The sequence below is a fragment of the Corvus cornix genome, chromosome 1A, assembly GCF_000738735.6.
Source record: "Corvus cornix cornix isolate S_Up_H32 chromosome 1A, ASM73873v5, whole genome shotgun sequence".
In the NCBI taxonomy this organism is placed as follows: Eukaryota; Metazoa; Chordata; class Aves; order Passeriformes; family Corvidae; genus Corvus; species Corvus cornix.
Window position 1 is genome coordinate 3379962 of NC_047057.1, and position 124709 is coordinate 3504670.

A 124709-nucleotide genomic window follows, 5' to 3' on the forward strand; every position below is an offset into this window, starting at 1 on the left:
AATGAGAAGTGGATTTTTTGGTTCCTTTTTTGAGCTTCAGTATCAATACTTGCTCCAGATGAATTGCCCTTAAATTTATTTGCACAAGAACCTGCTGTTGGGAGGCAGAAAAGCAGAAATGGGTGTCCTGAAGACCTCTTTTGGTGGGTTGTGCCTCATCCCTGGAAATGCTGAAGGCCAGGTTGGACAGGGCTTGGAACACCCTGGTCTAGTGGAAGGTGCCCCTTCCACTAGAAGGCAGGAGGTTGGAACTGGATGATCTTTAAGGTCCCATCCGACCCAAAACATTCTGTGATTCTGTGAAAATAATAGCAAAATACTCATCATATTGTGGAAGAAATGAAACTCTTCCCAGAGATGTGCCCCTCTGGCATGGCTGAAAACACACGGCAGGGTCAGAAGCTCTGAGCATCCTTCTAAACAAAGCTCAGTGGAAAACTCACCCTGTTCCTGCTACAGAGGAAAGAAGTTGTAGAGCCAGAGAACAAACAATACACCCATCCAAGCTCTTCCAAGGTTTCATTAGTTCCTAATGGAAACTTTGCAGATGGAGCAGGCAGCAATCAACAATTAACAGCAATTAACAATTATTCCTTCTGCTTGCTTCCTGCTGGAAACGGGAGACAATTAAAGTCTCTTATGTTGTCCTTGCTCTTGTCCCTCTCTACCTTGGGAATTGCATTATCAGGGAATCATTTTATTTAGCAAAGGACCTGTTTTGGCTTGTTGTAAATAGTTGCTCCCCTAGGGCCAGTTTTTTAGAAGTGCCTGAAGATACAGCTGAGTACTGCCTTTTCAGGTTTTTGGGAGGGAAAGAGGGAAATCTCATTTCAAAATCATAAAGATTTATTTTTTAATGGAGCAAAAATACAGTGAGCCAAGTTTTGATCTAACTGAAAAGTGTGAATAACTGAGCTGTGTGAGATGCAACTCTCCTGCTCTGCACGTGGTGTGAGGAAGGGTCTGCCCTTGTCCTTAGGACTGTGGCAAATCCTGTTCCTGATTCCAGTGTAAATCCATGAGCAGCTGAAAAAGATGATGCTTTCCTTCTTTCTCTCCCAAGGTGAATTTCTCAACTGCCAAAATACTGATGTGAGCATGAGGCACAAAGGAGGAGGAACACAGGGAGGGGATGGGACCACTCAGTGAAGCAGCAATTGCTCCCTCCAAAGGAGTAACCTTGGCTTGTGAGTTAAGAGCATTAAATTGCTCCATGTTTACTTTGAGCCACAAGCCTATATTTAGGTAGTTATGACAAGTAGAAAAAGCACAAACTCTTTCTCCTCCTGTAACTTCTTCACACCTCTCTGCTCAGAAACTACCAACCTGTTTCCATCCAGGGCAGGCTGACTTAGGAAGAGCTATTGTGGAATAATACTGCGTGACTCACTAATACTGATCTGTGAATGCAAGAGATCCCCTGTAATTAATCATTTAGAACCAGGCCATTAATACTCTGAAGACTGTAATTTATACAACTTCTGTCAGCTTTGTTATCCAGATCACAGGATAAAAGATAGGGGTTCCAAGGATCTGAGGAGGAAGCAGCCCACAAATCTTCACTGCAAGCTCAGCAGTGAGAAAAGCAGCATTAAGCTGCTCATCCATCTTTAGGAGCTGCCTGGACCAGGGTGGTTATCACCCCACGTACCCTTTCAGAGACAGAAACAACAAAGGGAGTGTGGGTCTTGGTTCTCCCAGAAAGGATAATGGAAGTCTCCATGTCTGGAAGCATTTCACATTGCACCTGGTACAGCCAGGGAAGCTGCAGAGGCAGAAATCCAGGCGGGACATGAATGAGTTGACTCAAAACAGGTGTTTACCACTACCTGAGAGACCTCAAAATGCCACTTCTGCTGCTCCAAGAGGGTGTGACTTCTCCTTGGATTTGCCATCCCATTCATATCTTGGATGCCCTGGGGTACCACAGTCTCCAGCCTTGGCTGGAGTCAGGTGAGAAACTCTCTGCCCAGGCACCTGCAAATTAAATAACACTTGCAATATTGCTGTCCTGCTCTGCATTAGTGGCTGTAACCCTCAGCCCCCAGGTGTCCTGATCAGCCCAGACTTCCCTGTCCTCAGCTCATGTAAGACAAACCTGATCTGACTCCTCTGTGGAGTCAGAAGGGATGAGATTTCTCCAGAAAAAGCTGGATCCTCAAACCTTTTTCTCTACAGTCCCACCAGCCAGGCTTGCCTGCTCTTGCCTGCTCCTGGCTACATCTTAAAACCAGGGTGGTCATAGAATCACAGAATGGTTTGGGTTGGAAGGGACCTTAAAGATCATCTTGTTCCATCCCCTGCCCTGGGCAGGGACACCTTCCACAGGTGTCATCACTGGGTGAAATAACTAAGAGGCACTACTGAGCTGCAGGCTGAGCTGTCCACTCTCTAAATTAAGATTTCCCTCAGTATTTAGGCTGCATTGTTAAGGTGGTGTCTAGGAAATATCTCGTGACCATTTCTTTCCAGCTTTGTAGTTTTTCTGAAATGTCACCAGATTTTATCTTTATTCCAAAATTTAAAGTCCCTTTCTGTCCACTTCTAAAAGTTAGCCAAATACTCACTCGATTATCTGAAACAAACCTGTCCTCACATGCCTGTCAATAATACTAATAAAAAATTCAGCAAGTGCTTTTTTGCCTCATGTCTCTAATGCTCTATCAGTAAAAAATTGAAGATAGATTTGTCTGAAATAAATTATAATTTAGAATGTCTTTTCCTATTCCACATGAAGGGACTCATCTTCAAAGCAATCTGCACAAATCCCATTAACAGCAATAACAGAATTTGTGCAAGTAACTCCCCGAACACCACTTTGAACATTAAGCCCTTTACTTAATTCAATATCAGATAAAAAACACGATCTAAGGCAATGCAAAGACTTGATATTCTGGTTTGTGTTTCACAATGGACTGGAGACTCACACACAGAGACACATCCAGGCACACTGATGCCACAGCTGAACAACTTTAAGTGGAAACAGAAAAGCTGCTTCTTATTAAACGAATTAAATTGGAATTTAAAAAATAAAAAATAAAGCAAAAGGCCCCCAGCACCAACCTCAAATAGCAATTCCATTCCCAGAAGAGAAATAAGAGAGAGAACCTTCTTGGAGACCTGTGGACATGATCTCATCCTCCACCATTGCATTCTCAACCAATATTTGGGCTTGGGCCGGTTCTTTTCTACCCTGCCCTCCCACACACACAGACACAGTGTAAAAACTCAGATTTCACCCAGAAATGCCATGACAAAGGTACCTCCTGGCCTCCCTCTTCGGAACACTGTGTTCCCAAGCACCTGAAGGAGAGGGAAGTTTATACATTGACTTTTTAAGTGTGTTACAGACCCTGGATCAGGGAGCATGAGGAAACAGATTCCCACTTTCTCAGTGCCACGCTGCGAAATGTGCAGGATCATCCTGGCCTGCCTCAGTGGTTCATGTGATAAGAGAGGACAGCAGGACTTTCCAACTGAAAAAGGGTCTATGAATTTATTCCAGTTTATTCCAGTTCTTGGTTGACGACATTCTCATTAATGTATTTATCACTTGTAATAATATAGGTTAAAAATGAAGTCAAGCTCCAAGGAGCCAGCAGTTGTAGATGTTGGACAAGCACATAAAAAAACGAGGGTTTTTTCCCTCAATGAGATTGTATTTCAGGGCTTTAATCCCGGCTAATGTAGGTCCTTGAGGCAGAGAAGTCCTCAGATGGTGTCCAGATTCCTGTTTTCTCTCCTTTTGCGCTTCTCTCTAATATCTTCCTGACAGAGCACAAAAACAAGGTGTAAAAGCCTGGCATTCAGGAGCAGGCACTGAGTGGTTGTGGTTGGGGACCCGCTGTGCTCAATCCCTCCTTGGCCAGGGAAAGTCCTGCTGTGGAGGCTCTGAAGAGAAAACTGCACTGGTAAAAAGCAAATAAGGTCAAATATATCCAGGAGCTCAGCAGAGCTCGCAGTTTTCCTGTGCAAACCTAAAGTTTCACAGTTCGGATGTTTGAAGTCCTTCCAGCTACGAACAACAGTGAATTTCAGAGGAATGTTTGCATTTTAATGTGGTGATTTCCCCCAGCACACTCTTCCCTGGAGACATGTGTGATCTCACCTTAAACCAGTGGGAACACGGTCCCCGATTCCTGCAAGGTCCCCAGGTCTCCGTGACAAGTCCATGAAAGTGATAACAACACTTTCTTCCCCTGAACAGGTCCTTGCTTTTTGCTGGGCATCATCATGGGAGGCTGCTGATGGCCTCGGCAGGGAATATCTCCCAGGTGCTCTGCATGGCTGGGAGGGAGATTTAGGGACACAGACTGTTCCTTCTGCATGTCCAGCTGATACAGACAGAGTGGGTGTTGGGTTTGGACTTGTTTTCCTTCCTTCCTTCCTTCCTTCCTTCCTTCCTTCCTTCCTTCCTTCCTTCCTTCCTTCCTTCCTTCCTTCCTTCCTTCCTTCCGAATTCCTTCCTTCCTTCCTTCCTTCCTTCCTTCCTTCCTTCCTTCCTTCCTTCCTTCCTTCCTTCCTTCCTTCCTTCCTTCCTTCCTTCCTTCCTTCCTTCCTTCCTTCCTTCCTCCCTCCCTCCCTTCCTTTCCTTCCTTCCTTCCCTCCTTTCCCTTCCTTTTCCTCTCCTCCTGTCCCTGTTCCCTGGCAGCAGAGCCCGACCCCCCCGGCTGCCCCCTCCTGTCAGGGACTTGTGCAGAGCCACAAGATCCCCCCGGAGCCTCCTTTGCTCCAGGCTGAGCCCCTTTCCCAGCTCCCTCAGCTGCTCCTGGGGCTCCAGCCCCTTCCCAGCTCATCTGCTCTTCCTGGGCGGTCACCTCCATCATGAGCTCTGCCTACCCACTCCTTAGGATGGAAATGATAACCACAGTTGCTTCCTTGAAATCTAATCCATCTTAACCATGAATTTTCTGCTTTTACTTTTATTAATTGCTACATTTAATCACCAGTCAGACAGAGCTTTTTAAAATGAAGCGGCCATTCCATGGCAACATCAGCTCCATGTTTTTGCCTGGGAATATTACGCTTCATCATCCAAATGCCATCACTTATATTTTTTTTAACATGCTGTGGAAGTGCTGGGGAAAGGCTTGTTGCTGGAGGTCTTATTTTGACACCCCTCTGAAGGTCAGGTTAAACAAATGCCAAATAGGAGTAAGATTTGTCTAATTGGTCCTGCCTTGCAGAGGGGAAACGGTCAGCCTGACACCTCCAGGTGTCCTGCAGCACTATTTTTTCTCTGGTTTTATGACTTATTAGAGAAGACAGCATAATTGCAACTTCGGCTGAGATGTAGTTATAAAACCAACTTACAGTAATTGAGTACAGACACTACAGCAAGAGGTCTATCAGTCTTAAGAAAATATTGTAGCAGTAGAGGGACTTGGAGAATCATTCAATTTCACAGAAAGGCATGAATCTCGAAATTAAAAAAGCAGTAAAACTGCTATCAACAGCAGCAGTAACAGTAACAACATGGTTATTAAAAACAATAATTATTTGCCTTGAAAGTCTGTCTACGAACCGTGGGAGTGAAATATAACTACCTGCTTGTTTTCATTCTGTATGCAGGAAAGAAAGATGGTGTTTCCTCAGAGACCTGAAAATTTAACTTTAGTTTTGTAGGTGTTTTTTAATGGGATGGTTGACATGTTGGTGTTCATACTTCCACCTACATGACTGCTTGATTGTGTCAACAAATCAGATCAAGTATCTGGAAGACTTTCACAAATTAATTGTACATGAAAAACACTAAAAATGGAGGTGGTCTTCAAAATCTTGGCCTGTGGTATCAGAAGCAAGACTGGCTGGTTGGTATTTTTCCCCTCAGGAAATGATATATGGCAACCATATTTCATGTGTTGGTCATTAATTTCAAGGAACTCAGTTGGGAGTATCTTGCCAGCGTTTTACTAAAATCACTTCCCATTCTCCAAAAATTAGCTCTTTGCAGAGCTCTGAGCATGTCTTGCCTCAGCTGGGGCAGAAATTTAAAAACTGGTGTCTGAACTTGGCATTACTTTTAAATGACTATGTAATGAGCTATGGGGAGATACATGGATTTATTTTCACCTCTGGATTCTGAAGAGCATCATAAACCATTCAAGCTTCTGCTCTTTCAGTTTTATGCTGCCATCAGATTCACCTCAGAATTATCTCCTTTGATAAATCCTTCCCATTCTCTACCTTTCAGGGAGCTCTTCTGTGGTCCAGCAGGGCATTTGTCAACACTCAGCAGTACCCATTGGTCTGATGCTTTATTCTCAAGGCTGTCTGGACAGGTCACGTCACTGACTACCCACACTTTTCTCCTCCCAAAGCCTGGACTTTAGGACAGTGTCATAGGGAGTCAGACCACAGGATTATCACCCCAAGACTTGTTGACATCGTAAAATAACAATCTTTGCAGTGGCTTGATCCCTTTGTAAGTCACCCTAGCCCCACTTGCTTGCCCATGGTTGTGTTTTTGCCTGACAGAAAATAGCTGGTCTTGATGAATCAGAGAAATGGTGGAACACAGAGGGAGAAATTTTGTTTCTCCCCTTTTACTGTATCCACAAGAGGCATCTAAATAGGAGTGATGGAGCAAAAACAAAAACAAGAGTCATCCAAACACTTGTTAGCCAATTCTGTGGACTCTGTGCTCACTCTCTCCCATGCACACATCAATGGGTCCTGTCGGGGTGTGCACCACCCTGCTTCCACTGGGGCAGAGGGGATAAGTGATGAGACCAGTGACAAATGCGTGGTAGCCAAGCTAGTCCAACTCACAGAGACCCTCACAGCAGGATTCAGGATGCCATAAAAAGGTGTGAAAGGTGACAGGACTTGCAAAGCTGGAATTTAAGCTCATTTCACAGCCTGTAACTGCAGGGAAAACATCACACGAGACACGTAACACAAGGTTTTGCCTGGCAAAGCGGGTATGTCCGAAGCCCACCCTTTGGAATGAATCCACAGCTTTTTCCCCACTGCAGGATAGCTTCCCCCATGTCCAATGGCTGCTGTGCACCTGGGGAAGTTTTATTTTTTGCCTCCCTACTCCATGTGCTGTGGCCCTGCTGTAACTCTTGTCCTGCCACCAGTGACTCCTCTGTCACTACATTCTCCTTTGCCTGTTGCTCACTGGATTATTTTCATTCCTTTCACCCTCCTCCCTTCACTTTCCTAAAAACTCATTGGATGCTGTTGCCTCCCCTCACCACTCACCATCTTCCTTGTTTCACATCCTGCTTCTGGGAAGAACTTCCAGACACATAAATCCAAACTTTTGGCATCTATGAAGGGTATCAGGGAGGCTGTGCTGTACCTCTGGAAGTTTGGGGGCTCAGTGAAGGCAAAACTGATCCAGGCAGCTTGGACACACAGATACATCAAAACACAGCCCTGTCAAGCAAAAAAAACCACCCTGGAGAGATAAATGACTTATTGTTACTTTATTAACAACGTGGCTTACAACTGTTTCAAGTAAAAAGGGATTTCATTCTGAATAAAAATTAAAATATAACTCTGAATATAGATTTTCACTTATTTACATGAAAACATATATACAGAATAGAATCTTACAGCAAACTGACAACATGCCCTTCGCCCTGGGAACTTTAAAAAGTAAAAACACCAGCATTGATTGATTTATATGTATATATATATACACATACATATACACGCACATATATATACATATATATACACGCACATACGTATCAACACACCAAAGGGATTATGTACACAAACTTGGAGTCAAAACCTTCAGTACAAACTGGAATGCAAAACAATTTGAAGTTTTCCAACGTGCACCACCACGAATGGAGCATAACTGCTGGTTGTGGAGCAAATTCCTGCTGTTCCGTGAGAGACAGGAGGGTTTAAGCGCTTGCCTTGTCCTACACAAGGCACATGAAAAGACTCAACTCCCCTCCAAGGCTGCATTTGAGACTTTCACCTCTCTTGGCCCACACAGGACACCCCTGCCTGTGCATGTGGAAGTGTCATGGTACCATTCCCAAGGAGTCTTCCAGCAAGCAGGTCCCTGAAGGCAAAGGCTGCTGGAGTAACTGCATGTGTTGGCACACCCTGACCAGGTCTGGCAGAAGAGGGACTGGGAAATGGAATGCACACATGTACAATGTATAAATTATGGACATTTATATGTCCATCATCTCCAGTGAGGCTGGAGCCACAAGAAGCAGGTGGGGTGCCCTGGCAATGAGCATTTTCATCCTGTCACACCAGAACACTGATCCACAACCTGAACTCAGGGCAATGTCGCCTTTTCCTGTGGGAGACAGCTCAAGTTTTAGCCTGGTATTTCCTATGGAGGTCTGGAAGGTGCAAGACAACAGTCTTCAGCCCCCTAGCCCCACAAGACACACAGGAATTAGGTACAAGACAGACTGATTTTCCCTTCTATCCAGCCAAGGAGCCTAGAGACATCTGAGCCAAATTTCTGTACCTCCACAGGGAAAACACAATTAGAACCTTTCAGCATTGAAGAACTGAGTCTATTGCCAGCTTCTTTCCCTCCTCTCACCTGGCCCCTGCTGGGACTCAAAAACCATCTCTGCTGTGAAAAGAAAAGCTTTCAGGAATGATGCTCACAGACCCCAGCTGTGCTTCTGTTGTGAGAGGTCCCTCTCCACAAAGACACCTCAAACCCAGAACTCCAGCTTCTTTCCTTCCTGAAGCCCCCTCTCCCCTCTCCCACATCCCTGGCAGTCATCAAGACTTACCTTTTTCACTGTAAAAATTAACACAATAGACAAAAAAAAACCAAAAAAAGGCCACAAGTATTTGTAACTATGACCCAGGTTTGTGCAGTTCACATCTGTGAGAGAATTCCTGTGCATGGCACCAAACCCCTGCAAAACCACTCTTCTCCTGCAGGACAGCTGACATTTAAAGGACTGCTGGGCTATAAAATTCTCATCTTTGATGACTGGCTCATATTCTACATGCAGCCATTAACACCATCTACACTTCTTGCTGGAGTATTGTACCAAAGAATAAATCAGACCATTAAATGTCTCTGCTCCTTTACTGGGAGTTCATGAGCACCTAAGGACATGAGCCCTCTCTTGTGATGCCTGGCAGATTGCAGCTGCATTTCTGCCTTCTAGGAGAAGGAGGCATTTAAATTTTCTGTTAATTAAGCACAGACTTTTTGACTTCTAAGTAAGAGAAATTGGTGAAGATTTGGTCCCACAGCCCACACATCGGTGAGGGCCCTAATGCTAACCTCAGTTATTTCTGGATCAAATCCCAAGTAACAGATTCCTTTAGTTCTGGGTCAGCTGATGCGATGAAGAATATTACTGAGAGGAAAATATACATGCATCCACATTTTGAAAGAATTTTTACATGAATATACTGTATAAAACATCTCCAAAACTCACAGGATTGTGGGTGAAGGGGTATTTGTTGAGTGTATCAAAGTTAGAAAGTGTACAGTCACAAGAAAAAAAAAAATCCTAATGTTCAAGATGTTGCAGATTACAGAAAGTATTTCCTGGAATAAGGAATCAGCTTTGCAATCCCAAGCGATGGAAAATACAGCGTGACATTATCTTAGCACCAAAATGGAGCCCTTGGGACCGTACTTATCCACGTGCAATAAAGCTGGTTTTAATGGAGTTCAGTCGCAGCATGTTCTTCTCTTTTGGCACTTGAATTTGGAAATGAGAGGAACACTCTGAGTTCATCATTTTCCAGATGCACTGCACCAGGAAAGCAGAAAGTATCTGAAGTGCCCTGATTGTACGGAGCGTCTGAAACACGGACACAGCACAGCAGCTCTGCCAAATTCCATTCTGTGCCCTGACAAGACCAAGGCAGGCTTTAAGGTGACTGAATGCTGATGATGGCAGCCCAACATTGCCTGGTTTGCCTTCAGAGGGCTGAGACAGGGACACCACACAACTGGGACTGCAAAAGGCCGAAGGTCAAAGCCAAGGAATGGCGACTTTCCAGGTTAAGGCAAATTAGCTGTTTGCCCAGAGTAAAATAAAGGAGTTTAGGTGTCCCACTTACAAACTGTGTACATCTCAGCAAGTATCCAAATACCTCTGGCAGTGTGGGTCAGGCCATCTCAGCTAGGACATGTACCTACTGGATACTTCACTAAGGACAGGGTGTGCTTGGATTTTGGTGTTTCCTGAGGGCACACAGCATTTTTAGGCAGTTTCTGCACCCTGCAGGACCAAACTATCAAGGATTATGGAATATAGGTAACACAAAAGAGCTGGAGACCCTGAAATCCCTCTCAGAGCTGAGGGGACTTCATGCCTCTGAGAGGTAGGAAAAGCCAGGGCTTGGTCATCCTGGTACTGAGTTAAAAAATGAGAGTCTGGAGGGGAGCTGTGTTTGTGAACTGAAAAAGGAAGAGAAGCCCTGAAACCAAAGACCACTTTTCTTGAAGAGCATCCATGACAGCAGGAGGAAGGCAGGACAACCAGCCAGGGAATCATGGACATTCCTTAAGTTATTGATTTCATTCAATTCAGAGATGGATGCTTTGGGCCTGCAAAGTGGGAATTGGCTGATAATCTCAAGGCAAAGGTTGTGAAAGGAGCAGGGACCTGCCCATGGACCTGTTCAGCCTGATGAGCGCAAGCTCCAAAGAAGCCAGTGCAGATGACGATGGGCAGGCACCACACACTCTTCAGCCCCCTCTTTTTGTTCCAAAAATGCCTATCTTTGGTCCTATGCCCAAAGAGAGTCCAGTAACACCTGCAAAGCCTTCTGTGTCAGTGTGCTGAAGGTCAGCATCCAACAGCAAGGGCTGCTCCCCAGCCCTTGGCAACGGCCTTGGATAACCATGAGTTCAGCACTTCACAGCAGTGGCCTTTTGCAGCTGATAACACAATAAACTTCAGGCCTAGGTGCCAAATTCAGGACAGGGAGGCGAGAAGATGTGGCTTCACCACTGTCATTCGTGTATCTGTGAAGCAGCAGCAGCTCTGAATTTAACTTACAATCAATCAGGTCTGGACCAAAAACACCCCCAAACTTACAGTGGTTTATACTTCTACTTTGCAAAGTAAAGTGGCATTTTACCCTAGCAAGATAGGATTTCCATCATCTCCTTTGAAATACATTACTCCAAAGCTTTACTGATGTTCCAGAATTTAAATGAAGTCCAGGCAAGAGTGATTAGTTCCTTCTGATCTCTGCTCAATCTGAGCACATTGTCCAGTTAAACCACACACCAACCATTCTCCACTTGTGTAAGAAACAGCCAAAGAAGTTCAGCTCCAGCTTTTCTGGAAAGCAATCAATGCAACAGACAACAGTACCCCAATCCCATATCTCTTTCCAACCTGCAGACTAAAAATAAACAGTAAAGCATTTACCACCCAAGGTAATTTTAGCATAAAGATTTAGCTTATCAACTTCTCTGAAAGGACAGAGAGTGATAAATGAGGCAACACTGATGAACAGTAAAGTGAAAGACAAATGGTGAGGAGAGAGAAACCTGTGGAAATAAAAGAGCCAGCTCAAGGTAAAATTAGAACTTTTTTGTTGTTGTTTAATAGTTCGAGTTTTCAATATGATTAAACTTCCCTGAACAATCAGTAAAGATTCCCATGTTCTTGGCTCTATGCTTCACCCATTCCCTGCTTGGCCAGGACTAGAGCTGGCTGCTCTCAGAGTCTGTGTGTGTCTGCTCCCCGATTGTGCCTCCACGAGGAATTAGCTGCCATAGGAATATCTACAGTTACAAGGCTGATGGAGACAAAAAATGACATTTTTGCAGTGTGTCCCAGAAGGCATTAAATGTCTCTGACAAATCCCAGAGGCCAGAAACTCCAAGACCATCAGAGCAGCAAAAGAAGCTGGATGTGACGAGTAAAGGATTGGTGCTGGAACGCTGTTCAGCAAACAGCCTTTCTGCTTCCCTTCCTTGGAATGTCCTCATGCGCCAGTTCTCCTGACAGAATCCTCCCAGGAGCTGTCTCCTGCTGACAGCTGTAACACCAGGACTGCGCTGAAGCAAGGAGGAGATGGGAGAAGCAGCCTCCCTGATTTTCTCAGCTGTGCCCTCACTTTGCTGGGTGCAATCCTTCTGTCTTTCAGAGGTGAAACAAGGAGCAACATTTTTAGGGGACCCTGAGAGGGATCCAAAGTAGTTCTCAAACAGTTGCAGTGACCCATTTCACTGCTACTGTCAGTAGGAAATCCAGTCTAAAACCCAGGTTTTTTTAATATCTGCCCCGCTACAGAACCATGTTCCTGGACTTCTGAAGAACAAAACCCCACCATTTGATGCAGAGGCAACTAATACTCCCTTGAACGGATTAAAACTTGAACAAGATCTTCAGTACAAAACAACAGCTGAGAACAGATCCAGTCCTGTCCATCTCCCACGTAAGAACATTTCTGATGAATGTCTCAGCATCTGGTCCAGCCTGCAGCAGTTGCACCCATCCCATTCCTCAGTGGCAAATCAGGAAACTCACTGAAAGACCAGCTAGGAATTCCCAAGTGATGCATAGCAAACAGAGTCAATGCTTCTTGCCTAACACACTCGCTGGGCAAGATTTAGATCTATTCCAGAGTATTTATTTCTCAAGGTTGTCTCTCTTCTCCAAAGAATTTAAGAAGGAAACCAAAGAAGGAGAACGCAGCAGGTGCAGCCTGGTGTTGGTCAGTAGGTTCTTCTGAGCACAGGGGTAAGCAGGAGTCCCTGATCCCAGTCTGCTGTCACCATATGGCTAAAAGTCAGGTTGAAAGCCTTCATGTTCCTGTACAAGAATGCAGCATTGTACAGATCCCATCACAGAGATACTCAGCTGATTGTGCAGAGCCAGCGTGGCTCAGGATGTGCTGCTGCCCCACCAGGTCCTGTGTCACCCCTGTCAGTTCACTGCAACTTTGATACCAGAGAGACCATGGGTTGAGTCCCCTTTCAAAACTGACTCAGGAATTACCAGCGTAGCCTGGTGTAACACTTTTTCCTTTTGTAAAACAAGAGAGGTGGAAGAAAAGAAAAAAAAAAAAGCCCATTGATCACCAAGATCAAATTTGCAGTTAAACCCCAGGTAATGCTACAAATGATCACTTACATTTCAATATGAAAGAAGAGTGTCAGAGTTATCTAAAAGAAATATTCATGTCCAGAAATTGTCCTAGACAAAGCATCACCATCTGGGAACGTCTGACCCTTCTCCTAGGGAATGTGTCTGCCACTGGTAGGTTTGGTTTGGTGACAAACCACCTGATCCGTGCTGGCCTTGCACCACTGGGCAATGGGTTGGAGAGGCTCAGGAGAAGAGATGCCAGCAGTCCTTCCATGTGCTTTACAAGTACAGAAAAATTAGTTCCATTTGTTGCTAGTTTTCTTTTGTGTTTTTCTTCGCCGCTATGGGTTAATTCCCAGTGCTTCCAATTCCACTTGCTCTCAGAAAAGAAAAAGGATATGGGGGAAGAAAATCTCTTGAACAAGCTGAGATGTTAAAAAAAGACAGGGAACAAGGAGGAGGACAGGAAGGAACAGAGAACTGCAGTCAGTTGGCATACTGTGCATAGAAAGCAACTTTTACTCGCTCGATCTGGTGGCACAGTTTGATGGCTGGACCCAGCTTCAGCTCCATGCACTCCTGCACTGTGGGCAGCGTCAACAACAGGAGGGCCTGGCCATCGATGTCCTGGGGAAAGAAACACAGGGAAAATGGATTTGTCTGTGGACCCTGGAGGGCAGAATGTGTAAGTGAGTTTGGAGGAACAAGAAGGGAAGTTTGCCCTAAAAATTCAGTCCCTTTGTCCTCGGCTTTTTTGTCCCGCTCTGACGCTGCCCATCTCCCTTCCCTGAGATACATGTTTTTTCAGAAGTTGTCTTGGGTCTCTTCATAGGTTCTCACCTTAACCCCCAGTCTGGGAAAAGCCTCACAGCTGTTGAAATGAGGGATCACCTAAAGAACCTCTGCAGAGTCCACAGACATCTGGTCAGTCCCATTTCATGCCTGAGGAACTGAAACAAGGGGCAGGCTGCAGAGACACGAGGAGGGAGCTGAATGGAGAAACTGATGCTGGTCCCACTGCCAAGTCAGACCCTTTCCCCACCTCCTCTGGCCCACAATTTGCTCAGCACAGGTTTGTGTCTGCCTTGCTCCATGCCCTGTCCCCAGGTCCACCCAGGACCTGCCCTGTTCCCCTGCTGAATGACCAAGAAAGAGGAGCCCCGACTGCCCAGAGCCCTTGCAATCTCTAATGCCCCACAGTCCCAGAATAGTGTAAGCTGGAAAGGACCTCTGCAGGTCATCTCCTTCCCTCAGGCATAACTCCATGAACCAGTACCCCAGATGAGCAATTTTACTGGGGACTACTGTTGGCTTTATGATCCTCTTCTTAATAAAGAGATTGAGTTCTCTTAATTCTTTAATGGACTGAAATGATGATCAGGCCACAAAACTGCTTTTTACCCCTTAGGGAAGATCAGAGCCTGTGCACAGCAACTCACAGCCAACATAAACTCCTCAGGACAGCCCTGATTAGGCAGCACTGAACACAAGGAGGATTTAGACACTTGAAGTGCTGCTTTGATCAGGACTGTCTGCAGCTCAGGTTCATCCTCCACTGAAGGCTGATGGCATGGCCCATTGCACCAGAGCTTCACAAGGAAAAGCTCCAGCCATCTGTGTTTGATTCAAGTCCCTATAAAACTCTCTGGCAAAGGAGAGACAGGGTTGGCCTCCACGCCCTGGCGTTGTTCCAGGCTGGTTAACAAATGGCTGGAGCTCGCTGTGACACAGCAACTGCAGCATCCTGCTCTGGAGAGTTGCACTCGCTCCAAACTCACCCTCCACCTTCTCCCAGCCACAGCAGCTGGAGTTATCCATGGTGAAGAATCAGTAATAGTTCAATGAGCAGTTGGCCACACCACTGACTAATTAACCACACTTACTTCTTCCTAACTATGGCTCGTTAGTGCTGCCCTTTACCCTCAGCAGTGGCTGCTACTCATTAGCCAAGGAATGGCTTTTTCCATAAAAGTTTTACATGCTCACACTGGCTTGAGATGAAGAACATTGGCTTCTGCTCCTGCAAACCTATCTCCTTAACGAGGAGAAGATTGGCATCTCCTAAATTTAGGTCATCCAAGGCCTGACTGGCAGATCTTCAGAGGAACATAGCTAGGAATGGGGTACCTACACACTAGAGGCATCTAGGTGTTAATGGCAAAATTCAGACAGCCAGCTTTGGCTTCAAGCAGCACTCTTCTACTTCCCAGGCCAGTATTTTAGAACAGGATGCAAGCCATGTGGCCAGGAGAAAGCCTGGTATGTGCCAGGCAGCCATTACCTGTTTTTACACTGAGGTTCCTACCTATGGGACACCGGTATGGCACCACGGACCTTGGCATGAAACGACCAAACCTGCTTTCCCCAAGGGTTTTTCATAAGGCTATTGAGTTTCTGGACTCTCTGAGGATCTGGCAAGGCTCTGACTCAAATTCCTAAGGGTTTACATGCCTTGCCAAAACTGGTGTTATAACTTGGCCTGATGGATCTGAAGTCTGGTCATGATCTCTTTACCAAAGCCCCAGGCCCAGCCAGCAAGGTGGGATGTGCTGTTACACGAACAGGCACCACAGACACAAAGGGACAAGTGACAAAAGGACTCCTACCTGCTCCTGAAATATTTTGGCAAGGGGTGCACAGTCAGTGAGTTTAATAAACCTCACGACATCAGTCACAGTCCACTCCAGTGGGTTACTGTCCAGGACAAGCTTCTCTTCCTCTTCTTGCTTAATTTCCTGCAAATAGAAATAAAAAAAAAAAAAAAAAAAAAAAGGAGGAAAGTTTTCATAAAGCAAACTACATTCTGTGGAGAACCAGGGCAGGGATACCCCCCTCAGGCCAGGGAGGTTTGGCCCTGAAGGTGAATTTAGGAGGAATTCTGCTATGAAACGGGACACACTCACTTCCTTGGCTTGCGTGCCCTTCTCTGCCTCGCTGTAGGCGTGGGGCTGGGGTCTCCGGCTCCGGCGGGCTCTCTCCGTGGGAGGAGGCCTGTCCTGCTCGGTGCTGCTCCGCAGGGTGACCGCTCGCCGGGGCCTGGTGGAGGGCACCTCGGCTGAGGATGTGTCCGTCTGGTCATCCCGCAGCTCCGAGCTCGTTTCCTCGCTCCCCGTCTCATCCTCCATCGCGTCCGGCTCGTCGTCCTCGCTCTCCTGCACAGAGAAACAGCATCCAGGAGATGGATACAGCAGCAAATCCAAAGGCACGGGGTCAAACTGCATTCCCATGGTCATGCTGGTCCGGGGTAACATTTATTTTAACTGAATTACCTCGTTTTCATTACAGCGCTAAGTGAATTAGCCCTCGATTTAGGTTTGTTACAAAACATAGAAGAAAAAAAGTACGTGGCAGAAAATCCTTTTTCTCCTCCTAGCTAAAGGTCAACAGCAATAACTCATCCAGCATGAAATGTTCCTCTCTTGGGCTGGTATCTCAAAACCTGTGGCGCTGCAGATGCACAGGAGGAGAAATGGAAAATACTACGAGGATAAAATGAAATTCAGGTTGATTGAAATGAAGTAAGACCAGAAACAGGCTTGACTTTAAACCTTCACATTGCTTCAAATTGGTTTGGGTGTCATTGGTCCTGAAAAAAGGGAAATTTTGGTGCCTTTTGTAAATATCTACATGTTCAAGATAGCACTCTTCTAGTGACAATTCTGCAAAACTCAGGACAGAGGATTTCACCCAGATTTCCCTGCTTCCAGCCCAACACTGAACTGCTGGAGGTGAAGCCCAAAGGTCCATTTAAAGTATTACACCAGATTCTTGTTACTTCTGTCACACAGAGCTTGCAAGCACACACCAGCTGATGGAAACCGTGCATTTTGAACCTTATATACACGAGTTGCCCAAACAGCTTTGACAGCTTAGCTCTGATCCAAGTGTGAGCAGGCACCCAAAGCTGTATGCTCAGGTATTGAGTGAAAGAGCAATTTAGACAAAGATAGTTGTACTGGCTGAAAGGTTGAAAAACTTTGCTAATGGTTGATTTAGGCTTAACATAAGTTTAAGTTCCTCTGAAGCAGGTATAATCTAAGGAAATGAAGCAGAACTACACCTGAATGAGGACCAAGCCGTGAAGATGAAGGCAATCAATGGAAAGCTGAATAAAATACCTTACTCTAGTTGAAGTAGAGGGAATTTAAGTAAAACAGTTTTATTTCACATTGCACAAAGCAGCAATCACTGGCACTCAGCTGAGGAAGGGAAACCACACATGAACCTTGTTATTGCTACCATGGGAAAAGCCCCCAGAAACAGCCCACACAGAACTAAGTCTATTCCAGGTTTAATTTGGAGATGAATCTTTGCTGATGCTCAGACCCTGTCGCATCACACAGCAGAGTGGAAAGACTGAGCCCTCAAATTCTGTATCTGGGACACAAACCATTTGCTTGTATGCTAAGGCTTGATGTCGTGAGCCAAAAAATATGACAAATAGTTAACGAAAAAAATAAAATTCCTTCAAACCACAATGGCTCATGAGCAATCATTATTTATTATAATACTTAGAGCTCTTAGACATGGATCACAGAGTTCCTTCACTCTGCTAAATGCTGTACAAAGCATCTAACAGGCTCATCTGCCTGCTTTCAAGGAAGGAAATAAAACAAAGATATATCAGGCAGCACGTCAACCAATGAGCATTGGGAAGGTGGGAGCAAAAAATCTGCTTGCTACTTCTGAAATGGACCAGGTAAAAATCCCCAAAGTGCCCCAATAAAACCAGTCTGACCTTAGAAGAACAGAGGAGCAAGGAAGGGTTCAAAACAGAAGCTAGAAATGTTCAGGTGTGCTGAGAAGCCCCCCAAAAGGAAAATGCAGAATGGGGGACAAAAAGAAGCCCCAAAGGGTTTTTGCTGATTTATCCCAGCAACACAAACCTCTGCAGAGGCTGCAGCATTCAAATCCACAGCTGAAGACCTCCTTTTCTTCTGCACAAAGATGGATTTCCGCCTCTTTCTGCGTCTGGCTGGCTTGACATGGCCACTTTTCGTGTTGTTATTTTCCCCAATTGGTGGCTTAATGATTTTTTTCCTCTTCCCATAGTAATAAGCTGGAGAAACGAAGCACAATGCCCATTAAAAACTTTAACCACCAAAAGAAGGAACCTTGCCTTGCTTCCTTGCTACAGGTTCAGGAATGTATTCTAGGTACAATTTAAACTTTAAAATACATTGATTTGGAAAAAAAATGTCCAGCATAAACACAAGATGCCATGTTGGACTAGCATAGGGTGTTACAGCTGTTATGTATCCAGATTTATTGATGATGAACGAAGACTTCAGAATTTAACAGTATGTGTTTACGCAGAGCTGAGCAGTGATTTGGAGGGACACAGGCCAACAAGTTCCAGATTTGATCCCATGCAGTTCTGTGTGAGGTAACAGTCTCAGACACCCTTCCACTTGGTAATGTTTTCAGCAGAGAGGGGAGAGGGCCAGCTATCCTCAATCACGAACAAAGGAATGGGTTTTTATTGCTTTCAACTATTTTGCGGCCCAAGTTGAAATTAAGGATGTGAGTGTCCCCTTTCAGACTCTTAGATGCTTGTGTTAAATGCCTTCTGACATGTTTTGGGGATGAAAGACACTCTGCCCTTGACCATGTAGGGTATCCCAGGACAACTAAAGTGGCACTTGGCACCCATGCCAAAGTTCGTAACTAAACTGAGCCTTTCAACAAATCAATGGAGTTTAGAGGAAAAAATTAATCCAGTCACATAAACCCATCAACTTGGAGATGGGACAACCTCAGCTGGAGCTCCCCCAGCTGCACTCCTCCAGCTCCCCATTTGCTACCAGTGGGAGCCAGGACTCCAGCTCAGGTGTAGACTTCTACAGAGACCCATCCTCAGTGATCTCAGTATCCCCCTAAGCCTACCCCTTCTTCTACTGTGGCACCAAACACAAGAGAATCGCTTTAAATCAATCATACTGCTTTCTACAACCTTTGTGGAAGAAGGACAGCACTCTTCCACTCTCCTGACCTGTTTAAGAGCCAACAGTATCAGTAACATTGATAACAACAAGTGCTGAACACACGCCTGACAACAGCCTTCCTGAAAAGGCAGGATCATGTCTAAATATTAAACACTGAGTAGGGAGTCAGTGTTCCCAAATCTTCCAGCATCTCAGCACTGTGGTACTGGCCTGTGCTGGTGTGTATGCCAGAAATCTTTACCAAGAGGATTCATCTCACAAAATGAAGCCCTCTCAGATGTAGCAAGTTTAAATCTCAGCTTCCCACTACAGGTTCCTTTTATGTGATCCTTGTGTTAACTTTAGATAAGAAAGAAAGTCAAGACTTTAAAAAAATTATGACTTTCAAAGAGATATATTAGGATGGAGTGAGATGGGGCAGTTTTCTGGTACAGGATTCTAAGGGAACCTGTGGTGGCCTCAGGATTAAATAATTGCTCTTAGATGAGATGAATCCTAGTCAGTATTAACATATCACACAACTCCTTTTCTTCACCACACACCATCTCCCACTTCTCTGGCTCCCAGCCAGCACCAAGAGGGATTTTTCCAATACTCACTGTACTTGGTTTTGGTGTGGATGGAGCAGTTCTCAGGGCAGACTTCGGCCACCAGCACAGGGCTGAAGAGGTTGGGGCAGCACTCGAGCTTTGCGCAGACCCTCCTGCAGAAATCTGCCACCTGGTCCGACGTCCGCACGATCTTCACGGTCGCCCTGTACGTCTTCCCTCTGTACCTAGGGAGTAGTACAAGACCCCATGTCACCAATTCAGCAAAATCCTGTGGTGCTACAGACCAGACTCTTCCTCTGCCAGGGAGAGATCCTCCCTAGGGACTTTTGGGAGAGGGTCTCTTTTGGGAATGCAGGCAGAACACGTCTACTTTTTTCAGTGGCTGCATTTCAGATGGACTCGAGGAAGGAAAGGGTGAAATAAATTGAAGGTGTGGACATGATTTGGGAAGGGATCCATGTGCACACTGGATATATCTGTAGATAGGGCAAGAGAAGGAAAAAAACCTCAGCAGCCGTGGTGAAGATACTACACAGGAAAGCAAGCCCTTATTATGAACTGATGGAAAGCTTTTGGGAGAGGGATGCAGTCTCTCTTCATATACTGACCCATGATCGTATGTTTATACACCTTGAAGAGCTTTCTGGTCACCATCCTGTGTTTGTGCTGAACTCTGTAAGCCCCCAGTGCACTTTTGGTCTTCTCCATTGCCATCTTTCCTGCTCCCACATCACATTCCAGCTCCAACAATCCCCAAGACTCATGGTGCCAGCCGTGGCTACCAGGACACATAATCATTGTGAAGAAATATCTGAGTGAAACAACAGTCTCTGCCACCCCAGGACCAGATGATTTCCCCAGTCACAGACGTGGGCACTACAAAACCTGAGGAACCCATCAGGAGCCTCTGGAGTTACTTTAACAGGACTGCAGCAACAGGCCCTAAAAACTGATTCCTACAGGGAGTGCTTGGAGCAGAAACCTGAAATGGAAGGTTTGTCTCAAATTTGCTATGCTACCAAAACATTTATTTTGGTGTTTTATACTAAGTGTTTCTGAGCGATAAATGGCTGAGAAAGATACAGTTACATCCCTGTTGTACTACAATGTAGATGTGAACCCTGGAAAACCAATTATCCCTGTAATTTATTAAACAGCAGCAGCAAGCTGTTGTAAACAGCGAGATAAGGTTTTTAAAACATCTCTTACGCATCCTGAGGAATTCAACACAAGAGACAACCACGTGTGCAGCCGGTGCTGTAGCATTATAAATGTGCTCAGAGGAGGGAAAAGTAACACACACGAAAGAAAAGAGGGAACAACAGTGGAAGAAAGGTTACTGGATGGGAGGCAAGGAAAGACAAAGATACAGTCACCAGGAAAAATGAGACAAAGCATTTATCACTGTATTAAGATCTGCAGTTTCCTAGCAGCTGCTGATAGATATGGGAGAGGAAGAGGAGGAGGTGGTGAAATAAAAATGTGACCAGAGAGTTAAAACATTCAGACAGCTCTTTCCAAAACAAAGGGGTGTGGGAAAAGGGTTTGAAACTGTGGCACATAAAGTGTTATGAAGGGGAAAACCAAATGAAACTTGGGTCTGAGAACAGCCCAGTCCAACCATCCTCAGGCGGCAATCCAAACTATCACCTCAACATAAAACCTAAACGAGCATTCCTGCAAGGTGCTGACTCTGATACCCCATTTGGTGCCAAGACAACCCTGGACTCATTCACCTGAATGCATGAATGACTTAATGAGCCAACTTTTCACACACCCTTAAAGACCTGGACAGATGATGTAAAAGGGAGAAGTGTTCCTTTCAGGAACAGAGCACTGTTACGATCCCAGCTTCCCTACGAAACAGCTGCAGAGGCAGGCTGGCTGAGGAGGGTTTGGCAATACCTAATACCAAAAAGACCAAATGCCACAGGCATTTAAATGTACCTACTTATAAAAGTTTTACATTTCTTTTCAATGTGTTTGAAAAGACTCCTGCACTTATTACTTCTCCAAGAGCCATTAAGTTTAACAACAGCCCAGATCGTTGGGTCAGTGAGTGGCAGCCTGCAGGATTTCACTGTGCTGCTTTCACCTGGACCCAAATAACTCTGCTTGGACTAAACCAGCACTTCCAGACAAGCACTGGCCTCACGGGTCTCCACACTGGAAAAATCATGGCACAGGGAGCACCTGTACCTACACCTCATGTGCCTACACCTTATTTTATGTCTGGATGCATCTGAATTTAACTCACATTTATTTGTCCTTGTTCTGACTTTCACCACTATGATGAAAAGACTGCATCTAGTTTTGTTTCCCTGCAAAAGCACTCTAATCAAATTGCCTCTTGATCTTCTTTCTTATAAGCTAAGAAGGCTGCCTGATGGGTATTATTCAAGGATGGCTGACTTTCTCTAACTGTGTGCTTCCTATTGTGTTTGGCTGCCCAGGAAGGACCCATTGTACTACAGTGCCTGCTGAAAGGAAAAGATGAAACTAGGAAAATGAACAACTGACTGATTTCATAGTCTGCTTTGAATGCAACACACATTTTAATTAACAGAGAGGATGGCAAAATGGAGATCTCCATGACTGCATCAATCAGTCTCAATAACCCAAGGTGTTAGTACTGGCCACAGCAATATAATTTTCATAATTTTGGTCTTGGCAGCACCTCTTTCAACCAGGTTCTACTAATATTTTCCACATTCCTCACACACTAAAGATTTTTAATGCAGGCACCACCAAATGTAATCTGAGCTGTTTCTAGGACAGCCATGTGGAAGGAGCTCCTTTGTCAGAAAACCTTTTCCATTAGCATCTCTCAAAAAGTTACCAACTACTGATACTCCTATTTATGTTTTTATACCAGGGCTCCTGTCTTCTCACTTGTAAGCAGCACGTATCTGCATGCATAGCATGGCAGCACTGCAGACTTGGAAAATTGCTGTGTCAAGGAGTTTTCTTAGAAATTGCTGCTCTTTAAAAAAAAATATTTTTCAGCTAAAACCAAAGGAACCTTTCTTTCCTCTTTCCCGTTCTCTGCCCTCAGATCCCAAACTCAGAGAAAACCTTAAGGCTGTAACTATTTTCATGAAAAATACACTTGCTGATCCATGAGCAGAAGTATTACATGAACAGCACTTTGCAATAGAGTTCTTCTGCTGAAGCTTCCTAAAATAGATGAGAGGTTCATAAGAACATACTGTCTTCTAGGAGCTCCAGTTAGGGACTGCTGTGTGATGACACAGAAAGCCTCATGCTGAAGGCACTTCAAACAGCAAGAACATTGAGAACCTCATTTTCAAAAGGCTCATTCTAAGGCATTCTGAAAATTCTTGAGACTAATTTGAACAACTCAGTAGATAAAAGCCTCAATTTCCTTTTGGGGGACCAAAAACTCCTTTCTGCTCTTTTGCAGTAAGTTTGTTCCGTCTTACTACCTTAAAGTCTGCCAAACATTAGGACTTAACTTCCTTCAAAGCTATTTTATCATCCAGAGGCACTTTGTACTCTTGAAGACAGGATTCAGAAAGGGCACTGGAATGCTCTGGTTTTAAGGCCTTGTCTCATTAAGTCTCCTCCCGATTACAGAAATACATGGTTTAAGTCATTCCACTGGTCCTGGTTTGAAAAGCTTTGTTAAAAATGAACATAAATTAATTTCCACTGTTTTTAACTCAATCCCAAACCAGTTGCCTCATCACATCAGGCACAACTCGGCCTTTGGTTCTTGTCAGTCCCTAAAGGTCGTCCCACATGTTCTCAGAAACGGCTTCCAAGAGGATTTGGCTAATAACCTTTCCAGGAAAGTTAAGCTGACAGCCTGTAGTTACTTGGATCCTCCTTCTTGCCCTTCTCCTGAGGACAGGTGTGATGATTGCCTTTTTCTAGACATCAGGGAACTTCCCTCATCCTCATCAACTTCCCCACATGGCAGAGAGTGGCCTTGCAATGACATTGGCCAGTTCTCCCAGGCAGAGTTGGCTGCATCCCAAATGCTTCCAGGCACTTGTGCACACCCAGTTTGCTTCCAGTGTCTTTGGATTCTTTTCCATTTACTGTGGGTAACACTTCACTCCCCCAAACAGGATCAGGGTCCTGGGAGGCCTGAGAGCAACCTTCACTAGCAAAGGCTGAGGCAAAGAAGATTTCAAACACCTCAGCCTCACCTATCACAAGTGAAAGGCAGTCTTCTAAAGCAACTGCAATGAAAAGGCTTTCTTTGAAATGCAGCCTCATAAATAAGCGATGATGTCTGGCATAGGGGTAAATATTCCTAGAGTTCAGCTGCTGGATTTGAGCAGCTCTCAGAATTTCATTTAATGAAGGAGTCCAGGAGTACTCATCTTTATTATTTTGATCAACTGGGCTTCATACAAGACCCAGGAGATAACTCTCTGCACACACTGCTTTTGTTTATGTCCAAAGTCCTGCAAAAATGGGTAAGTCCAAACAGCCCCACTATCAGCCCTTCGAAATGAAAACCCTTGAAAAGCAGAAAGTCCCTTAAGCAATTTATGTAGAATTGGGAAGGCAAATCGAGATGTAGGCACTGAACTTAAGAACATCAAAACTGTAAGGGTTGAATGCTGACAGCTTCAACTGGCCCTGATGGGAACTCAAGAGGATCAAGCCAGCCTGACATTTCTAACTCATCATCACCAATAAATCAGGTTTGACTCTTCTCACACAGAGCCAGCAGCGCTGATGGGAAACGGCTGCCATCACACAGAGCAAACACATCTCTCTGGACAACCCAAATTGTTTTATCTTCTTTGCAAGGTGAGCGTAATTGATTCCACAGTGGTCACTCATGACAGCAGAGTGAACTAAATGCAGGCTGTCCCAGCACTGAGATAATGCATGTCTGGCAGTGCAAAACCTGGCATTTGGGACAGTGGGAAAAGCAGCCTTCTCTTCACCAATTCCTTTGCTCTAGCCTTCTGCAGGGACTGTAAACAAACAACACCACCAAGATCCAAGGGGGTGCCAGTCCACATCAGAAGGAAGGTGGTGATACGATGTGTCCCATCACAGCTGGCTCTGGAGCGGTCATCCTTAGCAACTGGCACCATCCAGAGCCCCCATGGAGCTGGAAGTCGCTCATTACAGGTCTCTGTTGCTCATTGCAGGTCTCTGTTGCTCATTGCAGGTCTCTGTTTGAGATTTTGCAGCACTGTCACACCTGATGGAAGGTGTCACATGCTGTTTGCACGTTCCACAGTATCTGGTTTCATGACCATGTTTTCTTTTCTGCTCCTGCACAACCAAAACTTCTTGATGAAGCAATTCAAGAAAACTCAGGAAGGAAAAAAGAAGGAAGTTCTAAGGCAGCCAGACAGTCTTGGGGCAGGTCAACCCTCTGCCATCCACTCTTAAAAGTACTCAAACTACCCACAGGCAAGCTGCACAAGCACTGCTCTGTGAAGAGACCAGCCCCAGAAGCCAGAGAGTTTCAAGAACAAGGTGGTGTCCAGCCCCACAGGCTTTGTCTCCTCAGGAGCCAGAGGGCAATGCCACTCTGGAGGAGAATCCTTTGCTGTTCTCAGGAGACACTTCAAAACTTGCTGTCCCAGCTCTGAGCCTGTGATGATCCATTCTGTGGCTTAATAAAGTTGAAAGACGCTGCCTGACTCCCTGGAGAGCTGAGGTTGGTGCCTGCTGGGGCAGCTGGCACACAGGAACATGTACAGGGGCCATGACTGGGGGGCCAACATAAAATACGATCATGGATGGTGAGTTAAACATTTCTCAGGCTGTCTCCCATTAGAAATATGAATTGCAGCAGCCGTAAGAAATAGATATTTCTGCTTTTGCGCAAGGCAGATCCCCACACTCAAACAGGAAACCCCAACAAAATCCTACTCAGGATACTGCTGGTAGGAAAACTGCCTGTAAGCTCAGTTCTTTGCAGGAGGAGATGTTAAGATAGAGCATTACAACTTGATTTCACAACTGCTAAATATCTGTAGGAGTGAATTATCTGGTATTTGTAGCACAAGCTGTGGGATCCTAGAAGCAGTGAAAACCAGGTCACAGACAAAGACTTGTTTTTAATGAAAATCTGCACACACGAGGTTAACTTTTAGATTTCCATCCACAACATCTCCACTGACAAACACAAAAGCCTGACTTTCCCCACACGTGAAAGAAGGAAATTAAAAATAGTAGATTTTCATTTCAGTTTGCAATCCTCCTTCAGAAAAGCAGCCGAAGTGTACGCAGAATAGAAGTTTCTCAACTCTCTCCCTCAGCCAGAGAACACATGAACTCTCTGCAATATCTGCATGGGCAAAGATCAAATACAGCAGCCATCAACAGTGCTGTGTTTGGCAGCTATTCATATCAACCAAGAGAAAATTGCTTTTCTTTGAAAAGGAGTAACAGAGTTCAGTATAAAGGGTGAGATTCACTGCATTTAACTCAGTACTTAAAAAGTCAAGGTAACCATTAGTCAACAAAGAGAGCTGTCTTCAAAGAACTATTTGTTGGCATCCATCTTCAAGTGGGAAGAATTATTCTTCAGAAGGACTCTGGAGAGAGCTTAGGTGAGACTCCCCTCTTTTCAGAGAGACAACAGTTGTTTAAATACATCCTAAGTATAGTGCCCATTACATAAAGAAGACACAAATAGGTAGACTTTAATGTCATAAGAAGGAATTCAGAATTGAAGAATATATTCTAGAAAGGCATCAAATCCTGACCTGAATCTCTGATCTGTTACTACTTTGCCCTAATCACACTCCTGCTAAAAAATGTGTCCCTGCTGATTTGCTTGAACTTTTTTGGGTGCCATTCATTCTCACCAGTTTTTTCTGCATTAGCCTGACAGGCTCTAATTTAAAAGCAGCAATACTCCTCCATTTAGAAAGCCAGGAATTGAGTTCATTCAGTAATAGCCAAGCTTATAAGAACAGCTTATCATAAAACTCAGGACTCCACTTCATCAAAAACTGGATGGCTGCTTGGAGAAAGACAATAGGAACGAACCGTTCAGGTGAACATTTCATTTCTGAAGTTGCTATGGAATGAGGCAAATAATTCAATGAAGCAAAATGATAATTAGAAAAGTAAAACACTCACAAAAGAAAAAAACCCTTTTCTTATCTTTTTTTTTTCCCTAGTCAGTTCCCTTTCTGAAACCTCCCAAATAAAAGAACACACATTGACGACTTACTTTGCTTTTAGTGTTTCCTCCTGGAAATTCCACTGAGGGTCTTCCACAAGCTGCAGTTCTCGTAAAACACTCCCTGGCTTATAAGCTGCATTGATCACCATGCTGAGAACCTATGGGGAGACAAAACCAACAACAATGATGGGTTTAAAAGCAGTCCTTAACCACACTGAATATGGTCCCAGGTGCTGCACAGGCAGGAGCAGCTTGTAGGTGCCTGTTTCTGTCCTGGTTGCACAGGGTAAGTGCTGGATGCAATTAGGAGAGGCCCCGGAATGGATCACTGCTGCCATATTATAGATAACACCTGTGTCTGATAAGGTAACTGCATTAAATGCTGCTGTTTAACCCCAAAAATCTGCTAACCTGTAATTTTGTCTTTGTGACAGACCCTCTCACCCAAAGCAGATTCCATTCGCTGCATCCACCACAGATCCATTTAATAAAAAAGTGAAAACAGAAACAGTTCTGAAGGCACAGCCAGGTTCAGTGCCATGTGCACCATCCCACAGTGAACACTGAAGGGGAAATTCACACATTTGAGGTCATGTTCATAAACCTGAGTGCTGTGTGCCTTGACTGTATTAACAGAATAGTAATGAAGTCTCCACAAAAAGAGTTTGCAGGAGGTGTGCCTGGAACCCAGTGTGTGTCCACTCCACACAACAGAACACGTGTGCCAATCCTTTTAATCCAAAGTCCCTGAGAATAAAAATGATTCCTGTTATTGGCTCGGGAAATCCAAGCTTTAATAGCCTACACTTGGCATAGGGAGATAAACACAAGGAAAACAAATCTCTTAACAGCACCAGACCGTGTGTTTGAACACTCTGCATTGTATGCACATGAATGACCCCACAGTGAGTCTGGATTGCTTTTCATCTAATTTAGCTCTTTACCTAATGCCTGTTCTTAATTCCTTGGGGGCCTGCAAATGATTTCAGTATGATGAACATTAAGTTTATCCAGCACCCATGAACGCAGTTCATCAGAAATGGAATAATAATTAGGTCATACTGCAGTGACCAATGTGTTTATGTTTGTTTGGTTGGTTTTTTCTGGGCTGGCTTCCCCCCGCCCCCCCAAAATCCAGCAACCTGAGGATTTGCTAGCATTTTGAAAACCCTACAGGATTAATCATTTTCAGGCAAGGGCTTCACTTAATGCTGCAGAGTACTCTGTAAAATGGCATTAGTTGGAGTTGCTTGGATAGGTTATTTACTAGAAGCAAAATTTAATTTATCATTGGGCCCTTGGAAACATTACTCAAACCACTCTTCAAGAAAGTCTAATTAGAGACACCAAACACTGACAGAGGGCAGATTTAGACTGGATACGAGGAAGAAGTTCTTGGCTGTGAGCGTGCTGAGGCCCTGGCACAGGTTGCCCAGAGAAGCTGTGGCTGCCCCATCCCTGGAAGTGTCCAAGGCCAGGTTGGGCAGGGCTTGGAGCAGCCTGGGATACTGGAAGGCATCCCATGGCAGAGGGTGGCACTGGATGATCTTTAAGGTCCCTTCCAACTCAAACCATTTTAAAATGCTATTTAAAGTGAGTGAGTCCTTCCTGTTGCTCACCCACATCTTCTCTTGCCTGTCCCTCCCCACACAAACTGAGGGACATTGGCCTCTAACAGAGAGTCTCTGACACCTGATGTCAGGAAGCCAGAAGTGGGTTTTCAAAAACATCAAGTGCCTTCAGAGCTACCACACTCATTCACAACACATCAGGTGCCTTGATCAACAAATCCAGGGAGTTATTTAACCTCTGTGCAGGAGTTTGTTGGCAAAGCTCTCAAGCACACCTAACCCACCCCACATGCTGGTGGGATAGCCAGGGGCAGAAAGCATCTTGCTGACCAATTTCCACCAACAGTGCTGTCCTGCCCCTTCACCAGCATGATAGTGCTTTTATGAGTTGTCAGAATAGCTGGGAAACGAGCAAGAAAAGAAAACCCAACCCTGCAATACCAGCGGCCCTGTCTGGGCATTTTCCCAGACACCTAATCAACTCCAGCCCTACACAGGCACCCACAGTGCCAGGACTTTTCTCAAAGCTGGCTTGTCACCAGCAGAACTCTGTAAACTTCTAAACTCAGTTCAAAAAGAGAGAGTTTTGTAAGAACAATTATTTCCCTTTCAGGGAAGGAAAAAGAAAATCAAAACCTCTGGCTTTTACTCTTCTTGTATCTCAAATGAGTCACTAGGTTTGGCATTTTACCCTGCAGCAAAGGTCCATCATCACAGTAACAGTGCTACCTTCCAGCAACAGTATCACTTCATATTACAATCTATTAAATGCAAACAAACAGATTTTTGGAAAAAATTAACTGTGATTTAAACAAAACCAGTGAAGAAACCTGGACCACTTTCCAACTTTCTCTGGAGATGGAAAATGACATCAACCATCTCAGACCAGTCTAATTTCCTTTGCCTGGAGTGTGACCAGTCTGAGATTTTAGTGGTTTAATTTCAGCTCTCTCTATCAGGAATGGTTTGGGTACAGCCACCTGTGCCTTGGAGCAGAGAGGCGGCGGGATTAGGTTTTATTTTGGTACTGCTGAACTTTGGATTTTCAGAGCTGAGTGAGTTGGAGTCACACCAGCGAACACGATCACGCAGCACCACCAAAACCCTCTGCCCAACCTCACAAGCACCTCATATTCATAAAGTTCTCCATGTCATGTATTTTCATGTGCACAGGGGCTCTTTTCTGAGTATATCTGGTGTGCCTGATGCCACTGGGCAGTTCAGCACTTTTCTTCCCATCACAGCTCTTTAATGTTCACACACTTCCCATCTCCATCCCCCTTTAAATGGTCTCGACCCTCAGTGAAGTTTTCGTAGAAGATATCACTGACAATGCACAGCTAAAACTATAATCACACCTCTTTTCTCCTGTTCAAGACCTCAGTGATCAGCATTCTTATGAGGAGAAACTCAATTTCCCTCCTCTTTCTCAGAGATAATCCCACATCTCCTACCTAACAAGAGATGCTAAATCCCAGGGTAGCCTCAAGGCAGGGCAGTAAACTTAATTTTTTTTTTTTTTTAACTTGGAGAACTGATGTGTCTGTGGGATAGAGAGAGTAGAGCATTAAGAGTTACTTGGGATTCTTTCATTAGATGATCAAGGATCTAAAAGGCATCTTTTGTCACAGTACATTCTCTTTTTAAATAGAGAAAGAGAAAAGTGTCTTAAAAATAGTAAGAGCAGTAAGCAATGAGGCTAATTAATCTTTACAGCATATTTCTCTAAGATGTGGTGGGTTATAGATCATCTGGAGTCTTAAGAAGACACCTTGTTTTATTTCACAATGCCACTGAGGAGTCCTTGGCATATATGAAGAACTGTTAGTAAGTGCTTCTTAGATATTCTGACCCCAGAACTAAATCTAAAGCTGACAATGTATTTATTTTAATTTAACTTCAAGCCAGCCCTTACTATACAGAATAGCTACCTTACAGTCACCACTTTTCAGCCCAGGTGCAATGGCTGGATGGCAATAGCTGCTGTCCCACTGTATCTGGCTCCAGGTGTCAACCTGTTTTCCAACAAAATACCTCAGAAATGAGACAAACTTTGCAGCTGATGTCAAACCACAGGCATTGCCACCTCACTTGCCTCTTACAGTGAAAGAAACCACAATAAGCCTGTGGTCCCAGCAGAAAACTTGTGCTGGCACTGGGAATAAGGAACAGATAGGCTGTAAAAATAAGCTTGGCACTAAACAGCACAAGAGTTACTTGTTACTCACCTGAGACTTTGGGATTCAAGAGTACACACACAGGATGATGCTTCACTGCATCAGTGGTGGAGGTAAGGACAAGGCCTTGGGCGCAAAGGGCTGAGGAGCATCAGGAACTTCAGTTGTGCTGCATTTTTTCACCCCCATCCTGCCCATGGTTCTCCAAGCTGCTGGCACCTCTCTCATCTCACCAGGAATCAGGTGCACCTCCCCTATAGCATCACCCTGAATGTCTTCTCTTTACCCTTTCCACAACTTGGAACTGGTTCCCACGGCCAGAACGAGCTTGAGTTTATGGCCACAAGAAGCTTGAATTTTTTCTGCCAAGTAACACTTCCCAATGCTGGGCCCTTGCCATTGTCCTGCTCCTTGGGAAGTTGTTTACGTCTCCAAAACAAGATGCCCACGTCTCCATGACACGGCTAGTTGCTCCTATGTTGATGGCAACCCACACAAAAGTTGCTCCCAACCAAAAGAACTCCCCATGTTTCAGAACCACCAAAACCCACAAAGCACAAACCTGCTCCCTCTTCCCAACTTGCAGTTTTGCCTTGTGGAAACCACTCCAGGACAAATTTAGGTGCATTGTTTGCAAATTCTGGGTCTGGCATGACCCATACTTCCCTCTGAAATCCCCCCAAAAGAGAGCTGGGCCATACCTCCTTGAGGACCAGCACACACTTGCCAGGCCCCACAGACTGAGGTAGCTCTGCGATCCTGCCTTTGTTTAAATATGGACCTGAGAAGCAGCGGTGGTTGATGTAGAGCTGGGGGCAGCAGTATCTCCCATTGATGGTGCCTGCAAGAAGAAAGCAGCAGTGATGTGCCTGTAGCACTTTTGTAGCATAAATCAAGGGTGCTTCCTCCCCCTAGATGTGGGAGGAAGGGGAGGAGAATAAAGGAGGCACAAACTTCTACCCTGGGATAGAGGGGAGGGAAGCCCCTGCTACTCAAATCTGTTCAGCATGGGAAAAGTGAGTGTTTTTAAGAGTGACTGATTTGGCTGCACACCCTACAGAAAGGAGGACAGGGAATGGATTTCATCCATGTCATGAGACAGGCCTCTTCCAGAACTCACACTGCAGGTGGACATAAGTGACTCACTGCAACCTGCCAGAAAGGGATGTACGAGCTGAGTCTCAAAGACAGGCAATCAGCTCAGGGAGAACATTCTCTCAGTAGAGAGCCCTAGAAACCTCTCTTCAGCTCTTGTCCAACCCAGCAAGCACTGCAGTGCCATTCCCTGACCCGACATGGGTCTGCAGAGCAGTTTTCCTTGTCTAGGCTAATTACTCTGGGCTCCTTTATAGCCCATGGAGAGAAACAGGAATTTCTAGATGTGATTCACATGCTTTCAAAGTGGTTATCCACTTTTTTTGGTTATCATACCCAAAAAGACCCTGATTCTCCCCATCCTACTGTAACGGGGTGTTGGCTGCAATGCCAACATTTATCCCACAGCCTGCTGAAATAAAGAGTGTGAAATCCTGTCCCTGGTGCTGGGTTTACGCCATTAATTGGATGAATATTGCACTCAGAACCTCCTGCCATTGCTAAAGGGGAGAGAAATCTGCCTTAAACAGAAGCAGCAGCCACACCACACAGTCCTGAGGAGGGATCCATCAGGTCCTGCTGTACCCAATTTCATGGGTGTCAATTAACAACCTGCACCCACCTCCACCAGAGAGATTCACCAGCCTTAATATCATTACCTGAAATGGGCAAGCTCTGGGAGAACTGATAGCCCCAGCAAGACACATGGAGGACCAGACCCTCACCTGCTGTACATCAGGTGGGTTCACTCCACTTTACACCCCCTGAGGATGTGGTTCCATCTCCCCAGCACTATGAAACTCACTGCCTTTTTGGGGTCCTCCCCTTCCATACAGGACATGGGTCTTTGAAGTAAAGATCTTTACCTGTCGTGTCTGGCTGAGGAACCGGGCAGAGGTCATGAGGTATTTTCTCAACAGGCACTGAGGATGGTAACCTGTTTAAAGAGCAATTGAGTGCATTTAATAGTGTATCTGGTGTTCTTAATAGTGTCAGACAGGACAAAGGGCCAGAACCTGCCCTCAGGCTAGACTAAGAGATACACCAGCAACAGCCTGGGATGAGGAATGGAGATACCTCCAACACAATTCCACTTCCATGTGGTTTATCACAGACCAGGGTATTGCAGATGAAGAACCCAGATCCACCCCTTCTCCAAAAATACACTCTGATGTGTCAGCTTTAGACCTCCAGGCTTCAACTATTCTCACTTAAGTCCCTTAAATTCAAGTTTCTACAAACTGCAAGGGCTAGACAGGGAAAATGCCCTCCTGGTACATGTCCATCTTCCCTAAGCATCCCTTGCTGGCCATCAGACAGGGGCTGTGGAGCCCCAACCAGCAAAAAATTGCTGTTTCAGAGACCTTCTAATATGCTAACAAATATTTCAAAGAATCCTCTTGCTGACTGTGCTGCAGTATCTGGGCAGTAGTTACCAAGCCACACAGCTGCTGTGTATTATCCCCACTGGAAGACCTGATGCATTCCTGTAGAAATACCACCTTAAATAACAAAAAAAAAACCCCAACTTACTGTTCTTCTGGTTGCACAACTGCAATTCTTCTCTTCCTTCGCACTGCAAAAATGAAGCAAGGAAGAAAAAAATAGTGTTTTACCCTTCTGTCCTATAAAGTACACCCAGAATGCATAAAAAGCTGTGTAAATGCACTGACTATAAAACGACTTCGAACACAATGAAATGGTACTTAATTACTATCACCATCTTTTCTTGGTATTTTTTAAGTAAGTCACTACATCATTAAAACCTACTTTAAGGATGTAATAATACATTTAATCTTTCCTCTGGAATGCTAATATTGTGTTTTATGGGATCACCATAAAAGAAAAAAAATGAAAATAAAAACACAAATATTTTTCCATACAGAAACACATATGGATAAGATTACATTTTACAAGCATGATTACCTCCAGTATAATTTATCCCCAGCTATAAATTGTGATAAGGCTGCATAATGTTGCCATAGCAGTATTCTCCTAAATTAGGCTCTGGCTGCCTGATTTTTAACTTAAGCATATTTAACTCTTCGAAAGGGCTGACACATTTTAAAATTCGCCTTTCGGATGTTAATTAATACAAACAGTGAGGCCAGTTTTTCACCTCATGGCTTGATATTGGATATGTTGGAACAGGAGAACACCACCAAGCCACTGAGCTCTCATGAACTGCCTTCAAATGCAAATAGAAAGGGAAGAAATTTGTCTTAATATGCACTGGAGGCAGGACAAAACACTGTGGGCTTAATTGTGCTGCGAGGGGATTTGAATTGAACGCTAGGAAAATCTCTGAGCTGGCAAGGGCAGTGAAATAAAGGACAGATACCCTGGGAAAGGGCAGAAACCCCATCACAGAATGGCAGCAATTATTTCTCCATTTAGATGGAGCAGATCCTGTTTTGGAAAGGGGCACATGGATGGCCTCTGTATGTCCATTCCACCTCATATTTTATGGGTTTTTTTTCCAATTTGAGGTCTTTGTCCCTAATCCACTCAGCTGCCTGAGTGAACTTGGCTCAAAGCAACAAAACCTGGTTTCCCTCTGACAACCCCACTGATCAACAATTCCTCTGCAAACCCGCAACTCACCCTGCAATCCCAAACCATGGAACAGCCTTTCCCAGCAGAGACAATCCCATTTTTGGAGGGGCCGATCACAGAGACAAATACAAACTGCATAATTCCAGTCTGGTCACTAATTAGATTTATTACCATTTATCGCAGTACACTTCCAGCCTGGTTATTGGTCTACTGGGTAGGCTGATAGTGTCAAAAATGGCATCACAGATTTAAGGCAGAAACCCTGATATTTCCACTGATGTAACATCTGCACTGCTCAGGTCTCCTTGTACTTACAAACAGCTTTGTGTGGTGGGGTGAGGTTATAAGCATTTGCTTCACACCAACCAACAGGGAAAATGTCCATAGACTCCACATCAACAATGTACTCTGGAGAGGGCATCTGTGAACCTATAAACACAAATTTATAATGAGATTTAGGCATGGGAACACCAAGCTCAGAGCCATCCAAGCACCCATGCAAAGCCCAGGGAAGCGAATGATGGAGCGTGTAAAAATAAATCCGCTTCCCTGCATCAAAATCAGGCACCATTTCATCTTCAGTTTTGCACAGACAGCAAGGATGGGGCTGCTGCATTTACAGTGCCATGTGGCCCAGAGGAAAACCCCACAAGAGCACTTTGAGGGTGTGCAGTGAAGCAGCCAAAAGTCAGGGAGGTTAAACAGACATGACCTCTCTCAACAAGATGGCCTGACTGACCCTCGGATTTTTTGTGAAGTTGCATAAGTGAGTCAGAAGGACTTGCTGGGTGCTTGCTCTTAATGGTAAGAGAGTATATTTAGGTTTTCACAGGGTGGTAGCTAATGTGAGAGAGAGGTTTTTATGCCCCAGTGCTTCCCTGGAGCTTTTTTGCACAGCTCTGCCCTTGAGTCCCATTTTTTAAGGGTGAGAGTTGGCCCCTCTTCTGTCCAGAAGTGCCCTAAATACTCCTAGGGTTCCTCACATGAAACAACAGCTGATCACGCAACAGGAGAGAAGCAGTATAAAAACCCCAAATGGGGCACATGTACCATGGTCTCTGGCACAATGCTGACTCCAAAACTTCACCTGAAGTGTCTATTTAAAGCAAGTACCTTCCAATTTGGTCATTACACCTCCTTTAGAAGACAATCTCCTGTCTTCATTTATGTGGGTCCCATTCATAGAACCAAAGAAATATTTAGGTTGGAAAAAACCTCCAAGAGCATCAAGCCCAACCATTAACCAAGCACTGCCAAGCCCACCACTAACCCATGTCTCTCAGCACCACATCTACATGTTTTTTGAACACTTTCAGGGCCAGTTGTTCCACCACTACCCTGGGCAGTTCCAGTGCTTGAACACCCCTTCAGTGAAGAAATTTTTCCTGTTTTTTTTTTTTCCTAATTTACCTGATTTCCACCCAAAATCCAATAAAAATATTACTGCTGGATTTGAGTTGTTTCAAAAACAACTCTGTGTCCTGAGTCAATGCACCATTTAACTACTCCAAGTTCAACTGCACTGGCACAGCTGGGCCAGCAACTTCACCTCCTCCTCCCATCAATTCCACCCCAGGACAGGCAGCTCCAACACCAGCAGGAGGTGATCTCCTAACAAAAGGGACCAAGGGATCAGCAGCTTCCCCTGCATCACCCTTGCCTTGGCATCTGTTACAACATCTTTGCCTCCTGCTTGAGGCAGCAAGTGTTTGACTGCGCACAGCCAGATGACTACAGGGAGCTTCCCACTAATGAATGTTCATCAAGGGCTTGTGGTGTAATTGAAACAGTAATTGAACTTTGTGATGGGAACAGCACCGAGGCTGAGGTGCAGCATTTGGATCAGTAATAAACCTGCTGCTCTGAGAGTGTGCGGCTGCATGAAAAACCCAAAGGAGGCAGGGAAATAGGTGCTGGTGATCACAGTGCTGGAGAAAATAATCTAAAAAACGCAATCATGATGTCTGTGTAGATTCATGGGTGTCTTGATGGCGTTTCTCTGAGCCCTGCATTGTGGTCACGCACTATACATTGACAATACAGTGTCTTTTTCACTGGGATATGGGGAAGGGAAGAGGACAGGATGAAGGCATATGGGGAATACAAGATTTCAGCAGCTGAAATTCTCTGCAAAACCATTTCCCTCCACAAGATAATACCACGTGGTCACTGCTCAGTTTGAATGTAATGAAAGCTGCACTCTCCAGTGGGGAAAACATTTTCACCTGACAGCACAAATCCAGGCCAGGAGCTGATGTGAGAACAGTGGATTCAGTGGCCAGACACACACACCGTGAGCAAACCTTGGATCAAGCCCTAAAAAGAGTAAGAAATCAACACAGACCCCACTGAAATGTCACCAGGTCTGGGAATACCCATTACTTCATTACTGTAATGGTGCTAGTCTCACAAAACAGACTTAATTATATCAGAGGTCTTCTCCAACCTTAATGATTCTACAGTTCTAAATTATTATAATAAAGTAAGCAAATCAAATGTACTTTCCTGCTTGCAAGCAACAATAAATGTGACATGAAGGGTCTTTTCCAACCAAAATGGTTCTATGAACATTCTGGTTCCCAAGTTTACAGCTGCAGCCACCCTGAGGAGCAAGAAAGCACCACAATGCCCGTTCTCCTGCAACACTTCTATTCCTCTTGTAAGACCCTGGCACTGCACCCTCTGGCAATTGATAACCCTGCTTTCCACTCCCAACATCTCACTGCTTCCTTTGGCCTCACTCAAATGAGTGGAAAACAGCTTTTTTGAGACTCATTAGTTTCATTTGTTGCGTTTTATGCTGCTCTCTTCTCAGAGCCATTAGTGTCCATGGGAATTGGGAGGTTAAAGGGAAAATAAGAAGACTGGAAACAGGGTGAGGAAAATGCCTGTGTCCAGCTATGAATCTTACAGGATGGGCAGAACAGAGCAGCGACTCTAGAAAACTGTAGAAGGGGAAATTTCAGGAAGCCCCCCTGGGGAAGCGATTAACCAAAGGGCTTTCCTCAAATTCCTGGGCTGTGCAGGGAGCGTGCATTATTACTTGTATAAATTCAAACCAGAAAGCTTCAAGCTCTAAAATCTAAAATGAACCAGTAAAAATTAACAATGCAGATGATGAGTAATAAAGTAGCAGAAAGCGCAGAGCATCCCATCAGTCCTGAGCTTCTCCTCCACCACGGGGGAACAGCACTGCTGCTCATTAAACGCTCACCCTCGAGTTTAGGGTTTTGCTACTGTACAAAGTGTGATTTATCACACAATGTTCCCTCATGTCTAACTCTGCCCTGCTTAACTCCTGTGTTCCTGGTTTATGGCTGCAGCCCAGGTTGTCAAACTGGGAAACTGGGAGGGCAACAATGAAAGCTTCAGAGGTGCCCATGATAAATGACGGGACTCGAGGTGTTCAGCGAGGGGCTCCTGTGGTAGCTGGGGAGCCTTGCTGCTTCCAGAATATAAATAATCAGTTAGAAACAACATTGTATTAATGGAGTCAAAAAAACCCATGCCACACTTCAAGCCACATTTATTTTACAACTCTGCAAGCAGGCGTGTTTTGGTTGTGGGTTTTTTTTTTTTTAATGCCTGCTTTTAGCATAACACTGTGCATACTGTAGTGATGTATTCCTACAGCAGCAAAATTTTTATGCCCCAGTCTTTTGCATCTTTTGCAGTCTTTTGCATCTTTTCTGTTTACTACAGATCATTCCATTTCTGGTATTGAGATATAAACCAAGCTTAAAGCATCTATATATCAGAACTCAAAAGAAAGGAGATGCACACAGGGTGTCTTTATGCTAAGTTGTAAAAAGACGTCCTTTAAGAAATTAAAAAGTAAAAGGCAGGGAGAAAGAGATGAGAGAAGGAAGCAAGATGGGAGTGTGTTGCCCTCTTCCTGCATCTATCCACGTCTTTGGCATATACAAGTGAAGGTACCTGATCATTTAAGAAAAGAAGTTGCCAAAATGGGTCAGATTCCTTGCCCAGATGGGGGTAAATTCAACAACAGCCTTAGTGAGAATGGAATTTCAAATGAGTGTTGATTCCAGCTCTTATAAAAAAATATTTGCCCTGTGTCCAGACCAGGCTGCAGATGAGCTGTTGCTACGTTGAGCTAGAAGGCAAACAATTATCTTAGAGAAAAAAAACAAAACCTGCCATTGCACACAGCTCTACCAAAAACGAACACTCAGGAGGAACTATGATACTCGGGGTTACCTGGCAGTGTTTTCACCAACTTTAAGGGCTTTGATTGGAGACCTCTCCTCTTGTACAAATTGTCAGGTTGGGAATTGCTGTGGAAGTCTCAGCTGCACAAGTGAGGCAAACTTCCACTCCCAGGATGAAGGTGTATCATGATGGCAGGGAGGAGGTTGTTATCATGGTGATAAAGACCTTGTGGATGGGAGGGTGGAAGAGCTTGCAGCTCCCCCAGAGAAAGAGCAGGGAAATGTAATTCCTCACGACACATTATTGGTCAATGTGTATAAAACTGAAAAGCTGGAGAGAGCAATTTTGTGCAGAGGATGAAGGACAAAATTAAGAGAGTCAGTGAAGCAGACAAACACAAGCAGCCTTTAGAGCACGTACCTTCCAGGTGCAGCCACATCAACCGGCCTTTCACCGAGGTGATGGAAGCCACACAAATCTCTGCAGGGTTCCTGGGGTTCACCGCCTCCAGCTTCATGTTCTTGGTGAAGCCACGGCTGAAGGACGTCTGAAAGAGTCAAGAGCCAATGCTGAAACACAGCAGTGCAGCACAACTCCAACCAGACTGTCTGCTGGGAAGCATAAATTGAGCATGGTTTGCTTTCCACTGGAAGGGCAGGATACCCTGAAGAATGCAAAGGCATCCCGAGGCAAATCAGAGCTGGGCTGGTGCAGCCCATGGTGAGGCAGCTGTGTCCCCACAGCACACGGTGGTCCACAGGGGAGAAGAGATCCACCTGCAGCCCCTGGAGGACCCCATGCCAGAGCAGATGGGTACCCAAAAGAGGCTGGGGCTCTCTGGGAAGTCTGTGCTGGAGCAGGCTCCTGGCAGGGACCTGTGGACTTGTGGAGAGAGGAGCCCATGCCACCCACATGAAAAATCAGTTACGACAACAAATCAATGATGCAATGCATGTCATGTTCTACTCCTATCCCTAACTCTTAGGAGACTGGGAGGAAGTTGTTCCACATCAGCTCCAAGCATGTTTGAATGCTTGCCAGTGATGCATTTGCTGTTAATGTGATATTACCCAGAGGGTTCCCAGAACTCCTGTGCTTAAGCATCTCTCACCTTGCTAGGAGAAACCTTATAAAGCAAAAAACCATCTTGCCTGAGACCAGAGAAACCTCTTCATATATTCAGTCACCCAAGCTGACTGAAGCTGAAGAAATTTGAGTAACCTTCTCTTCATGGAGTTTTCATGGATGGGCCCCTGAGCAACCCCATCTAGTGGGTGGAAGCAGTGCCCATGGGATGGGGGGATTGGAACTAGACAGTCTTCAATGTCCGTTCCAACCCAAACCATCCTGTGATTCCATTTTCAGTTCAATGAACAAGGCTTCCAGGTACATGAGGTCATTGGCTGGAGTGTAGATGGATCCAGTTGTGCTCACTGCCACTGTTCCTTCCAGTGTCCCCTACTGTCACTTATGCTCAGTCCCTTCCCAGTTATCTCCCCCAGCACCATCCCTGAAAACTCACTAATGCAATACCTGTGGCCATGCCAGGGCTTTCCCTTCCTTGGATTTTCCTCCCCTCTGTCCCACCTGCTCTGCATCTCTCTGCACACAGTAGAAAGGTTTACCCCTCTGGGATGGGATTTTTTGCTAACAATAATTGGGATGGGTAATAACTGTCACTGACTCAAAATGACACCAACCTCTCATCCTATGTGAGAAACTGGAAGCCAGGCTCAAATTCAACCCTTCTCCTGTTAGTGCAACACCAAGGGCCATGGGCACTTCACTTTGAACAGCCATTGAGAGCTCTTTTATAGACTAAAACCTCGTGGCTTTGGTCTCTTTCCCATCCAAGAACATGCTGCTACTCTCACACAGTTTGGACTGCCTCAAGCCTTGCTCAGCACGCAGATCAGCTTCACCCTGTAAAAGCTGCTAATGGCCAGGGCTGCAGGAATGCAGGCTGAGTTTGTTTAAATGCCTTTTATGTTCCCTAACAAGGAAACGCCATTTATCATCACCCCAGCTCCTTTCATTGCAATTCGGTGCTGGAGGCTCATTTGTACAGAATCAATGGCAAAACAGTTAGGTGGAGTTTATTTTACTAAGCATTTGGGCACGTCAATCCATTTCATAACTGCCTCTCCTTGTTAAAAATCCCTCCCGGGAAAACAGCTACAGCACCTTCACTGCCAGCACCACGTCTGTCTGCACGAGGTGGGAGATGAAAAAAGCTTCCATCAAAGAGCCCCTCACAGCCACAAATCAAGGGGACCAACCAGCCAGGAGGCTGCACAAGTGACAACAGAGCAGTTCCCTCTGCAAAGAATCGTGTTATTAAGAGTGAAAGAGTAACAGACACATGCTCATCTGGTGAATGTTTCCTTAAAAAAAAGAAAAAAAGGATAAAGAAAGTGCTCAGACCTGACTTAATCTTAGAGGATGTTATGCAGAGACTTTTCTCAAGGCTGCCAGTGCTGAGAGAACAGATCCATTACGTGGCAACATGAAGAGAGATGTAAAGAAAAGGCAGGGGTGCTTGCAGGACACAAGAAATGCAAAAATAGCCCCACTGTACTGGTGTTAGGCAGCACTGCCCCACTACCCTCAGCACTGCTGGAAATCTTTGCCTGAAGTTCCTTCAGGAAGAGGGTTCTGCGTAGGACAGCACAACAAATGGGGCAAAGAAATCCTTACTCTGGTTTGACTCCCAGGTCAAACCAGAGTAACTCTGTTCATGACTCTCTTCATGGTACAGGTCTTCTAAGTTCATCAAGAAAAAAAATCACCAATTCACCATCAAAGCTTCCAAGCCAGGCTGCCCCAGGCAGATGAGGGAGGCCATGGAAAACCGCAGCTGGTGTCTGTCTCCATTCTGTTTTCCATGAACACCCCATCCCTCAGTCCTGTGACCTCTGAGTACAGTGAAAAGCTGTACAATTCCTACAGATACCTGCCTGTACATCATTCACACCACCACTTTATTTTACAAAGCCTTCTGTGCTCATTTTAGGTACACTAGTAACATTTAGGTACCACCATCAGGAACATTTTCAGTTACAGACAGGATCTTAACCTCCATCAGTTGATGGGCACATGAAGAAGAGCACCAGGTTACTGGAAGAGGCAGAAGGCTACATCTGCCTTTCCCCAAGTGATGAATACCTGTCAGATCAAGCCACACAGGACTGTCATTGCCATAAAACAGCCGGCAAAAGATTATTTCAAAAGCTGTGAATCTTAATGGCATCCATCACTCTCACATCACTGTTGCTGCATCAAGGAAGGACATGAACTGTCCCAAAGACCAAAGCATCCGTGAGGGTTAATCACTTCTCTCACACATTTTCAACACACATTTAGCTTAAAATACATGTGGTTTGGTTAAATGTATGCCCCCTGGGATACAGAGAAAACACCCAAAATGTGAAAACGAGCGAATGGTACTACGCAATTTCTTTACCTAGATTATTTTTAGTAGCACTCGAATTACTTGCAATAACCAGCTGAGATCCTTTTTGTGCTGTACACAACCAGATAGGGGATGAAGAGCAGGATAATTACAGATAAAGGCAAGACTAAAACAAGCTTTTTCTCTTTTAGGGCTGGAGACCTGGAACATTCCTCCAGTTTCCTTCCTAAGGCAGCCTGGGGGAACCTCCCAAAGTCTTGCAGCAGCTTTTCTGTGCAAGCTGTTTTGTTTCACATGGATGGACTGGAGCAAAAGGAAGAACTTACATTTCTAAAGCACAGGTGAGGTGCTGCCTCGGCTCCACACTGCTTCTGGTAGTCTGCCCAGTCAAAGTCCTGACCAGAGTAACCTGCAGGGGGACAAAACAAAAAGAGCCATCAGCCACCACTCCACACCACAGAGGACAAAATGTGCCCCAAGCAGATGAACATCTGTGTTTCAGCATCTCATCCTGCCTCAGTGACCTGTGCAGTGTCAGCTTGTACACTGTGAGAGACAATGGCTTCTCTAGCCTCCACTCACAAACCTCCTGCATTTCACTGCCAAGTCTCCACTAAAAAGTAGTAAGACATAATTATTTTCCTTATTTTCCCTTTTCTGTTAGCATCTCTCAACTTTTAATAAACCCATAACTAATGAGAAGTGCCACTGTCCCAAATTTCCACATGGGGCTAGTCACGGACTTCTTTCTTCTCCTTTCAGATGTCCAAAAGATGGGTCTGGACATGGGTTATTTGCTGGTCCCTCAGGAGGGGACAGGGAGAGGATCAGCACAATCAGAAGCTGATCCATCCTCTCTTTCAAAGCAGGAGATAAATTCTCCTCTCTTCATTGATATACCCTCCCTGACTCCCCAGCAGCTCAGGGTGTGTGAGCTGAACCCCATCACAGTAAAAATGTTACAGAAATCTGGAGCAGAGCTGGAAAATGAGCACAGATCTCCCAGTCTCAGCAAGCAGATGATCCCTTCAGCCTCTGCTTCAAGGTAAAATAAAGGGATTCATTAACTTGAGCATCTCTCAAGGAGTCGCATCACAGAAAGACAAATCAGATCTCTGTGCACCCACTATTCTTACTTGGCTATTTAGGCAATAAATTCTTCGGACAGAAATGGGTTTTTAAATTTGCTTTTTGGGGCCTTTTCTGCCTGTGTCTTAGTCTCTATTTTTTACAGGGCTTGGAAACAGTGAGTGCTAATCCTGTCCAGGGGCCTCTGGATATTCTAATGACATTACTGCAGAACTACTCTCACTGGAAAGTTTCAAGAGTCACCCAAAGGCCAAAATCTCCCCTCAATCTCCCTTCCCTGCATCTCAGCCCAGCCTCATTTCAGAGAACATCCCTAAATGCCTTTTGCATTGATAGTCAAAAAGGGACACTCAAGATCAAATGTGAATGAATCATTCATGACAATGAAAATTGTGACTTTTTTTATGGGCAAGGACTGGAATACCAAGTGTAATCCCCTATCAGTCTGCCAGATCCCAAAAACAAGTAGGTAAATTTTTTGAAAACAACGTGCCAAGCATCCTGCTAAGATCCAAGTATCTGGGATAAGATGATTTCTAATCCTAGTAATTGCATTCATGACAAACAAATTACCGAGATAAAGCCTTGAGCTAAGATGCCTGTTTCTGTGGGGCATTAAAGTGCACAATAACTAAAAAACTAAACAGGCACAAGGAAGAAAAAAAAAAAGAGCAGTTACTTATAAAGAATGTTCTTTTTTCATACAAAACAATATCCTTGCACTGTTTTTTAACAATTTCTTCAACAGTATTTTCTTCACACTTCTTCTCCATCTCTTTTTTTATCTCCAATTTAAACCCCTCATGGATGGGTTTTGCATCTCCATTTTAAGCTACACAGATCTTGGCAGAGCGGATGGAAAAGGCACATTAAAGAGGTTTCAGTGAGGTATTAAAACTTGACTGTGTTGTCGCCACACAACCACCTGTTGGCTTGGTCCTGCACCACTGGATTCACTGGAAGACCTTTCTCTTTAGGCTTCAGCAGGAATGGAACCTGGAGGGCAGCTGGAGAATTTAAAATAACTCACTGCTGCAGCACAAGGTGGATTCTAAGAAGGGGAACACCCAGGAACTGATTTCAAACAAGCTTTGACCTGTATGTGGCCTTTTCACGGCAAGGCTGCACCTCCAGGGCTGCGTCCCGTTCTGGGCCTTCACGGCCAGAGAGACCTTGAGGGGCTGGAGCGTGTCCAGGGCAGGGAATGGAGCTGGGGAAGGGGCTGGAGCCCCAGGAGCAGCTGAGGGAGCTGGGAAAGGGGCTCAGCCTGGAGCAAAGGAGGCTCCGGGGGGACCTTGTGGCTCTGCACAAGTCCCTGACAGGAGAGGGCAGCCGGGGGAAGTTGGGCTCTGCTCCCAGGGAACAGGGACAGGAGGAGAGGAAATGGCACTAAGCTGCTCTAGGGGAGGGCCAGGTTGGATATCAGGAAGAATTTCCTCACTGAAAGGGTTGTCAGGCACTGGAATGAGCTGCCCAGGGAAGTGGTGGAGTCCCCAACCCCTGGAGGTGGTCAAGAAACAACTGGACGTGGCACTCAGCGCTCTGGTCTGGGTGACCAGGTGGGATCAGTCAAAGTTTGGCCTCTATGACCCTACACGACTGGAGGCCTTTTCCAGCCTTACAGATTCCCTGATTCTGTGATCCTGCTCTCAGCTGCCTCCCTCAGCACATGGGGAGGTACCAGGTACCCAGTGCCTCCATCAGCACACGGCACTCACACCCTGCCAGCCCAAGTGACAACACTGAGAGCTGCGTTCACACAACTCAGCTGCCGCTCCTCAAACATGCAACACCTTTCACTGTGTTTGCCATCTCAGCTCTGGGCATGGAAGAGCCCAGCAGCCTAATCAGGAGCAAATATAACAATACAAACGTACTGGAGGTTTTGGAAGTGGCATTTCCTTAGTAAGCTTTACTGCTAGGAGCATTATCAAAATGTTTTTTCCCCACTTAATAGCTCATAAAACAATGGTTGTTACTCTAAAAGGAAGTGGTCTATAAATCCAGCTCTAATAAATATAAACAGAGCTTGTTCAATGTTTATACAGCAGCAGTTAATGGGTATTCATTTCTGGCACTGTACAGGAAAATACTGCTCTCTATTTCGAGTAGCAAATATTTGCACCTCCTGTTCATGACCCATTTACTCTTTGTTTGGCTTCAATAAAGCCCTGATAGGCAAAAAGGCAAGAGAATGGATATCAGACAAATAAAAGACTCTGAACTCCAATACCCCAACCTGGCACATTGTTCTCATGAAATAAAATCAGTAATTTTACAATCAGAAAACCTCCTTGTAAACCGTAAATCAACCAAAAAACCCAAGCCCAGAAAACAGCAAAGAAATTCTTTCCACAAAAAGAAAAGGTACTCCTTCCATTGCCACCCTTTTCATCGTGGGAGCTTCCTGCCTTTCAACAGGGAGAGACACCTGGGCAACGCTAAACAGAATTTCAGAATCATTTAGGTTGGAAAAGACCTCTAAGATCATCAAGTCCAGTCACTAACACAGCACTGTCAAGGCCACCACTAAGCCATGTCCCCAGGTGCTACACCTACATGTTTTTGGAATATTTCCAGGACTGGTGATTCCACCCTCCCCTGTTCCAATGCTTAACAACCCTTTTTGTGAACAAGTATTGTCAACTTCCTCTCCATTAGGAGTGATGTTGGTGGGGAAATGTGTGACCCCTGGGGCAGCAGGAGCAAGAAGCAGCAATTCCTTACACTCCAGGGCAGGCAGAGCTGTCCAGGGTGGGAATGGTGGGATTTCCTCCTCGGCAGACCTGCTCATCGGCAGCCAGCTCACACCACAACCTTCCTCACTTCCACAGCACTGCTGCCCTCTCAGATCAGACCTGGTCATATTTTTTTACCCAAAGCTGCTATTATTCTGCTCAGAGAAGTCTAGCACCTCCAGAAGGGGTTTGGATGCTTTTCACTTTCCCTCTGCTTTCTTTTTTTTTTCGTGGTTTATGGGGTTTTGTTGTGTTTAGTTTGTGTTTGTTTTATTCTCAAATAACTCATTCTAATACCTGATTGCATTTGAGTAACTCAAAAAACTTTTTCTGCCCATAGAAAAGGTTTCTAAGGTGATAAAATTCAGTTTGGACATGCAGCCCTCGTACAAAGTATAAAAATACAGCAACATATAGAATGCATCTATCTGCCACTGGCTTTATGCCTTTTTAATAGCTTCCCCCCAGGATTTCTGATCTCACAGCAGAAAGCAAATTTTATTTTCACCAGGGGAATAAGGAGAGGCTTTCTACACTTTCTCAGGTGCCCAGGTGGATCCCAATAACCAGGCATCACACCAGCTCACAGAATCACAGAACGGTTTGGGTTGGAAGGAGCCTTAGAAGGTCACCCAGTTCCACCCCTTGCCAAGAGCAGGGATCCCTTTCACTGGACCAGGTAACTGCCTGTCCAAGTTGAAAAATATTCCCATGACAGATATTTCAGATATGTCTTAAAATGCTGGCATCTAAAAGAGAGTTCACACACACTTGACCCATAAAACACCACCTCAGACAGGCTTTGTATCAGCATGGATTGGAAATTTTTAGGCCGTGACCCCATCAAGAGAAATGTCTGGCCTATGGTCTCCTTCAGTTAATTATCCTGCCTGGGGCAAGCTGCACGTGAATTTGCGTGGAAAAACCCTAAAATATTCTATATACTTTCATTTTTAGCAAATTTTCTGGCCAGCGTCAGTGAGTGCTTACACAGGCATTATCATTACACCTGGGTTTCAGCAGGAGAGAGCTAAAGCCCCAGAGAGCAGATTTATTTCAGCAGAGCAATCATGGATGCACTGCATGCAGCTGCACGCACAGGGCTCCAGGACTTTGGTGGGAATTTCAAATTACACGTGCTGAAGAAGCACTCTGGACATACATAAGAGGATTCTGAATCTGGTAGGGAATAACCCTTCCCTTCCCTGGGTTTGGCACCATCACGCTTTTTCCAAAATGAAGACAAATGTTCATACACAAAACTTAGCTTGATTTTTTTTTTTTTTTTTGAGGCATTTCTTTCTTCCAAGCAACAACAATTTTTGGCATCAGAGCACTGGCATCCTGGCCAGCTTCAAAAACCTGAAATTCCAGGGAACCAACGCATTTTGCAAGCGAATAAATATTGCTAGGGCACCACAGGTGGTTGCCTGAAGTCAGGAGTAATTATCTGCACTGCTACAAAGTTGGGGAATAGCAGGGCTGGAAGCTGTTTCTCCTGGCCCTGACCTGAACACTGCTTCCAATGTGCCCTGGGATTTGTTGAGACAGCCAAGGAAATCCCTCCCCACTCCTGGGCAGGCAGCTGTTTATAGCTCAAACACTCAGATTTAGGAGCTTTGCTTGGCCTCGGTGTTGCACCAAGGTGGATGCTATAGGGTTTGCCTCTACAATAACAGGACCTTTTAATGCTCCTTTTGCTCTCTACACACACAACGAATTGCTAGGATTCATTCCACAGGAATGCACGAGGATTTGGTACCGCCTGAATCAGACTTCAAAGCACAGGGACATCAATCCACCAGCAACACAGGTTTGCTGACATGTTCATGGGCTGGTAGGAGCCAGAACAGCCCCAGTAACTCCAGAAAACTACTCTGGCTTGAGATACTTCAGCTGATGCTCTGCAGCAACCACCAGCACAGTTTTAAAGGCAATAATAACAAGCAAACTTCCTTCAGAGTAAACCCAAAAATCACTGAGAAGGAATACAGACCCTTGGGAGGTGTGAGATTGACTCCGTTTTTAAGGCACCACTGTATTGGCAAGATTCCCAAGGAATCCGCATGGCAAAGCATCGAGATGTTGCTGGGTTCAGGTCTCAAGTCATCAATGGTCACTTGTAAATAATGATTGTTAAAAACCTGAGGGGTGAAAAAGAAGAGAACCAAAATCACGAGTTAGATTTGCTACAACAAAAGGTAACCTGGAAAGCTGAAAGAGCCAAACTGGGGACCAAACTACTGAAAATACCCTGCTCCCAACTAAACCTTTTCATCAAAGTGTTTCTACCAAAGAGATCAAACCCTGAGTTTTAGAGACGGGTGAAATGGAGCAATGGAAAGCGCTGAGGGTCAGGGTCCCACAGCTGAGCAGGGACTGGAGATGATCCTGGAGACCCCAGAGTCTTCCTCTCTCATCTTTTTGAGAACATGGATTAAATATCCAGCTACCACTGTCATTCAGCTGTTTTATTTCCAAAGGTTTCCCAGATGTGCAGGGAAAATACATATAGAGGGACAGGAGACAAACAAGGGATCCACTTTTTTTGCACACAAGGGTACATGAACATGCTCATCCCCATTGGTTTTAAGTGCACAGAGTCAGCTGGTGATGCTTGTGGGAAAGAAAGAATTAGTTGGGAACATCCATGGATTTTAAACCTATTGCTTAACGTGTTCTCCAGCCACTTAAGTACCACTCGTGTTTTTTTCTAAACATGGTGGAAATCAGGAAGGGTTTCCCAGTCAGGCTCTTTTCACCCCTCCTTGCTGAGCACTCACCTTGGTCACTGATGCAGGACAGATATGAAAGGGCTCCCTCATATTCACTGCCTCCAGCTTCATCCCCACAGTGAAGAAGTGGTTTCTCAAATCAGCATGGTCCTGTGGGAAGAGGAACACATGGTGACACCAAGAAGGAACCAATACATCTGAAAACCTATTTGGAAGGCATCCACGTGTGTTTTGTCACTTAGCTGGTCCTACGTTCTCTTCATGCCAACCCAATCACAGAAAGCAAGGGGACAACCTCTCTCCTAGAGGACACATCTACAGCACCAAGCCCATCGTATCTAAAGCACAGGGTATGTCCATCTCAGCAGCAGCATCCAACCAGAACTTGGGTCCACAAGGAGATTGTGCTCACCAAAATGAGGACCTGGCTGAGAAATGGCTGCTTGACAATCTCCCATGGGCAAAGCCTCTCTAGCTCTGACACTCTCTGGGAGCAGCTGAGAGTCCAGAGGTGCCAAGACTCAAACTGAAGCCCCCCAGGGTAATGCACAACATGGATGCCAACAGCTCAGCATGGCCCTTATTTACCCTGATGGATGTCCAGCACCTGCAGGGCACCAAAATAAGCACCTGGGCTGGTCTCCAAGATGGAAGATGGAAAGGTTTTTTTTCCAAATACCTGGAAATGGACTAAGGCTCAGACCCAAAATGTGGGCAATAAGAGCACATGCTGATGGGAAAACAGGCAGCTGTGTGCAAGTACATGCCCAACAAAACACTTCTACCTGGCACCAAAAACCCAGCTGCACCCACAGGCTAAATGCAGAGGGTTCCCCACAGCACCTCTGGGGATGGCAGCAGGATGCTGTCCTGAAATTCAGAATCAACCCAGATTCAACTCCCTGCTTTGCCACCAGTTTAGTGTTTAACACCCAGTTACTCCATCCCTTGTGGCCCCTATCTAACAGTCATACAAGCTGCCACCCTAATTCCAGGGTAATGACTGCATTTTGTGTTCATTCAATAAAAATGTCCCACAGTATTTCTAAACCACTGGTGTATTAGCCAATACAAGCATAAAGAGAGATGATGTTATATTTAGCACACGCTCACAGACTACTCCAAAATACATGCAGAAAGCATGCTATCTAATAAGTGGTTAGCAACAACAATCCCATCTACATTCATTGCTACACGTGGTATTCTTGTTCTAAAATGATTTTCTATTGATCCAGAGTTGTGTGTCATTGTGCTTTCTTTTCCCAAGAACTGTCTGCACTTGTAAGGGCTTAACAACTTCTATTCTGGGATCTTACATTCCAACTGCTGCTAGAGATAAGGATTTTTACAAGCTCCAGCCACAGCTAAATGAATGGTTGTTTTCATCTTACCCACCTGCAGTGTTACAGAACCCTTTCTGGTGAGAACCAAAAAGCAGTAAAAACAAAAAAAAAACCAAACAAAAAACTGTAATGGATTTAGTCTCATAGCAGAAGAAAATACTGATGAGGAAACTGAGGAACATTTAACAATAATGGCCCAGAGCCCAAGGAACTAATGCCTGAGGAAGGAGCAGACAGCCAGGAGTTTGAGCATCCTTTTCACAAGAGCATGCAATGATAGGGTGAGGAGGAATGGTTTTAACCTGAAAAAAGGCAGATTTAGATCAGATATTAGGAAGAAATTCTTTACTGTGAGGATAGTGAGTCACTGGAACAGGCTGCCCAGAGAAGTTGTGGATGTCCATCCCTGGAAGTGTTCAAGGCCAGCAACCTGGGATAGTGGGAGGTGCCCCTGTCTGTGGCAAGGGAGTGGAACAAGATGAGCTTTAAGGTCCTATCAAAAACTGCCACCTTTAATACTGAAAAGGCTTCAGAGGGAAAAGATGATGGCTGAAAAAATCCAACCTCACCAGCACTGAACTTCAAACTCCTAAAGGCAAAAAAAGCATCTGGACTGCAGGGCTGCCTCCTCCTCCTCCCTGAGCATCCACATCCCGAGTCTCTTAATATATGAGGTGAGGTTGTAAAGAAAAGGCAACTTTGCAAAATGTGCATCTGGAATCAGCATCTCCCCAAAAACGTTCCATGATTCAGCTCACGCTCGGATCCAGCCTCAATATGTAATAAGCCAAGAACCACCAAAGTACTTAATCATGTTTATCTTTAAACATGCAAGTAGTTTAATCAACTTTTAAAGTGATTTGTTGATTAGGACCAAAATATATTGACACCAAACCATACTGCTTCTCCTTTTTATCTGAATCATTTTCTTTGGTGTTTCTCCTTCTATTTGCTTTGGCTTTTTTACAAAGGGGAAAAGTAATCAGATAGGGGGAAAAATGCACTAATAATATTTAAAGCTATTTTACTTCAAAAGCACTCTGTACCTTGGGATCAAATCTCCCTTGTCATTCGACATAGCAAGTAAATATTTTCCCCATTAAATCAGTCGCAAGAGTGAACTCACGGGGGAGTTCACAGGATCTCAAGTACATCTCCCTTTTGAGGGTCAAAATCCTCTTTGAAGCAGGAACATGCATTTCTTTGGAGAAATGCTGTGGAAGTAAAAACCCTGTCTGTGTTAAATGTCATTTTTGAGATGGAAAAGCTTTCATGGCGAAAAAGCCTTTGTATCGCACCTCTCTGGAAAATGGTCAGGGTCTGGATATTTGATCTGTCTCGTATACTGACTAAAGAGAATCATCAAAATTTACCAAAGCAGCTCTATATTTTTGCAGCCACAAAAGGAAAGAAAAAAGATTCCTGATGCCGTTCTCCGGTTCCAGTGCTGGAGCTGCCTCAGCCAGCAGGGAATTACTTAGGATTTGGCATATGCTCCTCTTCAAAACTCCAATTAATTTACATAATTTCTAAGAATAGGTTCCAGAGAAGTGATGGCAAAGCTTTTAATTAGTATTAGACTCAAAGTGATACACTGGATAATGAACTGCTCTCTCTTCCCTTTATTCACATTGACAGGAACGACGCCTGTTTAATAAAAGCAGCTACAGGGAAAGGACTGGAGGGGTGAGACTTTCTCCTGGTCCCCGCTGGGCTCTGCAGCTGAACAAAAGAAATGCCTGAAATGATTATGGGTGGCAGAATTCAACCCTTTGCTGCTACTTCACAGCATTCAATGCCACCAGTGAGGATTTCACCAGCCATTATTTTTCAGCAACTTCTCCAAGTGACTTTCAATTTTCTTTGAAATGGAGCTCAACAGGCAGAATAGTTTTGACTAGCTGGAGCATTTTATAGCCCCATGCATCGTGAGCCTTTACTCCTACTGGCAGTCAGTGCTTCCCAGGAGCAGCCTCACTGACCACACAGAAGTTTGGGCTGGATATTAGGAAAAATTTCTACACTGAATGTCAGGCACTGGGAGAGGGTGCCCAGGGAAGTCACCATCTCTGGAGGGATTTAAAAGTTGAGTACATGTGGCACTTGGGGACATGGTGGGCTTGGCAGTGCTGGGTTAATAGTTGGACTCAATCTTGGAGGTGTTTTCCAACCTGAGTGAGTCAACGATTCTGTGATTATATAATTCATACCAATAGACTGCCTGTCCTGGGGTTCACAAGCCCTGAGGGGGCAATGGAAACACCCTCTGGCTGCTGAGGAGCAGCCAAATAAACTGGGTTGACAATCAGCAAGGATGCAGGAGAGTCCCTTAGAGCAGTGTGAAAAATGATGCCACAAAACATTCAACAAATTAACGTGGCATGGGCAGCACAGCTGCTCACTCCAAGGGTCACAATCTCTAACATGATGGATTACAGCTCACGGGTAATGAGTGGAGCACTGCAAAACCCCTCAATGAACGTCTGTCACTCACAGTCCAAACCCACTGGCAAAAGCCAGATCTGTCACAGCTCTCACTATAATCCCCAAAAAGCAATTAAACTCAGTCCCACGCTCACAGCTTTAGAGCAGGGTGTATTTGCAAATGCACAGGCTGTGACTCTCTGGGCCACCTGAAAGACAGCCCTGCTTTGATACACATCTGCACCATCATTTCCATCTTCACATGGCTTGTGCTTCTGTAATTTTTCTGCAAAAAATACTGATGAGCTTTGCAACAGCTCAGTGTACCCAGCATCGCACGCAGGGCTAGGAACTGCTATGTCTGGAGGTCAAGTAACAAGTCAGGAACAGTGCTGGGAGGAGAAACAGGCTCCAAATTCCCAACCCTCTTCTTTAGGGTCTGAGATAGCCACACAGCTTTCTGCTTCTCAGCTGAGAAACTACCACCAGTAGTGCAGGTTTCAGAAATGCCAGGTGACATGGCAGCCTAAATGTCACTCCAAAAGAGATCCACAGATTTAGAAAAGCGTTCCAACTCTTAAAAGATGTGAGTAAGCCTTAGGGAAGTGAAGTACCTGTACGGGTGACTTAAGCTTAAGTCCTGATAATTAAGTCACTAAGTATTAGCTTTAGGTGATCAACTCAGACTTCAAAATCATCACAGCCATTTGCCTGACCTGGCACCTAAATACCAGGTCAACAAATGTCATTTCTGCTCAACAAATGTCATTTAGGTATAAATAAAGTCTATTTTGTCCACGTCACAAGAATGGAACTCAGGCAATTTTACAGTGCACTGGGTAAAGCTGATAGAGCGGGGGGACCTGGCTAAGCTGCTTTTGTCTGTGACAGTCAGGGAAGCTGCACTCAGGGCTGGTTGCTCTGTGTCCCCAAACCCCAGGAAAGGCATCACCTTCGGATTGTAAAATGCCCACTTTTAGCCCATTCTGCTGAAGACCACTGGAATAATGTAATTTTAAGTACAGCAGCTTACGCAGTGTATAGATAAGAGCAAAAGGCTCTCATTTGAACCTAATTTTCAAATTAGAGGCTAACTTTCAAATATTCTTAAAAGTCAGGGCTCTTTTGGTCCAGGACAGTCAGATGCACACAAATTACAAAACTGCAGCTTCATGCAAAATTCAGAACTAAGTCTGAATGCTGAAAAGTTGCAAGGTTGAGAGGCTGATTAGAAACACTGACCACTTAATAAACGATTGACCTGAACCTCCTTTAACTGTAAAAGCAGGAAATGCTCTTGCCTTCAGTCCCATCTCTCCTGGTTTACTTTAATAAAGGACACAGAAGCCAGCCCCACCTGGTATGAATGGGAATATCTTAGTTGATTTGGTTTTTGTTTTTGAAGAAATCACTTCCCCTCTGTGTTTTCTCTGATTTCTCCAAGAAACTGGCTGTTTCTAATTGCCTAATTTTAATCACAAAGCTCATGTGTGGTAAGCAGGCACAAACACAGTAATAGCAGTGGTTAAACTGCCTCCACAGGAATCTGGCATTTGTTTTTCTATTGAGAAAAAAGAAGGGAAATAAAGAAAGAAACGCTACCAAATGCAACCCTCTGCATTATTTGTAGATGAATCAGCCTTGTTTGTGATTCACCAACTTCCTTTGCTAAACGCAGGGCAATTTTCCCTGAAGGTGCACTCTCTGCAGGGAGACAGAAATACCCCGTAAGACACAGCACGTGCAAACTGTCCCCTTGTTCTGACAAGAGCCAGCAGAGGAAGACCAAAATGTAGAGATGTGGGGTGGGATGATGAGGAAAGGGTGCTGGGAGGGAGGTTTTAGAGACACCATGACCCTGAAGCAACGAGAGCCAGCTACAAACTGCACCTACTGAAGAGCCCCTTGAAAAACTGCAAATGCTTCTTCCGAGGACTGGATTTAGCCCTACAGATTTTAAGCTCCTCTTGTTGAATAAAAAATAGTTGCCATAGAAACAGCAACATTGCAGAGTAGCCGGTCGAAATCCAAGCACACCTTCTCCGTATGGCTCAGCCCGCCGCAGATGGCATTAGGGCAAAGATCCCCTCCCACACAGCACCTGTTTGGCTCTGCCTGGGCGCTGGAAGCATGGGCAGAGGTAAAAGAGATGGATATGCATCCACTCGGGGTTCTTTTGGCGTGTTTGGTTTGGGTTTTTTAGCATCTCAGAGCCACAGTGTTTCACAAGCATTCGCTTTGAGAACGCGTTGTGAGACGCGGTTGTGTTACACAGGTCCCATTTCATGGGGGGTGAAGTCACACAGAAAGGGTGACACAGGTGGGAACAGCTACTCGAGTGCTCAGAGTGAAACCAGCAGCGTCTCTTCTCACACCCCCTTGACACACGGCCCCTCAACTGTGAGGAGGGACGGAGGCTGCCCTTGGTAACATCATGGCAGCAATCGTTACTGAGAAATCAATAGGAATTTGTTCGAGCAGAGAGCATCAGGAGCCAGTTCAATGCACATAGTGAGCTGCAACCAGCCTGAGAAACAGCTATGGACCAGAGCTGCTTTTGCTTTCTTTGAAGACATTAAGGCATCTTTAGATCATACAACAGTAGACAAAGTAGACTCATAGAATGGTTTGGGTTGGAAGGGATCTTAAAGATCATCTAATTCCAACCCCCTGCCATGGGCAGGGACACCTTCCACTATCCCAGGTTGCTCCAAGCCCCATCCAACCTGGACTTGAACACTTCCACAGATGGGGCAGCCACAACTTCTGGGCAACCTGTTCCAGTGCCTCACCACCCCCACAGGAAAGAACTTCTTGCTATTACCTGATCTAAACCTTCCCTCTTTCAGTTTTAAGCCATTCCCCCTTCCCTATCACTACATTCCCATGAAAAATGCCCTAAGTGGGTGACTTTTAGCTCTCACCCAACCCTGTACATGCTGCTGTAGGTGCACATCAGCCCCTCTCAGTGGAAAACACTACCCAAGGATGCAGAAGGCAAGAGCTCAGGATGCCACAACCACCCTCAAACCAAGCCTGGACGCAGTAAGTAAACTAAACCAGGCTCTTTTGCTGACCTCTCCCCATCCTGAGAGACCCCAGCATGCAATGGAGAAAATTACACATGCCAGGGGGACAAGGAGGGCTGAGGGACCTGGTTCTCACTCAGCCCATCTGCTTGGCTTCAACTGCCTTTGGCATTTCTCTCCCAACCCTGACTTTGATATGGTGCTGCCAAACAGACCCTGGAGGCACCTCAGACAGGGCTTGGCTTCACCCACCTCCTTGGATTGCTCTCCCAACCCAAATCCCTGCACAACCCATAGTCAGGATGGAGCTGGAGAGGGTTAGAGCTGTTCACTGCTCACAGAGGTACCACCAGGCTCCAACTCACCCTTTGGCATCAGAGACATCCTTACTCCCTTTGTGGTACCCCTTGGGACTTACAAAGATAAATGCTTTTAACAGAGCTGAGGCAAGAGTGGGTCAAAAGGGAGCGGAACAACAGAGGGATTGGGAAGCCATGGCTGTCTCCCAGCCAGGCAAACAGGAGCCGTGGAAAAGGGCTGGTGAGCCCACGGGTGGGGAAGAACAGATGGAGTATAAATAATCTGGCAGCCTGCAGGCAAAACAGCAACTCGCAGGTTATTAAAGCGCAGCGTGAGGAGCCAGGGCCAGCCAAGCCATCAGGGCATGAAGGGGCTCGGGATTGGGATTTGGCTTCCAAGGGAAACCAAAGGCATGCTCATTTTAAGCTGCTGCATCAGCACGTGCCCATCAGCTGCGGGGGGATGAAGACAGTAAAACCCTGCTGGACTTCAAGGCTACTCATGCAGCCAGGTCAGGATTGCCTACTAGTTGAAAGTATCCCATGGGTTTCTCTAACTTAAACTCTTCCAGAATACAGAACACTGGAAGAGAACACTCAAAAACACCCAAAGTGTTTACCAAATTCTGAGAGACGTTGCCTTCCTTTAGTAAAAAAAAAATCAAGGTCTTGGAGAAAGTGTCAATCTTACTGTCATTACTAAAATGCACAATTCATCCAATGGAAAAAACGTATTTTTTTGGTAGGAAGGAGTCCTGTTTAACATTTGTCTTCAGGCTTGTGAGTGCAGAACTAGAAGCATCACTCTGTCCTGAATTTCAGGGGCAGCTCTTGCCTGGATGGTGGATGGTCCCTCCATCAGGCTCCTTAGGAGAGATTTGTCCCAGCCAATTCCTTCCATGTCATTAGGCTTACTCTATTAACTGGTAACAGGAGACATCCAGAAACACCAGTCAGAAATAGGGGAACATTAGGCTGGGCATAATGCAGAGGGGGTTTTTTTGCCAGAAAGATTTTGAGCTGGAAAAAACAAACAACTTTGGGGAAGGAGAGCAGGGTGGAAAACAAGAGGAATGGGACCAAAGGCTATGAATCAGGAACTTCCACCTGTGTTAGGTAACACCTCTCTCTTCAAGCAATTTCTCAGAGTTTGGTTTAGGGATGTGGCTGGCAACAGCTCCATCCAGGGCAGCCATCAGGATCCACTTCATAGGAATTGGGAATAGGATGCCAATATGCAAAATCCATGGAAAGATGATGAGCACCCCAAATCTTGGGTGGGATTTAGTTCCCCAAACAGAGGTGTCTGAGGTGAGGATCCACGACATCTGCATGGGACCCACAGGAGACTGGAGGAAGCAGAATGGGAAGTCAGAGAGGATCTACAGGACCTCCTGTCTGCCTCTCTCCAGGGAACTAAATCCATTCACCTTACACAAGCTGCTGGGCTGAAACTCTAAAATATGCACTGATTTGTAGTAATAGGGCTGTGTTTGTCTTAGAGAGCACCAGCAATGCCAGCATTGAAGCAAACCACTGAAATTGTTCCACATAACTTGGTATCAGGCCCCAATAACCCTTTGACCATCTTTATGCACAACAAGCCTTGACCATTTTATCAGGTGTCCCCTGAAGCCCAAGCCATCATTTATGACCAGTACCAAACCAAGTGTAGGGGCATCCCAACAGTAACCTGAAATCAGAGCAGACACAGCAAAGGATTCATGTCCTTGGGTTGTGGCCTTTTGGAAGGATTTGTGCTCCTAAGACATTCAAACATCCTTGAAAATCCTGTCTGTATTTATTTTTCTTCAAGGATCAACGTGTTTTCTGAAAAGCAGGGAACAACAAAATAGCAGGTGTGCTGCAAAAAGCTTTTGTGAGGAGAAAAATTTATTCCAGGATGTGCAGTTTGCAAAACACTATGTTTAGAAGCTGCATAATAGCAGCATCTTCTGCCAGTTAAACATCACGTTCCTTTCTCAAAGGATCCTAAAGCATTTTACAAACACTTCCAACATATGGCCAAGTGTAAAACAGCACCAGGAAAAAAAAATAAAAAAGAAAATCCTGTTTGCAGCCTTCTCCCTGATTTCTGCAACCAGCTTCTGTGGTCCGGTGTCCTCTCCCCGGATGCCAAGAGGGGATCAGGGCTGAGCTTTTGCAAGGAATTTCTGGACCTGCTGCTGAACACCAACCACGTGCCAAGTCCAGCTCTGCCACACTCCTGAGCATTGGTAATTCAGGCTCAAGCCCATGGTTTGTGAGTTCTCAGGCAGAACCCAATCCTGTGACACCAAAACCACGGAGTGTCACTGCCGACAGCAGCAAGGGGCTGACAGACCCCTAAGAGCAGCTACTTCTCCCACTACAAACGCGGCTCTGCTCTGCCAGTGCCACCTCCTGGGGACAGTATGATGGCACCACTTCCCACAGTGATGCACAGCTTTAAGGACAACATGGATTCAAGTCATAATCCAGACCAACGTGAATGTGCTTGCCCTGGGGATGGCTCACGAAGAGCAAGCAGACACCTACACCCTCCTCGGCCATGAAATTCTGTAGGGAAATGTGGAAAAACCAGAATGTAACTGCTCAGTGTGCAGTTTACCACGTCTGCCAAAGTAGACATTTTCAGCTTTCCACAAGATCTCTAAGAGTTGCCAGCTGTCAAACCTTGTGTTTTTTATCTCATCTAACACATGACAGCTACAGTAGCAAAGGAGCCCCAGGCACCGTGTAGAGACATTACTTCTGTGCTGGGTTTGTAAAATAAAATAAATTAAAAAAAAAATTTAAAAAGAATATATCTTTGGATATGACACTCTTTGCCAGGATCTTGGATTCTCCTTGAAGGTCCCACACATAATCATTTGCTTTCTTTGCAAGACCAGTAGAGTTCACTCTCAGATAGTCTCCTAAAGCCTTAACTCATGTTTAAGTCATTACTAGAAGAAGACTTGTTCACAGGCACGGATAAAATCTTGTCTTTTTCTCCTTAATTAAGATGCACAAGATGGGGTTGATTCACCCTAAATGGGCAGAATAAAGTGATGCCCACACACAAAAAATTTATTCATTCTCCTGCCTTCCCAGCACCAGAACAGGGGTTCAGACAACACCAAACTCTGAATTCTGCTCATCCTGTGCTCAGCTTCCACTTTACAGCAAACAAAGAAGTCCTACTGACCTAATCAATGACCTAAACATTGACATTTTGCTACATTTGTCCCCAAAGTAACTCTTCTCCTGGGCCATTCAAGCATTCCAAGGTTTTGCATTGTCTTCTAAGAGGAACATCTTTGCAAGCTACAACCACACAGACAGCAACTGGGATTTGCTGAATTCAAATTTATGACCTGCATGCAATAATTAAAATAAGTGGGTATAAGTCTGGCACGCTGGGAAGAGGCAGCAACACAGCTGTTAGTTATAAACTTTTTTTTCAAAAAGGATGTTTCATGAGCCTCATCAGAAACATTCCTCACTCTTTCACATACACAGGAATAAAACTTACACATTAGACATTCCCTTTTGTGATTGAATCCCTGCCCCACACAACGCATTTTTGATCTCCAAGCTGCCAACGCAAACTTTTAGTAGAGGTGGCAGATGGAAGTCGTGGATGAAATAAATGGCAGAGACCCAGAACATTCTGCATGCCACTTCCACCCCAACACGGGGCTCCTCAAGCCCACATCCGTGCCCAAGGCCAACACACAAATCTTCCCACGTCTCCCAGCACAGCAGAGCTCCCACACTGCCAGCACGAGCCACTGCCCAGGCCATTAGCAAAGTGTCCCCAAATTAATGCTGCTAATTTGAGTGCATCCCAGCTGGGTGAGGAGCCTGGATTCCTCATGGGAAGCTGCTGGCACATCCCTACAGGGAGGGTGAAGGTGGCACCAGGGTTTTGTGGTAGCTAGAATGGGGCACGATGAGGGCCTTGTTCCAGTTACAGAACCATAAAATCATTTCAGTTGGAAAAGCCCTCTAAGATCAAAGTCCAGCCATTAACCCAGCACTGCCAAGGCGACCACTGAGTGCCACATCCACACAGGGACTGCACCAATTCCATGGATATTTTGGAGTATCCCACTGCAGTGCTGCTTAAGGGCCAGGAAGGAACAGAGAGGTCCCCCAGGCTGGTGGTGGGGAGGGCAATCTGCTCCACCAGGTCCCCAAGCAGGAGGTGACACTGGAGACATGGGGGCATTGCTGTGCTCCCACACACCTCCCTGAGCATCCTCTCACTGCCCATCCCACCCCAGCCAAGATGGAATTGTTGGAAACCAGGCAGGCACAGCCATAGATCAGGATTATCTGCAGCCACCATGGTTAAGAGCAGTGCAGATTTACATGGGAAATTAAAGCCGGTGCCTTGGTGCTGGAGCACATCTCTAACGATTACAAACCAGAATGAGAATTAAAAAGAAAATTTAAAAAGGAAGATGTGGGAACAAAATTATCTCTCACTTTCATTACAAGTCCCTGAAGGAGGTTTCTCTACCTTGTGGCTTGTGATCAGCTAAAAATTTTGGTAGAAGGCTCACAGAAATCTGTCCAGTTCGTGTCAACTTTTCTATCCATAGCCTTACTACTTCACAGTTGTATATGATGTCTTTGCACAGGTCTAACAGAGTAAGACACACAAAAAATAACTGGAGAAACCCTGGCTGATCACCCCCAGCCCCAGAAAATACTGACCATGAAATAAGGTAAGTCCACACACAAAAATGTGTTTTATACAACCATCCCCCTTGTGACCTTCCATGGTTATGTATTACAGCAAAGGCCTTTCCTGAAAAAAGTTTAACATAAGCTGCTAAACATGGCATGATATTTATTCATCACAGGTTCCATAAGTAAAGGAAAAGTATATTTTACCTTAAACACTTCCATTGGAAGAGGAAAATTTGCTGCATCATTAAGGGATTTTTCCAGAGCGCATTTCCACTCAGTTATAGTCTTCAGAGAATAGATATCTAAAGGGATGACAATAATAAAAAAAAAACAAAAAAAAAAAACCCAAAAGGTGACTGTTTGGAAATCAAACATTTTTGGAAGCCTAAACTTCTTAAGTCATATGACTGGACAGAACAAGTGAAATGAACAGTGTGTGCATTCCAGGCCATGCAGCATGGATACATTCAACACAAAAGCAACTAGCAGGGGCACATTGGAGGAAGATTGTGTTTTCTATCCTGAAGTAAAACCCAGAAAAATTCACATTCTTCACCTACTGCTGAGGGAATAAGAATTGTATTACCTCATTTCTTGAAAATAGCAAAAAAACTCTCCTTTGATTTTCATTTCTCAAAATACCTGATGTTTCCTAGTTTGAGAAGCCTCAGGTCTTCAGCCAATATTAGTTACATTTGAACAAAACAGAAATTATTAAGGCACCTGTTCATTGGAAAGTGGTTGGGGTTTTTTTTAATTGCAGGGTTGGGGTGGGTGTGGGAAGAAACATTTCAGCTCAGTCTCTACCCAGACATTTGTTGGTATCACACTCAAACCAGAGCATCACACCAGAGCAAAACTTACACTTATGAATTTTCATCATTATACTTTTAGGCAACATCTTTGTGCAGCTTCACATTGCTTCCAGTGAGTTTCTTTACACAGGTTTAATATTACAAAATCATTATATTAACAAGCCCTTTGTGGTGCAGTGCAGTGCAGTGAAATGCCTATGAATCATCAAAGGGAACAATGTAGGAAACAATACTGTGATGAGGAACATTATATTGGATTTACTCCTGCCCTAGAAAACATATTGCTATCTTGCACGTAACAAGTTATTACAGAACATTCATATCAAGGCCTCAAAGAGAGAAGATAGGTAGATAGATTGCAACAATTATTAAAATGGAAATGAACATTTGCTCAATAATAAACCTGAACTTAATACAGAGTGAAGAGTGTGGAGCTTTTCTTTGGCCAGTGTGACTTTCCACACTTACATCAAGGTTCAATTTGGCCCAATTTGCATTTAAATCCTGTACATCTAATAACCATATATATTTACTGGCTAGCAGAAGATTTACTGCTGTATCTTACAATTCTGAAGGAGGGAATAAAAAATATGCATAAAAAAAAGAAAGGAACCGGCAAGCACTGTTTCCACCTAGCACTGATGGTACAAGAGAATTTTATGCTCTGAACTCAACAGATTTAAGACCTTATCAAAACAGGATTTGCAGAATCACTGACTGAAGTGGATGTATTTATACTTCCACTATATCAAATCCCACTACTTCAGAACAGACATCAAGGATATGCATATGAATTTAAACACACTTGAAGGGGGATGTTAACCTTTCAGGGCAGTATTTTTAATTCCTCAGCTGTCTGGTTATTAATGGGAATAAAGATTTCAAGTCTTTGTTTACAGCGTGTGCAGGGGGCACAAGTGTTAAGAAGTGCACTCTTTAAATAATTGTTCATTATTTTATAGTTTTGTTGCCCCACTTCTCCCTTGCTTGCAGGAACTCTGATCAGCATGAAGTGCAGGGAGGGGAACGACTCACTTGTTTCTTTCTTTTTTTGGTTTAACTTACAGGGAAATACTTCATACAATATGATTTTGCCCCATGCTGCAGCCAGCCTGTTGTTTCAAGACTGAGTTTAGAAAAACTGTGCCTGATGCTTCCCTGCTGGAAACAGACCCTCATTTTCTGCTGTGATGGCAGTGAAGCACAGGAAAACTGAAATTGGCATTTTGGGTAACTCTGGCCAAGTTTTGAGCAACTTTGGCCAAAATCAGTGAAAACAAGCAGCAACTTCTCTGGGCAGTGTCAACAGACTTCAAGATACAAAGGCAACTGCGGTGGTTTCAAGGAACAGCAAGGAATATCATATGCACATTTAATTAGTGGCATCTTGCTTATGCTGGCGAGTGTATGGACACTAAATTGCATGGTTAAAAGAGCATAAAGCATTTTATTTAAGTGCCAAGGCAGCAGGTAATTGAACAAAGTGTACTGTGTCAAATTGTATTAGGGTTCACAAGTAGTGAGCAATTAAAATGACTAGCAATTTGTCTTTAAATAGAAAGTAACATAAACCGAGATGATCTCGTCCTGCATAAACAGCTGAGCTCAGGCCATCAGTGGCTCTGTGTCGAGCAGCCTGTGCCAATTTGCATTACCAAGGAGGTTTATTCCAGATTCAGATATAGATCTGAAGGGAAAAATAAGCTATAACCCCTTTGCTTCAGTTAAATGGGCTTGTGAGATACACAGAGTCCATGCGGGAAGACAGCTGGGATGCTGTTTCATAGAATCATTGAATGGTTTGGTTGGAAGGGACCTCAAAGATCATCTAGTTCCAAGTCCCAAAGGACCTTCTTGCACATTAAGTGGGTGTTAGGATGTGGGTGGCTTCAAGGAAGAGACCTCTCCATCCAAAATATTGTTTCAGTCCATGGGATCTCCTTTATCTGAGCTGCTCTGCATCTTGAAAGACTGACCTGGAAGTGAAGCCTGTCAAGTGCCAGAGGTGGATCAACAGGGTAAAGTCACACCCCAGACACAAAGGAAAATAAAGCTCAAGGTGGATATGTAGCATCCAAGTTGAGGGTAGGCAAGGCACTGTCACAAGCTGCAGAAGTGATGTATAAAAACACCCTTGTTTGATAGCAAGGGGACACACAGCCTGATTTGGAAGCAGCTGCATGGAGCTGATTCATAACAGCTTTGATACACAGTCTAAGGCTGTTCCCTTAATCAATCAAGGAGTCACCTAAACTGGCTTCAGATGTTCAAAATTTAGGACAACCAGGTATGTGCCCATTGGTTGCAAACCCTGTGAGTGACAAAAATAAGCTTATAAAGATGTCATTTTATCTTACCTACGTTAGGTGTGTCATAGCACCCCCTTTTCCCTACCCATTATAAAGAGAAAGCAATTGCTCCCCCGAACTGTCTTTTGATGCCTTCACTACAGCAGGTGAATCTAATCCCTGATGTGTAAAAAACAAGGTACTGCCCGCAGACTCCCTCTCCTTCCTAAGAAGGTCCAAACTAGGTCCTTCACACAACAGAGGTCTTCCTAGTCCAAATGCTCTTCCCTAAAGAAGCCACTAGGAAAGGGTAAGCAGGCCAGGATGTATCCCTGGTACAGACTCCAGGCCTCAGGTCTTTGAGAGCCTGCATTCCTTGAGAGTCTGTGGTTTAGTAGCTTCATCCCTGAGTTTCTTCTTCCTCTGAGTTAAGGTCTCATACACTTTTTTTAATTCATTGTGCCTCATGAACACGTTGGATGGTTGAACAAGAAGATCTTAAAGGTTCTTTTCCAGTCTTAACAATTCTGTGCCTCCATGTTAGGTGGACATCAAATGATCAGGAGTGGAACAACCAGCATTCCTGCCTCCAGAAACTCCTCAGATTTCATTCCTGACTGCCTACTCCCTGCACTACAGAGCCTGACAACTGGGTCAGAAGGGAGGGTCAATGAAAGACCCTCGAAGCAGTGATCAGGAGAAGACTTGGGCAAAAACAGAAGTGCACTCTTCTTTGAAGGGTCTTTTCTCAGCAAACTCCTATGAAGCTCAACTTTAGGAGGTGTAAAGTAATGAATACCTATTTAAGTCAATGAAAGTCAGGAAGAAGATCTGGACACTGAATTCATTAGTAACAATGGTGACTAAAAAGTGAATGACCAGAGAAATGCAATGGAAAGGAAACAAGTATCAGATGAGAACAGATGAGAACAAGAGACAGAAGTTTTAGAAGTTAAATCAAGGAGAAGGGAGAAGAAAAGTAAACAACTTCAGCAAGTAAGAGTCCAGTAACAGACAAGACAACTGAATAAAAATGAAAATAAAAAGAAAGGCATGATGGGCGGGGAATCGACAGAAAAGGATGTACAACTGGATAAAAGGAGGAAAGAGTAGAAAGCAAATGGAATAAACAAAGAGGAAGCACAGATCTTCTTTGGGCCACTTCTATATTCACCAAACCTATCTATACAGGCCAAGAGAGTACAGAGACGCTCACTAAAAAAGTTGTTTCTCTGTAACACAAAGAGTCTATAAAATAAAAGAGTGGGTGATATTCATGCTCTCCAGCATTCACATCTTAATTAGACGCGATGGGGAACATTGATTCCTACCTATCAGTGAAGAAAAGCACATATTCCCAAAAAGCACTCGAGACCCAAGTCCCCGACAAATTTGTGAACATGAGAATTGAACGTACTGGGGTAAACTCTCCTCATTAGGTGTGAAGGACAGAAGCCACAGCAGAAGCACCTTCCTAAAGGAGGGGAATTCAATACCCATGGAAAAACTTCACCTGCAGCACAGAGAAAATGAGGCACAGACCTGGACACGTTTTTAACCTACACAGGAAAAGGTGGGTCAATTTGTGATCCCAGGCTGGCTTAACTGCAGTCCCAATCCCTCTCCATTCCAGCTGGTTTGAAAATTAAACTCAACCCTAAAGAGCTTTTTTCCCAAGCTGTAATCTCCTGATGTTTAATGTGGTCTGACAGACTTGTAAAGACGTCAACTGAATTTATTTAATAAACAACACAGTTCACTTTGAACCCAAATTAGATGGATCTCACCTCCCATTTGTGCCACAGCCAGAAACTACTGACAAAGCAATGTGAATGCTGGAGAAGGACAAACGGGCTGCACAAGTATCTCGAAACATCAGTGAACGCCGCAAAGGGAGACAGTATTCTGGGGAGGTTCTTTACCTGCAGGTGGGTCCATTCTGTATTTATTCTCTTGACACCAACCGACTGGTCGAAGTCTGCAATCCAAGTAAAACAACCACTGGTCATAGGATTCAGTCTCCTCCAATCCCACATAGCGAAGGCGTAATCTTCCTCCAACATTTTCAACCACACTAACTATCCAGTACTGAAAGGGATTCTGGGAATCCTGCAGCTCTATTAAGGAATCAACTGTAATGAGGTCTACAGGGTTTTTTCCTCGCAGAGGCTGTTTGAATAGAAGCAAAACTCCTTATTTTAAACTTTATTTGAAGACTTCTCAAGGAAACAGATGACAGCAGAAGATTATTTTTGTTTTTCACACCATCATCCAAGCGATCAGCAAACAGTCTGTTCTTCTTCTATTTTACCCAATGTCTTCCAAGTGCAAATTCAGAAGTAAAACAGAAAACAACAGTTGTGCTAATTTCTCAACCGACATCATCAACAACAACAACAAGAAGAAAGAATAATAAAAGGTGGAACAGCTCGAATAGCACATCCACTTGGGAATCTCCTGAACTACTCAAAGCCCGGTTATATTGGAGGATTTCAAACCAAATTCTCATTGATTGCAGCTGATAAGAACCAATCACAGGACTGGACCCTAACATTTACCTGAAAGATGACCACTTTGTTCATGACCCAAAAATTTCACTCTGTGTACTGATCTCTTCCACCCAAGGCTTTATCTCATTCTCACTGGCGTGGAGAGAAAATTATCCCCCCCAGCCATGGATGCATGAGTCTGTGGGGGTTATTCCAAAGCTCAAAGACAACAGCAGGTTTGGATCCAAGCCCAAGGCACACAGGATTTGTTGGGTCAAGCCACCATGCCCAACAAATCCCAGTGACTGAGGTTATTTACTTATATGTGGTTATTTTCTGGGATCCCACTCTGCAGCCACTCACACACATGTCTAACTTCCCACCTGCAAAGCTGCCAAGCACTGCCATTAAAAAACCATGAGGTGCTCTGCAAAACAACCACTTTGGGGCTCAGTGTTTTTGTTTTGTGACTGTGAGCATCTCTGTGCTCTCAAGCTTTAACATAATGGTTAGATTTCTTTTTTTTTAATTAAATACAAGTTTGAATTCTTATGCAGTGTCTCGATTTCGGGGCTTTAAGTGCAGCATATTAAAATGACCCCAAGACTTGGAAGCATTGGTCCCCAATGGAAATGCTAAGCAAAGGCAAAACACATTAAAAACAAGAACTTCTTTTTTTCCTGTGTGTTTGTCCCACTTTTACTTAATTAAACCAAATAAACATTTCATGTTACTTTTAAAAATATTAATTCTGTAAATCAAGAGTCAGTCCAGGATGGTTCTTTCTAGCAGTGGCTACAAAACAAAATAAGTAGAAAGACTTATTTTTCAATAAGTTATTTTTCCTACCAAATATCGAAAATATTCGAATTTTGAGATGCAACTGATTTTCACACATCTCTCTTAATCCAAAAATGCAGGCAAGAGAATGAGAATATGGTAAAAAAATGCAATTAAAATTAACTAAAAGCTTATCACATGTACACTTTTAAACAGCTTTATGATTAATAGATATTTCTCAGAACAATATATTTGCCATTCATTATAAGCTACTTTTCTACAGTGCAAGCTGCAAGCATCTGTATAATCTCTTCAAATATTATTTCATGGCAAAATGCAGTGTCAGAATTTAATAATACAACAGAAATCCACTTTAATGTGGATTTTTTTCCCCTCTCATACAACTGCTTCATTGCAACAAAATATTCTTTAATATGAAACTATGGTGTAATGATTTAACTTATTATAATAAATCCCTGGCTGTATCAAAGTGAATATTGCTTCTCTGATTTGTGTGCTAAATTTTAAGCCAATGGGCTGTCACTTACCCCACGAGAACTGAATGGCTAGGATTAATAATCGGCTTGCATGAAATATTAACATTTACCATAATGCAAGAACCCTTCACATGCGTAGCTGGCATGTTAAAAAAAGATTTAAAAAGTAGCAGTACATATTGATTTAGCAGTCTAACAACAATCTGCAGCACTCAAGAACAGCAAATCTGTCAACAGGGGCCAACATACATTGCACGACACAGACAGCACTGAGCACATAAAACACCAGGAAAGGGTCAGAAACTGTTTCAAGACAACACAATGTTTTCTCTCTCTGCTTTTCTGCCTAGGGCTGCCTCTCTTCCCTGCCTGCAGAAAGGAGAGGTTTGGCACACACCAGAGATGGGGGTTGGACACCATCAGATTTCTGCATATGCCACCTGGGAGTGGTCCAGGAATGGGGATGCAGCAGGCCCGAGGAGGTGGATTATCTGGGATCTGCAAAGGCTGTTCATCCCTCAGATTGGGGAGGAAAAAAAACCCTAATGGTACAATATTAATTCTCCGTGCCAGGCATGGGCACGTGGAAAAAGGATGCAGCTGTGGCTGGTGGAAGTGACCACAGACAAAAAGATCAAAAATGGTGCCTGGATGCACACTGGCTTCCCACAGGCCAACATGAGCACTTTCACAAAGGTCAGCTTCTGTATGCCCTCACTCTCAGCCTAAATGCAGAGGGACAAAGAATGAGGGGCTCCTGCAGGACCATCTGTGTCCTCTCCAAATGTCCCCACAGCATCCACATGAGAGCAGGACAGGCCCTGATGGAAAAGCTGCCCATGGTTTCAAGGTGAAGCCGTGGGATTTTTATCCAGGATCTCAAGGCACACAGAGGCTGTCCCTGGGTGCAAGTCACCCTGTGGATCTGCTGCACAGACTGGCCTCTTGGCTGAAGGGGTGCATCTAAACAATGGACCCTTCTGCTCCTCTGAGGCCACCTCACCCAACAACTTCCCCGCTAAATGTGACTGCTGGATTTAGGTAGAGGGAATGTCCTTGGGGGAGCTCTTTCCATACAGAGATAAAGTTGACAGTGCTCCCCATCAACCTACTAAACCCCCTCCCCAGCCTGTGCCACAGAATTACAGGATGGTTTGGGTTGGAAGGGACCTTAAAGATCATCCAGTTCCAACCCCATGCCACAGGCAGGGACACCTTCCACTAGACCAGATTGCTCCAAAACCCATCCAACCTGGCCTTGGACGCTTCTAGGGATGGGGCAGGGCTGAGCTGGCAGCTCAGGTCACCAGTTTGATGGATCTATTGGGGCACTGAAGGGCTGAGCTCTCCTTCGTATGGATGTTCTCCTTCCCCACCCAGCCTTTTTTGAGCACCCAATTTTCTTAAGAACTAAAAGGCAAAACAAACTCCCCGTGACTGGGTCAGAAGCAGAGTCCAGGCACTGGTGCCATGGATTTTGGGGTGGGGCTGGGTCAGGTCCTAGGGCTGGCACACAGACACGGCAAGCACACGGCCCTGCAGGCTGGGAGCACACACACCAAGGAGGAGAGGAACTGCAATCTAATACATACACCTTCCAGCAAATTCGCAGGGGCCGTCCTGGCGCCGGTCAGATCCTGGATGAGAAACTCTGTCCAGTCCATGTATTTCTCTTTGATTGCTGGGGAAGGGGAGGGAAGAAAACAAATGCTTAGCACAGCAGACTGCATTGACTCGCCACGTGTGTATCACGCAATGGATTTGGTGTATTTAGTAAGAAGAAATTTTTCATTATTAGAGGGATGAGGCCCTGGCACAGGGTGCCCAGAGAAGCTGGGGCTGCCCCATCTCTGGAAGTGTTCAAGGCCAGGCTGGACGGGGCTTGGAGCAGCCTGGGATGGTGGAAGGTGTCCCTGCCTTGGGAGGGGGTGGCATGAGACAATCTTTAAGCTCCTTCCCACCCAAACCATCCTGTGATTCCATGATTTTAGAAACACCTCCTTGGGGTTTACCAGCTCTAAAGTTTTGGATGCAACTGCAACTCAGAGCAGAAGAAAAGCTGGTTTATTGTCCAGTTCTTTGGGCAACCTGTGCACACGGTTAAATCCCCCAAAAAAGGGAAGGTGTTGCTCCACTGTAGCCACTGACAGTGATTTACAACATCGTGGCTTATCATCCCCATCTCTCCCATTCAGAATTGGCCACTGCTTGTGTAACCACTCGTTTCCTGCTTATCACCTGGGCTCAGATGTGATTTATAAAGTCTTTTTGTATGTTCACTAATGACCTCTGGGAAAAAAAGAAGCTGTGCAAACTTTCAGTTCCTTGACAGGAGACCAGAAACTCCAGGTGCTTTTCCAACAAAGTAGAAAAATCAAGCCTGAGAACATCATATATCAGCTGCTGAGTCAATACACTAGCAAGAAGAAAGATTGAAAGAGTCTTTCCTTTATCAGGAACTTCTGTTTCATTTAGAAGAAACTGAGTAATTTCTGACCTAAACACTGTGAACCTGTGTTACTTTAGGACATGCATCCAGACAGTTTTATAACATTTGAACTGAAATATATAAATTTTCCCTCTAGGATTCACATTCCAGGTCAGTTCTGGTTGAAATCAGTGGACACATAAAGGCAATAATTCAGGTAATCTCAGCTTCGGAGATGCCTCTTCAAATGCATTGTGCATTTGCAATCAGAAATGCAGAAATCAGACTTTAATTACACCTGCCTGTAAATGGGAATTAAATTACATCTGGAACTTTGTTTTCTCCCAAAAATGATCTTACTTATATGTGACAGAATCATTAGGAATACAGTTATGTCGTTACCTTAGAAACACCTATAGAAGGGAAAAATCAGGAGCATTTGAAAATTTAAACCTTTCCTCTGAATAAACAACTGGATACGTGGTGTAAAGACCATTACCCCATGGCAATCCATATGACTGGGCATGGATAAAGACACAAGCCATTCCCAGTGCATCTTACCTCAACCTCATTTCTGAGTTGTGCTCCTTCCTCAAAAGCCAGTGCTCCCAGCTTCAGCTATAAATCCAGTTTATAGATCTAAATTACATTAAAAGTGCATTTAAATGTATTTAAAATTATCAAATCTTGCAGTGCTGGACTTCGAGCCTCCATAAAATAACACTTGAACTTGCCTGGAACCATTCTAAGTCTTCTGCAGCACTGATTTTTGCATTATTTCCAGAAGATTTATGACCTTTGCATTATTTAAGACAAAAGAACAGCCTGAGAAGAAATGGTTTAGATATGACACTTTCTCTCTCAACACTCCTGCTGCGTAACCTCATCAGTTCCTGTCCACCTACATCAGGATAAAGAACACAAACTGAATTTTGGCATCAGGGAGAGGACAGTAATTGTGGTAATGAATGAGGCTGGAGTCCCTCTAGTTCAGACTTCTGCCTCTCCCTGAGAACAGCACTGAAAGGTGCAAGTTGAACTCGATTTTCGCTCATTCCCACAAAGCTGTCAGCCAAATTCTGAATGCCAGAGCTTCACTACCAAGGAATGACAAATGTGATAAAAAGCACACAGTTTGAACTTTCAAAGCTGGCAGGAGTTGGGGGAGGTGGGGGGAGAATAGGATTTTCAAAGTTGACAACAGATTAACAGATTTCAGGGGCTTCCACTTCCAGATGCACCATTGGAGATGTCGTAACAGTGCCTGATTCACAGATCTGGCTGTCTGTCAGTCAGTCTCCCTTCCAGTGCCTTTCAGAGAGAAAAAAAATCCCTTGTCCTTTTTAAAAGATTTGCACCTCACAGTTTGACATCTAAATAAACTGATGCCTCCCTCCACATTCAAATCTGGATTAGAGGCTTCCGAAATCCTTAAGTGCCAAGGTGACCTCTGTATTCACACTAAACAGGCTCAGTTGGAAAAAAAAAAAAAGAGCTATACTCAGTTTCTAGCTGGTTTCAGAACCATCCCTCCTGCACAAATCTAATTTCTAGGGTTTTCCTTTATTTTATTCCGCTGTTGTGGCATAGACAAAATGACTCTGAAAACCTCTGAGAGACAATAAATTGCACTGGAAGTTGTAGAAACAGGGATTTGTACCTTCCTCTGTGCCTACAGAGCACAATCAGCCTTCTCAGTTCTACACTTCAAGTTACCACAATGTAAACATTAATTTTTAGTAGTAATGAAGAGAATCTGAATGATCACAGTATCTGCAAAAGCCTTTGAGGACCAAGCAAAATGTTAAACAAATATATTCAAACTAAGGAAAATCTGCTGGGTAAATGAGAATAGCTGTCAGTGCAATGCATGGGTGCCCAATCTGAGCATCCCTCTCCAGAAATGCAGGCGCTCCTCTGGCATATCCCACTCAGCACTTGGGGACTGAAGAAGTGAAATTTCAATCACTATTTCCCATTTTCCCTCGTTAGCTACAGGAAAAGGCTCTGCTGAACCTCTCCTACTGCAGACAGGCTGGGAGAACTCAGCTGTTTTTTGCAGCTGGACCACTGGTGGGAAGGGAAGGTGGCCAGGATAAAGGATCCTGCTCCATGGTGACCTAAACTCCACTAGAATTCCTATTTTCAAAACATTTTTTCCTGCCTTAAATAATTTCAGTGAGTCAGGAGTGGTCCATGGGTTTCAGACAGCCATGCTTCCTTCACCTTTCAACAGATCCATTTTCCCAGAAGACTCCAGTGAACTTCCCCAGTAGCTCTGCTCCAGGTTGTGTTCATTTAGGAGTAACTGCACACACAGGAAAACCCATCTGAATCCAGACCACTACAAAAAGAGCTGTGAAAGATCCCACATTTCCCTCCCCAATTCCTGAGGAGCAGTTGTAGTGATGCACCCGTTCCTGAGTTCCCAGGCTCAGGGCTGGGCTGGTGAAGGCTGAGCCACTCCTAACAGAACTCAGTGAAATTATTCACACCTGCAACAGTAAAAACCAGGTCCCTGCAGCTCACTGCCTCCTTCCATGAAAAAAAGTATTTATTTCAGAGAGCACCTTCTAGTTTGGCAAACATTAAAGCAAATTCTTAAATCAGAAAGAAAAAGGACCATTCCACCTTAAGACTCAGGTTATAAAACTGAGCTCCCCTTGCAGAGGCCTGGACTCCACCAAAAAATGGATCTGATCCAATATCCCTCAAATTCCTCCCACTTTGCTCTACCCAATTCACCTGGCCCACAACCTCTCTGACTCTCAGGCCTCTCCCCTCCTAACCCACTGCCATTTCCTCACTTTTACTCGTTGGTCTCATTCTCCCAGCTGTGTCCTGAGACTCCAGGCTGTGGCCTGTATTTATCACTGGACACCAGGTTTTCCCCATGAGCTGCTCAAACCAAGCCCTTTCCCCTTGCTCTGTGCGTGATGACCATGAAAACCATTCCAGGAGCAGCTGGAAATGCTGGAGCACAGCCCATCCCCTCCAATCCCACTGAACTAGTGCCCGAGAGGCAGGACAGCAGCTTCATTCCCTGCAACCCTGTAAATCTCTGTGTCCTGCCTCAGCCTCAGCACATAATGGGTTCAGATTTATCTGCCTCTCCAGAGAAATAAGAGATTAAAAGCACATTCGCAGTCCCATGACAGCACTGAGGCACAGGCACTCCATTCAATGAATATGAGATACTATTATCACATTAGCAACTCTTGGGATTTTATCTAGTTTTCTAGTAGTTGCTGTTTTTCTGAGAGCTGCTCCTCTCAGGCCATGGGTTTACATGAGAATTCTCATTTTCTTTTCTTTTTTTTCAAGAACAGGACACTGCAAAGTGCAGGAAAAACCTTGAAATGTGAAAAACCGACAAGACAATGGAAAGAACGTGGTTTGTTTTTTACTTTTCATGACTGCTTTTCCCCCCCCCCAAAAGGCACCCACTTGATTGACAAGAAAAAGACTCAGGGATCTGAACTGCTACATTTGGTAAAATAAAGGAATGGCAGCATAAATAACTTACAGGCATACAGAACCTAAAAATAAGCTACTCCTGGGAAACACCTCAGTGTGTCCCGTGGATACACATGCCCAACAAGCAGTAATATCAAGTTATGCTCATTTTTGCCTATACTTTAAAAAAAAAACCAACAAAAACCCAACAAAACACTCTTCATGTTGGGTTTCTTTTTTTTTTAATAACCCAGGATCACCAGCAACCTGTCGACACCTCTACAGGAGAATCCCCACTGGAACCCATCAACCTCTAAACAGCAGAGTTTTAATTTTCTCATACGTGAAGAACAGCATCTTAAACAGCTTTATAAAATGGTTTAAGATCTTTCAGATTAATCTGCTAAGTGACAACACTTTCAGTGTGGAAACTATTTTTATCATTAAAAATTTAACTCTTTCCTAGGACTGGAATGAACAAAAATAGTTAACAAGATGAATTATAGCTGGGCAGGACCCAGGCAATTCTTCTCACTCCACTGTGAAATAAACTAAAATACCAGGATCTCATTAAAAAATTCATTTTCTAAACAAATAATTCAGGATGTTCAAAAATTTATATATAGGTGTATTAGAAATACATTTAAGATCCACTGAACTAAAGCTGCTGGTGCCAGCAAGAGATGCCCAGAGCCTGGAGAAGGATCACAGATTAGCAGGAGAGCACGTGAAGGGCAGCACAAAGGAATTCCAGCCACTCCATCCAGCAAGGACAGGTGACATTGTAGTGGGGATCTGCTACATGTCACCCATCCAGGAAAACTAAGGCTGGACAGGGGTTGGAGAAACCTGGTCTAGTGGAAAGTGTCCCTGCTCATGGCAGGGAGGTGGAAAAAGATGATCTCTAAAGTCCCTTCCAACCCAAACCATTCTGTGACTCTGTGATAAGATATACAGTTTTTTAAAAGCTAAACAGCATATTGCAAAACTATAGAAAGCTTACAATATTGACATTTTCTTTTAATTTTAAAGTTGTCACACATTTGATGCAATATTTATAAGTTACGAAAATATTAACATATAAATGTTGTAACTATGTTATAAAGGTCTAAATGATGGGAGTCGAAATGAGATGTCTTTATATCAAAATAACATAGAATGCTAAAACAATTTGTTTAGACTTCAGCCATCAAAACAATTTGTCAAAACTGACATGTTCTCACAAAATATTTCCATTTTGATAAAACAGCATTTTGACAGGAAACGGTTGAATCCCCACATTTTCATTCGTCTTGCTGAACTATTTACATCCTTGTGAACCAGACTGGATGTGAAAACAGGATGGGGGTTGAGTGCTGTCCCTAAGCAAAAGGCTCAGGCTGTTTCTGAACCCTCCCCAAGACCTTCAGGGCTGGGAACACACTTCACTGCATACCCTACAAAGCCAGATCCTCCATTAAGTATTTCCAAAATAAAATAAATAAAAACTACATTTTAGAAGAATCTACTTAGTGCTTTAATAGCATTTTTTAATAAAAATTACTATTTGCCTTGAACTCTTTTGTAGGCTCCCTGAAAAAAAGCCAAATGGGGCTAAAGACGTCTTCAAACAAACTTCTTACTTAAAACTTCAAACAGTCTTCTCTTATCACAGCAGCAGAGTTCTGTGGTTTGAACTGGATCACAAAACAATGCAAATTCAGTCCAGAAAAGAAAAGAAAGTTCCTCAAGAACTGTTGATCTGATCTTCTTGTGGTGCAGCCACAAATATCATGAGGCCCCAACTTCAGAGCTCAGGCACTGCCTTCTATACACTTGCCTTAAATAAAGTGTTCAAGGAAAATATTCTACAGAGAGGATTTTCATGGAAACCAAAAGTCATAAGCAACTGTCCATCAAAGAATACAAGTGCTTAAAAGACACTTCTGGACCAGCAGTACTCTGTGGCCCCATCCATGTGAATTTACAACAGGCTAATGAACAGATGCTGGAAGGAAGCGTGATGTCTGTAGGACAATGTGTAGCTCTTGTATTCCCTTAGTAGATGCTCCTTTAAGCTGTTGATTGATCTACTTGCTCTTACAGCTCTTAATTATCTCACCTTTAAAAAAATAAAACTGGATAAATGCAATCTTCAAATTAATGTTTGGCCTACATGAGCTACTTAATTTAGTAAGAATATTCTGCATGCTTTTTTAATTGTCTTCAAGAGATTTGGTGCCCTCTGTTTTTCAGGCTACCTAAACCATCCTGAAATCATTTCTAAGATAAGATTATGCTGCAGTTTCTATGGTCTTGACCCAAGAAAGGGCCAACACACAGACCTTAATCCTTGCATGCCCAACTCTGCATGAAAAAGCACTCCTTGATTAAAAAAGTAGAGGGGAAAAAAAAAACCAAACAGAGAAAGGCATGAACACACACTTTAGGTTCTCACCTGAACAATTCCCTTACAGTTTTTTCTATTCAACTACACTGAATTTCAGTACAATGCTACTTTTATCCTTCCTGCTGCCATTCAGGGTTTCCAGAAATTATCTACTTATATTCTTTAGGTCAAAATAAGAAAGTTCATGTGCAGAAAGCTGCCTCACTGTCCACAGGACACTTCGCTTCCTAACATCCTTTGAGCCCTTCACAGACGTGCACACCATTCCCCTCAGGTTTCTGTAGTCCTTAATTAACTGCTATCTTTTTAACAATAAGAAGAGTAGCGGGTGGCTTGGGAGTTGCTTTTTCATTTCTTGAAGTTTGCACTGGCTACAAACTCCAACCCAGCTGCAGGAACTACGGGTGGAAGAGGTGGATGCTGTGGGAGAAAACCATCAGTGTGTGCAGACAGGGTGGGTGGATGCTATTAGAGTGAGGTGGTTTTTTTTTAATTATGCAAAATTTTGTAAAAATCCCCTCCATTAACTCACTGCAGCTCGGGAAGCTGAACAATACACTTTGCCTGGCAGAAGGGTCACCACCAAATACTGAGGCACTCCCATGCAGTAGGATCAGCTGTCTTCACCCCAAACACAACATTACGGATATACAGACACACTCTTCTGAGATCCCACTGCTGTGGCTTTCTGCTTCCAAGTCAAACTGCCCAAGATCAGAAGAGAAATTTGCCTCATAGATCCCAACAGCACAGTGACCACAAACCCAGATCAGCCTGCCCTGACTCCCTGAGCACAACAGCATCAGGTACCCATCCAGCAATAAATGATCTACTCATAAGTACTGTGATTAATTACCTCCCTTCAGTCAAAGTCAATACTTGGCTTGCACTGAAGTTATTTAAAATCTAAAAAAAGAGGATAAAAAGGAGAGGGGTGCTGATAATGGGAAGCGACTCTGTCTTGGTGGTGTTACTTATCAATTGCAATCAGATTACACAGATAACGAATAGCAGCAAATTTATCAGCTCCACTTGGACTTGTCACCTCCCTTTGCTTCAGGACTTCACTCAAGTGTGATCAGCACCACCCAGCCTGGAATCATCCAGGCACAACACTGCTCTCCCTCGGGATATGGGAATGGGGGAAGAGGGGAGAGAGATACGGTAGGACATGGCAAGAGAGGGGAATTAATCTCTTCCCATCCTTCACTTTGCAGGGATGCAACCAATTCATTCAGCTGGTCCCTCAGCATAACAAGAAGTCACGTGTGGCCATCCAGCCTCAACAGGGTGGAATTCAAGGATGAAGCATTCGGCTGTTTAGAGCCTTTGCCACATATTTATAGCCCAGGTTAATGGTTGGGCTCAATGATCTTGGAGGTCTTTTCCAACCCAAATGATTCTGCAATTATTTATCTATTTTTAAGACGTTTTTACATTGATTTCACCTGGAAGACGATTCTGCAACTTTGTCACCTCGATTAGTACCAAAACCCACCCTCACTAACACCACCACGAACTGGGAAGGGAATGCAAAAATATCTTCCTGACGTGACCATTTTTCAGTGGGTCACTTATCTGCTCTCTTGTATCTGCAGGCACAAATGAAGGCTGATTATTCTGATTTTGCTACACAATCCAGCGTGGCAAAAATGGGCTGATTTTAGTCTCAGTTACCTCTGTGATAAATTAGGAGAAAACCTGAGGCATAACTACAAAGTCAGAGTGTTTCACCCAGAGCGAGTGGTTTGTGCTCCTCCAAAATTTCTTACCTGAACAGAAACTGCATGCTCCTTAAACACAGCAATAGCACTGCTCTCTGCCCAATTTAATTCTAGGTACAAGCTAACTGAATTTCATTGCTGTCAACAACGGTCTTAGAAACAAATCAGGATTAGCTGACTTTAAATGATCTTGGATGTGTACACAGAGTTCCTGAAAGGCATTTCTGAGAGCCAGGCAATGCCTGGATTTTGAAAACTCTGCACACACCACATAACCATAGGGGTTCCCCCATCATTAGTATCAATGTCCATTAGGGTGATGGCTCACTGTGAAAATGAGCATCCAAACTCTGCAGCTCCTGGCACTTAACCCCAAGCCTCCATGCACATTTCCTGATTATTTTTTCCGTCCGTGTGCATTAAGCACCATGCCCAGGGCTCAGAAGAGATGGATCATGTGCACTGAGAGCTCCCAATCTCCAGACCCAGGAGTCTTAATGAAGGCCCTTTCAAATCAGCAGTTCAAATCAGGGGAAAGAGGGGGGACCTGGTATTGTGATTGTAATTTCTACATCGATTTTTATCCATAGACATAAAAAATTAGTAACAATAAAATTGAAAGAGCGCTGTTATCCAGGGAAAATCAGCATCTTAACCAAAGTGCTCACAAGCAAAACCAGACCACAGAGCTCAGGGTGTGACTGCGTGAGAAGGTTATGAATTCACCCATATGAGACACAAGTACATACACCAGGCTCTCTGCACAAAACTTCACTTAGCAGGCATTTGCACAGTTACTTCCTTCCAAATTGTAGTCTCTCTGCGTGAAAACCAAGAGAATACTTAGTCATCTATGGAGGAAAAGAGATCTGCTGCTGCAGGTAGACAGAAATGCACAGACAAATGTAACAAAGATTGTAAAATCCTGATTTAAAAGTTTTGAAAGCCGTGGGGGAGGATATTTGTGCTGCTTGCCCAGCATCACCCTGGTAAAGTCTTCCTGTAGCAGTCCACAGCTCCTTGTGTACTAGTTCCGCACCAGAAATGCAGAAAGAGGAAAAAAAATATGTCTACAAAGCAAAATGCTAAATTCCTAGATAAATCCCCATCCAAGTCAGAATTCCTAACCACAGCCAGAACTATTGCAAGCCAGCCACCAGCTTGGTTCAGACCTGAGTATTTCAGGGCAGCACCGGGCACACACTGGCCCATGCCAACAGCGGGTATGAATTGGAGTCTTTCACATAAAATTGCATTGCCCCGGGTGTCACTGATGCCACAAAGTGGAAGAAAGAAAATCTGGAGCTTTCCTGAACACCAAACACCCTCCCCTTGGCTTGCCCTGGCAACGGACAGAAGAGGCAGCTCCATGCCACGTGTCTTTGAGATCTCACAGACCAGCCCCAGACAGACTTTGTGGCATAACAACCCCTAAAATTTATGGGTCATTCTGTCCGGGGATGTTGCTGCAGAATAAATATCCTGCCCAGGGCTCTGACCTCACACCTCCAAACTCCATCCAATTATCCCCCATGCTAAGTGCCTTTTCTCACTCCCAAACCCCATGGTCGCTTTCTGAAGGATATTCTTTGGAGACAGCTCCGTAAAACCCAACAAATTTACAGCAGCACAATGTTCTTACACTGCATAAACCAGTTCAACTGCACAATTATGGGGTTTTTTCCCTCCTAGTGCCAACAGACTACAGCAAATATCCACTACAAATAAAGGCATCAAAACACAGAAGACAAATAAAGGGATGTGATGTCCAAGAAATCCCTTCTGATTTTGGGTTTGGACTATTTTTTTCATTTTCTGTACTCTACAGAAAGAGGAGAATGAATGGTGATGATGCTTACAAGTTTAGTATATTGTTTAATACACAACAGAAGAAACACCAACTAAAAAAAAAAAAAAAAAGGACTGACGTTTTGGGGGAGTGTTTTTGGAATCATAAAATGGTTTGGAGTGGAAGGGACCTTAGGGATCTTCTTGTTCCAACCCCCTGTTGTGGGCAGGGACACCTTCCACTAGACCAGGTGGCTCAAAGCCCCATCCCAGCCTAGACCTGAACATTTCCAGGGATGAGGCAGCCAGAGCTTCTCTGGGCAGTGTGTTCCAAATTTTTTCCAACTTTTTTTCCACAATAAGTGATTTTAAAGAAAAAAGCAAGCCATTACAGTTTCAGCCTGAGACCCCCAACACAAAAATGCATCTCAGAGGCAAGAGGCAAAGGGATTCTTTGCTGGAAAACTCTGAAAACTCTGGGGGAGGCTGGAGCCACTGTGCTTGAGTTAGTGAGGTACAAATAGCAAAGCTGGACTTGTAAGGTCTAATTTAAGGATTTGGCCATGATTCTCAACAAATCTCACTGCTCACACCCAGATGTTGAGACAATAGTGGAAATCTAACCACTCCCATGACCCAGCACACTCCCAAGTTATCATGGAAATAGCAAACAAGCCTCATTCACCACAACACCAACTTCTGACACCCCATGAAGCAGAAACATATGTTTTCAAAAAAAAAAAATCATCAAACTCATTTCACAATATACAGTGCATTCTGCAATTAATCACATTTGTAGTGCCAGCTCTTAATGACTGAATCCCGTTTAATCACTCCGGAGCCTCTCGGCTGTGTGATGTGAGCACCACAAATCAGAACCTAGAGGGCCTGATGAACATTCATCATGCATCCTTCCCGAAATTAATGGTACAGTCGAAGCACAGCCAGGCCCCATGAGGTGCTTAACATCCTATGCACAAAATGTAAATTCATAATCATCATCACAACACCATCAAAGAAATACTCCATCAAGGCTCATTTTGTGCTTGCTAAACATGTGTTTTCTTCACTTGGAAACAGAAAAGGGGCTTGAACTATAAATCCCAGGATCAAAAACATCCCCCGAACTTTGAAGAGTTTAAATCTGAATCTGAGATCAACGTGGAACATTATGCAAGGCAACATCTGAAATGAGAATGACAATGTGCTACAGGACCTGAAACGGGAGCAGCTTTTCCACAGTGCTCTAAACTTCCTTTGAATTATAAAACTTCAGCTTCGCCATCAACCTAGGATATTTTGACAGGAGATGATGATGCTCTGGTGAACCCAAATGCCTTCACTGCTAAATCAGATATTAGTGCAGAGCCATGGTTCATCAAACTGGTTTGTGAGCCCTTAATCTCATCTTCATCATATAATGCTTCAAGGTTTTTTTGGCTTCTTTCTTTCTAAATAAATTTAGATGGTGTACAGGAAGAGGCCTTCCCAACAGATCCACCTGCTGATATCCAGGCTGAAAAGGCCAAGGGCAACAGCAGAATTGCTCAAAGCAAAGCAGGACTCTATGGAAGAGGTCATTTCAGCAGTCAAAATATTCAGAGTGTAGATGCTTCACGTGGCCAGGGACTCCTCACTGACTTTCCCAGAGTTGTTTGGCACAGGAGAATTGCAGGATTTCCCCTTCTTTAGGTTCTGTACTCAGCGTGGCAGAGCCTCTTCAGTAAAACTGGTACAACACATAGCAGGATGGTTTCCTGAATCTGGCAAGGTTTTCCCTGGATATAATTAATCTTCTACATCAACTCCAGCACTTTAGGAAGTAGCTATATTTTTACACCTAAAAACGCTGACTTTCCCCTCATTTCTTCATTCCCAAGTGACAGCGTGGGGAAAAAAGCCTTTTTTAGCTACAAACACAGGAGGTGGATGCTCTGCCTCACAACACAAAATAAACCATCAATCAGGATGGCTTTCAGCATGTCCTTAAGCTCGTTTGTGGGTCTGGTTTCTTTTCTCCTTCTGTGACCGAAATCAAATGGAAGTGAGAGCACACACACAGAGACATAGAAACAGATTATTTGGGAATTCACAACAAAACTTTTCCAATGCCACGCAGAAGGACCAGAATTGACCCAGAATTTGGTATCTGGGTTAGAAGAATTGATTTTTAAGTGTCATCAGGGAAATGCTTTCTAAGAGCATCCCTTAAACCTCCGCACTGTGTTACGAGCCACCTCCATGGGCTCCAGGAGCATATGGTCTGCTTCAGGAATCCAGCCCCTTCCACGGTGACTGGGAGCCCACATTATCATGCATAATGAAGGAAAAATCAAGTGCAAGTCACAGCTGGCTTGGGATCATGCTGGCGCTTGCATCTGCCACTAGCAGCTTCCCAAATTCACTCCATGCCTGCTCCTCACAAATCCGAGGTGCCCCTGGTGCACCTGAAGGAAAGCTCTGCTGAAGATGTGGCACTGGTCACGTTGGGTTTGTCCTTGGCCTAAAAGAGCTCAGAAAATCCTCCCTCAGCTCAGGACTAAAAGACGTAATTTAATCTTCAAACTGACCAAAAAAGGTCTACCGTAGAAAAGTGTACTTCAACTTTGGCATGCTCTGGATCAAATCCCTTGTGCTACTCACCCTTCCCAGTTCCTATCCAATGCACCAAAAAATCACCTACTTCTCAGACACAAACACCCAAAAGCGTTTCTAACTCAGAATATGAAGGCAATAGGGTTTTTTTTTTAAGTCTCCACAGATGTCTCCAATAGAGATTAATTAAATCTGACCATGTTTTACCTATTGTATCATTAACTACCTAAGTCTAGTCTTACAGCTGAGGTGGCATTTCCATTCCAGAACTCCTCTGGGAAAAATTACAGGAGACTAGGGAAGGGAAATTAAATGCAATTATCAGAAGTGACTATTTAAAAATTTCTCAAACTAATAATTTTTAAAGAGTATTTTATTAAAAATGCATTCAGCCAGACATTAATTAAATTGACAACTACAAAAAATGAGTGGTCTGCACCCACTGTTATGCTTTCAGGGTCAATCCTCCCGTTTTTCTCTGGTTTCTGGGCTTTTTATCTCCACAGCTTCAGAGCAGATGTCCAAGGACATGATGTGAGTGTGGAAGAACAACTATGCATATTCACTGCTGGTTATTCAGGGTGTGGAGACCTCCAGAGTCACGAGCAAGGTGCACAGGTCAGTGATGTTTGCTTGAATAATGAATAATGACACTGGAGTCTCCTCAATGACAACACACCAAGCCTACAAACAGGGCCGTAATTCTTCTGTTCAATACTGAACAGATTCTCAACTTTTCTGCATTTTTTTTCATATTCACATGATCTGAACCAAGGGGCTGGATGATGTCAAACACTGGCTCAACACAGAGCAACAGGGTTCTAAAACTTACTCTTTTTTTAGGAGCCTCACTGAGGCTGATTATGAAATAATTTCCATCTTGGCACTTCAGTGTCTTGGGAGGAGGATTTTGCTGTTTGATTCAGTGGATGCAAGAAGTTTTTTGCAACAACTGTCGATGGGAGATTTTTTCTGAAATGGTCTCAAAGGTACCATCCAAAAATCCACCCTGTTCCACTTGCTGCTACAGAAGGAGGAAATCTCAGGAACCTGAATCTCTACTCCCAGAAAACTCTGGTGTCTGCTCACAGCCTTTTCCTGCAGTATTTCCTTGGAAATGCAGCTTCTCATTCACAGTCTCTACCTCACGCTGCAATTACTCCTTTCCTCCCCATCTCTGTTCCTCCAGCACAACCTGCACTAAACATCAGGCCCAAAACCAATGGTTTGGTCACAGTGGAGGCTGCAGAGTTACCCTGCAGACTGTGACCAGAATCATGAGCAACAGAAGGCAAAGCCATGGGGGCTCAACTGCTCACCTCAAGTGCTCCAAGCATCCTGAACAGAGCCTGAGTGCCACCGAAATGAGTTTTCCTTGCAGGAGGTCAGGAGCTGACACAGAAATTGGTTCTGCCAACATTTTGGGCTGGATAAGTCAACTGCTGCAGCTCAGCATCATCTGCAAGGAGTTTTGCTGCATCAGTCTTTGCTGAAGTTTAACCCTTTTGCTGTGCAGTGGGCTTGAGCTTTGATCTATAGAGAGAATCTCACACATTGCCTAATAATGCTACAAAAATAAATGAAACTGAGGTCTGTGTGGGTTTGGACAAGCAAAACTCACTCTGTTTCTAATACAACCGCTCTTCCTATACAAAGCCCTGCTCATATGTAGCAGAAACCCCATGGGACCATACTGCATTCAGCCAAGAGGGATGAATTTCAGTTCCCAAAGTTGCCCACTACAAAATCAACTGGTTCCACAAGGGAAAAAAAAAACCAACCAAAAAAACAAACCACAACAACAAACCACCCCGCCCCCCACTTTTGCTCCTTCTCATGGCAAAAGTAGCTAAGAAATGCCCCATTCCATGCAAGGTGTGGGGTTGAGAGGGTCCACAGCTCATGCTGAAGCCTCCCCAAAGTTAATTCTACCCCTCCAGTCACCCTTGCTTTTATCTCCCTACTGTGTCTCATTGGCTTTTCACTTGCTGGTCCAGCTGTGAAAACATCAACTGGCTTCAGTCCTGCTGTTCCCAAGGAAGAATCAGGTCCCCAAAGTTTTTTTGGAAATTATTGCAAAAGACATGGAACACAGAGCTAACACATACCCTGATTTCCTCCTGGCTATTTGTCATGACAGCCAAGCATAAAGAAACTTCACTAGCACACCCAAGCCCCAACCTTGCCAAGAGCCTGAGCTTGAGGAGAATTTCAATCTCCCTGCATAAACCTCTGACATCCAGTACAGAAGTGTCCAAGCCTCGCTGGCCATATGGGGCCAGACTCCAGAGCAGTTTGGGTCAGTTCTAGTCCTTCAAGCAGCAGCAAACTGAGTGCTGAAGGCTTCCAAAACCCAGAAAAATTCTTCTTGCTTACAATCAGAAATGACCAACACGCTCAAGTGATTTTCCTGCTGGATAACGACCTCAGCTGGAGTCCTGTAACACCCCCAGCTGTGATGGTATAGGATGGATGGCTCCTCAGGCTTTAGGAAAAGGAAAAAGTCAGGACTGTACTCTCTGCCTTGAAAACCCAGATGCAGCATATGGGCAGGATGAAATGAATCATTCTCTGATATTCAAGCATCTTCCAAACAGCGGAACAGGTATCAGGAGAAAACAAACAGAACCGAGTACAGTGCTGTGTACAGAAATGAACTAATATCAAGCTTGACTGAAAAAGTTGATTAAATTAGTTTAATTTAAAAGCCCAAACAAACCCTGAAGGAGGTTCTTTGTTTATTGCTTTTTACCAACAGCACACGTTACAGAAGAAGCACCATGTGGGCATGAAATATTCATTCATTAAATCTTTCATAAAGCTCCACACTATTGGTTTCACTCAGGATATATTTATAACTTGTCAAAGTCCCCGAAAATCACTGCTTTTCTCTCCCCCCCTCCACACTGTTTATAAAAGGATTAGGCTTTCAGTTTTCATTGCAATATCCCTGATCCTCAGCTCTGCTGTTGCTTGTACACAAGGTGCTGCTTCTTTAATCATAACAGGATTCATCGTTCAGCCTTTCCTGCACCGCCCAAAAGGGACCCTTTATGATGCTACAAACCATCCAGCTGCTGTGGGAATGGCAACATCCCTCATTTGTGGAGGAAGGCAGCAGAATGTGGAGATAAAAGTCAGGACAGAGAGTCCACCCAAGCGAGGGAAAAGCAGGCAGAGAGCGGATTCATTTCAGTAGGGCCGTGTCTGAGTCATTGGCTCTCAAACCTCATCCATTGGAGAACCAATTCTTGAACCCTTCCTTGGCTGCCAGCCAACCTCCAGATTAAACTCATGCTCCGAGCTGGGTTAATAACACACTAGAGTAAACAGTGCTGCATTATCCCCAGTGTTAGCTGTAAAACTAAATAATATTCTTTTACAAGGTTTGCTGACTACATGGCTCAGTCCAGTACAGGAACAAGGACAGGCTGTAGTTATAGGTGAAAAGTATTTTCCACCCGTAAATCTGAAAAAATCCAGGATTTGCATTAGGGGACAACTGCATCAGTGAAACTGTCAACCCTCTAAGGACTTGCATTGATACCTAATCTAGGTGTAGGCACAATCTGATTTTTCCAAATTACCCTTAGAAATACTCTGCTCTGTGGAAGATGTCCCTGCCCATGGCAGGGAGTGGAATGAGATGATCAGTAAGATCCCTTCAAACCCAACCATTCTTGGATTCTATGATTAAAAAAGCACCCAAACACAAATGCTGAAGAGGCACTTTAGGTGCACTGCAGGGCCCTGAGCAGTTTTGGTTGCCCACAGGCACTGCACACATCCCTGCCTCGCTGGACCACAGGCTGTCTGGTCCGGCCTGCTCCTCTTTCCCTTCCTCCATTTGTTTGTGAGCATAAATAAATATAAATACAGCATAAGCAGTTGTCCCTGGAAACTAGGATTGCAGGGCATGTTTCTGCTGAAACGGCTTCTTACTGGAAAATTAGGTTTTGATTAAAGTGCGTTTCTTTTCTTGCTTTTAATAAACAGAGCCTACTTCATGTGCAAGCTCTGGGCTTTCTTTTTTTCCACTGGAAAAGTAAACAATCTTGCACGGTTTCAATTTTTCAAATGCCTGATCCCCAGCAAGGGCTGGGTTCCCCAGGCACAAGCGCATCTCGGGGCATCAAGGAGAAGAATGTCAAGATGAACGCACAAGGAGAGGCCAAAAACTCCTGAGACAAAGTCTAACCCAGGCAAAAGGGCAAGGAGGGACCAGCACCCACTTCTGGGGTGCTGAGTCTGCAGCAACTCAAGACAGTTTTTTGGATGTTTAATCCCAAAAACAGCCATCTTGATGTTTTTGAGGGGAAAAACGCTGACTTTTTCCCAAAGGAAAATATTGGTGAATACAAAGCAGTGGCTTTGAATTTACAGTTTTGTGAAGGGGAAAAAGGAACTCTTCTAAGCCATTTCCACCAGATACTCAAGAGAAGCACAAAGAGTGACCCCAGATGATGAGAGTTGGCCTCGGGGGAAACTTTCCCCTTAGCAGAGACCCAAGAGTGCCCAAAGGCCACGTACCTGAGCCACAGGGCCACTGCAGAGCCAAGGCTGGGAATCTTGTGGTAGGTGAGCTCCTAAGCACCACCTCTACAGCACTCCCAAAAACCTTTAAACAAAAAGACCTGTGTTTAACCAAACATTGTTTTTTCCCCTCAATTTCCTCCATCACTCACAGCGGTCCCAGCCAGAGCCAGAGCAGTGCACACCTCGTGTTTCCCACTCAGGAAGTGTTTTTTTTGCCTGAGTTTCACAACTGAAAGATCAGGATAAATCATTTACTCCCCACTCCACCTAACAAACCAGCAAGCATCTCATCCCTGCAAGGTTCTCTGCAGTTATGCCTCTAGACCTGAAAAATAGTATTAGAAGGAAAATCAAAACAGAAAATGTTGACCTCAAGCCCAGCAAACCTGGAGATGATCAAAACCCTCTGCATTTGATGAAGCCTATGCCTCAAACTTCTTGCAAAGCCTGACCCACTGGCCAGGCTGTGCCACATTTACACAGTAGCTCAACAATTAATCCACGTGGGGGCCTGTTATGCTCAGTTTACCCCAAAAGGGCCTCACTTAGCAATATTAAGTCTTTTGAAAGTAACTAAAGCCAGCAGCACATGCAAAAGATTTGCAGTTTCACACAAAGTGAAAAGACCGTTTTCCCTATCAAGACAACATTACCCTGATGCCACATGAGCCATGGGCTAACTCTTGAATTTTCACATCCCAGACTGAGGAATCTGAGTCACGCCAAGGAAGGGAAGGAAAAACTACTGAAGGTGCTGTAATGAAAGTATGTTTTCCTCAGGAGCAAGTCTGCAAGGGGCTACAAGAGGCTGGGGGAAAATGCCAAGCCATGACATGCTCCAGTGACTTCCAGCTCCTGGAAACTCCTAAGATACACCAGAGTCAACTGACTTGACTCCTACCACAGCGAATTTCAGCCAAAGCCAGCATTTTTACCTCCTCTCCTCCCCTTTGCCGTCATCAGGAGAGCTACGAAAAAAAAAAGCTATTTTTTTATATGCTCATTAAGTATAATCTGCTAAATGTTCTATGCCAATGCATAAAGCTACCTACTATGCTAATAGAATATTTAATTGACATTTATTTGCTGACTAGTTATTTATGCTAACGTCATCCCTGCATAATTAATAGTCTGCTAAAGTCGACTTGAAAAGCACACATAAAACACTGTACTAGGAGTCATTTGCAGCATTTAAAATAAAGAAATCCTGCCATCTATTTACATTAGGTTAGTCTAAGCTCAGATTTGATGGAATAACAGGATAAAGACTGGGCAGAGATTTTAAAAAACAGCCCTGGATACTGCTTTAGAAACATCCACAGTCTTTGACAGTGCAACCTGCCAAAGAAGATTTCCGAGTTTCATTTTACTTGGCTTGAGGGCCCAGTTCTTAGCTGATGTAAAACAGTGTAAGCTCAGTGAATGCCTACTTATTTTCTCCAGCCTCAAGCTCTTAGGAAGTAATATTTCAGGTGAAAGAGCTAAACTGGGGCCAGATCTGCTCTCCATACCAGTAAAAAAGCAAAAGGAGAAGTCCACCCTGCCCATCTGATCCCTCCACCTGCACTGTAATTACAGACTTGCAGGCACACACAGTTTAATTTTTACTTCCTCTGGGATGAGATTACCAGGGAAAAGCTGCCTTCATTAAAAAAAAAAATATCCATGACTGTATTTTCTGAAAGAGAAGTTTTGAACACCCTCATCCATTGTCAGAAACATTATCTCTGATCTCTGTGTCCCTCTGTTATGAAGCCTATGGACAAGCTTTGCAGTCACAAGGGAGCTCCAATAAAGATGCTGAAAGCCAAAGGCATGGGTCACATCACCACCACCCTGAGCTTCGACCCTCAAAAAAGCCTTCTGTGTGCCTTGGGGGAACACCAAATCCACACCTGCAACACAGCAGACCATCTTCTGGCCATTCAGAATCCATTCAGAGTCATCATGCTGTAAATTTTGACAAGGCCAACCAGGTCCATTTCTCCCCTCCTTTACACCAGTGACCCCAAAGAGCAGGATTTTGCTCTATGATAAATTCAGATGATAATATATAAAACCAATCAAACAAAAAAAAGCAGTAAGTTGTCACTTGAAGACAACTCAATTTGCCATGACACAAGTTTTAGCTCCCTTTTCAACCATATCCTGCCCAGAATCTGACCCAGCACTTGGAACCACAGTGAAATTTCCCTCCTTTGGCCCAGATCTGGTATAGGAGCTAATCTCACCTGAGAGCCACATGAAAACCTGTCTCAAATAGTGACCAAATAATGGTGTTTGCCTTCACAGAAAGCCTGGGCAGCCAAAATGCTTTAAGTCTACCCCTCTTAATGGTATATTTGATTGGTTCAACTTTATAAAGCTCAACACCATGAAAGAGAAGGTTATTTCACCCCAGGATCAGACTTCAGAACTTTAATCCCCCTTGTATTGATGCAACAGGAAAGTAAAAGCTGCTTTCCTACACAGAATCACAGAGTGATTGATCAGCTTGGTCACCAAGCCCAGGTAGGGCCAGCGTTCAGAGGTTTTTCCATCCGCACCACTCCACTGCAAAATCAAAGTATAGACCTGGTTCTCTCCCTGCTGTGTTTCTTTCCATCTCCAGCCTCCCAGTCTGCATGGCAAGCAGACTCCAGCTCACAGATCTGCACACAGAAATGCCCTGTTTGAATTTCCATCTGTCAATAACATTAAAGCAAAGCCACTGCTGCAATTACAAGTGTACACAACAATCCTGTCGTCCGGTGTCTTCAGCTCATCCCAGGATGCATTAAAACAGTGCCAGGAGAGACTGGGCTCTGTTGGCTCAGCTGTAAATCTGCAATCTGTACAAAAACCCCCCAGTGTCAATCACAGGACGTCCCTGCTCTTTCACGATGCATAATTTAGCTACTACACTTGTCAGGTTCTCCACGCCGCTCCTGCACCCGATGGCGGATGTGTCCATGAACTCAACTGTCATCAACAGAGGAAAACGGCACATGGAAATGAACAGGCTAAAAGAGGAGAGACACCTCTGCTCCTTTCACTAGTCAGGAAAGTTTAGTTAGGCTTAAATTTTTAATGCTCAACGGGTAAAACATCCCACGGGATCAAGGATGTCGACAAACAACTGCACTTTGCTGAGGAGGAAGACAGTGTTTGAATGAGACAAAGAGGGGATAATTGCTGTCCCTGTTTCCATGCAGGCTGATATAATGGGGAAATTTTAACTAAACAATGGAAAATCTACCTTACATCCCACCCTTACAGTGCAGGAAACAAAGCCTCCCACACCATCACTGCCCTGCCACTGCCAGCGGACTCTGAAGCAGGTTGTTGTTCTTCCTCATATGAATTACAATTGCTGAAGGGCCCTGTCAGGAAGGATGAAAATTTCGCACTCAGCTACATCAGGCAGTAGTTACCCACTGCTTACACCACAGTTAATATGCAATAAAGAAGAAATCTCTGTCCCAGGACGTGACATTAGAGCTGATCAGTGCCAAAGCTACAGACCATAAGGACAGCTTCACACTTGCCTCAGCTAGTTCATGAATAAACATCCAATTCATTCAAATGAGTTCTATATTAACTAATTTAAATAATTTTCATTTTGCTTTGAATGGTAAACAGATCTATTCTGCCAGGATAGTTGAGTTTGCAATTCAAATTACACACCGATTTGTAATGAGAAAAATATAATTAATGGCAAAGCTTGAAGTAACTACAATTTTATTCCTTTGATTTCCTGTGGAGGAGGGGGTTGGAGGGTGAAGCTCACAGGCACACGTGCACTCGCACCATCCTGCCATAAACCAAGACATTTTACTGCCACCTCAGGTATTCCTATCTAGTGACTGCACCAACACGTCAAGGGAGGACAGAACACGACTCGACATTTTACTCACAGGCCACAGGCACCATGATGCAACACACACGTCACCCCATAAATAACGGAGCAGCAGTCAGTAAATTAATCGGCTTCCTCCGATTTGGATCATAAACAACAATTATTTGGCAGCCGCCTCTTAAAAGCTCTGTGTGTGCTGGACTTTAAATCAAGTTCTATCGATCTGCTGAACTGAACCGGCCCATTTTGTTGCATCTCTCTCCCATCTAATGAAATTCTTTGTGCCATCACTCTGCCATTCTTGTCTGGCATCACATTTATGAGAGGAGCACTGATCAGTCCAACCTGACTCGTACAGAGCATCGTCCCAGCGCTGTCATTCTGGCTGTTAAACTAGCCCATTCTGGCAACTCTGCTTTTTAACCAAAGCCTTCAGCTCCTGATTAAAATCACAGCCTAATGACAGATAACCAGCCCTGGCCATGCTGTTTGCATGCTCTAGCCAACAGATACACTTCCTGTAATTAAGATGTGCAGAAATGATCCCTTCAGAAATGGGTCCATGCAATTTAAAGCTGGTTTTTGTTTCTCCCACAGCTCTGACAACAAAATAAGGTGCAGTGCAATGCTCTAGAGGTTTAAAAAAATCTCCACAGAGTTCACAGAGAAGATCAGGTTCTCTTTTACCAACGCATAGATCCTATGATTCTGTAAGTCCTGAAGGTTCAGATCCTCTTGGGCATTTTAGATGCCTCCTTCCAAAATACGAGCCAAGCTTTTAAATGCTTAAATCTCTTTTGAAATAAAAAATCATGCATTTAATTTATTCTTTCCGAGAATTATACTACGACATATTCAACAAAGTTTATTCACTGAAAATGGGGGGGGAACAAAAAAAAGAACCCAACAGGGCAGTCGCCCAAATTTAAGACCCTGGTGTACAGTTACATCACCCACCAGAGGAGAAGGGATGTAGGACACTGCACACTTGCAGTCACTCAAGCAAGGCAATTCCCACAGAGCAGCCACGACCCAAGGGGCAAATTCCAACAAATCCAGGAGAAGCACTTGCCTCCGGTTATAAGGGAATTGTTATTTTCTATTATGACATTCAGGAAGTTCTCTTACCCCCCTGACCCTCACATTTTGAGATTTAGTCTGCAGCACTGTACACCTTTCTGGTAATGCTGACTGTAATCCACATAACAAAACGTAGTTTAAGAGGCAAATAAAATAAAATACCTCACCCCCTCTCACATCAGCTTGATTTACTGGTGCTAAACCAAGAGATTTCTCAGCCGTATTTATCTTCAAGACTTCTTTTTTTTTCTTTTAAACAATCAATCTTGTGTTTATTCAAGATACACAGACCAGAACAAAAACGTAAGTTTAGCTCAGAGTTGGGCATATGCAAGGCAGGAAATGTCAGCTTTGATTCAAAGACTGTGTCTACAGCTCACTTCAGGGGGAAATCAGGGAACACTTACTCCAGGAGAAATCCCACGTGGCACACAGCTGGCACATGCACCGTTTCCAATGGCCACAGGTAGCAGAAAGGGAAAGAGTAACTTCAGCAGCAGATCCCTTAAATGAGACTTTTCTTAAATGTATGCACAAGCTGGAGGCTGAATACTCATCTCTTCTTCCCTTAATCCAGAATAAATGGGGTATATGGCAGGAATGCTTAGAAGCAACACTGACAATATGTCTCTGCTTGGAGCAATGTAGTAGCAAGGATACACCACAGCTGCTCTGTTGATGTACATAGCCTATATATATATATATATACACACACACACATATATATATATATTCTTACACACTGGGGATTAAACTGTATCATAAACAAACTGCTCCACACGGGCCACTCAGGAACCTACAACGCTTCCATTCAGCTTTTGTGCACCTAAGAGCTGCCAATCAGGACATGTCCTAACCAGTAATGACCAAATTCTGCTATCTTTAATCACGTGGATCTGTCACTGGAATTAAAAGCTGCTGGAGTCTGGTGGTGGAAGGTTTTAAACTTTCAGGGCAAAACACTTTGAGTGCAAAGTCAGCTTCTGATTTCAGTTACACGCAAACTGATCTTGCTTATTTTAGTTTGTTCTCACTCTTGAATTTCACCCCTCCTTTCTACCAGAACAGGACGGTTTTCTCCCTGAAGTGAAAATCACAACATTACAGTTCAGCAGCAAGAAGACAGCTCCCTGTGGAAGTGCCTTCTGTTGTTACCAACTAGGGCAAAAATGCCTTTGCTGGAGGCTGACTGGCAAACTGAATCCTGTGGGGACATGAGCCTGCCCACATCACCCAACACCAGCTGAAGACCTGGAGTGCCCATCCCAGACGAACCAGAAATCCGGAGATGAACCCACAGCCCAATAGCAGAGCACGACCCTAGAGCAGAAACCAGGCAGAACTCACCATCTGGAGGCATCAGGACCTTGTTGTTCTGCGTGCACCAGCCCACAGGGTGCAGGTCTGCTGTCATCACATCACACCAGAAGTCTGCCCTGCGGTCGTCTCCGTAGCCACAGTAACGGAGCAGCAGGAGCTGCCCACAGGTGGTGATGATCGTAGCCACCCAATACGTGTCTGGGTTGCTCTTGCTGGCCACTTCTAATTTCATCCCTGGCTGGAAACTGCTTTGAAGGCTGATTTCAACCTTGCAAAATGAGAAAGGCATGGTGTTACCTTTTCTGCTTTGCAGGGAGACCCCACCCCGCCCAGAAATGCTGCCCTGGGATAGGACATGAGCTGACTGTGTCTCAATCCAACCACCTCCTTCTCCATCTGTCTGGGCAGTTCCATTCCTGCTTCACCAGCACATATGCCATCATGCAAGTCCCACAGGTCCCAAAGTGCAGGAGTGGTACCTTCAGGTGTACTACATCCAGGAGAGGACTGGCACCCATCCTCACTCCCTGAATCTCACTAATGCCTGGGATACAGTCAGCATAACTCAAACGAGCTTTCATTTCCCACTGCACAGCTCCATCAGGCAAACCACAGGACACACGCAAGGTAAAAAGGCAGGTATGAAGCACCTCTAGGAGTTAAGCCCAACCACAATAATTAGTCACATAACACTGAAACACCTCTAGAGGCTTGACAAGCATCAAGGGCTGAATGCTGCACCAGACAGACCAAGGAGAGGATTTCCACTGCACCCATCCTCACCAGCTCAGGCCTCAGCCAATTCCCCCTCCCAGCACCCTGGTAATTGAGGTATGACCTGTCACTGAAAGAAGTAAATCGTCTGGGTCACTTCCATTTATCTCAGCAGTGGCAGGTCACCTGTAACTTGCTTCAGGACACTGGAGATGCCAGTCCCATCTCTTTTGGGACACTGCTGATGAACACCAGGGCCTGCTCCAGCATAACCTATGTCCCAAGGACCAGTGGGATGCCTCTAGCTGTTGTTGATAAGGAAGAGGTGGATGCCAGCTCACTGGACAGGTGCCAGCCTTGTCTTCACAAAACCATCCAAAATGTAACCTGTTACTCCCTAGATGTTTAAGGACAGCTTCTTACAGGTTTGTTTGAACTTTACCTGCTACTGAAACCAGAAGGATTTAAATCTGGGTAAGCCTGTCTCTGACTGACTTCCAATTGAAATGGCAGGTTAAAATTACTCTTTTACTCACAAATATAACATGGTCTACTTGGTCAACGGAGGATTTCACAGACAGGGGGATGCTGAGAAAACACTCCTCTGGCAAGTGACCAGCAATCCCTCACGCATCCAACTCCAGCTTCTGACCCAATGGCTGCCCAGCCAAACCCATTTATCATTTGCAGGTGGCAGAATTCCATGCACCTTTCCTTGTGTGGGCATTTCCAGCAGCATCAATGCCCAGAGTCACAGAACAGCTGAAAGGGACCTCTGGAGATGGTCTAAGACTGAAGGTGGTCTGTGACATTCACTGCTTTACTTAGTGCTAAGACAGGATCTTGGTGATGCTCAGGGTCCTCATAAATAATCCAGGGTACAGACTGGCCCACATCCCAGTAAAAACTGGATCTCCTGGCCTCCTCCCAGTACAGACTGGCAGCTGCAGCTCAAAGCACCTGAGCCTGATGACTGCAGAGTGTGATTCATTTGTAGTTTTTCTCCCTGTGCTCACCGTAACACCAACATGGTGCTCTGGAGGCAAGGGACTTGTGACTGGAAATCACATCAAGAGTGGAATCAGAGAGATAAGATAATCTTTCTCTGACAACTTTCAGGTTCCTGGCCAGATTTTTGAGGATCAAGTTTCAGATTGTGAAGCACAGTCAACAAGGACTGTCGCCAGCACCAACCTGTCCCACACTGACATTCCCAGGATTGAGGTGCTGTGAGTCACTGCAGTCAGCAGGATCAGCAGGATGAGCTGGACATGTCCACACAACTGAAGACATCCTTAAGGGCTTCATGAAGCACAAAACTTTCTACTTTGGGCCTGGAGCAGAAATCTGGGACAAGATGCTCTGTCCAGACAGCTGCTGGATGAAGAATAAACTCCATAATAAGCATTGCCCTGTAACTCTCCAGTATAGAGAATTATGGTCCTTCACCCTGCAGTACTCCACTGTTGTTAAAATGAAAGCAAAATAGGGAATGAAGGACTGTGCTGGTAGACAAAAGAGAGGTTTTTCCATCCCTGCAGCTCCTTAGCCCTACAAAATAAGCCACAAAATCACTTGGAGGAAAAAGATGATCTCCAGAGATCATCAAAGATGAGGACCTGATGATCTCCAGAGGTCTCTTCCAATGCTGCTTGTGCTGGATCTGTGCACAAACCTGTCACTACCACAGCTGTCCGTATGCTCCATGTTCACCCAGGAAAAGCACCACCTGCCCAACTCCCTGCTTCCCACACTTCTGAGAAAGCATCTCCAGGCACGAGGCTGAGAGATGGTTTCCTACGAGCCACACTGAACTCTAGAGCTGAGTGACTCTGCCAGTCAGTAAATCAGGCATTAAAAGGACCTTTGGAGAAATAAGAAACTCTTGTGACATCAATCTCTACAGGCTGGTATGGACAACAATGAATGTAGAGGGGAAAATAGGTGGAGAAAAAAATGAGTGCATTATAAGCAAAAGGCGAGCAACATAAGCCCTCAAAAATGGAAAATTTGATGGGAAGAGAGAAGATAAGGGAGTGGCACAGACACAGAGCTCCAAGCTATGACTGCAAACACCCCAAGGTGACCTAACACCAGCTTGAGAGCTATTCCCCTTCAGGTTGTCACATGTGTGGAGGGACAGTTTCTCCCCAAAATGGTCAGACTCCACTCCAGTTCTCCAGGGAGCCCCTGAAAACCAGAAGAGGGAACATGTACAACACCCACAAGGCTCAGAGGAAGCACGTACGTGTTTGAAGGAGGTGTGGGGAGCAGCACTGGCTCCTGTTTCCTCCAGGAACTCATCCCAGTTGAAGTCTGTGTCCTCAATGCTGGAGCCCTCATCTGCTCAAAAGCAAAAAAATGTAAAAATTAAAAAAAAACCAACCAAACGAGAGAAAGAGAAGCAGCCTAAAGCACAGCCAAAGAAGGCAAAAGTTGTGTCAAAGAGTTCAGGGTGAGAATAGCAACCAGTATAAACATCAACAGAAGGGAAAACAGAAAGCTTGCTGTAAGGATCTGTGTTTTGACCAGCTCTTATTATGCTTTCAGCAGACTCTGGGGCTTTAGCAGCCAACACTGACACCAGCAATGACTTTGCTTCCATGGCAGTGGGGGCACAAAAACTGTCATACACTGCAACAGGCACTCGTGCTCTTTTATTTTGCATTTGATGACTCTCTGGCTGCGAGGGAGGTGGCTGCCTGCCCACTGTCACTGAGGTGCAATGTCCTTGTGCCCTCCAAGTGGCTCACCCAGCACCGTCAATTACAGCAGAGCCCCACTGATAAATCAGAAGATGCTTCTGTTGGCTGAGCAGTGTGTAGACCAAACACCCCAGTCCTTGGGGTGAGGGACACCCATTTTCACTCCTGCCATCCTTTTTCTCTTTCCTCAGCATTGCTCCACCCATAAATCTCAGATAAACCCCCCCTGCCTCCCTCTTCCCCCAAGACTACAGCTGCTTTTCCCCAAACCCCCCAGCACACCTCACTAGACCCCTACAGCCTTCTTGTTCCCTGCTCCCCTTCAGATTTGGGACTCTGCACTCTGCTGCCCCACACAATCCCTCCCCACAGGAAGGGCTTGACATGACCACTCTTTCTTTTCTTTCTTTATAATCACGCTGAGCAGAGCCAAGGCCCCAAACCATCACAGAAACGCACACAGCAATAATTAAAAATAAATCTTCTTTCACTTACAGAAAATCAGCCAAATCTGATTGCTTTCATTTTGTTCCCAAGCAATCTTGCAAGCCCAGTTTCATCCCCAGAGCAAAAATATTTACAGTCTAGCAATGAGCTCTTTGCAATAAGCATTTATCAGGCAAACTCTCAGAGACCCTTTACCTGCCCAAACATTCATCAGCGTGGTCATGATGTAATTAAAGTGACTCATGACAAACTGAATTAAGAACCCTCCCCAGACAGTTTTATGAAGAAAAAGGCAGGGTTAATTTATTGCAATTATTGCTACAGGTCTCCAGTTTCCAGGACCAGAGAAAATTATGTTGTGCAAGGGGAATCTCTCATTATTAAAAGGGGAAGACTCAGTTTTTATTTGCTGCCTGTGGCACCAGACCCACGTAGGTGAGGGGGGGAAAAAGGGGATCAGAAGAGGCTTTTTGAGACAGAGCTGTTGGAGGGTAAAGATCCGTCTGGGAGTTCAAAGCTGAGCTGTCAACACTGTTAAACACTTGCACGCTGCTGCATCAAGTCTAACTCCTTGCCCTAAACTCCAATAATCCGCTTAAATATGGAGATGTAAATCAACATTTACTTCAGTGATAAAGAGGCTACCAGATGACTCTTCAACTCAGCAAGAAATAACCCAACTCCATGATTACAATCCAAAACCAGACAAATTCAACGCATTCAATGCGAATGGGCTTCGTTTTCATTTTTGCAGTCCCTGCAAAAAACCTTGAGGCACAGAAGCTGGCTCTACTTGAGATATCTGACCCAGAATGAGGGCTTTGTTCAACCTTGACTGAATGATAAGCCACAACTTAACCACAAGGTAGGAGCTTGGTGGAAAAATTCTGTACCGTGCAGGCAGGCAATTTAGATGAAGAGGGATATTTTTCAGCCTTCATGCCTGCAACCCTGCAGAGTTAATGTTACAGAGAAGAGCTGGGTGCAGAGATTTCAAAGGCTGGGCCTCTAAAAGCAAGTATGTTAGTCCATCAGTAGATGGGCACATATGATTATCCATTCCAGGCTTAAAAGTGCTTACCTTTTTACCCTGAGCACAACCAACCCCCATCCCACCAAAAGTCAGAAGCACCTGACATGAAAAGCTAAAAGTGCATCATCCCCTCTGCCTCATCCCTCCCTGCTCCCACACCCATCTGTGTCTGTGGGGTTGGGGGTGGGCTGCTCTACAACCCCAAGGGCATCTCCACCTCAGGACATGGACAGGAGATTTGGAACAGGCTGCCCAGGGCAGGGGTGGAGTCGCCAGCCCTGGGGGGATTTAAAAGACACACAAATGTGGCACTTGGGGACACGGTTTAGTGGTGACCTTGGCAGTGCTGGGGGAGTGGTTGGACTCAAAGCTCTTAGAGGTCTTTTCCAACCTAAATAATTCTGTGATTCTATCACTTCCAGGTCAGCCCTGGGCTCTCTTCTGTCCTGCTCAGACACTTCCATTTCAGAGCAGGCGCCCTTTCCCTCAGCCCAGGATGCTCTCTGTGTACTCTCAATCTTTATTCCTGTTTTTGCTCTAATCTCCTTTGTGAGCCAAGACCTCCTTCAGCATGTCTCCTTTTCTCCAGCCTTCCTCAGCAATCTTATGGGAAAGATTCATTCCACAGAGCAGTGGGAGCAGAGGTTTTTAGTCTGTTCAGTGCCTAATCTCCAGCCCTTGCAAGGAGCAATGTCTCCAGGAGTCGAAGTCATCTCCAGAATTTGGCAAAACTTTTCAATAAATATGAATAGGTGCTAGTTATGGATGCATGAAGTCCTGCTGTGCTTCATAACCTTATTAACCCTGACCTACTCTGCCACAGGCCAGCATAGAGATATTTGCTGGCAGGTTCTTTCACATGCTGTCCAGCAAAACTCTCAACAGCACCTGTTCAACAAAATATCACCCAGATCTCTCCTTTCTAAACCCAAATAAAGAGGCTGCAAGGCCAGCAGGTGAGGCAGTGAGAGCTGCAGCCTTCCCTCCCTGTCAGCTCATTCCTCTCTGACACATCACCAGCCTGGCTCCTCTACCGTGTTTTATCTGCAGACTTTATCAGGAAATTACTTTTACAAGGTCCGTAAAAATAATGTCAGAGTACTCATTTATCACAGCATCAGTGGTTTATTTTGCTTCATTTCACCACAACGAATTTTGAAGGGACTGTATGTTTTCAAAACGGTTTTTTAATGGACTTTGTTCCCTGCTGGAATTCTGGCAGGAGAGCATCCAGAGCAGGCACAGAGTGGCACTGGGATGAGACAAGCCCGAAGGACCCAACACCACCTACACATGCAACAGGGCTGCACATAAATCTCCTCATCCATCAGAAAAACCCAACAGCTGAGGAGCACAGGACCCCCTGAGAGGTGATAAATCTGGCATTAAACCTATTTTACATATCAGCTCCCTTTCCAATTATTGGTACTTAGGTCCAGAGCTTTTTCTTAATGAAGGAGTCAAGGCTGGCTGGTTTACAATACAGTGATGTATAAACAAGCCCAGGATGGCAAATAAAATCAACAAGTCATTATCTGCGAGCCTCTCAATGGCTTTAAAGTGCTCGTGCATTGACACCATAAAAATGCAACTGTTCCAGCTGTTAACAGCCCCCTGGGATGCTCAGCTGTGGAAAAAAAGGGGATAAAATACCCAAATTCTGTGGCTCCAGAAACACAAGTTTGTTTTTTTTCCCCCAAGCTTCACTGCAGGAGAAAGTATTTAAGGCAAATTGCTTAAATATCCTATTTATAGCAGCTAGATACACATACATGACTTTTTGAGTGAATAGAACACTGAAGTGCTCACAGACGAGGGGTGGGGACAAGGAGACACACAGACACCTGATCAACCACAAATGGCCTCGGAAGAGCCATCAAAATCCTTATCCTCACAGAAATTTAGGCATTGCAGGCCAGTTTCTTCTCATTCCCAAAAAAAGGTCTATGGGTGGCCAATTGAACCTCATCTTAGAGGCTCCCATCTCTGTTCCACAGATTAAAACAGATCCAGGGTGACTGTATCACCCTGGACGTGTCCACGCTGGAAATCCAAGGACCTGGTGTCCAAGGAAACAGGAAAATCACTGAGCTGCTACAAGAAGTGCAGAAACTGAAGGCTGGGTGACCAAATGTCTGTCATGCTGAGGGAGAAGCAGGGAAAAGCTTGGCATCAGAAAGAAAGTAGGTTAGGTCTAGCCAGACTGTACTTTTTCATCATATGACATGGTCTCCTCCTGTTAAGGCTGGATATGGGAAGTTAAAGCACCTAATTCCATCAGAAATCATCAGAATGTAGCATCCACTTTTCTGTATCTATCACGGAATGAACAAATTTAGCACAGCAAATCCTCAGCTTCAGGAGCCCCTCCCAGAACACTACAAAGCATCCAGTCATGAGCACAAGGACAACATGTGACCAGCTCTCCTCTGGCTGGTCCAGTTTTCGTGAAGCCCCCTCACCTGAAGCACTGAAAAATAGTGAAGGAAATGAGGGGGAAGATCAAAACAGAAGAGAAATGCTGTAATTTCTGAATGGTTGTTTCGTCTCTCTTAACCACAAAACTTCAACGTAATAAAAAATGGTGGGGAAGCTGGGAGAACACAATATGATGCCTTGAGAAAAGTTTTCCATGGCTTTTTGTTTAAATTTTGAATAGCTGATACATATTGTCAAAGAGACCCCGAAGAAGAAAAGCTCCTGTTTCCCACCAATCGCAGGACGCAGTCGAATCCCTAAGACTGTAAAAGGGTTTGGAGCTGTACAACCATTCCCAACGCCTCCCTGGCAGCATGGCTGTCCCCACCTCTACCTGTGATGAGCTGCAGCAGTGACAAGGACTCGTGGAGGGCAGGGGGAGCTCACCTGAATCAAACTGCTCCCCATCGCCGTTGGCTGGGCTGGGATCCTGCTCTGGGGAGAGGTGCTGGGTCTCTCTCATGCTGGCAATGAAGGATGCCCTTGTCTCCATGGCTCAGAGGAAGAGGCTTTGCCTTCCTAATTCATCTTGCAGCAAGGAGGACAAGCTAAAGGAAAAATAAAAAAAGCAATGAGTGATTTATTTTACACCAACCCATTCCCTCAGCCTTTCCCAACGGTACTCATGTCATCCCATCTGGATGCAGTTGGAATAAAAGATCTTAAATGCCTTTTCCAGACTAAAAAATTCCATGACTCTCTGATGGTGACCCTTCCATCCTGCTCTTGTCTCCAAGCTGAAGCTGGGGGTGGATGAAAACCACAAAAAAGGACCATAGTGGCAATAATATCAACAGCAACAATAATGAAATAAACAGTATTCAGAGGCTTCACATCTCCAAGTTCCCTCCAGCTCCCAATGCCACCAACAGAGAGAGAAGGATCAGCCCACAAGGCAGCACAACCCATGGTAAAAAAACAAACAAATAAAAAAAGGCAAGAACCATCTCCACCATCTTCCACCCATTTCAGCCCTTGATTTCCAGCTTTTTGATGGCTAACACTGTGTGAGGTATCTCACTCCATAAATATTCAAACTTCCAAATGGGGAGATTTGGGATAATGAAACAGAGGAAACACTGAAGCAAAAATACTCATGAGAGAGAGAGAGACTGAAGTAACCCTAAAAAATAAAACTGAGCATGCAAAATGCAGATACCCTCATGAAATAGTGCTAGCTGCAACTGTTTATTGAATGCAGACTGACCTAAGATAACTACCAGTTTTAACATGCAGAGCAGCAAATACTAACTCATTTTAAATTGGGTTACGTTAGCAGAGGAGATTCTTCTAGAAGGAATGACCATAGTAAATTCAAAGTGGAATAAAAACACACAGAAATTAAAAATTATATGAGAAAGGGCATCCAGGCTGGCCAGATTTTGCATCAGACACCAGACTAAATGAGAACTGCATTTCCAGCCCCAGTAAGCCACCAGACAAGCAATACCCCGAGATACACCTTTAGGAGTAGATTAAAAAGAACTCCAAAGTGAGCTTTTCAGTAAAACTCTGAGATGCTGATGAATAACGAGATGTCAAAGGATGACTGAAAAAGAGAAACCAAGAGCTGGGGTTATGGGCACAGAGGGAACCAGCTATTCACACAAGATATGCTAAAGCAAAGACAGGCAGTAGGGAAGGTGTGTGTCCAGAATATCTTATGGGGAGGACTGGTCCTGCTTGTTAGAGGAGCCTTCAAATCCTGCAGGACAGAGAGGACTGTGCTGGCAGCACCCATGCCAAATGCTCTGCAAAATGTGTGACTAAAAGTAGGAAAGAAGTTTACTGCCAGAAGCCAGGCAAAGCAGGGTGTAATAAGACTGTAAAAATATATGGGATTTTTTTCAACTTTTACTACTCTGGAGGCATATTCTAGAAGACTAGATATGATGGTTATAAAATAGAAAGGAGGAGAGTGTTCTGTCATGGATTTCTCACTCCCAGTTTTTAAGGCAGCTACAATGGCAATTTAAAAGAAGAAACAGACGTGTGTGAGCAGTTATAGCAGAAGCGAAAAAGACGAGGAGCATGTCAAGTGTTTGATATCCATTAACTGGACCACAGTGGGACTGTCTGAGGGAGCAATCACAGCTGCAATTAAACCCTGCAAAAACCACGGGTGTTTCACAGAAAAATCACTGGTGGAAGCAAATTACCAAGGCAGCTGACTCGACCCCCCACTGAAGGTTGTTCAGGCAAAGTTAGAAATTCATGTTCCCCACCCCAAAGGAACCTGCTAATGAAAGATAAAAAAGTATTTTTAAAAAGGAAGATCATAAACCAGCTCAGAGCAATATGGTTGTTGGTCTCTTCACAAAATGCTCTTTGAACTTTCAGTTATCCATAAATACGACCCTTTTCCCACTGCCACTACAGCACTTCATCTTCATTCTTTGTTGACATGAGACTTGCTAATGAATTAAGTGTATTATAGACTCCGAGTGTTCTGAGTGCAGCTAACCTCAGAACATACACATCACTCATCCCCAGTGTATATTAAGTTTCAATTAACCATGAAACTAGAAGCAGTCAGTTTACTGAAAGCCAAAAAAACCCCACTTCTCCTTTGGTAGAGAACACTTCCATAAATATCATTAATAATAAATTAGTTAAGTATCAGGATTTTACATCAGGCTTGTTAAATGTGAGAGGAGGGGAGATGCCAGCTGAAGATAAACCTTGGGTGGACATGGCTGTTTTCATTTTTGCCTGGGACCAGACAAGGATGGAAGGTAACCCAGGTCTACCAAAAAAATTCAAAGAACAGAGAGAAACAGAGAGATCAATTTAAACACAACAAATCCACCATCTTAAAGAGAGCTCACGGGTAACAATATATATACCAAGAAGGAACATAACCCTCTTGGTATTGTAGTTAAATCTCGTGATGCCTCTATGATGCTGATAAAACAAAGTTATGAGCTGATAAAAAGCTGAAGGTGCCCTACCAGACAACAACAGTACTTGCCTTTTTTTTTTTTTACACAGCCAAGCCTCAAATCTGCCACCAGACCTATGAGGGACTCAAACCCCTGGATCATGGAATTTCCCATCAGAAATGGAAAATGGATGGGCAAACCAGCAGGAACCTGCCCAAGGTGTCTGCAACACAACTGGAACCCATCCTCAGTGGCCCCATCTGGGACTGGGTTGGAGCCCACTTTAGTAAAGAGGGGGGAAATACAGAACCTCTGAGGCACATTCAGCAACATCATCAACATGTTTGGGTTTTTAAACTCTATTTTAAACTCTATTTTAATGTATTTTTTGCTTAAGCTATGGGCAACTTATTGGTTTTCAAACGTCACGTCGAGAGCACCCACATGCCAAGGAAACTGGATCTATTAGAGGCCATTACTTGGCTTACTTTGGGAATAACTAGTTTACAAATTAGGGTAGGAGAGCACTTCAGTATTCTCCCAATACCACATGACAACAAGACCAAACTCTCACGCAAACACCAGCTTCAAAACAGCTCTGAGCTTTAGTGTTGATATAACTAACTAGCAAAGAAAGCTGACACAGGGTATTAATTTTTCACTTCTTATTAATTGCTGCTAATTAACACTTCAAACAGAGTCCCCAGCCATATTGTTAACAGTAGCACGCTGGCTGGCCTGCAATCATCAACATTACACAAGCAGCACACACCACTGTACTCCAATTCCTCTGCCAGTGGAAATCCACTGGAAACCGAATCAAGGACCACAAAAGCCACACAGCCAGCCCGGGAACAAGGTGATGGGAAACAGCACCAAAAGAGGCTCGAGGTGACATTACACCAGGCAGGAGCACAAAGGAAAATTCTATGAAATGCATTTGAGAGAGCAGGGAGGGGGGAAATTCCCTGGTTTCAGATCCCTTGCTCATTGTTTCTGCACAGTGGTGGTTCAGCCTGATCCGATTCTTCCCCCCACGCAGTTCCCATTCCCTTGGTATTTAGTTCAGATCCAGGCTCTTAACTCACAGGCAGGAAAAGCCAGGCAATACAATAAAGAATCTATTTTATTTCCTTCTTCCCACGGCTGTCAGTCTCAGCCCTGCCTTTATCTCCAGCCTTGTCATCTGTATCAATATTGGCTCCTTGTACAAGCACCAGCACTGGCTTCCTCACACCATTTTACATTTCTCCTGTCAACTCAATCCTGGGTTTTCTCCCTTTGGAGTAATTCCCTGTAGGGAGAGGTCCCTTACCCACACACAAATCCAGCACCCTGGGGCTCTTGCTTAAAGGTACCCCTGAAAAATTTACTTTCTCCCTCAAATACACACTTGGTTAATTCGGATTGACACAAGAAGGACAAAGAAGACCGTACATCCTTGAAACCTCTTGCCTGAATGGTGAATCAGGTGTGCCCATGTAATGCTAAGTGGAGAAATAAATTCCACTGCTTTCCCAGTGAACTGGGACTGATTTTGGCCCCTCCAAAATCCAGCAAGAGACGTTGACTGGAGATGCTCCCACCTCTCAGCGCAGTGACACTTGAGAGTGGCAGCAGGGCTGCAAGGTCAGAGGATCACACAACATCCTGAGCTGGAAAGGACCCACCAGAATCATCGAAGTCCAACTCCTGGCCCTACACAAGACAACCCCAAGAATCCCACCATGTGTCTGGGAGTGTTGTCCAAACATTTCTTGAACTCTGTCAGGCTCAGTGCTGCGGCCACTTCCCTGGGGAGCTGTTCCAGTGCCCAACCACCCTCTGGGTGAAGAACCTTTTCCAAGTATCTGGCCTAAACCAAGCCAAGAAAAATCGTGCCCAAAGGATGACTTAAGTGGTCCAAGTCAGACACCTGAAATTCAGATGAGATGAACAGCCCTCAGGGGGTTCCTGTTCTTGCACAGCACCTGTTAAGATTTTAAATATCCAAATTCCCCAGCAGACAAGCTGAATCAGAGTCATAGAATGGTTTGGGTTGGGCCATAAAGATAATCTGGTTCCAACCCCCCTGCCACGGGTAGGGAGACCTTCCACTAGACAAGGTGAAGGGAGATGCTCAAATGCCATGTGGTACTGGTGCTGCTCGTGGATCAGGATGAAGGGGGACTCATCCCTGTGGGACATGATCCAGGATGCACTGCTAGTGGCAGCCTTCCACAACTTTTACATCCCTGAGCATCCGCACAATGCAGTGCAAGCTCACTCAAAAGGGCTACTGAACACATCAAGGCACAGTTTTACCTCCTAGAAAAAGGGCCTGTCTCTCCTCTCAGACAAAGTACAAGTTGGAAACCTTTTAAGAACCTTTTATTCCAAATTCCTGTGAGGGGTTTTTTATTATTTATTTGAGAGCTTCCCTCACCAAATGTTTTCACTTATATCAAGTGACAATTTCTCTTTCATATTGAAGACCCCATAGGATTTTAATAAGGGAAAATTTACTGCTTTGAACAGCTCTGTGTTGTACTCTAGGGTGGAAGAAACAAATACCATGTACTCTAGAGAACCAGGAATCTTCACAATATTCAAATACATAAAAAACAGCTGAATGGGGAAAGAATATAATGTGTTTTCCATGTTCTTGGTGGATCAAAGAAGGCAGTTTGGTTTAAACTGCAGGGAGGGGACATTTGATTTGGGCAGGAGAAGAAATCACTTACAATGAATCTGGTGAAGAAGTGGGATACACTGTGGAAAGGACTTTTTGGAGGAGTCAGGATGCTGATCTGTCCAGAAAGTGATCTTGGTAGAGTTAATCCTGCCCTGGGGTATGGGATGGTCTGTACAAGGCCCCTTCCAGCCACTCAACAGGGCTCATCTTTCTGCTCTTGAAGTCAACATTTGAGCAGCAGCAGAAAATAAATGAGTCAGTCTGGAGGGAAAACATGCAAGAACAGGAAACTAGGGAACCACCAGAGTAGGGAAGGCCTGGATTGTCCACCTCAAAGTCAGAGAAGGACAGGAACCAAACTTCTCTGAAAGCACATGGCAGAGAAGGGATTATGCAAGGTGGTAGCAGTCCCTGTAACTCAGCTGGTCCTTGCTCTCCTCTCTTGTTGCACTGGTGCCAAAAGCTTCACACTTTTGATGCCAACAGAGACAAACCTGTCTCACAAAGCAATTTTCTCATCCTCCCTAGCTGGCATGCTCCCGAGTCCAGGATACACACTGAGATAAATGGTAGTAAGATAAGGTAACAGGAAGTAAAATAAATCTAACTAGAGACTCTTAACTTGTTTACAGCAAAAAGCCCTGCAGTAGTAAGAAAAAAAAAGACAGATAACAGGCAGACACCCAGGCTTGGGTACAGATCCCCCTCTTAGCTGTCCTGTGTGTAAATAAAACCTAAGGACCCCAGAGATGGACTTCCAAGCCAAATCCTGCCACAAACTTCTCTGAAGACTAGATCAAACCTCAAAAATTTAAGCACTTTCTGATTAAGTTTTCTTTCTGAATGAGCTGGATGTTTTACAAGCAAGGGCAAGGAGGTATTGCTGCCCCACCTCTATGCCTGCCATCACCCCTGTGAACCCTGGACATCCCCACGCTCAGCATCCCATGAAGCACATGTGCCAATGAGAAGGAGCTCACCACATACTAACATTTCCTGTTTCCAGCTGTTCTGTCACCTTCTCCACGACTCCACAGGCAATTTCCACAATTTCCCATTTTGGTAAAGCACTTCTACCCATGCTAAGCACCCAACATACACCAACTACTTGGAAATATGGCATATTTAAGATTGGGCATCTTCTAAAGCTCTCACCTGAGCCAGGGCTATGAAGAAGATTGGGGCCCTTTATAAAAGGAAAAGGAACTCCAAGGAACAAACACAGCAACAACCATGTGCAACACTCTGTCTTCTTCCACCTCTGTGTTTGAAACAGAGCGGAAACTAGGAAGCCTTTGAGAGGGGTAACTTGAAGACACAGAGCTGCTTTATCGTCCTGAGACATCTCATCTCCTTAGGTAAAACCACAGAACAGAGTGGTGTGGGCTGGGAGGGACCTTAAGGATCACTGAGTTCCAACCGCCGTCACCTGATGTATCACCTCGAAACACCAGCCACATGGACCAAATTAATCAGTCAGACCCCCTGAGTGTGACCAATCAGCCCAGCCACAGAAGTCACCCAGCAGGAATCACAAAACGCTGTTTTCACGGACTTAATTTAGAGGCCAGTTCAAAAGTCCCTCATCAACCAAACTCCCACTGTCCAGGGCAATCAGTTCTGCCTTCTATGCCTTTGCAGCAGTCAGAGCCATTTAAAAAAAAAAAAAAAAAAAATACAAGATGCAAACCAGAATCCAGGAAACATCTGCCATCTGCTTCCAACACTTTTTAGGAAAAAAAAAATGACATTTTAGATCTTGGCACTGTTTGGTTCATTTAAACAGCACAGCTGATCAGTGCTTGGGCTCTTAGTCCTACATGCACTTACATCCCTGTCAGTGCTTTGCATCCAGAAGCAGCTCCACCGACTGGCAGGATCTGCTAAAAAAATAAAAATGTTTAAAAATCCAGCCCCCACAACCATCTCCAGCCACCTCACAGTACAACAGCAGGAAGAGGAGGACCCTTCCCTTGGCCAAGCACACGGGAGAGCAGCCAGCAGACCCCTGCCAAGGTCTATCCAGACCCAAATTGCACAAGACATTTTAACTCATAGAGTCCTACAAGTCCCATTTACAGGGTTAATTCCACCCAATTTCTCCAAAAACAAATCGGATTCCCTTTCATGTGAACATGAGAACTGCTGCAAAGCATCCAGATTTAATGCCCCACCACCATCCCAACAAAGCATTTTGCAGTCTGATCTTACACTTGCCCTGAGATCCCACGCTCAAAACACCTTCCAAGAACCAGTTATTTTTGCTTTTTCCTGAACCTTCTTTAAAGGTGTATTTTTCATGCACCTAGGAGAGATATGGCTTTCTACCCAAAAGGCTCCACAAGGGACTTAGGACCTTTTAGACTTTAAGGATCCTCAACCCATGGTTGTCCTGTCTGATCTCCTACACTGCAGGGGCAAGTATAATGCCACCTCCTGGATTTTAGGAGGGAATTCCACTTCCCTGCCAAGCAAATAAATGCAAGACTTTCTAATTAACTTGTATTTAAATTGGGTCTCAGAACTTTACCCAGAAAAAGAGGGCTCCTTTGCACAAGACATCCAGTGATGCTAAGAATATTAGTCATGAAAGCAGGAATTGGGAGTAAAAATAGCAAGGATTCTGCACATACTTTTTTTAAGCCTCACACCTACTCAGAATTGATCTCTGGGTCAGCTGTCAAGAATTACTTGGTTTTGGGTTCTTTTTCTTTCTGTTACTATTTAATTTTAGAGCAACACTTCTGATTCATAAAAATGGGAGTACACTGTGAACACATTTTCCAAACCAGCCTTCACAAGAATGCTTTGTTGAGGTCTTACAAAAGGCCAATCTCAAAATAGAATTTTTCAGGAGTTTTTTAAATGTCAGTGACAAAGTCTTCACTCTTATTTCTGTATTTCCTTATTTTGTAACTCAAACCTTTTTAACCACTGTAGGAGTCATACCTCAAGACACAGAAAATAAAGGAAAGAGAAATCTTTTGGCAAAAAAACCCATAGGATGTATTTGACAGGTTTCATCAGGGTCTGTCATGCAAAGATCAACAGTTTCAAATTAAGAGTTTTAAATGTTGACAAGGTACCATCAGCTACTCTAATCCTAAAAGAACCCTGCTCCCAGGGACCAGATGTTACAATGACAGAACAAACTCATATTTCAGGTGGCATCACTGTTATCAAAAGCATTTCATTTTCAGCACTGAGGACCCTGCTGCACCAGCTGATAGACTCTGCATCAATATTTATAGTAATAAAATACTTCTGACACCTTTAGGTCATCTAAAACATGGACCCTGTGATCACCACATTAATTTTTTTCTGTGAACCCTGATGAACATACCTCTGGCTCCTCTGCTTCAAGCTTTGGCTACTTGTCACGAGTTTTGAAGTTTTCCACAATTCCTTTACTTTGTCACTTGGACAGTCAGGGACCAGACACCTCCTTCAACCATCATCATCCTTGCAAACCTCCTCGGACACTCTCCATGGTTCTGCTTACCCCACCCCAATTTAACCAGTGAATTTAACCAGTGAAAAGTCCTTGAAGACTCACAGAAACACAGAATGGTTTGGGCTGGAAGGGACCTTCAAGACCATCTTGTTCCAAGCCCCTGCCAGGGGCAGGGAAACCTTCCACTACCCCGGGTTGCTCCAAGCCCTGTCCAACCTGGCCTTGGACACTTCCAGGCATCCAGGGGTACCCACACCTTCTCTGGGCACCCTGTGCCAGGGCCTCCCCACCCTCACAGCCAAGAATTTCTTCACAACATCTGTTGAGAAACAAGATGGCACCTTCTCTACCATCTCCTGTCCTTCAACAGGGTAACATCACAGCCCCTCACGCGTATCAGACCGGCATCCCACAGCTCTGAAAGGCCAGAAGCAGTGACCCAAAATACACCAGCTCAGCACAGTACAAGCCAAGAGCGGGGGAAAAGCATCCCAGTCTGAAGCATTGGCACTTGTGGTGTTTATCCTATTTCTAGTAACACCTCCATAAAGTTTTAAAAAATGCATCATCAAAACATCAACTGTCTGTCCAGCCAGTCAATTATCACTCATAATCACAGCTATATAACTATATACTGTCTTCTACAGATGTTCTTACATCTGTGCAAAACACACTCTCCACCTCTGCCACATGGAACATCTGCTGAATATTTGCAAATGTTTCCTCAATATAGAACTGAAATTACTCTGTCTTGCTAATAATATATTTACTGTGCCACTATCCTGTGCACCCCTTAAAAATCATTAAAAAGGTATTTCCTTGCTGTGTACAAGGTACCAATCTCGCTATAGCTCTTTGCTGCATTTATTTACATGGCTTTTAGATTTTCACTTAGATTACACCAAGCCTCCATCTTATCGCAGGAGTTATTAGGACCTAATCCTTTATAAGCACTGAAGTTACTAGACTTGTGATGATGTTTTCTTCCCTTTCATAAATAATCTGTTGGAGAGAGGGAAAAAAAAAAAGGAGGAATAAAGCCACTTGCATCCCTGCTCACCCAGGCAGCAGTGCCAACCTCAGAGAAAGAACCTGCCTCGCCTGCACTTACTCTGCCACCAGCAAAGGAAATCAAATTTGTTTTCAGCTAAAGGCTTCCAGAGAGGAAAACAAATTGCACTAAATCCTAGCCAGCACCCTTCTCTGGCACTGCAGGAAGAAACTCCTTGGAGAAGGTTTGCCCCAGCTTCAGAGGGATCTCCAGAGACCCTATCAAATCCCTTCCATTTCCACGTCCCCGTCACACAACCAGGAGAAGCTGCTTCTCTGTTCAGACACCAGGTCACCACTGTGCTACCACACTTTCTTCCCAAGAGCACCAGGGCACAAACTGGTTTTAGAAGCTGTCCTGTCCAAGGGACAGCAGAGTTGGGGATGGGGAGATGCAAGGAAGCAGAGAACGAAGACACCTTCCCCTTCTGCAATGGTTCTATCCCTTCCCACCCCAAAGAAAACCCCACTGCAGCTCCTGGATTTTGCCACTCAAATCCCACCACAGTTTGATAACTGTCCTCCAAGCCTCTCTGCTTATAATTAATACCATTTTCTGCTATTTTGATAAGAAACCACAATGTCACCCCCATCTTCTCCTCTGCCCCCCTCCCCACCACCACATGCTCCAGTGTGAGCTTGCTGGATCCCTGAGCCAGCTTGGTCCTGCCGGGAGCTGGAGAAAGGAGGGGGAAAATGGGAGGGCAGATGGATCATGATGAGCCCTTTTGGAATGGGAAACCTCACCCTGCATGACAAGGTGTGCAAACAGCATCTCCAACTGTTCCTGCTAAATGAAATCACAGTGAGGTTCTGGGGAGCACCTCCAAGAGGCACAGGGAAATGAGCAGCAGATCAGCTCTTCAGCCACTCCTGGGTTCTCCCCGGCTCCTCCATCCACAGCCAGGCACTGACAGCCTGCGAAGCTGGAGCATCCCACTGCCTCCCGCACTTCAAAACACCGATGCTCCAAAGTTAACATCTTACAGCCACGGTGAAACAGCCCCAGAACAGCAGCACCGAGCTCCCTGAACGGGAACGGGGAAGTTCTCCCTGCCTCTGAGGCAGCCTCACTCCTCCAATCCCCTGGAAAATACATTTGGAAAAGGCAACGGGGAAGGGCACAGACAACTCCCTGAGAACTCTCTGCAAAGTCCTTCTCTTGCTTTGCAAAAGCTGCGATTTGCCTCCGTCACTGTCGGGCTTTTAGGGTTTCTCTGCAAGAGAGACGCAGGTCGCACTGCTCAAGTCACTTGTTTGCCGCCCAAATTTCTGCGTGGAGCAATTCCAGAGTGTTTTTGCTAAACAAAAACATGCAAAAAGCAAAAAAAATCCCACCCCAGACATTCCCGGCTGACTGCGCCCAGGAAGGTTTGACAGCTCCAACAGGACATCTCATCCCACGACACGTCTACGGCTAATGCAAAATAAATCAGCGCTCCGTCTCCCGGCGCATTTTATTTTTTTTTTTTCTCATGGCACGCCTGCAATTTCGGCATTCAAAGGCAAATCGGCCGCGCTCCCAACTCCACACGTCCCTTCCCAGCACACACAAATGCTCCGGTACTTTTCCCACCGCTGGGTCCTGCGGGGGGGAGGACCCTTAATTGGGATCCATCCTCATCCCTCCGCACTGAATCCCCCAGCGCACCTCTCCGAGCAACAAAAGAGAGTTGAACCAAACGCGCGGCACCCCGCCTTCCCTCTTCTTCTCCTCGCAAAATGTTTATTTGCAGTTTTTGAAGACACCTTAACCCGCCATGTTGAACAAGCTTTATAAATATTCATTTACCGCAGTTCGGGAGCGCTACGGGAAAATATGTCTAGATCAGGGCTGCACATTTTGGCACAGCTGATTGCCTTCTTCTCTTTTCTTTTCTTTTTTTTTTCCCCCCTTCCCTCTCGCCTCCTGCAGCAGCTTTTTTACCCCCCTCCTCTTCCCCCACAGATTCAGAAGAAACCCACCCGCACACCCAAAATAACTCTTTCCAAGAGATGTGCATCAGCCTCGTAAATCTGAAAGGAGGCCGCCCGAGGAAAGCAGAAAAATCATAGGTATTAAGAAAAAAAATTAAAAATAAAAAAGAAAAGAAAGATGGGAAAAGAGAATAAGAGGGAAAAAAGAAGAAAAAAAGAATAAAGGGGAAATAGAAAACAAGGGGGAAAGGGAGGGCGGGAAAAAGGGGGGAAAAAAGGAAATAGGAGCATCTAAAATGCGATCTGTCGAGGTAAAAAGAAAGCTCCCCACGCCTGCGCTGGATCCCAGAGGCAGCGCGGACCCTCCCGGCCCGCGGAGCGCAGCCGGGCAGCGGCAGCCGCGCTCCGAGCGCCGGTCCCGGCCGGGGGCTCAGCCCCGGCACGCCAACACTTCCAACAACTCCACCACGGGCTCACCCTCTGGAAAAAAGGGGGAGAAGTCCACACACATCTCTCGCGCTTTAAAAAGAAAGAAAAAAAAAAATATACAGATTTTTTAATACATCTTGGAAAGGGGAAAGCGACTCTCTCCACCCAAGCGCTGCCAAACCCGATAAATAAAATAAAGGGAAATGCCAGCCGGGATGGCTTGGAACGGGGGACGGCCGGGCGCGGTGCCTTACCTGTGCGAGTTTGGCTTATTTTGGGGTGTTTTCCCCTTTTTTTCCCCCCCGCGGAGCGGTGCGCGGTGCTGCGCGGAGCGGAGCCCACCCGTGCCTGCGCCCGCACCCGCGGCAGACTCATTCCAATATGGCATCCGCGCAGTGCGCATGCCTGCCGCTCTTTTTAGGGCTTTTTTTTTTTCTTTCTTTCTCTCTCTCTCTTTTTTTTCCCCCTTTCTTTCTCTCTCTCTTTTTTTTTTTTTTTTTCCTTTTTTTTTTTTTTTCAATATTTAGCAGCCAACTCCTTCGGTGACCTTTTTCAGCAGTTTCAAGGAAAGGGATTAAAAAAAAAAAAAAAAAATCCCTAAAAATAATCCCGCTCGCATCCCAACCCACACCGCCCCGGCTGCGCCGCGCTGCGCGCCCGCGGTGCCTCCGCGCCTCGAGCCGCGCCTCCGCCGGGGATTTGGGCTCAGCGGGTGAAGGGAGGGATGGAATCCACGCGTGGAAGTGATGCCGCGGTTCGGCCGCGCTCCGCGGCGCGGGGCAGCGCGCAGCGGCATCCCGGACTGGCCGCCCGCGTGTTAAATGCCATAAAATATCATAAAGCCTTCAACACCGGAGCGCTGCCTCCCAGCCTGCCCTCCCCATCGCTCCCCGCCACCTTTTATTCAGCTTTTCCTCCTCATTTCGTGTCGCCAAGAAACTTCCAGGGAAAGAGATGGGGGAAGAAGATAGGGAAAAGAGGGAAAGCAAAAAATGCAGCGCATCCCTCAGCCCGCCCGTTCCCTCCGCTTCGCCGGGCTCCGGCATTACCTGTTTATTCCCTGTTGCAGAAAATAAATAAAATATATCAAGAAAAGCCGGCGAAGGCACAAGGCAGGATGCAAAATCAACTGGTGGGCACCCTCCGCCCTCCCGGCGCGCAGGGACACGCACAACTTTCCCTCCTTTGCTCCCCAGGTTATTGGATGGGTTTTTTTCTTTCGGGTTATTTGATGGTTTTTCCCTTCTCTGCGGTTGCGGGGCATTCACGGCGGCATCGCGCTGCACGCCGGTGTGCGCGGCCGTGCTGGTGCGGGGGTGTTTGCACGTACAGGCACACTGCGGGATTTTTCAGATGGTACACATACTCTTTTCTCCCGTCTCGAGAAATCAGCCCCGCTGCAGGGCTGGAAAATTATGCCAGACACTACTGTCCATGCCCCCCACCCCGGCTGGTCCGGTCCTCGGGGGGGCCAGAAAAATCCGCAGGGATGGGTGGGATGGGGATAAACCCCCCCTCTGCAGCCGGGGTTTCTCGGGCTCCGACCGCCGGCAGATCCCAGAGGTTCCCTTGCCCCGGTTTGCTCAGCAGCGGGGCTGGGGGTGAATTTTGCAGGGTTTTCGCCTCCCCTTTTGCAGCCCTGCTCAGGGACTGCGTAAAGCATCTTTGATGGGGATTTTTAGAGCCCCAGCTCCTGCCTCCCTGCAGTCATGATTGGTACGGTTGAGAATTCAAGTGGATGCTTTTGGAGCATCCTCCGGGGTGGGGGTTGGTGCAGGGAACACACATTCAACAGGTCTGGAGGAGAGTGGAGGGAAGGGATATCCCTGTTTCGAGGCAGCAACCAGTCCTGGGCTTTGTCCTTTCCACCCTGGAATTAACCCCAAACGCTGCTGTGTCCGTCCCCACGCCGGGGCTGCCAAATTTACGTCACCCCTCAAGCTCAGATGCAAGTGCTGTCTCCACTTGCCTTTCTCAGGTCATTTCTGAGCCGAGGCTTGAAGTTTCCAGGTTGATTTTGTGAGCATCCCTTCTTGCAGGAGCAGGGAGGGTGGTCTCACACCTGGGGAAGCCCTGATTTCCCACAGGTGACCCCAGCTCTTCTCTGCCCCATTGCAAGCACCAGCACCCTTTTCACTGGTTCTTGCTGGGGATTCATCACTGAACCTCCCCAGTCCGTTTCTCTTCCACTCTCTTCAATCCCTTTCTTTTCCACGAGCGTCTCATAGACACCCCCAGCACACCACATGGATTTTGTGCAAGAGGACAAGTGAGGAGTGGAATAAAGATGAAGAAAGATGTGATTTTTTTCTGGGATACATTTGAGAAGATAGTGAAGACTGGGAAAAAAGGGCAAATATTGCAGACAGTGTTTCTTCACCACAATCCATGTTCTTGCTATTCACACTCCATTTCTGAGAGGCCACGGGCATGGGCTCAGCCTCTCCTGTTCCAGCAGATTTTCTGGAAAACATACAAATCAAGCAGCTCCTATTTTCAGGCTTTGGGCTGGATGGGATTTCAAAACAGCAAGGGAACACTGTCAGAACTTCGAAATAAGACCAAAAACCCAACCAGATGCCAGCAGAGCATTGAACTCCTGTTTTTCCAGATGATTGTGGAAAGTGGGTGACATTTTCAGCATGGTGACATTTCAAATTTTCAACATACTTTTGAAAGGAAGATGCTCTGCAAACACCATGTCTGTGTTCTCTGTCCTTTTAATCTGCTCTGAGTTAGTTTACACTGAGATTCCTCTGGCTGCAGCCTATCTTCATCTAAAGCTTGGGGGCACCATCCAGTTTTGGGACAGACACAGTCACAGTGGTTCTCACAGCACTTCAGGTGTTTCTCCATCTCTTTTCTTTTAACACCAGATACCTTCATGCTTTATTTCCATTCATGCTTAAGTGGTCTTCTTAGAGGCTTTGGTCCCTCTGTCTTCTCTGGAGCTTCTTCTTCCCTCTTCACCTTGATTTTCTCTGTCCTGGCCTCTTTTAGTTTTACTTAGAGACTATTTCTGAAGCAATGACAATGCAATTGGTCCTGTATGTAGAGATGTGGAAGAAAGCCTTCTCCTTGTCCAAAGAGTTTGTGATCTAATTTACGTCTGTGGATGGTGTCTAAGGAAGTGGTCTGGAAAAAAAAAGAAACTAGGAGTAATTAAAGCTGAGGAACAAAATTCCTTTGGAACTTTTCTAAGTGGCTGCTACAGCAAAGTTTTCAGATATGAATGAAAAGGTGCAGATTTATATCAGTCTGGTCTGGGGATGACTAACTGCTCCAGTTGGCAGCAAAGACTTTGCATCTTGTACATAGCTGAGAATACAAATTGTGTTTAGTGGACATGAACTGCAGTAATAGCTGAAATGAAGAAATAGATTTCATTTTAATACAACCTTTGAGAGCAGCATTGGGAAAAAAAGAAAGTGCTTGGAGAAATACTGAATTGTCCCAGTGTAGTATCCCAAAATGTAAAATGGATTTAAGCCCTGTCAGAAAAACCACACTGAGATCAGCTCCAGTTTCAGACTCAGTGACACTCAGGGATGTATATTCCACTGATCTGAAGCAACTCCATTAATTTCACTGCTATCCATGCTCCTTAGTGCTACATTTGTTGGCAACCATGACACCTGACCTTGTATTTCAAGTTGAGAACAGAAGTTTCACATCTGAATTTTGTTGTTGTTTTCAACTAAAGCACTTTTACGCAAGTAGCATTGATACAAAGGTTTACCTGAACACCAAGTACCCAAGGTGTGATGAACATCCATCTGCCCTTGCCTCTGATGATCACCCCCAAAGGATTTAACTGTTCACATCCCAAATTTTCCATAGTAGAACACAAGAAACATGTCCAACCCAGTGAAATTCAGACAGTCCCATTACTTTAGATCAGATGCCAGCAATTCCTGATCTGCAGGATAAGATTATCAAGAAAAAAAAATGTTTCCTTTCCCATTTTCCAGGCTGTTGCCTTTGGCAGGTTCAGGTTTTTGGAGGAAAGATGGAGATGTAAAAAGATCCCCTACACAAAGAGGCACAAACACACACACAAACAGAGATGTTATGGCATTAACAGACCTAATTTCTCCCTTTTCTCCTGGCTTGGGAAGAGAAATGCTCTGGGGGACATTATGGGATTTGTAGGGGATTGTGCATTCGGTTATCCATTTCTGGCCCAAATTTAAGCAGATGCCTGAAGGACTCAGAGCATCCCACAAGCTTAACATGGTGCTGAGATGACATTTCATAAACAAGTAAATGGCATTAACCTTGCAGACAGTGCAAATGCGGGGATCTGAGCCAACCTTTCTATAGGTAAAATGCCAAAGCTCAGGCTCTGGAGTTTCATCCATGATAGACACTGGGAGACTGGGCAGAAGTTCCTTGGTAGCAGCCAGGTTTCCTTTAACCCAAAGGATGTGGTTATCTCCACTTTTGGAGAGAGTTGCCTGCTTTTGGGATGCTGACATCGAGCTGCCCTGCACTGGAAAAGGGGCAGGACTGTGCAGCTGACACTGGGGAATTACTTGGGGCTGGTTAACAGTGTCCAGCCTGAGTGAGCTGAAGGATGGAGAGTGTCTAACAGGAGCTTGGTGTCAGAGAGGAGACCAACAGGGCATCACCTGGGGCCACCTCCACAGCCAAGTGCAGCTCCTGTCAGCTCCTCTGCCATACTCATCTCCTGGGACTGCTCCTGGGTTTGCAGTGAAGCTACTCTGCGTTTTCCCTCTCCTCTCAACAAATGGTGGCCTTCAGCTTCTAAGTTCTACAGTTTCCACCCCACCTTATCACAATCTTTACAGGAGGTAAAGACGCCATCAGGGCCTTATTTCATGACAGTCCCTGGGCCACGGCTTTCACGTCTACCTTTGTCTTCTTTTTATCCATCAGCCCTAATTCAGAGAGAAGTTGGTCCCTGGGAGGTGGCATTACGATGCTGAAAGACTTGTTTCACAGTGCCATCTCCTGGAGATCATATTTAGGCTGAATTTCTCAGATCCCTTTTTCTGTCCAATGTATCCGAGCTTTGAAGGCAGGTGTTTAAGGCATGATCTAAAGAAAAGATTAGCATAAGTGAAGTTAATCCAAAATTTAAGATCCCTCTTTATGCTTCACAGTAAAAGTCCTGCCTCTTGAATGCTGTGAACAGCAAAGAGATTGCTGGCTTGGGATTCATAAAATATTCATTGGGTTATGGTCTCACAGGCTTTGCACCTCTTGGCAGCACCAGCCCTGTGTGGAATAATTGCAGAGGCAAAAAGCCCCTTGGAGAGGTAAAGAGTCCCTTGGTGTAGCCCTTCCCCTGCAGGAACTCAAGGAATACCAGGGAAAAGGGATCATCCCCTCTCAAATGGCAGGTCTCAGGGCCAGGCATCCCCACAGCCTCCAGCAGCAGCTGCCCTGCACACCCTTCCCCGGACACACAGCCCATGTGGAGACCCACACACCAACTCTACAGCCCAAAGCAGTTAATTACCCAATTTTATTTATTTTTATTGCCTGTTGATTAGAAATCACTGCGTAGGGGTTGTGGCTATTCACCAGAGGGGCAATAACTGGCTTTAATATTAACTGGAAAATCTGAGCCAGCACCTCATGCCTGCAGCTCAGGAATGCCCAGAAAGCGCGGTCTCTGTGCTAAACAATAGCTCTCCCAACCTTAGCAGTAAATGAAAAGGAAGCACATGTTATACCCAATAAATCACAGCACTGAGGTTCAATACTGAGGCTCATAGCTATGAGCCTTATTGATCGTGCCAGCAGTACAGGAGAGATCGACTCTCGTATCAAAAACTTGCTCATTTCTACCATTTACAAACAGCTTCCTTATTTATTTCAAGTATTTACAGGTTTTGCCTTGGCAGGCAAACGCCTCCTGGTTTTTAGCTTGTACAAGCTGGTGTTGGGAAGGAAGGCTAGGGAAACTGAGGCAGGAGGAGCTGAGCTCTCACACACAGAAATGCAGTCCCAGGGAAAGGCTGTGACAGTGGAAATGTATTTAGACCTCAGATGCAGCACAGTGGTTAAAGCTTTCACTTAACAGGGGTGTTTCTGCCCAGCTCTGTGATGTCAAACAAGTAAATTCTCCGTTTCCCTCCCCTTTCATACAAGAATCTCCTTAATGGCAGAACAAGACCAAAATCTCTGTCTGACAAGGATGACCAGGAGCTCACATTTTATTAAATTATGCATCAGATCTGCATTTCTTGTCATTGCTGCACGTGAAGTGAATTCTGTATCAGAGTATGTGAAATATTGAATTGGTCTGGCTCTCTCAGTGCCCTGCTTGCATGGTGGGCTCAAAAGCCAGCTCAGGCATTTCCATGGTTTTGGTACTTAACAGGATTTAGGGGCTGGTCAGCTGTGGGCAGAAATGCCCTGGCACATTCCCACAACAGCCCAAAAGCCCATCCACAACACAATTTGTGCCCAAAATTTCTCTGGCAAACATCTCACTGTGCAACAAAACCTCATCTTGCAATTTCCCATTCGACCTTCTCCTCCCTCTTCCTTCCAGCCCCCACTCAGCACCACCCCCAAAGTCACAGCAAAGTCTTAAAAGGTCATATCAATAATTTGGGGGATTTTTTTTTTACAGTACTAAGATGGAAATGATGCATTTGGAAGCGTCTCTCTGAAGCTGACTATGAAACAGGCTTGTGGATGGCTTTTGCTCTTTTAATGGCTCCTTCTGTATTAAGGAGGAAGATTAAGAACGAAATGCCACTAATTGCACATAAAGGCCCTGGCTTCCACAACAGAGTAACTGTACATTGTATTCAGCTTAATCTCCATCTGCCCCTAAGAGCATAATTGATTTTTTATTTTAATTTGAAGAGGCTGACACTTCTACTTCTTCATTGCCAGGTTGCTAAGCACATTTAATAAGGATGCATATGAGTGGAGGAGTCTACAGTATGCCATTAAAGGTAATAGGTAACATATTTAAGGTCATAATGAGCTCAGGACTAAGTATCTCAGTGCGGGGATCAGGTGGGAATGTGTATAAATACTTTTCTTACTAGAACTCTGCTGAGCAAGACATGGCTGTGGGCTTACAAGTAAAGAAGGAAACAGAGGTTTTTTTTCATGAAGTGAATTTTCTGATCTCATTTCAGACCATGCCCCCTTGGTAGTTCATGTCCTGCCTGCAGGTGACCATGGTTTTACCCTAGACTGGCTGACCTCTAACAAGTAGCAGCCTCTGTGCCTCAGTTTCCCCATCCCCAAAAATGAAAAGAGGAATGCCCTGGCTTTACAAACTGCTTGAATAATTCACTGCTGAAAAATGCCTTATTCTGTACCTTATAAGTATTCTGTACTTTGTCCTTAGAATGGAAGCACTGTACAGATGGGAGACTGAAATCTAGGCAAATTAAAAGCCAGGTCCATAAACACATTAAGGAGTTTTAATCCCTCTTTGATTTCCTATTGCAAACAATAGGTTTTATGACTGTAGGGACATTTTTAAGAAACCCAAAAGGCTGCAACCCCTCTGTGGATGTGACTCCAGGATCAAGTCAGTTCCTCCAAGTCCTCTCTTTTATTATGACACTGATACCTTTTTCCTCCACTTTTATGCTCTCAATAAGCATGCCCAGGACACGTCTGGTTATCTTCAGGCACCCCCAGGCTTGTAGGAGCCTCAGGAAGATTTGGTCCTAGAGCAGCATCTGCTCTGGTGCAAATTCACACCCGCTCTAAAATCCTGCAGAGAGACTCAGCTCCTACGTCTGTCACAAACTTACAGCCAAACCCCCCAAAAAATTCAAGCTTGGAAAAAAAATTGTAGCTGCTGCCACACGTAAAGAGGGTGAAAATCCTCAGCACCCATCCTGGCTGCTCAGAAATTCCTGTTAAGGGAATGAGATACAACTTCAGGCCCCAAACTCAGGACTCTTTCCTGAGTATCCCATCAGTTAAAAGTGACTTGGGTTTTGCCACATCCCAGTGGGCACAAAGAAGTCTGTACTTTTCCATAATTCACATATAGGAAGGATCATGGGAAAAAAACCCTGGATTTTGGCTGTGTGCAGACACCCTCACACAGAGCCCACAGTGCCAGGAGAAGAACATGCCCTCAGGCACCAACTGTGTCATCTGAGTCAACTGATCTGATTTACATGGTGGAACTGATCTGACACCCTAAAACACAGCATGGGATGTTCTCAGCGAGAGCTGGTGACATTTAATGAGACAGAGATTTTACGCAATTCAACCTAATTGCTGATTCCCTTTTGATTTTATAAACTGGCACTGCTGGAGGCCGGGATTTACAGTGGGATCTCCGGACAGGAATCTTTTCCAGTGGGCATCTCCAGTCATCTCCCAATTTCTGACATTCATTCCAGCCCTACTTTTCTGTTGGTTCAGCTATAATGAGGAAAAAAAAAATACTTTCCCAGCTTGTTCCTGTTACACATTATAAATATTAACCATCTTCCAGGTTTTCTTTTGGATTGAACCAGGTCATTCCCTGATGAATCCAGGGTGCATTCAGGGGTCACTTGAAGGATTTCCCTTTGAACACGGTGTGACCGAGGATGAATTCACCTTCCTCAGTCCTGCATGGTTCTCCAACACTATCCCAGCAAGCCTCAACCTCAAGAACCCTTAAGAGATTCTGCCAGGTTCCCATGGGAGGGATCTGCCATATCAGTGCCACCCTCGTTGGCTGTATTTTCAGTCTTTTCGCTCTGCAAATTACCTCTTTTCTTGGGCGTAGAGAGATTCCTCATTAATCCCAGAAAAGACCAAGGTGGACATGGCCAGTGGCCTTGGGAAGAGGCCAGCCATGAGCTGAATGGACAAGACTTGTCCTGGAGGCTGGAGATCTTCCCCTTACAGCAAACAACACTAGCAGGGTAGATTCAGGTAACATTTCCCTGCAACTGGACAGGATTTTCAGGATCTCTGCTGGGAAAGGTATGCTTCCAACAGCTGTAACATTTTAACATGAAAAAGTTCTCCTTCCTTGCTTTTTGATCACCTCTCATTAGAAATGTGAGGTATAAATGTAAAAGCTTCTTGGCATGATGTTCCAAGAAAATAATAGGTTTTAGTACTCTGAAAAAAAGTTTTTGTCGGAAGGAACACAACTCTTTACACAGGAAAACCACATTTTTATTTGCTCAGCACAAACAGCTTCTGCTTTCTTGCTCACTCGTACAATTTTATAATGTAAAATGAGAGAAGGCTTTACCCTGACAAATCTTCTTAGTCCTCATCTCAATGTCCTTTAAATTGCCTCCTTACAAACAAAAGGATGTTGCACAGTCCTGTCAAGAGGAAATGCTTGCTGACAAGCATTGGATTTATAGTACTGTTTAGGTAAACAAATCATGATTGCAGTAGATTAATTGATTAAGTTACTGTCTATGAAATACCCTGTTTATCCAAGATGCACAAAGGCAGCTCATTATCTATTAGCATAAACAAAGAGTGAAAAGTAGCAGCAAAGGCAAAGGGAAGAGATGCCAACAAGACAGGGCCAGGGAAAATGTTTTCTGTTTGAAAAGCAATGTCAGGGATGAAAGTTCATGTGAAAATGCCTTCTTAAACTGGCCAGTGCAGCGTCCCTGTCACATATTTGGGATACATCAATGGATGGACCCAAAATGGCATTCTGAAAGAAGGAATTAGGGGTTTTTCTGGGGAAATGTCAGTATTTTGGGGATATTTCCACCATTTCCATGCTCCATCCCTGGAAGTGTTCAAGGCCACGTTGGATAGGGCTCTGAGCAACCTGGTCTAGGGAAAAGTGTCCCTACCCATGGCAGGGGGTTGGAATGAGATGATCTTTAAGGTCCCTTCCAACCCAAATCATTCTGTCACTCTGTAACTTTTATGTTCCTCTAGTCCTATAAAATATCTTGTGCCCAGCCCAGTGGTAGGATGGGAGCAGTGAGAAATGTCCACAGAGATCAATCCAGATCTGATCAATGTGACAGCACAGGGCAGATAATTCACGTTCCTCCTCTGCTGAGTAACAGGAGTTACTCAGGTAGGAAAGGACTTTGATTTTCCTCATGGCAAGCTTTAAAATTCACTTGATTTTGAGCTCAAGTTTTCAAAAAACGAGGCCAGTAGAAGCTTTTTGGACATGGATCGAACAGCACTTCCCGGCAGAAGAGGCTCCAAAGGCTTTTCCCCAGCTTTGCCATAGAAAAAAGGCAGAAAACTCAGCATGCAAAGTCATTCAAAGGCATTTGCACAGCAAAGGCAGCACTTTCAAAGGAGACCGAGAAAACTCAGACCCAATAGGGGAAGGTCAAGATTTTCTTTGGACTGCTTGGAAAATCCTCCCTGTGTGTGTGCTCAGAGAGGTGGCCCTTGTGGGGGAAAACCACGCGATTACAGAACAACTTCCCAAAAATGATCAGTACCAGCGCTTGCAGGTTGGAGGCACAGAAAGGTGACATCCCCACGTGACTGGTCACAGTCCAAAGATCCATCATTAGGCGGTTCTGCCTCCCCATTCTTCATCTCACCAGGTACTTTTAATGCTAATCTGCTTAACTGCCTTTTTATAGCTGGTAGCTCGAGGCTGGTTGAGTTAAGAAACCTTTACAGCTGTACAGTCGTTTACAGGGCTGCTTTAAGACATGGCATTTATTATGTATGAAGCTTTATAACAACCATCCATATCAGAGCTGATGGAGAACATGAAAGCAATACAGCACTGCTCCTTCCTACAGCACTTTGTTACAGGTGACAAGAGATAGGAGATCCAAAGGCTCCGTAAAACCAGGAGCAGGAAATTATTTTCCTAAGAGACTTCTAAAGGATTTAATGATAAATAAGACTTTTAGAGCCACAGTGGAACAAAGGGCTGCTTTAATTAAAAAGAAATCTGATCCCATAAAATGGTGAAGGTTGTGTTCATCTGTCTGAGCTAGGAGATGTTGAGATAACTGCAGCTGAAGTATTAATCCCCTTCGAAACTGGGGGGTGGGGGGAAATCACTGCAGAGACCTGGAAAAGAAATTCATCTCCCTCCAGGGTAAATAGCAAATATTTTATCTATGCATGGGACTTCCAAACTCCCAGGCTTGAATATTAACTATGATCTGTCTCAATAAAGGAAAACTGGTTTCCAGGACCAAAGCAGCCTGTGAGACACCTTGGTCTGGACCTTTGGGTGAGAAGAGTCCCAAATCCAACCCAAAACCAAGCAGAAGCCCTGGTCCCACAAATTCCACAGGGAGAAGAGATTGCCCACAGGATCACTACTTGTATGACAAAATTATGCAGGTACTTACAAGTTTTGCTGCACTGGAGCTCCACTGTTTTGAACTTCTTTGAATTAAACCCTACATGAATGTGGTAACTGGGAAGAACTTTCCTTCCAGAGTATGAATCACTCTGCAAAACTATATTAAATTCACTGTCACTGTAATCCTTCCCAAAGCAGAAAGAAGTTTAAATCATTCTCCCTCCTCTCCCAAAACAAAGCCTCAGCTCCCATCTCCATTTCAAGGCTGATTACAAACAGAAAGTCTTTCTCCTCCTAGAGTTTAATCAGTTTTGTTTTCATGCTAAAGACAAGCCCCAATGTTGAGTTTCATTCGTAGTGGTTTCGGCCTTTTTCATTCTGGAGAGCTCAAGAGCCAGCTCCTGTAAATAAAACCACTTTCTAGCACTAAATACTTCTCATTTACACCCACAGAGCACCTGGGACAGCTTTTCCAAGAAATCCATTTGTGTTCTCACTCCTCACCATGGCAGAGCATACACAACCTTGTATAAAGGCATTATAAAGAGTTCATGAGAAAGACACGTGGTGTAATGAGGCTAAATGAAAATATATGTAATGAAAGCTTGGAGAAAAAGCATTCACACACTGGCTACGAAGAGCTAATGTCCACTTTAAGTGGTATCAAGAGCTGGAGCAATTGAAAGATAATAAGGAGAAAATGAGTAATGAATCAATTTTATTGTTTGCCGTTGAGCAGTCCTCGCTGAAGAGAGTGTGTTGATACTGCCTGATAAAAGGGATGGATGGGAACTGACAGCAGCAGGGACAAGTACTCCCACACTTTCTGAAGAAATAAATGATTTCTGGAATTATTTTTGCCTCAGCCAATAGGATCCTACTGAGAAAAAATGGGATGTTTTCTTTTGGAGATCAGTATAGACACCACAATTGAACAGCACGGTATTTATGGAGAGCGAAAATTCCAGCTTTATTGGAGAGGCAAACTCACTTTGCATTTTTCTTGAATGTGGCTGTGCTGGCTCCCCCAGGAAAGGTGACACCCACTCAGATCTCCCTGTGGGACTCATCTCTGCTGGCATATCTACCTTTTTTATGCATTATAGCCCTAAGCCACCACTTTCCACTTCACCTCTTTGGTTTGGTATGGACTCCAAATTCACACTGGCCTCCCTGGACTCACAAAATGGTTTGGGTTGGAAGGGACCTTAAAGACCATCTATTTCCAACCCCCTGCCATGGGCAGAGACATCTTCCAGTAGATCAGGTGTTACAACCTGCCTCAGGAGGTGACAGTAACCCAGGTTCTTGCTGAGCAAACAAGCAAATGAGCAAATGTTGGAGCCATCAAGCATAAACATTTCAGTCTCCCACACCAGGCTGCTCAGAGCCCCATCCAGCCTGGCTTTGACCTGTGCTGCAGACACACCTATCCAGAAACCATAAAGCTGCTGTAGTACATTCCCTGTTAGAAAACAGAGGAAAATGAGTCCACACTGGCATTTCTTCCTGCTACAGCAAGACTCATTCCTGTAACCAAGCTGATTTGGGTGTCTTCACTCCAGTCTGAAGGGTGGAAATCAATTTGGCAACTGTTGTCTTACTGTTTCTCATGTTTCAATTTTTTCATCCCTGTTTAATTCTTCATCAAAGCACAATTTATGCCTAATTGTGGAAATCTGAATCTCACTGACTAATGTTATTTCATCCA

General features: G+C 44.7%; 1 protein-coding gene across 3 annotated transcripts; it reads right to left on the bottom strand.

The window, feature by feature from the left end:
• Window positions 1-7417: 7417 nt before the first annotated feature.
• SFMBT2 (Scm like with four mbt domains 2) lies at window positions 7418-113023 on the bottom strand. Of its 3 annotated transcripts, none has more exons than XM_010407815.4 (21): window positions 112824-113023; window positions 99756-99916; window positions 94954-95048; window positions 92019-92259; window positions 68430-68518; window positions 64994-65240; window positions 60173-60270; window positions 48239-48340; window positions 47452-47599; window positions 41955-42037; window positions 38637-38763; window positions 34362-34475; window positions 33024-33066; window positions 32357-32427; window positions 31097-31236; window positions 26696-26805; window positions 19561-19736; window positions 17903-18075; window positions 15920-16168; window positions 15623-15751; window positions 7418-13643 (listed from the first exon to the last, which is right to left on the bottom strand). In XM_010407815.4, exons 2-21 carry the CDS (start codon window positions 99859-99861, stop codon window positions 13503-13505), a joined length of 2682 nt encoding a protein of 893 aa, XP_010406117.1. In that variant the 5' UTR covers window positions 99862-99916; window positions 112824-113023; the 3' UTR covers window positions 7418-13502. The 3 variants fall into 3 exon arrangements, with proteins under 3 accessions (XP_010406117.1, XP_010406116.1, XP_039426792.1); XM_010407814.4 differs by lacking the exon at window positions 112824-113023 and adding an exon at window positions 112029-112146; XM_039570858.1 differs by lacking the exons at window positions 92019-92259; window positions 94954-95048; window positions 99756-99916; window positions 112824-113023 and having other exon boundaries at window positions 64994-65049; window positions 68430-68516.
• Between the last annotated feature and the right edge of the window lie 11686 nt (window positions 113024-124709).

Coding starts and splice junctions, on each gene's coding strand:
- SFMBT2 (XM_010407815.4), bottom strand. CDS start 99,861: ATGGAGACAAGGGCATCCTTCATTGCCAGCATGAGAGAGACCCAGCAC. Junction 68,519..92,018: donor GGTCCTGATGCCTCCAGATG/GTGAGTTCTGCC, acceptor CCCCTTCCCCAG/CAATCAAAGAGAAATACATG. Junction 31,237..32,356: donor TCCTCAGCCAGACACGACAG/GTAAAGATCTTT, acceptor TTCTTCTTGCAG/GCACCATCAATGGGAGATAC.